The 113461-nt window shown below is 42.4% G+C and overlaps 1 protein-coding gene and 1 pseudogene across 2 annotated transcripts; one reads left to right on the forward strand and one right to left on the reverse strand.

Moving 5' to 3' along the window:
• Positions 1–20366: 20366 nt before the first annotated feature.
• Positions 20367–21843, forward strand: Pes1-ps5 (pescadillo ribosomal biogenesis factor 1, pseudogene 5; annotated as a pseudogene).
• Positions 21844–25783: 3940 nt separating this feature from the next.
• On the reverse strand, positions 25784–64386 carry Bin2a (beta-galactosidase-like protein). Of its 2 annotated transcripts, none has more exons than NM_001009524.2 (21): positions 64130–64386; positions 62646–62738; positions 61918–62115; positions 57383–57451; positions 56393–56488; positions 55471–55579; positions 52605–52697; positions 49516–49597; positions 48469–48533; positions 47681–47765; positions 46753–46890; positions 43957–44037; positions 43252–43358; positions 32244–32390; positions 29918–29986; positions 29374–29461; positions 28520–28607; positions 27912–28023; positions 27119–27235; positions 26944–27007; positions 25784–26230 (listed from the first exon to the last, which is right to left on the reverse strand). In NM_001009524.2, the coding sequence occupies exons 1-21, from the start codon at positions 64132–64134 to the stop codon at positions 26223–26225; spliced, it is 1914 nt and encodes a 637-aa protein (NP_001009524.2). In that variant the 5' UTR covers positions 64135–64386; the 3' UTR covers positions 25784–26222. The 2 variants fall into 2 exon arrangements, with proteins under 2 accessions (NP_001009524.2, XP_006242799.1); XM_006242737.4 differs by having other exon boundaries at positions 25918–26230; positions 64276–64366.
• Positions 64387–113461: the final 49075 nt, after the last annotated feature.

The raw sequence follows: 113461 nt of genomic DNA on the forward strand, positions 1-113461 counted from the left end.
GGCTAGCACGCCCATGGTCCCATGCTCAACTCCAAGCACCTCGGAGATAAAGATTAAAGGAAAAATGTTACTTTGGAGAGAAAAGGAAAAATCATCATTCTTTAAAACGGACGCAGTCTCAAATAGAAGAGCTTCTTGACTTCCTCAAAAAAAATATGTCAAGAAATTATGACAAGATACAGAATATCCCCTTCATAACTTCAGCAACATCATCACACTGCTCTCACCGTGGGTGATGCTCTGCACTGTGCCCTTTTGAGAATTAACTGAACATTTCCAGTGCATTCTCTTTTATCTCTACAGCAAAGGGAGACATTACTCTAGAACTTTTTATCCTCAAAGCATTTATGCTGACCTCAATGGCACTGTGAATTGTGAGCCTACGTCTATACCTCTTCCCTGCTCCTGCAAGTGCTCTCCTCACGAGCCACACTCCAAACACCATGTAAAATGGATTTCAGCTCTTTGTCTTGAGCGAAACTGAGCCCAGGAATTGGGATTTTATAATATCCCATTCCTATAAACCTGGGCTTTGATGAATGCAGAGATTATAAATGTTTAATTCATTTAAGGATCCCAATATCTCGTAACTGCCTGACATACAACATGCCCTCAATAAATGTCTACTGATTAAACAAATAATTTAGGCAGCTGCAGGGAAAAGGCTGAATGCTCCCAAAGTGATTACCCCATGACATGTGAAACAGAGGGCTTGGAGTGAGGACTCGAAGTTTTAGGAGAGGAGTTTGGCAACAAGAATACAAGCAAACACTGAGCCTGTGAGCTCTGTGAATCTAGTTCACCTGTATAGCACCTTTTAGGCTGAGGTAGAACATACCTGGTTCAGTACAAATATTCTTGGACTTCGGAGAGAAAATTACAACAAACCTGGTTTCCTAGATCCTCCATGTGTTTGTGTACATACAGCTGTGTTCATGCACGTGTGAGTGCAGACACAATTGGAGGCTGAGGATCAGTCTGCGGTCTTGAGCCTCAGGTGCTCTCCAGCTTGATTTATGGTGCAGGATCTCACGACAGCCCTGGAATTCAGTACAAAGGCTAAGCTGGCTGGCCTGGGAGCTCCAAGAGCTTCTCTCCATTTCAAGCAGATTTTCATGCTGACCTAACTGACTAAGCTAGCTCCCCGACCTAGTTTCATCGACTTTTAATTGGCTTTGTTATTGCTAATTCGAGTAACAGTGTAGACCCAAAATGGATCAGAATGTCTGGCCCCAACACATCAGCAAGATGTGTTTGTTGGGAGCCATTTGCCTGTTTCTCTGAAGGAGAGAGAGAGAGAGAGAGAGAGAGAGAGAGAGAGAGAGAGAGAGAGAGAGAGGTGTGCCTGCCAGGCAGAATCAGAAGCCATTCCACTGTGTGACTATGGGTGGCATTGGTGGTGCTTGAAGAGGGATCCTCTGAGAGTTTGGGGATCAAGTGGTGGACACCATGGAAAAGGTGGGCACTCACAAAAGGTAAGAAGTGTGGTATCTCCTGGGGGTAACAGACGTAGGAAAACATAGATAAGACAGTTCAGAAAAAATGTGGAAGCTTGGAAAAGCTGAAAGTCAAAAAGAAAGAGAAAAGGGAGAAAAAGAAAAGAGAAAAAATGGAAATAGTATCATGCTTTTTGTACGGATGCTTAAGAGAGTTTTTTTATCTCAGGAGGCTAAAAAAAAAGAGCAAGCAGGTTCGCCTTGCTGCCCGGCTTCATATTCAATGACTGCTCTGAATAACCAACGACTCACACCGTCCAATAAATTATTGGATAGAAAAATAGAAAATTTGAACTTTAAGGTGTAAGAAAAAACTTTTATGGAGAATGTTTGAGATTGATAAATGCAAGTGATGAAGGTTAGATGATGCAAAAGAACTTGGATGATGATAATTTAGAAATAAATGCTTCAAGGGAAAGATGTCTAAAGCTTGGAAATGCACATATTTTAAGTTGGTAAATGCAAGTTATATGTACTGGAGTGTCTAAGAAGATGTTTTATGGTAGGTAAATGCAAGTTATGGGGATGTAAGAAATGATTTAAGGTATAAAAATGGTAAATGTTTCATATGCCCCCCACGTGCTATTGTTATTTCAAAGTTCAGAATTTTAACATTACTGAATGGAGTTCTGATAAGTTAATGGATCATGGGCAGCTTACAATTCAGTCATAAGCTCAAGATTTTAATTTCCCTTTAGTTGGTTCCTAAATATAAACTTAAAGATGCTTCTCATCATGCCAAAACCATCTCTGTTCAATCTGGATCTCTAGCCCTCTGGATTGAGAAAATAATGTTCTGTGCCTTTTAACCCAAACCCAAAAGTATATAGCTTTTACTAGGTCTCAAAGGCATGAGTCTCTCCCTGTTGTCTAATAGACACCTATTAACTATATTTCTAAAATACAAATTTCAATACAATGGTAGATACTAATGCACATTCTCTTGTAAACTAAAGTTCGCATGACATCCAGGGAATCAAGAATACTAAAACTTGGATTTGCCTACCACAGATCAAATGGACTCCAGATAAGTACACCGGCCTGCTTTTGTTGTTGTTTTGTTTTGTTTTTAACACTCCAGATTTTATTCCCCACCCAGCCCACCCTCCAACTGTTCCACATATTCCCTGTCTCCATGAGGATGTCTCCACCCCACCCTCCCTCCAGACCTCTAATCTCCTTGGGGCCTCCAGTCTCTTTAGGGTTAGGTGCGTCTTCTCTGACAGAACCCAGACCTGGGAGTCCTTTGCTGTATATGTGTTGGGGGCCTCATATCAGCTGTTGTATGCTGCCTGGTTGGTGATCCAGTGACTGAGAGATTTCAAGGGTCCAGGTTAACTGAGACTGCTGGTCCTCTTATAGGGTCACCCTCCTCCTCAGCTTCCTCCAGCGTTTCCCTAATTCAACCACAGGGGTCAGCAGCTTCTGTTCATTGGTAGGGTGCAAATATCTGCATCTGACTCAGCTGCTTATTGGGTCTTTTGGAGGGCGGTCATGATAGGTCCCTTTTTGTGAGCACCCCATAGCCTACTGAGGCTATGGTGTCAGGCCTTGGGACCTCCCCTTGAGCTGAATCCCCTTTTGCTGCCTGTTCTTGAAAATGGGATTTTCCTTTGGTCTTGGGACTTCTTTTTGTTGTTGTTATTGTTGTTGTTGTTGTTTGTTTATTTATTCACGTTACATTCTGATTGCTGCCCCCCTCCACCTGTACCCTCTTCACAAATTCCCTCCCCCATCTCCCTTGCCTTCTCATTTGGAAAGCTGTAGGTCCCCTGGGTTTCCGCCTAACCTGGCACATTGTTTCTCTGCAGACCTAGGCATATCCCCTTCTACTGAGGCCAGACAAGAAAGTACACATAGGGGAATGAATTCTACAGACATGCTATAGCTTTAGGGACAGCCTCTGCTCCAGTGTTTGGGAGACCCACATGGATACTGGGCTACACATCTGCAGCATAAGTGGGGGTATCAGGTCCAGCACATATATGCTCTTTGGTTGGTAGTTCAGTCTCTGGGAACCCCCAAGTGTTCAGGTTAGTTGACTCTGTTGTTCTTCCTGTGACCCCTCAATCCTTCCCCAACTCATCCATAAGAGTCTCTAAGGTCTGACAATGTTTAGCTGTGGGTCTCTGCATCTTTTTTCAGTCAGCTGCTGGGTGGAGCTTCTCAGTTAAGAGTGATTCTAGGCTTTTGTCTACCACCATAGCAGAGTATCATTTATAATGTTAAGAATTGGCCTTTGTCCATTTGATAGATCTCAAGTTCTATGAGTTGTTGGCTGAGTGGAGTGATAGAGACACCAACCCTCTCAGAAAACTTTCAACTTAAAATTTTTTCCTGTCTACAAGAAATGCAGGTATTGGGACTTCAAACCTGCCTCAATTGCTAGATAATTTTAATTTCTGTTCTTAGTCTATACTTTTCTCAGCAGATTTTCACCTGGCTGACAGACTCATCCAAGGATCACTTGTGGAGCTGCTGAACTCTGAACTTGATGAAAGTTGATGTTAATCAGTCCAGTCAAGGTGATTGCCCCCTGTCTTTCATCTGGATCAGCTAATCAGATGCCTGTGATAAATGTCCCATTGCCCAGCCTTCCTGGACATCTTTGCAATGCCCTAATGTTAGCAGGAGGCAGACACAAAAGAAAGATATGACATCCATTGTCCCACTCTACAGGCTAAAATTCTGGGTCAAAAAAGAACCCTCCTGGGTACACTCTGAAAACAACCTATGTCTCTTATCAGGTTTTATAATGGCTTGTTTATCCTTGACTCAAGTGTTGATGGTTGGTCAAATGAACGTTTCGATGTCTGGAGAATTGTTTAATATAAACTGTGACAATTGTATTGTTGGTAATTGTATGAGTCCAGATTCAATGTAATATGCTATGGCTATAATTTGACTAATTGTGCATTTGACATTGTACAAGTAATTTCTGTAATGGTATTTTATCAACCTTTATCTGACATGCTTCCAGGTAATGTTTCAGAAGCTTAGTGTGCAGATAGAGGTTTGCAAGTGGTGGACGAAATTCAAAAGGCTCTGATTGGACCTAAAAGAATGATCAGATTGATCGCTGCTGTAATTCTTGCTATAGAATCTATTATAGCCACAGTAGCATTGTCTCAACTTGTTTAAATTGCTAAATTTGTTAATGTTTTGTCTAAAAGATGCCAAACCCTGCAATTCAATGCTGCAAATGCTACCTCTGAATGGTTAGAGCAGTTAGGAAAGAGCTTGCCTTCCTGGTCTGTTTACTCGTTTGGCCTTTTCAGTACTTGCCCTGGGTACTCTAATGGCCATAGGGCTATGCCTGTTACCACTTGTGGTTAAGTGTGCCCTCCATTCCTTTTAGAAAATCCCCAAAGATCTCCACCATCTATGGCTCAAAACCATAACCTAATGGGTTACATCCCCTAATGCAGAGGCTGGTAATCAAAGACTAGGTAAGATTCTCTCATAGGTGGATCAACCTAAGAAAGGGGGTGAATACTAGGATTCATGTACAGATGATGCGTAAGGTTCACACTTTTTGAGGGGGACACCTAAGATGGGCACAATTTTTCTGTGCCAATAGCTGAAACAGCTTTGGCTTGCTTAAAATAAAAAAATGGAGGGGGGGGGGTGTGTCAGGAGGCATTCACCTGTTTCTCTGAAGCAGAGAGAAGAAAATAAAGAAAAGTCTGCTTGCCAAGCAGAGTCAAGGTGACTCAGGTTCTGTTGGTAGATTCTTGCTTTGCAGAGGCATGGAACAATAAAGGAGATGCACTTGAGGCTCAAGGCAAGGGGCTGAAGAGTCTATTGACTTTGGTGGAAGGAACAGGGAGGCCTCTGGGTAAGAACAGAAGTCTTACGTGTATATTTCAGCAAGTGTTTCTGTTAGATTGTGGCTTTGCTTCTCACCAGACTGTGAAGTATAAAAAGGCTAAGAAAAATAAACTCAAGGCTGATGTAGTACTGACCTGTAATCCTCTCTATTCTAAATCTTGACTTTGCATTTCTTTCTGCCCTTCTTTCACTCTTCCCTCAGAAGACTGTCCAGCTCTTTCTGCTGGGCTCCAGTATCTGTTATGGTTAGAGAAAAAGAGGAAACAGGAGGAAAATCAAGTGAGGTACAGAGACATCTGATTGGTTTTAGTTCCAGTGTACTATTTTGAACTTGATATAAACAGTTGTCTCCTTGATTGGTCGAGACTCAGACACTTATTACAAGTGTAGATTATTCTGTCTTTCTATACCTTGGTACATCTTGTTACATACAGAAAAATATATAGGCCACACTTAAAATATGTACAGAAACTGAGATCAGTGTAACAAGATCAGTGTACAAGAAAACTGAAATGATACCCTGCCTCTACTTGGCCACAGTATGAGAAAGCTACATAACAACATCAAAATAAAGCACAGAAAGTAAATGAACTTGCAGAAACCAAGCAGCACACTAGTGAAGGTAGCTGGGTCAAAGAGAAAAAGAAAGGAAATTTAAATTTTCCTAGAAGTAAATGAAACTAAAACATGGCATGTCAAGGCCTATGTCTGTGATACAACGAAGGCAGCCCTAAAAGGAAGGTTTATAACACTAATTGTCTACATAAAAAGTTTTAGAGATCTCATATTAATAAGTTAATTACATACCAGGAAGCTTTGGGAAAGTAAGAATAAATAACACCCAAAAAGAAGTAGATGGGAAAGATAATAATCAAGACTGAAATAGACATTTTTTTAAATTTTTCTCTCATATAATACATCCAAACCACAGTTTTCCCTCCATCTACTCCCCTAGTTCCCCCTTCTCCTATCCCCCAGATCCACTCCTCTGTTTCTCTTCAGAAAAGAGAGGGCCTTCCAGAAATGTCAACCAAACACAACATAATACAATAAGATTAGGAACAAACCCTCATATCAAGGTTGGATGAGGCAACACAGTTAGAGGAATTACAGTTCCAAGAGAAAACAAAAGAGTCAGAGACACCCCAACTTGCACTATTAGGAGTCCCACAAAAACAGCAGGCTAAGGCTGGAGAGATGACTCAGTGGTTAAGAGCACTGGCTGCTCTTCTAGAGGTCCTGAGTCCAATTCCCAGCAACCACATGGTGGCTTGCAACCATCTGTAATGGGATCTGGTGCCCTCTTCTGGTGTGTCTGAAGACAGTAACAGTGTATTCACATACATAAAATAAATAAAATTGTTTTAAAAACAAACAAACAAAAAGCCCACCAAGCTAAAAATCATAGCATATATGCAGAGGACCTAGCCCAGACCAATGCAAGGTCCATGGTTACCATTTCAGCCCCTATGAGCCCTGTTTAGTTGATTCTTGGTGTCCTTGACCCCTCTGTCTCCTACACTCTTCCTCCCCTCTTCTGCAGGGTTTCCTGAGTTCTGAGGAGAGGAATATGACAGAGTTCTCCACTTTGGGTTTTCACTTTTAAAATGCAAATAATCAATGAAATGAAGATTCTATTCTTTGGAAATATTAATAGAGTTAGCAAATCATTAGCCACATTAACCAAAAGAGTGAAGATTCAAATCAACACACACACACACACACACACACACACACACACACACACACACACACACAGTAGTTTCCAGTGTCCCTACAACCAATGAATTTGCAATGGAGGAGTATGCTGTGGAGAGAGGGTGAACCATATTAATGTCTGAGGCCTGAGCTACTGCCAAAAGCCAAGTTGATGTGCATGGCCTGTAGTGCCACCTGAGACCATGTTGATGTCTGTGGCCTGTACTTTCATCAGGGACCGTGTCTGGCTCTTTGGTCCTGCTGCAGTGTCCATGGCTCATATGGCCATGCAGATGTTCCAGCATGTTTGGGTTCTATGGTTCTGCTGCAGATGAAGGCTGAATTCATGTCCATGACTCATGTTATCACCAAAAGCCATGCAGATGTCTGTGGTCTGTACTGTTGCCTGAAGTCATGTTGATGTCCATAAACCATGATGCCATCAGGGGCAACCTGAGGCCAAGTGTTTGTCTTTGGGCTATACTCTTACTAGACACCATGAACCATGCCACTGCTAACTCTAAAGGACAAGGAAACTTCTTCCTCAATCATATTAATTGAAGTCTCATGGTTAGGAAAGAGAAACAGAGAAGAAATCTGTCACAACCCCTACCTACACTCCCAACCCATCTAAACAGTAATACATCAAAGAGAACCCTTTAAAAATGTGATAAGGATGTTGACGTATAGCCCTCAATATAGATGGCACTGGATGGGGTGGGAATGGAAGAATTCAAATTTCTTTAAGGAACTGCACACTGGGTTTGACCAAGCTCGAGAGGACATCACAAACTGGACTTTGGGAAGGAGGCTACAGGATGGGACAGAAGATATGGGAAAAGTGGGAAGTAAGGGTGATTGGGATGCACTGTGTGAAATTCCCAAATAATCAATTGCAATATTATTTTTAAAAAGTATGTATTTCACAAAACTTGAAGATCTAAAAGAAGTGGATGAATTTCTTAGACATATTCAGACTACCAAAGCTAAATCAAGAAAATCCCTCAACCAGAAGCTGGAGAGGTTGCTCAATGGTTAAGATCATATGCTGCTCTTCCAGAGAACCTCTGTTCAGTTACAACACCCACATCAGGTTTATCACAACCACCTCTAACTTCAGCTCCAGAGGCACATGACACCTCTGGCAATCTTGGCACTGGTACTCACAAGCACATACCCACACAGAGACCCACAAATATATAGTTAAAAATAATAAAATAAACTGATTTTTTAAAACGTTCCAACTATCAACAGTCCACGGCCAGATATATTCAATACAGAATTCTAACAGGTCTTCAGAGAAGAACTAAGAGCAATACTCCTCAAACTATTCTATAAAACACAAAATGAAAGAACACCTCAAATTTCTTTTTACAAACGTAGTATTACCTAATACCAAAACCAGAGAAAGACAACAAAAAAAGAATATTGACTAATAGGTCTGATGAATATGAATACAAAAGTTCTCAATAAATGCTTACAAACTGAATTCTAGAACACAGCAAAAACATTAACCACCATGATCAAATCAGCTTCACCCAGAGATGCAGGGATGGTTCAACATGTGTAAATGAATAAACTGTTCTGCCCAGATTTCAAGGTCCCCACAGACTACCAGAAGCTACCGACTCCAATTCACACCCTCCAAACCCTGCAGCACAATGGATGGTATGGAAGGACCTGAGCTGGTACAAGTCTTGACTATTTATCATGGTGGTTGTAGCAGGGTAAGGGACTTTCCAACTTAACAGTTACATCATTGGTTGACATTTGTTTGGCACACTTCTATTAGCTAGTAATGATTTCAGCTTGGTAGGAATAATGGTTGCTAGCTTAATTAATCTACTTTAGGTATTAGATACTTTCCCCTTAAGAACTAATTGGTTGTTGCTAGGGGTAGAGTGGCTATTTGCTTAAGGGAATTGTGATTGTTACCAGGGTGACATGGTTCCTGGAATAAGTTGGAAATTTTTCCAGTAGCTGAGTTCATTCAGAAGGCAAGTTAATCATAAAATGGAGTCTGAAAGCAAAATTGAGTTTGTAATGTTAAGCTGGGCCCTTCAAAATATAATCCAGTACACAACTTACTCAAAGACAGAAGAGATATTAGAGGTAGGAAAGGCCTTTGACAAAATCCTAAATAGTTCATGATAAAAAGTTCTACTAGACCTAGAAATCTCAACATAAGGACAATATGCAGCAAGCCTATTGGCAATATTTGCTAAACTGAGAAAAATTCAAAGCATTTCACTAAAATCAGGAACAAAATAAAGTTATTCACCCACTCACACACTACAGACAGTTCAATAGTGTTGAACACTTAGTTAGAACAAGTGAAAGTAATAAAGGGAGCGTAAATTGGAAAGGAAGAAATTAAAGTATACTCATTTGTTTATTTTATACTTAAAAAAAACTGAAAATTTCACCAGGAAATTCCCACAACAGATGAACACATTCACCAAAGTGGAAGTTACACACATTGACAGACAAAAAGCCAGGAGCCTTTTTATACAGAAATGAAAAACACAAGAAAAAAGGGGATTGACAATATGATCCACTATAGCCTCAAAATGACTTCGAATGAGTCTAATCAAGAAAGTGAAAGATTTATACAATAAAAAATTTAAGACTGAAGAGGGCAATTAACAGGGCACAAGAAGATGGAAAGATCTCCCATGCTCATGAGTTAGTAGGAAATTGCAAAAAGGGCTGAAAGTACTCTACAGATTCAATGCAATCACCATCAAAATTTTAACATAACTCTTCATGGAAATTGAAAATATAATCTTTTAAAAAGCACACAAAAAACCCATGATAGTGCTGGACATGGTAACTCACACCTTTAATCCCAGCACTCAGGAGACAGAGGCAGGAAATCTCTGTGAATTCTTAAACAGACTAGCCTACAAAATGAGAGAGAGAGAGAGAGAGAGAGAGAGAGAGAGAGAGAGAGAGAGAGAGAGAACGCAAGTTAACTAAAACTGTCTTGAACAATAAAAATGTTGCTATCTCACTATCTATATTCCAGAACTATATTAATAAAATCATGATACTGACATAAAAGCAGATCCATAGATCAATAGACCTGAATGGAGGATGACTCATAAGCACAGCCCACAATAAGCTGGGACCTACATACTAATCATTCATCAAAAAAGTGTCCCCAACTTTACTGTGCTACCCAAGTAAGGTGAGGATCCTTCTCTTCTGAGTGCTACAGCCAGTGAGGGACACGAAATGCTCACCCACCTGCCACACATGAAGCGGGAGGAGGGGGAGGCCTTCTCTTCCTTAGCAAGTGTGTTTACTGACCTTAAGGGTGTAGAGATGGAACCTGGGAGAACAGAGCTTAAACTGAGATGGACTAAAGTCTCATGCAATAGCCAACTTGATTCACAGAATCAGACAAGTTCTGAAGAATCACATGAGTAAAATATACAATCATGAGGACAAGCCACACATAGCAGAAACTTGTTCTTCCATGGATACATATAAATAACAATAACATGGTGTGATGAATGCTCTATATTAAACTCGCTCCTATCACTACACCCAGAAGGAGTACAATAGCACATTCCAAGAAAAAGGTTGTGTTTGGGAAGAAACTGAAGTCACAGAACTCTGGACTGTTTTCCTGGGAGTTTCCTCACAAGCACTCAGAATTTATCTCCTGCAAATCCATTCTTTAGCCATATCCCTACATCTCATTTACCAGCCAATCACCTTCTTCCTTCCTTCCTTCCTTCCTTCCTTCCTTCCTTCCTTCCTTCCTTCATCCCCTTTGGACTTTCCCTGGAACACTTAGAACTGGTGGTCAACCTCCATTGTAAGATCAACCATCCATTCCAGCATCCTTCAAGGCTTACCATCCCACATACTCAAGAGGGTGGGGATGGGGCTTAGGATGTACTCAGATCCTTGTATGAGAAGGACTTCTTATACAGTTATGGTGGGAAACAGGCGATTGCAGTTGTATGTACGATTCTAAAGGCCTCAGTGATCTCCCTGACCAGCAGCACTCCTGGCACCAGGACTTTTGTTTAATAATCTATGGCTCCTAAGAAATGCTGTCTCTTTAACCTACACTGTGTGTTTAGACCTTGCAAAGTCCGGTCCATTTCCAATTCTGTCTTAGCCTTCTCCTCTTGTCTTTAAATCTGGTTTTACAGAAGGATAGAATCACCAACATCCTTCAGCTGTAGGAGACTTACCTGTGCACTACAGGGAACTCAAGACTCAAAGATTCAGACAGAGACCTCACTGACATTTCATCACAGTTGTGATTCAATTCACACACACACACACACACACACACACACACACACACACACACACACTAATCCAAATGACCACATTGGTTATGAGGATTCCATTTTGGTCCTCCTACTCTTTCTCTTTCTCTGGTTCCTGGAAATGTCCTTTACTCTTACTCTAGCTTGCTCGATCTTTTGCTTTTCCTTCACTTATCTGTTTCTGCTTAAATATTCAGTATCTGTTCTTGATTTCTTTCAATGATGAGACCAAGAACCATCAGGTCGAGGAACAGCCAGATGCAAGAAACCATGTTGCATACTGTGTCCCATTTATTGACATGGCTTCTCCCTTGTAGCGTCTGAAATTCCTTTTGATGGTTCACCTTTAGCAATCTTCCCTAGCACCACTGGAAACCAAATGTCTGGGTTTTTTTCCTTCAGTCATGGAAATAGGTCCCTATGTTTTCTTACTGCTTTTATTATTTCAGTGTTCTCTCTGTCCCTCTTGCAGCAGCTGGAGTCCTTTTAAAAATCGATCTCTTTAATGGCCTAATATACTTGAGGTCCTGGGTTAGATCCTGGCATCAGAAGAATCGGGAAACAGATGTGATCAGACAACACACCTTCCCTTTGAAGCCTGAATGGCGCTTGTCCTAATTTCTTTCACCGTGATAAACACCATGATCGAAAGCAATGAGGAGGAAAGGATTCATTTGGCTTACACTTCCCTGTTGTAATCCAACACTGAGGTACTACAAACTAAAGAAGAACTAAAGAAGAAAACCTGGAGGAAAGCATTGAATCAGACACCATGAAGGAACTCTCTTTACTGACTTGCCCTTGAGACTCACATTTGACTACTTTTCTTATACTTCCCAGAACCGCCTGCCCAAGCATGGTACCAACCACTGTAGAATGGACCTTTCCAAATCAATCATCATTCAAATTGTGCTTGTCTAGAAAAAAAGAGAATCATTCTGTTGGTAATCAGGCATCTCCATCATCTGCCCTAGGGACCCAGCTACAGCAGGATATGTCATCCTCAGCTGGTAAGATGTGACACCTTCCCACTGTCACCATGAGTTGCACATCCTCCCCCCTCCCCCCAATGCATGTGCTACAATCCCTTACAAAAGGCCAGTCTCTCCTCTCCAGCTCCTCTTCCTCCCTCCACCCTCACCTAGAAGCAGCCCCTATATAGCCCCTCCCTAATAAACTTTCCATGTGAGAACTGTCATATGGTGTGACCTTAGAGCACCATTGCATAGATCATACCACATTCCCCTTTAACACCGAAGGCACAGAGATAAGAGACAAGTTACTGTAGCTAAAGTCATTTTCCTGTACCTGGTATCACCTTGAGTCTAGAAACAAGAACCACTTAAAGAATAGGCCATCCCCCAGGTGAGGGCAATTATCTATGATATGTATGCTGTATCCTGGGAAATACCAGTTTGTTTTTCCAAGCAATAGGACTTCTTTGTCAGGATAGAATTGAGAGACAGCAGTTAAAGAGGCCTCACTTATATCAGGACTGCTTGACGTTGCAGCCTTTGCCCTTCTTCCTAATTCTTCCTTTATCTAACAGTAAAACTCATGTCAGTAGCCCTAAAACAGACTTGGGGGTCACTGGATTCCTTTATCTGTTCCTGTTCTTGATGTGAATCTCTTTTCCTGCCATTACTGTCTCTCTGCTAACACTGGAACAGGCAGCTAAGTCTAGCTTTCTGGAGCTTCTAGACCTCAGGCTTTTACCTTTAAACTCTTCTTACAACTTGGTCAAATCAAACAAGAAGAAAACACCTTTTGTGTGTTGGCCTCTTGCAGCTAGTTAACCCTGGACAAGAAAAAGAAAAGAAAAGAGAAAAGAAGGAAGAAAAGAAGGAAGGAAGGAAAGGAGGGAGGGAGGGAGGGAGGGAGGGAGGGAGAAAGGAAGGAAGGAAGGAAGGAAGGAAGGAAGGAAGGAAGGAAGGAAGGAAGGAAGGAAGGGAAGGAAGGAAGGAAGGGAAGGAAGGAAGGAAGAAACCATGTGTTAGGTCCAAAGAAAACTCCAATTCCCCAAACTCCAAAAGACAATCTAAATATCCAGAAATGAGTTCGGCCTGGACCGCAGAAGGACTGCTGGAGGTTAGATAAAAGCCAGCATTCCTCAGGAACTTATGACACCTGTTCCCCTCTACCAAAAAAGGTCTGTCCCTTACCTATGGCAGAAGGGACAAATGGCTACCTATGACTCCTATCGGGAACTCTCTCACTTTCTCTTGCTCTCTCTCACACTCCCTGTCTCTTGCTCTCTTTCCCTCTTCTCTCGCTCTCACTTTCTTGCTCTCTATTGCCCTCTAGCTCTCCTGCTCTTTCTCTCTCTCCTCTCTCACTCACTCTCTTGTTTTCTATTGCTCTCTCTAGCTCTCCTGCTCTTTTACTTTCTCCTCTCTCTTGTTCTCACTCTCTTGTTCCCTATTGCTTTCTCTAGATCTGCTCTCTCCTGCTCTCTCTCTCTCTCTCTCTCTCTCTCTCTCTCTCTCTCTCTCTCTCTCCTTCCTCTTGCAAACTCTCTTGTTCCCTATTGCTCTCTCTAGATCTGGTCTCTCCTGCTCTCTCTCTCTCTCTCTCTCTCTCTCTCTCTCTCTCTCTCTCTCTCTCTCCTTCCTCTTGCAAACTCTCTTGTTCCCTATTGCTCTCTCTAGATCTGGTCTCTCCTGCTCTCTCTCTCTCTCTCTCTCTCTCTCTCTCTCTCTCTCTCTCTCTCTCTCTCTCCTTCCTCTTTCAAACTCTCTTGTTCTCTATTGCTCTCTCAAGCTTTCACACACACTCTCTCTCACTCACCTGCTGCTCTGTTCTGCTCAACTTCTCTCACTATCTTTTCTCTATGTCCAGCTGTTCTTCCCTGTCTAGCAGATAGCCCTGGCTATATTATTCAGTCTACTTTTTTTCTTTGCTCTAGACAGTTCCAGATGCCTCTCACTGTCTCCACCTCCCCCCCTTTATAACTACAATTAAAAAAAACCTTCCCCTTAGTCATACTATGGACAGGACATGTCATCAGCCTGTACACCACACAACCTGGAATCAGCCTTGTTCCAGGATCTATTTTCTTCTCTTTCCACTTTGACCATCACTGGCTTCTTTCTGTCACTCTGGTGAGGCAAAGCAGTGCATACTTTGACATTATAAGCCCTGAAGCTCATGGTGAGGTCTTCCAGACAGTGAAGCTCTTCTTTTCCCTTCTCAATTTGGAAGGCCATTTTCACTTTTAGGTTTCGTTGTGTCTTAGTTAGGGTTTTACTGCTATGAACAGACACCATGACCAAGGCAAGTCAGAACAACATTTAATTGAGGCTGGCTTATAGGTTCAGAGGTTCAGTGCATCATCATCAAGGCAGGAGCATGGCAGCATCCCAGGCAAGCATGGTACAGGCAAAGCTGAGAGTTCTACATCTTCATCTGAAGGCCTCTAGGAGAAGACTGATTTCCAGGCAGCTAGGGTGAGGGTCCTAAGCCCACACCCACAGTAACACACCTACTCCAACAAGGCCACAACACCTCAGAGTGCCACTCCCTGGGCCAAGCATATACAAACTATCACATGTTGTTTGTTTATTTCTTTGTTTTTAATTTTATTTTTCTTGGATATTTTATGTATCAACATTTAAAATGTTATCCCCTCTTCCTTCCCCTCCCCTGTTTCTATGAGGATGCTCCTACTTCCCTGACATTCCCCTACACTGGGGAAATGAACCTTGACAGGACCAAGGGCCTTTCCTCCTGTTAATGCTAAACAATGCCATCCTCTACTACATATGGGGCTGGAGCCATGGGTCCCTCCATGTGTACTCATTGGTTGGTGGTTTAGTCCCTGGGGGTTCTGAGTATGGTCTGGTTGGTTGATATTGTTGTTCTTCCTATGGGGTTGCAAACCCCTTCATCTCTGTCAGTCCGTTCTCTAACTCCTCCATTGGGGTCCTCATGATTAGTCCAATGGTTAGCTGCAAACATCTTCATCTGTATCAGTAAGGCTCTGGTAGAACCTCTCAAGAGACATCCATATTGGGCTCCTGTCAGCAAGCACTTCTTGGCATCAGCAATACTGACTGGGTTTAGTGGCTATATATGGGATGGATCCCCAGGTGGGTCAGTCTCTGGTTGACACTTTCTTCAGTCGACTCTTCGTCCCTGTATTTCCTCCTGTATTTTGATCTCCCTTCTAAGAAGGAATGAAGCATCCACATTTTGGTCTTCTTTCTTCTTGAACTTCGTATGATCTGTGAATTTTTTCTTACGTATTCCAAGCTTTGGGGCTAATAATCCCTTATCAGTGAGTGCATACCATGAATATTCTTTTGTGACTAGTTTATCTCATTCAGGATATTTTCTAGTTCCATCTATTTGCCTAAGAATTTCATGAAGTCATTGTTTTTAATAGCTGAGTAGTACTCCATTGTGAAAATGTAACACATTTTCTGTATCCATCCCTCTGTTGAAGGGCATCTGGGTTCTTTCCAGCTTCTGGCTATTATAAATAATGCTGCTATGAACATAGTGGAGCATGTGTCCTTATTATATGTTGGAGCATCTTTTGGGTATATTCCCAGGAATTGTACAGCTAAGTCCTCAAGTAGTGCTTATGTCCAATTTCTGAACCGCCAGACTGATTTCTAGAGTGGTTTTACCAGCTTGCAAGCCCACCAACAATGGAGGAGTGTTCCTATTTCTCCACATCCTCACCAGCATCTACTGTCACCTAAGTTTTTGATCTTAGCCATTCTGACTGGTATGAGGTGTTATCTCAGAGTTGTTTTGATTTACATTTCCCAGATGACTAAGGGTGTTGAACATTTCTTTAGGTGCTTCTCAGTCATTCAGTATTTCTGTTGAGAAATGAATCCACACACCTACAGTCACTTGATCTTTGACAAAGGAGCTGAAACTATCCAATGGAAAAAAGACAGCATTTTCAACAAATAGTGCTGATTCAACTGGAGGTCAGCATGTAGAAGAATGCAAATTGATCCATTCTTATCTCCTTGTATACCTCAAGTTCAAGTGGATCAAAGACCTCCACATAAAACCAGATACACTCAAACTAATAGAAGAGAAAGTGGGGAAGAGACTCGAACACATAAGCACAAGAGAAATTTTCCTGAACAGAACATGATCAAGAATTGACAAATGGGGGGCTGGAGAGATGGCTCAGTGGTTAAGAGCTCCGACTGCTCTTCCAGAGGTCCTGAGTTCAATTCCCAACAACCACATGGTGGCTCACAACCATCTGTAAAGGAATCCGATGCCCTCTTCTGGTGTATCTGAAGACAGCTACAGTGTACTTATATATAATAAGTGAATAAACCTTTAAAAAAAAAGAATTGACAAGTGGGACCTCATAAAATTGCAAAGTTTCTGTAAGGCAAAGGACATTGTCAATAGGATAAAACAGCAACCAACAGATTGGGAAAAGATCTTTACCAATCATACATCTGATAGAGGGCTGATATCTAAGATATAGAAAGAAGTCAAGAAGTTAGACTCCAGAGAATCAAATAATCCTATTTAAAAATGGGGTACAGAGCTAAACAAAGAATTCTCCTTTGTACTTTTTGAATTAACATAAATCCCTGACATTTTTCTGACAGGAAATTGGGTTCCTTTTCTTTGTGGTTATTTTGAGCTATTTAGTTTTTTTTTTCTCTCCCCAAAAATGTGGGTGCCTGCTGGTTTGATGGGAAAACTTTAACCTTATAACTTCTCTGTTGGTAACTATGTGGGAAGTGATATAAGACAACAATAAAACAAGGGTAGCTGGGAGGTCACCACAGTAGTGTACATCAACCATTGTGAAGTACTAGGTCTGTACTATTTTTGGTATCCCCTTAAGAAAATTTTGTCTGACTCATTTTTTAATAAACATGAAATGATTTATCTAATAATTATCATGTCCAAAGGAAACTCCAGTTTCCCAATTCTGAAATTTAGAAGGAATATATCACTACCTGTGGTGCCCATTAGCATACCAAGGTGCATGCTGGCCTTCCAGACTCCTTCAGTACCTCAAGTACCTGTTACAGATTTCAAAGTCCTTGCCAGTAGCATCCTAGCTCTTCTCATCTCCTCTCCTACCCTAAACTTCAACTCACAGGCTCATTATCCTTATAGCCCTGCTATATTGCATATTCTCTCTCTCTCTCTCTCTCTCTCTCTCTCTCTCTCTCTCTCTCTCTCTCTCTCTCTCTCTCCCTCTCCCTCCCTCCCTCCCCCCCTCATCTACAATAAAAACCTTCCCCTTAACCATACCATAGAGCCGTCATATCAATCTATACAAGAATACATTCTGACTCAATGTTGCTTTCTGGGTCGTTTTACATATTTGTTGATTAATCTTTGTGTCTGTGTCTAGGCTGAAAAACCTGCTGCCTATAGCCAAAGTTCTATTAGACATTTATCTACCATGAGGTTCACTGGGACAGCAAAGAAAGGAGGCAAATGCTTCCTCTGGCTCATCTTGCATGAGTTTAGGTATCTACTGTAATTGGAGATGTTGGCAGATATCAGTTACTTTTCTCATTGCTAAGGTACCTGGTAAAAACAACTTAAGGGATAAAGTTGATTCTGTTCATGTTTGAGGGTACAGTACATCATTCCAGGGGATTGCAACCATGAGAATTGACTTTCACATCATCAGGAACGTGAGACAATTGCTTACATGTGCAGCATCAGGAAGCAGACAGAGGGGTGAACTCTGGCTCCATTTGCTTTTTTCTCTATTTGCTAATTGTTAAGTTAACAGAATCTAAAATCATCTGGGAGATAGGCCTCTGTACATGCCTGAGGGCAGTTATCTTGTTTATGTTAATTAATATATGAAGAGTTATCTTGAAAATTGGAGAAATCACTCCCTGGGCAAAGAATCCTAAACTTATAAAGCACAGAATGGAAACTGAGTACCATCATGATTACATTCATTTCTCTCTGTTTCTTTTTGCTGTCTTGCTCATTACTTGGGTCTGTTTCTTGGTTTTAGTTTGTTTGGTTGGTTGGGTTTTTTTTCTTTGTTTTGTATATTTTTATTTGTTGTTTAGTCTTTGAGACAGGCTATCTCTAAATTACCCTGACTGGCCTGGAACTCACTATGTAAACCAGGCTAACCTCAAACTCATGGAAATTCACCTTCCTCTGCTTCCTGGGTGTTGGGATTAAGTTTGTGCTATGCCAGCTATGCTCTCGGCATCTTACATACAGATGAGCTGTGGACAGCTGTTTCAAGCTCCTGGTACTTGGACTTCCCTAGCAGGATGGACTGAACCTGTGAGCTGTTCTCCCTAAAGTTGCTTTTGTCAGGCATTTTGTAACAGCATCAGGAAAAGAAACAGACACAGATGTTACTTTGCTGTGAGTGACTCTCCTCCAAGCTAAGTAATTGCCATCTTGGGGAATTGTCAGACCCTCCTGGGTTCCCTCAGTGTTTGCCCCCTGCTGAGCCTTGCTAATGCATGTGGAAACTATTGTTTTTAAGAAAAAAATCTGCTGTCTGGGATCTGGTGTTATGGATGGGCCATAACACCATTGGGTCAGTTCCTGTTTTTATCCCGAGAACAAGAACGTAAAATTGTTTTTGTCATTTCCATGTTTCTGCTTTTTATCTTGAGAATATAAACTTGTTTTTTTCATTGTGCTTCCAGGAGTTTTTCCCACACAGTGGACTTGGTGTATATATACTGTGAACCTCAGTAAAGCTTTGGCATTCTCATAACATGAATGACCCAAGTCTCTGTCTTCTGTTAGATTCTCCAGGCTTATGCCTGGTTCTTGGTACCATGGTGGCGTGGGCACCATCAGGGAGTTAGACTGTACCCTATTGTAAAAGAATGGTCCCATTTGGGCTTGTTGACTTTGATACCTTTCATGGAAGGGTATCAGCAGCTCTCTACCACCTGTTACATGCAATTCTGTAAAACTGCTCATGACCTTGGGGAAAAGCTAGAGTATATAGACTAAGGAAGACCAGGGGAGGGGTGTTCTATCTATGAGTTATAGAAGAGCCTTCATTCTACTTAGCAAAAGCTTTCCAGGAACATCCTACAGGGAGGATATCCATACCCCAAAATAACTCCTCACCAGTGCTCTAGAAGGAAGCCCAATAAACTCTTCCCTTTGGCAGAATCATGCCTCAGTTTGTCACTGGGAACTTAGGAGAAGGGGTAAACATGTCTTTGACTTCTGTCTCCCCCTGGGAAGGAATTTTAGCAGCACATTTACAGTTAGAATGAGTCTTCCTTCTTCCACTAAAGCTTTCTAGAAGTGCCCTCATTAGTGTGCCAAGTGATGTGTCGCCTAGGTCATCCTAAATTCTATCACGTTGATTAGGTTAACCACTATTTGGGTATATGACCATGGTGCATGGTAGTCTCATAGGGAGCAAAATTAAAATACACCAATTTCTGGCTTAAAAGAAACGCAGAGAGTCCATCTAGTTCATGCACATAAGAGTTATTCATCCAGCACACTAAAATACTCTGTGCCAATTGATGTTGGGGTTTTCTAACATATCCAAGAGAAACTAGTCAATCCAAGATGCTTTGGAAAAGGATTCCTACTAAGCAGTATTTGTTACTAACTCAAAACACTCTCATAGCATTGACTCTTGCTTCTGACACACATGAGCCTTTAACCAAAGCAGTCTTAAGACAACATAGAATATAACTTAATCTGCCCAAGAACTCCTGAAAAAAAGTACTGTGGTTACTTCAATTTTGAAAATTTCTAAAAACTTAGTGTAAGCTAAATATTACTATTCTTGGTATTCATAATATAAAGCATATATCTAGGAGAATGTGTGTAAATGTGAATTTGGAGGAGAAACTTCTTCAAGATTCTTTCCATAGCCAAGCCAAGCTAATACATAGGTTCAAGAGCTCACTCTAGAATTTGGGAGTTAGAGAAAGAAATGGGGAAATTGTAAAAACAAGCTGCCATCCACTTAAGAGGCTTCTGATATTCTACTATGTAGACATGTTAATTTAATCAGTTTCCGTCTGTCATAAATGGAACTTAGGACCTTTCCACACTGCCTTCAAGAGTTTCTCAATGTGGAGTTATGGGAGGTCTGGAGAGGAAGTATGAAAGAAGTTCTGCCACCAGTTATATGACCTGAAACAAAGCCCAGAAGAAGCTGCAGCTGAGCCTGCCTGATTTCAGTTGGATGTGTATCCTGAAAGGTATTTATCCTCATGAACCCAAGTGTACAAAGAAAGTTACCAAGGGTTCCACAGCAGCTTGAACATTTTACCTTATCAAAGATATTAAATTCCTCCTCCATGAACCCATCGTGAACAAGTTCTAAGAGTACGAGGTGTTTGTCCAGAAGCTCCACAAAGCCTATGGGAAGAGCAAATGGAATGCTATAGAGTGCCTGAAGGATAATAAACCCAGCTACAAACTTAACCACATTGTCAAGGAGCAGTACCTCACATTTATCAATGCATTGCAGGACCTAGATGATGCTCTGTCAATACGCTTCCTCTTCTCCACCTTCCCTTGGATGGGCAAGTGCCATGTGCAGACCATTCAGCTGTGCCACCACCTCACTGTTCTTGCACTATGTCATTGTTGCCTGAGAGCTATGCAAGGTCTTCATGTCCATTAAAGGTATTTGCTATTAGGCTGAGGTGCTGAATCAGCCCACTGTATGGATTGCCCCCTATGCTGTCCTCCCTTGATCATTCAACAGATGTGGACTACAGGGTCATGGCCACCTTCACTGAGTTTTATACCTTTCTCCTGGACTTCATCAACGTCTGCCTCTACCCGTTACTCAACCTTCACTACCCACCCAGGTTTGAAGGCCAAGGCCAAGCAAAGGTCAGCGAGGACACATATGCATTGGACTGAGAGCTCTTTGGAAAAACTGGCTGCCCTCAGTGCCAGCCCAGCCCAAGTAGTGGTGCCTGCTGTAGAGGAGGCTGGGGCTAATGAGTTTCTGACTGATGGGGAGGTGACAGCACAGGAGGGAGGTCGAAGGAAAGAGCTGGAGGCACAGGAAAAGCACAAGCAGAGTACTTCCCTGGGGTTGACCTTTTGCTTTTCATATCTGAGAAGGAAGGAGATTACGTTCCCCCTGAGAAATTAACGCTCCTGGCTATACAGCGGGGAGAAGATTCAGGAAACTTGGAAGAGGAAATTGATGACAACAAAGGTGATGGTGATGTTGCAGGGAAAAGGAGGAGGAAGATGTGGAAGCTGAATGGGAGGAGGAGGAGGAGGCGCATCTGTCAGCCTTGGAGCAGCAAAGGCTGGAAGAAAAGAAGCCCCAGGTTATGGCCCGCACTGTGAAGCTGGAAGACAAGGAGTGGCTGACCCAGGAGGAAGAAAGTGAGGCCAAGCATCTGGCCATGATGATGATGAAAAGGCAAGAGAAGTCCCTTTACCAAGAGATCATGTTTGGCAAGCAGCACAAAATCCAAGAAGCCAACAAGCTCGCCGAGAAGAAGAAAGCCCATGATAATAATGCTGTGAGGTCTTTATAAAAGGCCAAGAGGACAAGGCCTGTGTGGGCTCCAGTCGTACCTCACTGAGATTTGGACTTGGCAGAGGCAGCTAGTAAAACATACATACACACTAGCCAGCACTCTCATACGTGACTCTCATGACTCTCACACTGGTCATGTGTGGCCAGCCCCAGCCTCCTGTGTGGTTAATACCAGTATCTGGGCAAAGAGGCCTGTACCCAACCCAGTTCTTAATTCAGGAGTCCTTCTGACACCCTCGTTTTTCTTGGCTTTCCACAGCCTCTTACATAGCTGTGCCCATCCTGTGCTCAGGACATTGTCATGGCGTAAGGGTGGGAAACTTTTGTTATTAAATGGTTGGATCTTTGCCAAGAAAAAAAAAAGGAATATGGATCAGAACAAGCTTGTTTTCATTAATTAACAATGCGTATAGAAACAATTTAAGATTTCTTTGTCCTGGTTGTTAATTAGGAATAAATTTACTTAGCATTAAAATTCTAGCCAGCACTTGAAATCTATGTGCAGAAAATACAACGGGACTTAAGAGAAATTTATGAGAAAACAAAGGGCATAAGATTCTATTTTATCAACACTTTTGCAAAGTTAAAGGGCATTTTTGTAAAAGGTATTTTTAAATCTAAATTCATCTAGAGGATTTAACACAACAGTATAAAACTGGAACTGAATTGTCTGTATCAAGGCGACAACTACTGATTAAAACATTGCTCTATTCCTAGTGATATCAGTGAAAAGGATGGATTTAAATGATAAGATTTTATATTTTGTTGAGATAATTTCTTGTATTTCCTGGTAATGTTTTCAGGCTCTTGACTACCAGGGAGCAGAGTCTTAATAAAGCCAAGGTTCTCAAAAATCTCTTTCTGTGTAAATCATTTCAAATAGCCACTCTATAAATGACTAATATTTTAAGGTGATTTTAGTGCATTTCATTTCTAATGTGTCTGTGACTAAAAATGGAGAGAGATGAGTGTCTCAGCTTTACCGAAATATTCTGAAAAATTTGAAGAATACATATTTTTTTTTAATTTGCTATATGGGCAATCCTCCTATATAAAACCTTGTCTATATTTATTATAGCATAGCATTTTGTTGTTTTTAAATTTTGGTTTTGGTCACAAGAAGTGTTCCATAAATTTGCAAAAGGTTTGAAATTTTGATATAGTTTTGAGGTTTATACATATGAGTGTGTGTGTGTGTGTGTGATTTAGTGTGTGTGTGCGTGCGTGTGTATGTGTGTGTGTGTATCCATTCTTTCAGTATCATTAAGAGTCGAACTATATTAGAACAATATTTTAACTATATATAGTTATATCATTATATAGTGCTCTCTAGTCTTATATTAACTTGGCACACAGACTAGAGTTATCTAAAAGAAGGGAACCTCAATTGAGAAAATGCCAGGTTAGCCAACACCCTAACTTAAGAGGGGAGTGGAAGGGTATTGAACCAGACACATAGAAGTTGCTCACGATTAAAACAGTGGAATAAAAAGTCTAAAATTACTTCTGGGTTTTAAAAACCCTCCAATTCCCCAGCTCAAAAACCCACCAATTCCTGAGCTCAAAAATCACACCAATCCCTGAGTTTGCCCTAAGACCAAACCAAAAAATCCCACCAATCCCAGGCCACCCTGGAAATCTCACACCTCCCCCACTCCCCAGAAGCCCTATGTAAAGCCTGCTTCCTTCTTTGCTGCTCCTCTCCAGAGCAGAGGCGGGCACCCTGCTGTATCTTTCTCAATAAAGCTCTTGTGTGAGGTTTGTTGTGCACTGTGACTTTCTGGTGTTCCTTGGCTCCTAACTGCAAGGACACCTTTCCCTTCAGAGCTGTAACACTTACATTCCTCACTTGCTCACACAAGGTAACTATTTAAAAGAATAACAGAAACTTGACATCTCTTTTTCTTTTGAGTCTGTTTTCTTTGCTTTTAGCTAAAGGTACAGAGTCAGTCAGGATATTGCCCTGAAATTGAAGTCACCTTGGATTCCATGAAGACTTAAACATCAGAGGACAAACTACCACCCTAGGTAAGTACAGTTATCCACCACAGCAAGGATGGACAAATGTAATCATTTTGTCAGGAACCAGTTTGGTCTCCTAAAGTGATGGTGTAGATTAACAAATTTAACAGATTAATAATCTGGCCAATTTTTTTTAAGCCTACAGCACTTGGTATTCCCAGGTGGTCTCCCATCACCAGGCCCAACCCTGCTTAGCTTCCAAGATCAGGCACGTTCAGGGTGGTATGGCCATAAACTCTGGCCAATTTTTAAGACTGTAGTTGAGACCTTATTGAGCCAATGGTAGACGAGGCTATAACTTCCTTAGGGCTGTTCAATTGTGGCTTGTTGCCCAAGCACTTAGGAAGCTGAATCACGTGGGCTGCTACAAATTTGATGCAAACCTAAACTAAATAATGGATTGCAAGCCAGCCTGGGCTACAGAATAAGATCTAAAATAAACCAAAGAATAAGAGGGGGAGGAAGAGGAACAATAAAGATAAAGGAAGGAAGAGTGGGGGATTAAAGAAGGCTATAAGTATGTGAGTGATGTCACTTTAAAAAGCAATTTTTGCCATCCTGACAGTATAAGGGTAGAGTTGGTACATAAGCCAAGGCCAAATAGAAGAGCTGTATACAAACGGGGTGATCCAGAAAGAGTAATAAACGCTTTATAATGATATATTAATATTAATATATTAACTTAGAGGTTTGATCATAGATTATCTGGTCCATGAACACATCCAGGTGGACAACGCACCCAGGATGAGCCGCAGTGTTTGCTCCCTCTGCCACATTCCATGATCAACACTGACAGGATGCAGGGTTCCTAGTTCAGAGGAGCTTGAATGGAAACAGAAAGCTGGGGCAAATGGAAGAAACAAGCTTATGATATAAAATAAATAAGGGGGTGGAGAGAAACAGGAAAGATGTCTGGGTAGAGAATGGTGAGGCATCTTAGTAGATAAGAGCACTTGCCTCCTAGCCTGAAGACCTTAGTTTCATCCCTGGAAACCATATGTGCTGCGGCATGTACACGCATGTACAAGCACAAACAATGAAGGGAGGAAGAAAGGAAAGAAGGAAGGAAGGAAAGAAAGAAGGAAAGAAGGAAGGAAGGAAGGAAGGAAGGAAGGAAGGAAGGAAGGAAGGAAGGAAGGAAAAATGTAGATGAGAAATTATTCTAATTTTCAGGTAAAGTATGGGTTTTTTAAAATAAGGATATGACAGTGTAAATTATCATTTGAGAGATCCACCATTGTAGGATGTCATACAGGTGAAAGCAGGTACAAGATAGAATGAGGCCTGTCATTGGACGAGAAGGAAGGATGGGCAGGAGGGAAAAGTTTGAGGGAAGAGGAGACTGGAAGGGAAGGAGTCTAGAGATGAAGCGGCTGGGAGAACATGGAGGCAGACGTTAAGATTCCACTCTGAACCTTTACAGGTTGTTATGAATGTGCTTATGGGATGGATGTGTACAGGACTTTATGTGTCTCGGTGGAAATTATATCTTATTAATTGGATCAGATGTTGTTATGTTGTGTGTTCTTTCATGTGGTGATTTAAATTTAAGAGAGTTTGTGGTGGTGGAGACACTAGGCCACCACAGAATTGAGATGTATATTTCTGGCATAGCCTTGGAAACTAGATAGGTAAAGAGATTGTTGCCAAGTTCAGAGAGAAGCTATCGGTAGTGTTTATGGAATGGAGCAGAGCAGGTTGTAGTAGCTTTAAACACAATGGGTCTTCCCTCTACCAACCTGAGAGGGACCACCAAATTGATTTACCCCAGGGACTTGGGCAAGTCTCTGGGACCTCTGGTATAGCTCAGAAACATTGAATCTTATCCTAGGAAGATCAAGCATAGACAAGGCAATCAACAGGGACTATAAATCAGATGCCAAAGGTGGAAAAGGGAGGCACAGTTGATTGACACAGCCTCCAAGAAGCAAGAATGGAATGACCACTGAGAAGACAAAGGAAAACACCATTGATGTTTTTTACTCTAAATCAAGAAAACATATATGATAACCCCCGCCATTGCCTGCAGTTTCTATTTTATTTGACTTCTTAGAAAACATTTGTTTTCACTTCGGATTTGCACTTGCAATGCCAGTTATTCTGAGCATTTTTCCCAAAATTTTATTTGCTCGTCAAAGAGCTTTGAACAGAAGAAATGTGACAAAGAAAGTGAGTGGGTAAAGCCTATTTCGTTGTGAGCATCAGAAACAGGTAAGCTAATGAGTCAAAAGCTGGGTTTGCTGTCAAGTGAGAAGGTGGATGGTGGAACCCACGCCTGGCATGGGGTAGAGAATGAAGCCAGTGTAGATGGACCTATAGGTCAGGACTGACGGATTGCTCCCAGGACCACTGCAGATGTGGTTCAGCTGGCTGTCTTCTAGCTTACATCACATCTCTTGAGATTCAATGTCCTGAAAAGAGAAAATCTGATTAGCATACTGTGTGTTCCACGTCCATCCCAAAGAGGGTAAAACTTTGATCTATGGGGACTAGAAAGCTTGCTCACTAGGCCCAAAAAGACTCTAATGCAGTGAGGCAAGGGAGTCTCCATAGGGCTCTCTGGGGCTGGGTTGTGGCTCAGTGACAGAACACTTGCATGGCAAGTCTCAGGCTTGGTTGTCAGCCGTAGGGAAGGGAGTGTCAGAGGACAAACGGATATCTGACTCTTGCTACCAAAAAAGGTTCAAAGGAGGCTCAGTGCCTAGAAAGTAGCTGCCCTGGTAAGGACAAATATAAACGCTCTGCATTTTGGGTCCAATGTAACTGTTCCATGCACTCCTTCCTTTGAAAACTGGCTAAATAAAGGATGCTAGAAAGGAATCTGGAAGTTATCTAACCCTGCAACCTGAGAAAGAGCCATAGAGAGGAGGTTCATTTTAGAAAAGGTTAGAAGTAGAAGAGGCGGAGGTTGACCAAACTGGAACTTGGACCCCGAAAATATGGTGGAACCATCAGAAAGGAAGATTGAGGGAGCTGGCATGAGGATGTTAGAGGGGGAGGCTAATTATATCATCTTAAAATGGGAGGGACAAATGGAGCTGTGTAAACATAATAGAAAGTCCATCTACTATACAAGAGCTAAGCGTGCTCCCAGATGCTGAACGAACCCTTGGAAATGGCATACCTAGATGAGCCCTGCTTGTGAAGTGGATCTTTACGCCACCTTTCAACTCCTCAAACATTATGATCTGCACAAAAAAAGAAAGTAAATCAGCCAGAAGATTTGTGCTCTCCCTCTGAGGCCAGAGCAGAGTTCAAAGAAATTGCACTAGGAAGCAGAGGACACTGGGAGAATTCACCGTATTAACTCCAGGGTGAAGCCAGGAGCCAGGGACAAAGATGGTTTCCTGGGGGCCAATATTCCAATATCGTCCTAGGCTCCTTCCATTGATGGCTATGACACCTTTTCCCCAGTCCTGAAAAATATTGTGAGGTTTCAGGATCTAACTTCTAGATGTAAAGATAGAAAGCAGAAAGACCCCATCCCAGTGACCCACCCATCCTTACCATAGACCAAGACAGGATGGATTAACACTGAGAGCCATGGGTGGGACAGTGCTCTTCAGTCTGTGCCACTGCCCTCCCTTGGAGGCCTCTCAGCATCAAGCCTCAAGGAATAATCTAATTCAATCTCATCTCCCCAGGTCTGACCCAAGCCAGCAGAGGAGATGCCCATTTATCATCCAATATTCATCAAAACACACCAGCCTTTACAAGCATAGCCCAAATTGTAGAACATTAGGGATGGCAGCCAAGGTGATCTGGATAGCATGCCTTGGGTGCTGAACTCATAACAGTGGTACAGGTCTCTACAGCCAGGGTTGTGAGTGAGGACTAATGGCTTACATTCACTAAATCCCTGCTGCAGTGTACACACCAGCCAGTCTTACTGGCTCGTGCCTCCGTTGTATCTATTAACATTCCTTGACCTGTCCTAATAGTCCTCAAAGGGAGAAGCCTTCAGGGTGCCATTGTGACTTGGGGTAGCTTGGCTCCCTGCCACAGGACAAGACTCACATACTGTGTGGCTTTTCATATGGTTCTTTGGGGCTGGAGGCTGGGGCCTATGAGCAAAAGAAAAATGGCACTAACCTTTACTTGTATGAAGGTGTCCTGGGGAGGATCTCCAGCTTTCAAGTGACTGAGGAAAAAGGCAGGGCCCATAACAGGGCTTGTCGCTGTTTTCCAGTACTTGGGAAATTCCCTAAGAGAGAATCAAGAGCCAGTGAAAGGCGTACTTTTCTTCCAATGGACCATCTGTGACCTCTGAGGTTGGCCTCTTCTATGAACACTGTCACCCCATCCCTGCTGTGGTAGCAGCTACTCCCTCACCATTTGTGACTCAGCAGGATTAACCAGTGGACAAGGGACAGTCACTACCCTGCCGCTAGACAGCTGTTTGAAGCTTGGTATCATTTCTTTGAGTACTCAGGACATTGGCTTGTTTTTTTGTCTTGTTTTGGTTTTGGTTTGGTTTTTTCCTATCTGAAAACCAAAGGCTGAATTCACCTGGACACCTCTGAGGATGCTTCCTGCTCTGTATGTTCACCCCTTTTTGTTATATTTTATCTTATCTTGTTTTTATGCAAGAGTAGCAAACTGAACTAAGTGCCTCACACATGCTGGGTCAAATGCTCCACCACTGAATTGTAACTCCCCCCTTACCTAGCCTCTAATCACCCTGAAGGTAAGGCACCCACCTTTGTATGAATACGTTTCCCATTTCCAGGCTGTAGATTTTAAATGGTCTTAGTGGAGACTTGTCAAGATAGATGTCTCCAGTTAAACCTATAGGGCAGGAATGAGAGGGACTATGAAGGGGGCAAGAAAGACAGAAGGATACTTGGGCTGCAGTCAGGGATCTCCCTGAGGAAGGTGCTTTCTTGGTATTGTCTGGCAAGAAAGTTTCTATAAATTCCCTTGGAGCCTCTCCTCCCCTTGGTGGTGCTGAGGATTGAACCCCAAGGTTCAATAGGCTTCAGACATGCTAGGCAAGTACTCTACCAGTAAGCTACCTAATCCTATGTCCTACTTATCCTTATTATGAGGTATTATCCTCATAAGTGCACTCTCAGAAAGGGTGCCTTACAACCCACACTAACAGCACAGAATCATGGCAGCTGCTGCAGATCCGGAAAACAAGAGGCTCTGCCTAGCTCAAATGCTCAGGTTTGTCAAAGAACACAGGCAGAAAAATGGTGTGTGGCTCTGCTCAGGAGTACTGTGTCCAAGCAGAAAGACACACATTAGCCCTGGGATCCTGGAAATGAAGAAGTGATATCCCAAGAGAGGACCCCAACCAGGGATATCGCCATAGCTTTCAACTTCTGGCACCACTTTCAAACCCTTTATCAATGTGTGTGTGGCAATATGATGGGACTTGTCTGGCCACCATACAACACAAAAATATCACAGTTTCTATACAGAGATGTCTCATAGCCATGAAAGTGTGCACTTTGCCAAACACATGCCTGTTCCCAGGTGCCATTAGCCTGGGGAAGAGCAATAGCAGTCTGGTGCTACATTATCTCAGTTAATTTCCTCTGCAGCCCACCTTTTCTCTCCTTGTTCATATCCTGCCCAGAAGTGAGTCGGCCTTGGTTCTCCACCAGGATCCTCAGAGTCTGGGTTTTCTTGGTGAGCTATTCAATATAGACCAGAGTAAGCTTCATTTGGCACTTCTCTTAGACCTTCCAGACCTCCCTGGAGCTGGGACAGCACATGAGTAGGTAACTGACAGACTTCAGGCCTCAGACCCTTGTAGGTCTCTAGCTATGGGATAAGCAAGCCCTTGTACACCAGCTTTCCCATCCCTTTCCAGAAACAGGCACCTGAATATTTAAACAACAACGCTCTTGGGACTGGTGACCAAGCCAGAATGCTCTGAGCAGGGAATATTCAAGGGGGAGCATGGTACTCACTCAAAGAACATTCACCAGTACCTCCAAGGTATACATAACCCTCCCTGCAATTGCCAGGCTACTCTGAATGGAGCAAACCAAGGGCAAAAGAGTAGAAATAATCTATAATGAGGCCTCACTAACTCTCAGGCCCAAGCCTCACTGGAACTAGAATGTTATACTTTAAATGTTACATACATCTTTGTAAAGCAGCAGCTCTTTATTGGAGCGGTCCAAAAGTCCTACATAGTCCTTATCCAAAAACACCTGCCAGAGGAAGAAGAGGACATTGTTAGGTCCTCATAAAGAAAAGGAAAACAAATTGAAAATGCAAAAAAGCAAAGCAAGACCAGAAGTTGAATGAACTCCATGTCTCCCAGTACTGCATTGGCTCAGTTCACAAAGAACAACAGATTAAAGTAATACAATGACAAGATTCCTGGCATGGAGCCGTCAATGAAAACTGGACCGCAGATCAACCATAGAGCAAGGAGGAAACAGTGCTTAAAAGACCTGCAGGAAACTAGAGGGGAAGGAAGGTAAGAAGGAAGAAACATTGTCAAGGAAATGGTGGCAAAAGGGAGAAGAAACTGAGGGACAGCAACCGCTCTGTGTGTCTGTGTCTTACCCCAAAGATTTAACTCTTCAAGGGGATGAATTCTTCTAGGTGCTCCCAATTGTATCTGGAGAGCCTACTACCATGTTTGAACTGATTTTAGGGATGATCTGAATGTACCTCCCCTTACCCTTCTTCCTTACGATTACCTACTCTGTTGGACGTTTTTGTCAGCTTGACAAAGTAGGGTCACTTGGGAAGAAGGAATGTCAATTGAGAAAAGATCTCAGATAGATTGGCCCGGAAGGAAGCCTGTGGGGAATCCTATTAATTCATGATTGGTATGTGAGGGCTGAGGGTGTTTCCACACCTTGCCAGGAGGTCCTGAATTGTCTAAGAAAGAAGACTGAGTAAGGCACAGGCAGCAACAGAATTACTCATCTGAGAAGCTTCGAGCAACAATAATGATTAGCATGACAAATGCCCATGCTTGCAGTAATGACGTGAATATTATGGGGGTAAACAATTGCTTTCTGGTTGGATTTAAGTCCTGCACGAGAGGAGGAAATATCTCTGGTACTGTAAATCTGGTTGAGGAGCACACAGGTCCCAGAGGTGAACTATTATTCTGCCAAATGGACACAGGATCAAACTGTCCTCTAAATCTATATCTCACTACTCATAGATTAGGGTAGGTCTCAGTGCTCATCAGAGAAGTTTCTTCACACAGTGGACAGTAGTTAGTTAAGCAGAGCATAAGTGGAATAAACAGCCACAAATGGGGCACCTATCTCATTCTTCACCCAGAGCGCAGGAATTATCTTGGGAGAGTGGATGACAAAATTGTAAGGGACCAGACCAAAACATTGTTTTTCAGATGTGACCCAACTACTGCACTCATGAACTCACAGCAGCTGTCATTGCCTACATAAGACCTAAAGACGATCGAGCCAGTCAATTACTCTACATTGGAAGTGGGAGAAGCTCAGTAGCTCTTAATGGTAACTAAGGAGCTATTAACAGCGGATAGCTTCAAAGAATTGATAACATAGTCTATTTTTAAAAGAAAAAAACCTCTGAAATTGTTGTGTGTGTGTGTGTGTGTGTGTGTGTGTGTGTGTGCAAGCTGTTTCAGCTAGGTTGGCTGCCTAGTCATTGAGCCCCTAGGAGCTTCCTGTCATTACTCCCCTGAGCTGGTGGGACAGGCATGTGGGACCACAGTTGACTTTTTATATAGGTGCTGGTAATCTGAGTTAAGGTCCTCAGATTCCGGCAGCAAACACTTTACCCTCTGGATTATCTCCCCAGTCCCATGTGAAATTTTTTGAGCATTATCGTATTTTCACTGAGCATCTCAGACTTTGGACTAGGAATATGCAACCTGAAGTCTTGGGAAAAGGTGAGAGAAAAGATGAAGGAAAAAAATCTTTCAGAATACTTAGAAGAGCGCGTAAGTTGGGAGTGGGAAGGAACCTTCAAATTCTGCACTGTAACTTCCCAGCTGTACCTTTCCTGAGGGATTCCTATGTGGAACACATATCTCAGCCTGGTCTTTAAGACTTAAATAGGGGTTGGGGATTTGGCTCAGTGGTAGAGTGCTTGCCTAGGAAACGCAAGGCCCTGGGTTCGGTCCCCAGCTCCGAAAAAAAGAACCAAAAAAAAAAAGACTTAAATGACAAAACCAACTTCTCATATGCTAATAATAAATATTAGGGGTTGATACATGATAAATGTAAGTATTCCTGAAGTACCTTCTGGACTTAAGATCACTATCAGTTTCTATAGCATTCAGAAGTATATACCTAGGGATGTCTATGTATAAAATATTTCACTAAAAGGACAGATGAGGAGTAATAGTAATAATTTTCTGGTGGTCAAATGATTTGACAACCACTTAGACATTTACCTCAGTATCACAGGATGATACTAACATAAAAGTTCCACTAAAAACTATATATTGTTCCCTACCTGGGCCCGGTCTTGAATATGACCCCGTGATGTGAGGAGGCCTCCATTGAAGATGGTGGTCTCATAAAGTATGTACCCAAAGGACTGACCACTCCTTCCATTCACTGTCAGCTGCTCCATGGATAGTGGCCTGGAAGACTTGGTTGTCTGTGGCAGAGGTAGGAGTCACAGCCATGTTAAAGGGTCAGGCTAGAGAAAAGAATCTCAGAACCAAGAACCCATGGCTCACTTCTCCAGGGGATGATCCCAACCACCATGCAAACAGGAATACTGAAAAGGACTACACAAGGATACCCATGTTTAACCATAATGTGTAAATTAACTTTTTGGTTTTCCAACCAATCTCATATTACACTGCACATCCAGCCCATGAGTTATTCTCATAATTTAAATGAAAAGCTGAAATCAAGAAAAGCACAAGAATTGTGGTATATCCCTGTAATCAGTAGTTGGGAGGCAAAAACAGGGGATTTCTGAGGCATATAACTAGAGAGATTAGCCAGAATTGATGTCTTTGAAATTCAGTGAAGAGACTCTACCTCAATTTTTTTTTTAAAGTACAGAATGATCAAGACACATTTATGGGACTTTGAGCCTTCACATGTATTCATGCATATGTGCAAATACATTCACATGCACCCACACACATGTGCCCATACACATGCAAGCACACCCCTATACACACTACACATACAACAACCAAAGTCCTTGAGACCCCCTTGGAGAAACAGGTAATTCTAAATCTGAGGAGCCACACAGCCTAGATTCTCCAGGGGAACAAAACAATGAAGATGTTAATAGGTATGGGTGTCCTGTCAGGTAGACACAGAATCAACCAGAAGGGGTCCTGATCGAAAACAATGGATCCATGCAAGTGTCAAAGAGACTGTGATAGCATTCAACAAGCTAGATCTTACATGTTTGCTTACCGTACAAAGAACCGCAGCAGCAGGAAAAAACAAAAAACAAAAACAAACAAACAAAAAATCCCTGCGGCACCTTTGGAAGACACATAAACCCATTTTTTCTTCTTTTCTGTACAAACTGTACTTAAAGGTAAAAAAGTGATGAATCTAATTCTGTAGAACAATTCAAGATAATAAATACAGAGAGAATTACAGAATTAAAATATTTCCAAGGCATTTGTTTCATGAAGTGCTGGCTTATTTCATCAACACATGACTTGTCTTGTTTCATTTCCACTTCAGCCTTCCAACTTTTTACAGAATTATTTTATTTTATTACTTTACATTATGGGTGTTTTGCCTACATGGGTATCTGTGCACCATGAGCATACAGTCCTTACAGAGACCAGAAGAGGGTATTGGATATTCTGGTCCTGAAGTTATAGATGTGGTCTAGTGGATCCTACAGAAAGACAACTATCAGTCTTAACCACGGAGCCATCTCTTGACTTAGATGATTATTTTAAAGCAGATCTCAGATACAACTGAAATTCAACATCTATCTTAAAACTGGGGGTAGGTACTCTTTAAAAGAAGTCATCACGGGGTTGGGGATTTAGCTCAGTGGTAGAGTGTTTGCCTAGCAAGCGCAAGGCCCTGGGTTCGGTCCCCAGCTCCGAGAAAAAAAAAGAAAGAAAGAAAACAAAAGAAGTCATCACGAGTTCCCTGCACCTAAATCCCATGGGGAAGAAAGCTGAACACCCAGGTGTGCAGACATCCTGAGACCGCAAGATAGACTGTCACCTCTACACACCTCTGCCCACATCCTTGGTCCAAGGGGAAACTGCACACAGGAATATAGTGCCTCTGGACACAGGAATATAGGAACAGTCAGCCACTGGTAGCGGCAGTTCTGGCCTGCTCAGAGGACCAAACTGAACCCGCCAAACAGCTCCCTGCACCCAAATCCCATGGGGGAGAGAGCTGGACCCTCAGAAGTGTGGACACTCCTGAGAAGTCAGAGGACACTACCCTCTGCCCACAGTCCAGTCCAGACACAAGAGGGAATCGTCTAGTGCCAACTGTGCCCCCTGGGTGCAAGGACTTAGGAGAAATCAGGGGCAGAATCCTTTGATTCCTGTTCTCAGAAAAGACTGAATAAAAACAAACAGGGAAACAGTTCTGCAGGAGTGCTGACACACAGCCTACAGCAGGGTCAAGTCACTCTCAGAAACAGCAAGACAAGCAAAGACCAGAGACAACCCAATGGCTAGAGACAAGCGCAGGAATCTGAGCAACAGAAACCAAGACTACTTGGCATCATCAGAGCCCAGTTCTCCCACCAAAGAAAATACTGCATATCCAAAAAACCGGAAAAGCAAGATTTAGATTTAAAAATCACATTTTTTGATAATGATGGAGGACTTTAAGAAAGACATAAAAAAGAGAGACACCGTCCAGACCTGAAGGGACCCAGTCAACAGTTCTCTTCACCCAAATCTCATGGGAGGGAGAGCTAAACCTTCAGAGGGGCAGACAGGCCTGGGAGGCCAGAAGAGACTACACTCTGCCCACATTTCTGACTCCAGAGGAAAACACCTAATACCACCTGGAACCCCAGTGCACGGGGGCTCACGAAAAGGCGTCTCAGGCGCTCCTGGTTACCGCCCTCACGGAGAGCTCAAAAGCATCCCCCCACGAGCAACTTCAGCCATGGGACCACAGGTAAGAGCAACTTTTCTGCTCCAAGCAACCTGCCTGGTGGACTCAGGACACAGGCCCACAGGAAGAGCTGAAGACCAGTAGACAGGAAAGACTACACGCCCAAAAGCAGAACACTCTGTTCCCATAACTGGCTAAAAGAAAACAGGAAAACAGGTCTACAGCACTCCTGACACACAGGCCTATAGGACAGTCTGGCCACTGTCAGAAATAGCAGAACAAGGTAACACCAGATACAACCTGATGGCGAGAGGCAAGCTCAGGAACCCAAGCAACAGAAACCAAGACTGCATGGCATCATTGGAGCCCAATTCTCCCACCAGAGCAAACACTGAATATCTAAACACACCAGAAAAGCAAGATCTAAATTTAAAATCACATTTGATCATGATGCTGGGGGACTTCAAGAAAGACATGAAGAACTCCCTTAGAGAAACGCAGAAAAACATAAATAAACAAGTAGAAGCCTTTAGAAAGGAATCACAAAAATCCCTGAAAGAATACCAGGAAAACACAATCAAACAGGTAAAGGAATTATAAATGGAAATAGAAGCAATAAAGAAAGCACAAAGGGAAACAACCGTGGATATAGAAAACCAAAGAAAGAGACAAGGAGCTGTAGATACAAGCATCACCAACAGAATACAAGAGATAGAAGAGAGAATCTCAGGAGCAGAAGATTCCATAGAAATCATCGACACAACGGTCAAAGATAATGGAAAATGGAAAAAGCCACTGGGACAAAACATACAGGAAATCCAGGACTCAATGAGAAGATCAAACCTAAGGAGAATAGGTATAGAAGAGAGTGAAGACTCCCAGCTCAAAGGACCAGTAAATATCTTCAACAAAATCATAGAAGAAAACTTCCCTAACCTAAAGAAAGAGATGCCCATAAACATACAAGAAGCCTACAGAACTCCAAATAGATTGGACCAGAAAAGAAAATCCTCCTGTCACATAATAGTCAAAACACCAAATGCAAAAACAAAGAAAGAATATTAAAAGCAGTAAGGGAAAAAGGTCAAGTAACATATGAAGGCAGACCTACCAGAATCACACCAGACTTCTCACCAGAGACTATGAAAGCCAGAAGATCCTGGACAGATGTCATACATACCCTAAGAGAACACAAATGCCAGCCCAGGTTACTGTATCCAGCAAAACAATAAATTAACATAGATGGAGAAACCAAGATATTCCATGACAAAACCAAATTTACACAATATCTTTCTACAAATCCAGCACTACAAAGGATAATAAATGGTAAAACCCAACATAAGGAGGCAAGCTATACCCTAGAAGAAGCAAGAAACTAATCGTCTTGGCAACAAAACAAAGAGAAGAAAAGCACACAAACATAACCTCACATCCAAATATGAATATAACAGGAAGCAATAATCACTATTCCTTAATATCTCTCAACATCAATGGCCTCAACTCCCCAATAAAAAGACATAGATTAACAAACTGGATACACAATGGGGACCCTGCATTCTGCTGCCTGCAAGAAACACACCTCAGAGACAAAGACAGACACTACCTCAGAGTGAAAGGCTGGAAAACAACTTTCCAAGCAAATTGTCTGAAGAAGCAAGCTGGAGTAGCCATTCTAATATCGAATGAAATCTATAATCAACTAAAAGTCATCAAAAAAGATAAGGAAGGACACTTCATATTCATCAAAGGAAAAATCCACCAAGATGAACTCTCAATCCTAAATATCTATGCCCCAAATACAAGGGCACCTACATATGTAAAAGAAACCTTACTAAAGCTCAAAACACACATTGTACCTCACACAATAATAGTAGGAGATTTCAACACCCCACTCTCATCAATGGACAGATCATGGAAACAGAAATTAAACAGAGACATAGACAGACTAAAAGAAGTCACAAGCCAAATGGATTTAACAGATATTTATAGAACATTCTATCCTAAAGCAAAAGGATATACCTTCTTCTCAGCTCCTCATGGTACTTTCTCCAAAATTGACCATATAATTGGTCAAAAAACAGGCCTCAACAGGTACAGAAAGATAGAAATAATCCCATGCGTGCTATCGGACCACCACGGCCTAAAGCTGGCCTTCAATAACAATAAGGGAAGAATGCCCACATATACGTGGAAATTGAACAATGCTCTACTCAATGATAACCTGGTAAAGGAAGAAATAAAGAAAGAAATTAAAGACTTTTTAGAATTTAATGAAAATTAAGGTACAACATACCCAAACTTATGGGACACAATGAAAGCTGTGCTAAGAGGAAAACTCATAGCTTTGAGTGCCTGCAGAAAGAAACAGGAAAGAGCATATGTCACCTACTTGACAACACACCTAAAAGCTCTAGAACAAAAAGAAGCAAATGCACCCAGGAGGAGTAGAAGGCAGGAAATAATCGAACTCAGAGCTGAAATCAACCAAGTAGAAACAAAAAGGACCATAAAAAGAATCAACAGAACCAAAAGTTGGTTTTCTGAGAAAATCAACAAAATAGATAAATCCTTAGCCTGACTAATGAGAAGACACAGAGAGTGTGTTCAAACGAACAAAATCAGAAATGAAAAGGGAGACATAACTACAGAATCAGAGGAAATTCAAAAAATCATGAGATCCTACTACAAAAGCCTATATTCAACAAAACTTGAAAATCTGCAGGAAATGGACAATTTCCTAGACAGATACCAGGTACCGAAGTTAAATCAGGAACAGATAAACCAGTTAAACAACTTCATAACTCCTAAAGAAATAGAAGCAGTTATTAAAGGTCTCCCAACCAAAAAAGAGCCCAGGTCCAGACAGGTTCAGTGCAGAATTCTATCAGACCTTCATAGAAGACCTCATACCAATACTATCCAAAAACTATTCCACAAAATTGAAACAGACAGAGTGCTACCGAATTCCTTCTCTTAAGCCATAATTACTCTTATACTTAAACCACACAAAGACCCAACAAAGAAAGAGAACTTCAGACCAATTTCCCTTATGAATATCAACACAAAAGTACTCAATAAAATTCTGGCAAACCGAATCCAAGAGCACATCAAAACAATAATCCACCATGATCAAGTAGGCTTCATCCCAGGCATGCAGGGATGGTTTAATATATGAAAACCATCAACATAATCCATTATATAAACAAACTGAAAGAACAAATCCACATGATCATTTCATTAGATGCTGAGAAAGCATTTGACAAAATTCAACACCCCTTCATGATAAAAGTCCTGGAAAGAATAGGAATTCAAGGCTCATACCTAAACATAGTAAAAGCCAGTAGCTAACATCAAACTAAATGGAGAGAAATTTGAAGCAATCCCACTAAAATTAGGGACTAGACAAGGCTGCCCACTCTCTCCCTACTTATTCAGTATAGTTCTTGAAGTTCTAGCCAGAGCAATCAGACAACAAAAAAAGATCAAAGGGATACAGATGGGAAAAGAAGTCAAAATATCACTCTTTGCAGATGATATGATAGTATATTTAAGTGATCCCAAAAGTTCCACCAGAGAACTACTAAAGCTGATAAACAACTTCGGCAAAGTGGCTGGGTATAAAATTACCTCAAATAGAGGTTGGGGATTTGGCTCAGTGGTAGAGCGCTTGCCTAGGAAGCGCAAGGTCATGGGTTCGATCCCCAGCCCCGAAAAAAAAAATTAACTCAAATAAATCAGTAGCCTTCCTCTACACAAAAGAGAAACAAGCCGAGAAAGAAATTAGGGAAACGAAACCCTTCATAATAGTCCCAAATAATATAAAATACCTCGGTGTGACTTTAACCAAGCAAGTGAATGCTCTGTATGATAAGAACTTCAAGCCTCTGAAGAAAGAAATTGAAGAAGACCTCAGAAGATGGAAAGATCTCCCACGCTCATGGATTAGTATTTTAATATAGTAAAAATGGCCATTTTACCAAAAGCGATCTACAGATTCAATGCAATCCCCATCACAATACCAATCCAATTCTTCAGAGAGTTAGACAGAACAATTTGCAAATTCTTCTGGAATAACAAAAAACCCAGGATAGCTAAAACTATCCTCAACAATAAAAGGACTTCTGGGGGAATCACTATCCCTGAACTCATGCAATATTACAGAGCAATAGTGATAAAAACTGCATGGTATTGGTACAGAGACAGACAGATAGACCAGTGGAATAGAATTGAAGACCCAGAAATGAACCCACACACCTATGGTCACTTGATTTTTGACAAAGGAGCCAAAACCATCCAATGGAAAAAAGATATCATTTTCAGCAAATGGTGCTGGTTCAACTGGAGGTCAACATGTAGAAGAATGCAGATCGATCCACCCTGTACAAAGCTTAAGTCCAAGTGGATCAAGGACTGCCACATCAAACCAGATACACTCAGACTAATAGAAGAGAAAGTGGGGAAGCATCTCGAACACATGGGCACTGGAGAAAATTTCTTGAACAAAACACCAATGGCTTATGCTCTAAGATCAAGAATCAACAAATGGGATCTCATAAAACTGCAAAGCTTCTGTAAGGCAAAGGACACTGTGGTTAGGACAACACAACAACCAACAGATTGGGAAAAGATCTTTACCAATCCTACAACTGATAGAGGGCTTATATCCAAAATATACAAAGAACTCAAGAAGTTAGACTGTAGGGAGACAAATAACCCTATTAAAAAAATGGGGTTTAGAGCTAAACAAAGAATTCACAGCTGAGGAATGCCGAATGGCTGAGAAACACCTAAAGAAATGTTCAACATCTTTAGTCATAAGGGAAATGCAAATCAAAACAACCCTGAGATTTCACCTCACACCAGTGATAATGGCTAAGATCAAAAACTCAGGTGACAGCAAATGCTGGTGAGGATGTGGAGAAAGAGGAACACTCCTCCATTGTTGATGGGACTGCAAACTGCTACAACCACTCTGGAAATCAGTCTGGAGATTCCTCAGAAAATTAGACCTTCCACTACCTGAGGACACAGCTATACCTCTCCTAGGCATATATCCAAAAGATGCTCCAACATACAACAAAGACACATGCTCCACTATGTTCATAGCAGCCTTATTTATAATAGCCAGAAGCTGGAAAGAACCCACATGCCCTTCAACAGAGGAATGGATACAAAAAATGTGGTACATCTACACAATGGAATATTATTCAGCTATCAAAAACGACTTTATGAAATTCATAGGCAAATGGAATGAACTAGAAAATATCATCCTGAGTGAGGTAACCCAATCACAGAAAAACACACTTGGTATGTACTCATTGATAAGTGGATATTAGCCCAAAAGCTCCAATTACCCAAGATGCAATCCACAGACCTCGGGAAGTTCAAGAAGAAGAATAACTAAGTGTGGATAGTCCCACTCCTTCTTGAAAGGAGAAAATATATCCATAGGAGGAAATATGGAAGCAAAGTTTAGAGCAGCGACTGAAGGAATGGACATTCAGAGCCTGCCACCCATGTGGCCCATATATATACAGTCACCAAAACTAGATAAGATTGATGAAGCTAAAAAAAAAAAATGCATGCTGAAAGGGACTGTATATAGATCTCTCCTGAGAGATACAGCCAGATCATGTCCAATACAGAGGTCAACGCTAGCAGCAAACCACTGAACTGAGAACAGGCCCGCATCTGGGGGAATTAGAGGAAGGATTAAAAGCTTGCAACCCCATAAGAACAACAATGCCAACCAATCAGAGCTTCCAGGGACTAAATCCCTATGGAAAGACTATACATGGACTGACCCAGGGCTCCAGCTGCATATGTACCAGAGAATAGCCTTGTTGGGACATCAGCAGAAGGGGAAGCCCTTGATCCTGACAAGGTTGGACCTCCAGTCCAGGGGAATGTGAGAGGGGCAGTAAGGGGGATGTATAGGGGGAATACCTGTATGGGGGAGGGGGACAGGAGGGGGGCTTCTGGACAGGAAACCAGGAAAGGGAATAACATTTGAAATGTAAGTAAAGAAATATACTTAATAAAAAAATTAAAAAATAAAAGTCATCACTACAATAATAAAATCACAATAAAAACAGTGCTAATAATAATTCCCTAAAATATGAGATTTCCTACAAAATTCTTGGCAACTGACTTTCTATTTCTGTACTGTAAATATTCCCAGCATGGTTAGTTTCAATGCAATAAGGTCAACTGCTGCTGAAACCCACTGGGTAAGCGGCCAGTGGGAAACTTATATTCACTGAGAAGCAGGGAAAACGGAAGCAGTTTCTCCAGTGCTGGGGATATGATACACAAAAGCACCACAGTGAACTCACAAGCAGAGACGCACAAGAGAAAAACAGTGGCATTGTGGTGCATACATGTCATCCCAGCTCAAAGGAGGTCAAGGGAGCATTATGAAGTTGAGGCCGGCCTGACCTACAAAGCAAGAATTTGTCCCAAAAACATAAGTAAATAATAGCAGAACTAGAAAATATGAGGCTTAGCTGAGAGAGTGTACTGAGTCTGATTCCCACCACAACATAAACCCAAAATGCTCTTGCAAGTCTGTAAGCCGCTCCTTCTGTGTTGCCTGGCTTTTTGGTGACACTGTCCTAACTCCAGTTCACAAACACATACCCTTTCCTGGCTTTATAAACGGAACTGGGAGTGCCTCAGTTTCTCTACCTCTGTTGTCATGTCATTTGCTTCTGTTCAGCCTTTCGGTCTTAATACCACCTTGACCAAGGTCTCCCTGAACTACTATGACTGTACAGCACATAGACAGTATTTCTATGACAATGGTAAAAAAAAAATCTCACTTCCTCCACCTATGTATGGCCCATGGCCCATGGCCTTCCAATTATTATTCTTACTCATTAGACTTAAAGTTGTCTAGAATAACATTGTCATCAGTTCAAAACACTGATATGTGGTGGGTTCTAGAAGAATGAGTGTACAATGTTTCCTTAGACCAGTTTTCCATCTGTGTTCCTGGGAACCCTAGAGGTAAATTAAGAGTAGAAACATCCTAGAGAAGGGATGACTGACCCTTCCAGGAGAGAAAAGTTCAGTGCTGTAGAAGTAACACCCTGACTAACCTAGTTTATGTTTTATATATTGAACTTAATCATGGGTTTAAATAATGCATCTCTATATGGAAAAAAGATTAAAAATCATTGCCCTGGGTGAGGGAGAGATGCTCTCCCCATCCTTACCCCTTGCAGGAAGGAGAACTGTCCCTGCCCCTCACCGGCTGCATCACTCAAGAGCATGGGCCCTACACCTCGCCCAGGCAACAGGTAGAGCTGGCCCTGGTTGTAGGTGGTTGTTGGTGGGCTGGCACCAAGGGCGTGAGAGCAGGAAACAGGTGGACTGACTAAATAGCTCCCAGGCCCAAATCTAAGGCTTCAAATTGGCCTGCCTCAACATCTATCCAATCGATGAACTGCTGGAATGCATGAGGGGCCAATCCTTCAGATCTGAAGGACATTAGGACAACAATCAGATATCTGAGAGGAATCCCAGTGAGGTTCCAGCATTGATAGAGTAGCAGAAGCCAAGAGCCTTGTACCAGACCAACAAGTCATTGCAATGAACATTTGCAAGCAAAGAAGTATGAACAAAGGGGTATACTGTGGGACACACTGTAACACACTACAGATTCAACAACAAGATTTTTTCACTGTTGGTGGGGAGATTGGAAGGGTAGAGGACAAGTATGAAGAGACAGAAAGATGAGTGGGACTGGGGTGCATGATATGAAATTTGCAACCAATAAAAGGATTTTAAAAATCATTACTATAGGTCTAGTCAATGTACTTCTATTCTAACACCTAAGAAAGCAGGGAGAGTGCTGCAGAGATAGCTCAGTGGTAATATCAGTGCCTTATCCTTGCAAAGGACTCGAATTCAGTTCCTACCAGTTTCAGTTGATCTGACACCCTCCTCTGACTCCACAGACAGACACGTGGTTCATTTATAAACATGCAGTCAAGACACTCATACACATTAAAAGAATCTTTAAAAAAAAAAAAAGCAAAAGCAGAAAGCAAGAAAGGAGGGAGGGAGGGAGGGATGGAGGGAGGAAGGGAGGGAGGGAGGAAGAGAGGAAGGAAAGGAGGAAGGGAGGGAGGGAGGGAGGGAGGGAGGGAGGGAGGGAGGGAGGGAGGGAGGGAGGGAAATGAATCATTAAGCTGAATCATGAAAGGGACTGTTTTCCAGTATTACACAAGTTTAGACAATTTCTTCAAATTTAGTCTAATCTGAGTTCATACAATTGGTTTTCTATTCTTAGCTGTAAAACTTGGAAAGGAACTAAAACTTTCAAGGATTACTTTTGTTCCCTAATCTTCTACTCCTTGCTTGGTCTTTGAGCTCTTCATTTCCCATCCCTTTTTGCCTAGAGTGATAGCATGTGTCTATACCCAAGAAACACGCACCTTGACCAGATAGGGCAGGACTTCCCACAGGGTCATGTAATATAATAATGTTAGTGGTTGATAGGCAAACGTCAGTGTAGCTTTTGGTCGAGTGAGCGGGCTAAAATCTGCAATGGAAAGCACATAGCTGCCAATCCTGGGACCTGCCACAACCCCATTGGAAGACACCAAGTTCCCTGCTATCCCATAGCCTCCACAAATGAAAGACCCAGTCATGTAGTCTTTCCTAATTCCAGGAAGAATTAAGACAGGTGCTAACGGAATAAAGATCCTCTCATCCTTAAACGTCCTAGGAAGTACCCCTTATTGTCTGAGAAAGAGGAGCACATTGACCTTGGCTGTTAGATCTAGAGATCTCAGCCTAACTCTTCATTAGAATCTCCTAAAGCCCAGGTTTTCACAGTCTACCCTTACTTCTCCACCTCAACCAAGTCATGCTTACTGAATAGTGCAGACGGGGGATGGAGATTCTAGCTTTTAGAAGTTTTAGAGGATTGCAGGCACAACCAAGACCAAGCAACATGGTCCTGTGCTGAGCACACAAGTGCAGAACCTGTATCTCGTGCATTTCCAATACCCATGACAACATGGAGCAAATTGGGTTTCTCCCCAAAATGTCTCCTCCACTCCTTCCCTCCCTTCAGCCCAGAGCAGATCCCCCTGGAGGTCTCCATCACCACTCAGACTGGAATTGCTGCTGAGTACCTGTAACAGAATGGAAAAAACGTTGAAATTCCTGGTACTCGGGTGTGTAGTCTCCATTTTCTGTTATCAGTGCACAGTAGTCTAAAGAAAACAGAGAAATGTGTCATCTCCCCCAAGAACACCTACGGTTGACTCCTTTCTCCTGAAGAAGAAAAAAAACATTAGCAATCTGGGGGTGGTGCTTTTTGGGTATGTGATAATAGAATTTCATATGTCTGTTGGTCCAAACTAAGAGGCATTTGCTGAGTTTTAATAAGGGTGGGGATTGTTAACAGGAGGCAAACCTCACCAATCTGTGCAGCCACAGTAGGTCCCAGCAGCAATCCATGGCCCTCCAACGCAGTAGCCTATCCTTCCTATCCAATTTCTTTTACTTTTTTTAATTACAAAAAGATTTATAGTATTCAAAAATATTTTACTGACATTTACCTATGCTTTGCAGAATTTTTCACTTTTAGGGAAAATGGTATAGCAGTGACGGGAATAACATATTTTTATTTTATTATATTTATTTATTATTCTGTTTATTTACATTTCAAATGTTATCCCTCTTCCTGGTTTCCCCTTCAAACCCCCCAATTCCACACCCTTCCCCCTGCCTCCACAAGAATGGTTCTCAATTCACCCACCCCCTCCTGCCCCACCAACCTAGCATTCCCTTATGCTGGGGCATCAAGCTGTCACAGGACCAATGAACTCTATTCCCATTGATGCCAGACAAGGTTATCCTCTGCTACATATGTAACTGAAGCCATGGGTCCCTCCATATGTGTACTTTTTAGTTGATACTTTAGTCCCTGGGAGCTCTGGGATATCTAGTTGGTTGTTATTGTTTTTCTTCCTATGGGATTGCAAACCGGTACAGCTCCTTCAGCCCTTTCTCTAACCCCTCCATTATTGTCCCTGTACTCAGTCTGATGGTTGGCTGTAAGTATCCTCATCTGTATCATTAGGGCTCTGACAGAGCCTCTCAGGGCATCCATACCAGACTCCTGCCAGCAAGTACTTCTTGGCTTCAGCAAGTGTCTGGGTTTGGTGGCTGCATATGGGATGGATCCCAAGGTGGGGCAGTCTCTGGATGGCCTTTTCTTCAGCCAAGGACTCCTTCATAGATGACTTCTAGATATTGGATTACCAATTACAATGTCCCCTGAGATCTAGGCACAGGAGTTCTGTTGTGAATGCATCCATTGAGGGCTAAACATTCCCCCAATTTTGGTCAAGTGTGGATTTCTGTAACAGTCTTAGTCTGCTTTGATCCTGATCTTGAGGCTGGGAGATACAAGTTTCTGACCCTAGATCTTGGTATGGAGATCTTGAAGCAAAGTAGCTATGAATCCCAGGAGCATAAGGCAAGGAGATCTCCAAATTCAAGGTCACCGCTATGGCATTCCCCTACACTGGGGAATCAAGCCTTCATAGGCCCAAGAGCTTCTCCTCCTATTGATAGCAGACAAGGCCATCCTCTGTTACATACACAGCTGGAGCCATGGGTCCCTCCATGTGTACTCTTTGGTTGGTGGTTTAGAGAGCTCTGGGGTGTTTTGTTGGTTGATAATTTTGTTCTTCCTATAAGGTTGCAAAGCCCTTCGGCTCCTTCAGACCTTTTTATAACTCCTTCATTTTGCGTCCCTGTGCTCAGACCAATGATTGGCTATGAGCATCTGTCTCTGTATTTGTCAGCCTCTGGCCGAGTCTCTCAGGAGACAGCTAAATAGTCTCTGTCAGCAAGCACTTCTTGGCCTCAGCAATAGTGTTTAGGTTTGGTGTCTGCATATGGGATGGATCCCCAGGTGGGGCAGTCTCTGGATGACCTTTCCTTCAGTCTCTGCTCCACACTTTGTCCCTGTTTTCCTTTAGAGAGAAGCTATTCTGGGTTGAAAATTTGTAGATGAGTGGGTGGACCCATCTCCCAACTTAGGGCCTTCCCTAACCATTTCAGCTAATCTCATCCCTGTTGGCACCTGGGAGTCTCTTGCCTTCCTGGAATCCCCCATTGCTACATACCTCAATTTCTTTTGTTTTTTTAATAACTTAAAACTTTTATTAAAGTGTTAAATTTCTGATCTTCAAAACACACTATGGAGGCAATAAAAAGATAAGCTACATACTGCGAGAAAACATTTGCAAAGCATATACTTGACAAAGGCCTTCTATCCAGAGCTCATGTTTTTAAAATTTTCAAAATTACAAAAAACAAAAAGTTGCCATTTAAAAAAAATGGGACAAAGGTATGTAGTTACTTTACCAAAACAAAAACAAAACAAAACAAAAAAATGGTGAATCAGCAAATGGAAAGATCCTCAAAATCTTTACTCATTATTAGAAAGACACAAATTAAAACCATGACACCAAGACACACCTGTCTGAAAATTACACTAAAAAGAATCGAGGATGGTAATGATGTAAAGGAAAATGAGACCTCATCTTTCTAGATGAACGTTAGCTTTATTTCACCCTTAACTTCCCCCTTGGTCTCTGAGGAGATTTGGAGGCTACATTTTGTGGTTCTCTTAGAAAATCCAAAGCAACAGACTTTACACAGAGCTGTTTAAAGGAAGGTTCCGTGAAGCACATAAGCAAGACAAAGGTTACTAACCTGTCTGCTCACAAAGTCCCAGAAAGCCAAGACCCCAATATTTAGTGAGGTCATGACAAATACCAAATCCTCAGTTCCCAACACATGTTAAAGTTAAGACAGTTAAACAGTTCCAGAGATTTCCCTAATCTACTATGTTCTAGACTCCACAATGGGGGCAGACTAGGTTGGAGGTAATTCTGAGGACCAATACTCACCATAGCTGGTTACCACAGGTGTGTAACCCTCTGCAGACTGAGCACCACCGATTAAGCCAAAGTTGGTGCCACCTTGGAACATGTAGAAGTTGAGGGAGAACCCAAGGTTGAAGATCTCACGCACATCCTTCATCAACACTGCAGAGAGCAAGACAGGGAGAAAGCAGAGCCAGAACCAAGATTTAAGGGTTCCCAGCTCAGAGGTTATCAAACTATCTCAACCTGAAATCTTCAAGATCTGCTTAGAACGCATCCCCAGAAAAACATGTTAGATGGACCAGGACTGACTGAAGTAGCTGGTGGTGTTTGTTTTCAAAATCCAAAGTCACTTATTACTTCTTTCTCTAGGTTTCATATTTGGGTGAATTTTTCTTTCTAGCACATAAACTGTGTATCAAACACAGCTCATGACTTTTTCGGGGGCAGACCTATTTCCAGCTTACTATCTCTAAGGCACTCACCAGCTTCTCATAGCGACTTACCTGAAAAGGTGGCAACAGTCACATTTACCTTCAACTCCATTTAAGTGGCCATTATCAATTCCCCAGGGAGAGCAAAAGAATTAAAATCAGATAAGCTGGAGCTGTACAACTACCTACTTCTATACCCAGCATGCCTTCATTGTGTTACTCTGTCTCGTGGAATGGTTCAATCCCATTACTTTTCTAGCCTTGGAGAAGTGTATTTAAAATGAAAACCACAGAAACTTAAGTTCCTATTGCAATGGCCCCCAGAAGTGTTCCTACTCTATGACCTCTTCATCTGAGCAGATGTCTAGGAGCCATCTACTTATCCAGACTGATACTTATATGATACAACACCTGGTAACCTTGTCCCCTAAACCTCAAGGTCACTAATGAGCAAGAAGAGAACAGCCCAGTGCCACTGTTGTCGAGTTTCCCTGAAAAGGTCAGGAAGAAGGACTCACTCTGTGGATCCCCAAGCTGGCGGAGAGCTCCCCATGTGTCAAAAGAGTTGGTTGTATATACCGTCATCAGAATAGGGCTTCTACCCTGAGGGAAAACAAAACAAGTGGCAATTTAGGATGTTCTTCTGTAATTCTGAAACCCTGAACTGCCTACAAGGGAGCTCTGAAGCCCAGTGCTCGCGTGTGCACTTTAACTGAAAACACCCTAAACTTCTCAGAGCTCTGAGTCCCATGCTCCCACTCTCAGATGATCTTCCCAGCCCCATGGTCTCTTCATGTGGTCATCTTTTCCAAGCTTTTTGTTAGGTGGGGGGGGGGGGGGAACCTGCCATTTCAATATTTCTCTTTCAAGATATCCTAAAAGTAAAAGCTGGAAATTTATTTAAAAAAAAGAAAGAAAGAAGGAAAGAAAATAAAAGAATCTTTCATTCTCTTGATGACCAGAGAGCTAGTAAGAAATGCCTGACACAGAGGTAGAATTTAAAAATGTTTAATGCTACAGGGACTGCATCAATGGAAGGATTATGACAAATGCTAGCCTTGAGCAAAGTTGTACAAATCAGAGTGAACAAAAGTTAGGATTATAATACTCAACACTATGGCCTGTGAAGCAAGTGTTCTGGATTTATACAATTTGAACCTAAAAACCACCTAAAATAGACACTGAAGGACAGTGAAGATTCCAATTTTAACTAAACTAATTAGTCCTAAGAATCTTCTGAACAAGGAAGACAAAAAATCAAGCATGGGGCAAGAACTAGCATCTGTCATGTCTGAAAGGCCCTTACCTGAATGAATTTGAAATCTTCATATGTTTCTTTATTTATATTCTTCATGCGAACAGTGGCCAGTACTGTGGGACGGAAGAACATACATGAGAACCTGCCATGACCACACAGGGGCAGAGGCAGAATACTCCCCCACAGCCAGGTTGAGGAGTCCAGTCCACACCTCTTAGACTTATGCCTCCCAGATTCTCACTTCAATACTTCCATAGCCAGAGCTAGCAATAAAGATATGTGGCTATACTTATAGCCATGTAAGCACATACAAAGGAATTTCACACATGGTCCTTCACTTAGAACTTGTAATGATGATCTGGAAAGTTAAAACATGCCACGTGGCACAAACCCATGCATGAAGAGCAAATGAAGATATCGAGACTCCAAAACTTGACATTTTTGGTTGTGGGGTTCAAACCTCAGACCTCTCTCATGCTTGACTTCTAATTCAGAATGCTAACACTAATTTCCTACTACAACAGAAAGGACCACCAATAAGACCAGGAGAAAGGACATTGGAAGAGAATGGAGCTGACCAAATTGCTTAGAGGAAAGGATTTAGAAATTACGTTTCTCCTTCTTGGTCTATGCATTCATTGTTTTCTTCTTTTGCTCCTGAGGTTGAATCCATGGGCACATGCCAAGCAATTGCTCTACTACTAGTGAGAAGTTTGCCTTCTGACACACTAATCCCAGCCCTACTTTCATTCTCTGGATTCATTTGTTTGGAGAACTGCCAGGGCTGGACCCATCACAAGACTACTCTGAAATGAAACACCTCCATTCTTTGTCCAATCAGGGTCACTTGTCAGTGCTAGAGACAATATTCACTTTGGCCATAGTTGAACCGAGGGCCAGGCCACTAAAAGGCTGAAAGAATTGAGTAACTCCCTGGTCATCATTACAGCTTCTATGCAGCGAGATTGGGTCCTACTTCCTAACTCAGTTTTGCACACAAGTCCTCACTAGCAGGAAATAGAAAGACAAAGCATCAGACAGACCTGTGCCTTTTTAACTTGGTCAGTGTAGAAATATATGCAACCAAAACCATACCGTTTTGCAAGTGGCCCTTTCTGAGACTCACACCATCATCTGCCGTCATGAGCAGCTCATCGATCCCTCTTGACACTAAAGCCTAAGGAGAAATTCAGCAAGGGAAATAGATTGCTTCTAGTCCCACGAGATTTCTTCTTCCTGGCAGTAGAATAAAACAAGCTATGGCCCTGGAAAATACCACAGTGAAGTTGAAAGCTGGAGAAGAAGGCTGAATTCCCTAGACTGGCTGGTTTTGACACAAGCTAGAGTCAGCAGAGAGGAAGGAGCATCCGTTGAGGAAATGCTTTCATGAGATCCAACTGTAGGCATTTTCTCAATTAGCGATCAATGGGGGAGCGCCCAGCCCATTGTATGTGCTGCTGTCCCTGGGTTAGTAGTTCTGGATTCTATAAGAGAGCAGTCTGAGCAAGTCAGGGTAAGCAAACCAGTAAGCAGCACCCCTCCATGGCTTCTGCATCAGGTCCTGCCTCTGTTTGAGTTCCTGACTTCCTCCAATGATGGACTGTGATCTGGAAGTATAAGCCAGATAAAAAAAAACGCTTTCTTCTCCAACATTTTTTGGTCATGGTGTTTTGTGGCACCAATAGAAACCCTAACTATGACATTCCCCATGCAACTACTTTTAAGTTAAAAAGTTCAAAACAAAAATACAACTCCAGCCTCAGTCAAACTCAACAGCAGTTCAAATTCCAAACCTCAAGGAAGGGGTTGAAGGGCAGCTGAATCGCTCATTACAATGCTTTCCCCAAAGCACCTTCTGGGGTTTCTCTAAGCCAGAGAGCAGAAATGAATGTTTTGTTCACAATGTCTCTGAATTATCCCACATGAGACACATTTTTCAATCGTTTCTTAGGTCAGTGAAAAAGGCAGGGAAGCTGTGGCTTAATCCACCTATGGTGGCACTGTCACTTGCAGGAACCATAAATGTTCCTACTTGAGCCTTGACAGTGGCAGCGCATGCCTTTAATCCCAGCACTCGGGAGGCAGAGGCAGGAGGATGTCTGTGTTCAGGAAAAGCCTAATCTGCAGAGCCAGTTCCAGGACAGCCAGAGCTGCATGAAGAAACTCTGTCTCTAACACCCCCAGAACCAAAAATAAAATCCCCACTTCAACTACAAACACTCTAGGGATACCCTGAATCAAGATGGATAAAAGACGAAGAGACATTTAATTCAGAAACAAAATGCTGAGATTATGGCTGTAGGTTCTAAGACAAGTCAACTGTGTGGTCTGGTGTGTCTTCTGGACCAAGATTCTTAGAATTCACCCTCGAGTCTTCTGTTGGTATCAGGAAATGGTTTTTCTATAAGACTATTTCAAAAAAATAAAGGAGCCAAAAGTCGCTCAAGTAAGAATGTCCAGAATGTCCTTTGTCACTCTGTGCCACTATACTCTGGTTCCCATGGGTCTGATGAGGATTCGGTGTCTCATCCGAGTCCAGTGAACCATGTGGCTTGTCACTAGGTGACCATATAACACAGACAATCTGGAAGGCTTGAGAATGAGGAGTGATCAGACAAAAATAAATTCTACTTCCGTAGACAACTGGCTGCTTTTATTCCCACTGACAGTTCTAACGGAGACAAAATATTTCCTAAAGACTTATTTGGAGAACCTAGACAGAGACTGAGTTTAACAAGCTGAAGTCCAAGCAAGGAAGGGAGACTGGCATTCAGCATTGTTTTCTACTGAGACAACAGGTGATTCTGGGAAATGGGATGGTAAAAATATCCAGCAAACGGCATACTGTTGCCAAGAGATAGTTGGGTGAGTGACACTTGTTGACCAGCCTGGTCACTTCAATTCAATTCCTGAGACCTATACAGTGGAAGAAGAGAAGTGACTCCCCTGAAGTGTCCTCTGATCACCACATGTAAATGGTGGAACATGCATCCTGACATACAGACACACGAATATAAATAAAGGCTAATTTTTCAAATGTAAAACCTTTTATAATTCGTACTTTTATGAGTAAATGGCTCTGTTGGTTGAGTGCCTGTGTATTATGAGCGAAGACTTAGGTTGAAGCCTCAACAACACATAAAGTGATACCTTTTATCCTAATCCTATCACTTGGGAGGAGGAGGCAGGAGGATCAAGGTCACTCTGAGAGCAGGAGGCAAAGGGACCATGGAACAGGAAATGGGACAAATAAACAACAACAGTGTAACAGGTCCAGTGCAACTGTAACAGCAATGAGGGTGAACAACCCAAATTCTCACTTACAAGTCCTTGGCAGTGGTGGTTGCAATGGTGAAGGTTAACTATCAACCTGACAGGATTTAAAACCACCAGTAGGCCTATGGGAAATTATCTCCATTTCATCTGAATTGTGAACAAGACCATTCCCTGGGCTGGGGATCCTGGGCTACATAAAATGCAGAAGACAAGCTAAGCACTGACATGCAAACATTTATCTTCTGCTGCTTCCTAGGGATAGATGGGATGTGAGTCGCTGTTTCAAGTTCCTGCTGGTATGACTTCCTCAACGTGATGGACTGTGTCTTGAATTTCAAGCTAGTAAAATAAGCCCTTTCTCCCTTGAATTACTATCATCAGAATATTTTATCACAGTGACAGAAAAAGAAACTAAGAGAGTGGTATTTTGAGACAGGGTCTCATGTCATGCAAGCTGACCTCAAATTTACTATATAGCTGAGGGTGATCTTGAACTGTAGACCCCTCTAACTTCACCGCTCCCAACTCAACAACAGATCTGATTGTGTGCATCCTATGCCACTTGTAAGTATCCTATATGGATGGATATATCTGAAAGTAGAAGATAAATGTATTACCATGTGTTCTTCAAGTAATGAAAAATGTAAAAAAGTAAAAGAAGTAAAAGTTCTTCAACAAAAGAAAGCTGGGATGGTCTAGAAAATAGAGCTGTTCTAGGGTGTGTCTCTGCCTCATATTAGAGCAAACTGATATTTCCAGGCCACTGTCTAGACCATACCAAAAATCAATGATAAAAGTGGACCCTATGAATCTTCATACCTCACAGTTGCAGGCAAGTACACACAGGACACGTTTGTTCCACAGCGTAATGGAGTACAAGAAGCAGCTAGAACTGAAGGAGCACTTACCGTTTTCACATACTCCATGTATTTCTTATCCATATAGTAGGAGCCATATTCATTCTCAACCTGCACAGCAATGATGGGGCCTCCTTTGTTATACTGAGGGTCAAGGAGATGAGAACGTGAGAGTGAGATACTGGTGGAGAAGGAGAGTATTTTTCTAAATGCTGGGCACACAGGTAAAACTCAACACACTCAGGCTGAAGAGATGGTTCAGTGGTTAAGAGCACTGGCTGGTCTTCCAGAGGACCCAAGTTCAATTCCCAGCACCCACATGGCAGTAACTCCATTTCTGTAACTCCATTTCCAAAAGATCTGACACCCTACCACAGACAGGTAGGCAGAACACCAATGCACATAAAAGTAAATAAGTCTCTTTTTTAAAAAATATAACAAAATAAACAACAAAAGAGACACATTCAACCCAGAATGAACCGTGGTCCTGGCTATTTCTCTTGCTCAATGTCAGTGGCTCTATGGGAGATTTCAAATGCTTCGAAAATAGTTCTTTTAAAAACACCCCTAGTTAACTTTCATCTCATTTTTTTGTAGATTTAGTGTGTTGATCATGAGGTCTCAAACTCCTGGAGTCACCCTTCCCATAGCTCAGATCTTTCCACTCAGAAGCATCCCCGCCTTCAGCATCTCCCTCCTTCTCGTCATTTGAATGGCTTAAGGAGCTATGTTAACATTAACTTGCTGGACCACCAGCCCCTCTAGTTAAGACCATCTTGCCCTCTTCACCCGCATAGCCAAACTTATGAAACATGTCTTCAAACTTCCTTCAGGAACATGTGAACAACCCCAGGTGCCTGTCCTAGCATAAAGGGGAAATAGACTCTAATGAATCCAACTCCATGTCCATGAATGCAGGTTGCAAGGTGGGAGCATCCAGGACTGTGCAAACCTGTGTCACAAGTACTTGCATACCCAAACCTGACCATAGTGACTGAGGGAAAACTTTAGACAGAGTTGAAACAGGAAGATACTGAGCAAGCAACCAGCATTAGATCCCTAAGCTATGTGTCAGAGGAGTATAAAGGACACAGACTAAAGGTTTGTTTTAACTTTTTAAACTGAATGGCCATAGCTGATGAACACTGGAAGACGTTCAAATCCAGCTTCTTCTCTTCTTTTCTTATCTTTCCAATGAAGAATACAGCAGAAGCAAATGAAGATCCAGAAGCTAGCAGGACCAGAGATGATCTAAGGCAAAAGGGCTTGAATACCACACTGGGTTATGAGATACTGAGGATTGAATCCTGGGCTTATGTGGTAGACAAACATTCTGCCAACTGAGCTACCTTCCTAACCTGAGGTTCTATTCCTGTGCTGTCAACAGAATGCCCACATGTTTGCTGGTATGTGTTGTTTGGTCACTTATGAGTTTTAATAGCTTCCCCAAGTAATTACAGTCTGTTCCCAAAAAGTTCAACCATGTGAAACATTCATCTAGCATCTGCATAGACATATGCACATTTTGGCATTGTCTCTCTCTCTCTCTCTCTCTCTCTCTCTCTCTCTCTATATATATATATATATATATATATATATATATATATATACTGTGAAGATGAAAATTCTGATTTCCTAGTGCAATACCTAATAGATGTCATTAAATATTTGTTTCTCTGTACTCATTTTCTACATACTATAGATGTTTATTAATCTAACATGAAGTTCTATCCCAACTAAAGCCAACCTAAGTTGAAAATATTGTTCAGGGAGATAGAGGTAGCTCGGGGGTTAAGAGTACTGGCTGCTCTTCCTGAGGGCCTGGGTTCAGTTCTAGAAACCTGTGGTAGCTCGTAACTCTTTGTAACTCCCATTCTAGGGAACCTAACACCCTTTTTTGGTTGCTTGGTCACAAAGCATGTGTGTGTGTGTGTGTGTGTGTGTGTGTGTGTGTGTGTGTGTGTGTAAAACATGAATATACATAAGATAAAAATAAATACTAAAAATATCGAACTGGACCTGCCAAGATGACTCTTCAGGGAAAAGAATTTACCACAAAGCCCGATGACCTGAGTTCCATCTCACACAATATATATATATATATATATATATATGCATACATACGTGATAGATGATGATAGATTGATGATAGATACATACATACATACATGATAGATGATGATAGATTGATGATAGATAGATAGATAGATAGATAGATAGATAGATAGATAGATAGATACACGGATACATAGATACATGGATGATAAATAATGAGAGATTGATGATACATACATACATAGAGAGATAGGTAGATAGATGTAATTTTATAAATTCAAACTCTGTTTCTACTAAAATCATAAGCTTTCACACACTATTATGAGGTCAAAAGCCATCACCTGAACCACTGTAATTCTAACAAATTCATTTTAAGCTCCTGAATTGAGAGACCATGACCTCTCCATAGGGGCTCTCTTAAAGCAGTATTTGTGGTGCACTGGCATATAGCTGCCTGTGAGAGCTTGGAGAATGATCTTTAATTCCAATTTCTGGTAATCTTGAGCAGAAGCTAATAACCAGCAAATCAAAGGAAAGATACACAGAACACCCTTCCAAGTGTTTTGAGAGTGGGAGGGTGTAGCAGATTCTAGTGGAGCAGTTGTTGTAAAAGACAAAAAGAGAGTAACTGAATTCAAGATCTCAAAATGTAGCCCAGGCTGGATCCTCTCACTTCTACAGCATTCACCATCATGACAAGTAATGCCTAATGCCAGAAGCTTTCTTCAATAAGAAACTGGAATTCCTGGGTGCTAACACACGATAGCCAACATATGCTCCCTGCAGAAAGCCACAAGAACTATCCAGGAAACATATCTGTCAATCAATTCCCTTACCTGTGGAGAGAAAGACTAGGTTTTACCTGGAGTTGTGCTATCCTGGGAATCAGATTGTTGAAATACCGATTCATTGCTTTAGTAAATCCCTTGTAAGTTGTCCGCAGCTTCATTTTTGGATCCTTGAGCAACCAGCTATGATTTACAAAGATGATTCAGACACAGGGTGAGAAGCAGTGATAATAAATGTTCCAAAAGGGAATGTACAACACAGCCCACATTTACACACAGAACAGTGAGATGTGAGGGTGTGTAGTCCAGCTTCAAGAAGAAACAGTCCACGCCAATTAAAAACACCTCAGCACCCCAAGATGGGGGAGAGGGTTGGGAGAGTTTGGTAACCAAGATCCAGGACAGAGTTCAGCAAACTAAAAGCCAAGTCAGACTGTCTGTTTAACTAAATAGTTCGGTTGGCACGATTGTACCCAGTCACTCACATATTTTTCACTGTGGTTTTCAGACTAAATTACAGAGGCTCAGAAAGCCTAGAATATTTGTTATCTGGACTTTATATCAGTATCTTGCTATGTAGCATTGACTAATTTAGTACTCATCATGTAGCCTAAGAAAGCCCCAAACTTGTGACAATCCTCCTACCTCATCTGGGATTTCTAGCTGGCCTTTTACAGGAAAGGTGTATCAAGCCCTAGTCTGGAAGGAGATGGTTATAACGCTGTTTAGATCACTTTTGTTTGCATGCACAAGAGATGAAGAGACTGTCTCTACTGGAAAAATACTCAGCTAGGAAAAGGAAAACCATGCTGACCGATGGTCCTGCTACCACATTCATAAATTTTGAAAGTCTTAACTAAGAGAAAACAGCCAGACTCAAAAACCATCACCTGCTGCCAATGAACACAATAGTGTAGACCTTTTTAAATGGGTTCAGAAAGAAAGAAAGTCCCGTGAATGTGCTTCCCAGCCAGAGGCCCACAGACCACAACTTACCTGGGCAAACCTCCAAGGTCTATGTCACCACCAATGTAGGGGCCTGGACACAGAATGACCCAGAGTCCTGTCTCTGAAGCCATAGTGATAAAAGCTCTGGAATGAAAGCAGTCACAGTGACATCACTCCCAAAGCAGGACTCTGCTTGGCAGCTCTCATGCTCTGTCTCCTGTTCTATATTACTCTAGGAGCTCAGTACCCCAAAGGGACAATGACTAGCAAGATAGTATTGAAGGTTTAAGACAGACACTACAAATCACAGCTCAGAATCTGCTATTATAACCAAGAAAGCAGGGTTTTTTTTTGCTGGACTCACAGTACGGAATGCTAGCTAAAGCAAGGTCTAGACCGTATTACAAGAGCAGGCTATGCCAGCTATAGACCAATGGCTCAAGGAGGCTTCAAGCCAGGCAAAATCTTATTAAAGCTCTGTTTGGCTTACTAAAGCAGAATTAGAGGCTGGGGCTTAGTAGCGCACACCTTTAATTCCAGCACTCAGGAAGCAAAGGCAAGGAGACCCCTTGTGTCTTGACCTACAGCTTGACCTACATAGAGAATCTCAGACCAGCTAGAGTTATATGGTGAGACCCTGCCTCAAAACAAGAACAACATGTTCTAGTATACAACTCCAAATGACAGAGACAAAATCAGCCATGATCAGGCAGTATGGCAAGAATGAGAGTGAATTACAGTCTGCTGAAGCACATTGGTGGGTTGAGGTACCTACTGCCAGTCTTGATGACTTGAGTCCAACTTTCCATATGCACATATGCACACATAAAGATGCTTGCACACTCAAAAATGTGTAAAAGTGTAATGGAAAGTATTTAGTATGGATTAAAATGCTTAAGGCTAAAAACAACCAACGAACCAAACAAACAAAAAACAATGACCAAAAAGTAGAGCTATACACCCCATTCCTTCATCCAACCAACCAGGCACATCCCTATCTGAATCTCAGAATCAAGAAATTAAAGTACAAATACCTACACGAGGTCCATGTTTTCAATGAATTGAAACCGGCCCATAGTTGGCTCATGGAGGTTCCAAGGAATATGCCTATCATGGGGAAAAGGAGAAACGTAAGAACCTCTGCCCCATCATGCACTTCATCTATCCTGATTCTGCCATCTTTTTTTTCTTTTTTTTTTTTCTTTTTCTTTTTTTTTCCGGGGCTGGGGACCGAACCCAGGACCTTGCTCTTCCTAGACAAGCGCTCTACCACTGAGCCAAATCCCCAACCCCCCATCTTTTTTTCTTTATTTTTGTTTTGTTTTGTTTTATTGGATTTATTTTATTTACATTTCAAATGCTATCCCCTTTCCTGGTTTTCCATCCATAAACCCCTTATCCTATCCCTCCTTCCTCTTCTTCTATGAAGGTGTCCCCCCACCCATCCCCCAACCCTTCCCATCTCCCCACCCTGACATTCCCCTACCCTGGGGGATTGAGCCTGGGCAGGACCAAGGGTTTCTCCTCCCATTGGTGCCCAACAAGGCCATCCTCTGCTACTTATGCAGCTGGAGCCATGGGTTCCTCCATGTTTAACAGAAAAGCAAGCTTCTCTCCTGAGAGAAAATTTCATGCTTCAACAATGAAGCCTCTACTGTATGCATATGCATTTCCAACACTGAGGAGGCTGAAGCTGGAGGATCACAAGTTTTAGGCCAGTTGACCAGACAGCAAGATCTGTGTTGGAAAACAAAACAAAACAAACAAACAAAAAAAAACCCTAACAAACAAAAGTGGTTGGATGTGGTGGTACATGCCTGTAATACCATCACTTTTGAGGCTGAAGGAGAAGACTCACAAGTTTTAGGACAGCCTAACCTGAGGGGTGAGAGCCTGTTAATAATAATAATAATAAAAACTATTATTATTATTATTATAACAACAATAACAGTAATAATACAGGTTCTGGTGACACATGTCTTTAATTCTACCTAAGGGTAATGAGGCAGGAGGGTGGAAATTTCTGACTGATTCTGGTGGAGTGTGTGTGTGTGTGTGTGTGTGTGTGTGTGTGTGTGTATGTATGTATGTGTGCATGTATGTGAAATGAAAAATGTTCTGGATATAATTAGAAAAAGGAATGAAAAAGTTGGAACAAACAGAAGAGTAGACACCTAGAGTAAAAGACCAGTGGTAAGGAGCAGGAGGAGAAGGAAACAGAACAGGGAGGTTGGGAGAGATCTGAGCAGGACTATTTGATCTTGAAGTTGGTATGTGAGGGTAATTATGTCTTGTTTAAGTTGGTCCCCTGGACTGATTATTAGTACCTTAACTACAATGTTACTGATACTGACGAGCCAGGGGGGCTGGGAGGCATATCTGGCCTGTAGTTTGCTTGCCTAACATTCACAGATGGCGTGTGATTTCCATCGTGGCATCGTCAATGAGCAGAGAGATTCCTGGGCCAAGGGAGCAGATTATAAAGCTGTAGGATTTGATCACTGACAGAGCTCAGTCAGAGTGAGGGAAGGGGGTAGATACGAGCACCCTGGCTGGCCTGGTGAGAACAGACATCAGGTTTCTTGTATGAAAAACGAAGGCACTAGACCTAGCCTCCCCTGCTTGGTTTCCATGGTCACCTGGTAACCTGCTAAAAGCTGAGTGTCTGTGGCAGCTCCTTGAAGAAGTCTACATGGTCAAAGCTCTGTGTCTTACTACAAAACAATAAAATGGATAGTTCCTGGGGGTGGGGTGGGGGGGGGACAAAAAGACCAGTGACCTTTGAGGTATAATAAAAGAATTGGGTTGAACCTTGAAGGCATGGTGCTAAGTGAAAGAAGACAGACAGGAAAGGATAGAGGTTGCCTGGTAACACTGATCTGAGCATCCTGAATAACCCAGCCTCTGGAGGCAGAGACTAGATCACAGGTCACCAGAAGCTAGAAGAGAATGGAGAGTCAGGATGTAGCGGGAACACAGTATGTCAAGATGAACATACTCCAGGTGTGAGTGAGGGAAGAGCTTGCTCAACTGTACGAATTTACTTAATTCACTGAACTTTGGAAAATTTGCAGAACGGACCGACATTCGGGAGTGAAATGTGCCACTTTGTTGAGGCCATTCCTAGATACACTCTATAGAAATGGTGCATAGGTCACTCATGGCTGCACTATTGATAACAGCTATGAACTGCAAATACCTCACATCCAAACACTGTAGTGTGATTGTCCGTGGAATTCCATATGGACTTGTCAACCAAATAAACAGTGTGTGGCGTCTGGGTGGTTTGTGTCTCCAAAACAATGTTTTGGTTTTCTTCTTGAGTTTGGTTTTGTTTTGAGACAGGGTTTCAATATGTATCCCAGACTGGCCGCCCTCAAACTTGTAATCCTCCTGACTCAGCCTCCTAAGTGTGAGACTCACGGGTGTGCATCCCTGCTCTCAGCTTCCCTACCTGGGCTTTAACTGTACCTGCTTGGGAACTGAAACTTTTACCATCAGCCATCTTGTTTCTAAGCCTCGAGATGCCAATGCAGGTTCGCTCCCTGCCATTCAGAGTTTCCAGCTTTCAAACTACAGCACCGGGGACTTCTCAACCCCATAGCTCCATGAGCAGTTCATAATCACTCTTTCTGCCTGCTAAGGTGCTTTCCCAGAGAAACTTGACAGTGGATACAGAGAACCACAGCCTCTCAGGAGCCAGTTGCTTAAGAATGCTCGAGTTGCAGCTCATGAGCTGTGAGGTGTGGCCCAGATTATCTTGGTAGTTTGGAAACTCTGCAATAGGGAAAGGCTCGTGGGGCGGTGTCCCCACATTTTCATGGCATTTACAAACTCCAGAAGCCTAAGTTCTCTGAGAAGAGCTGAAGAACATTCCCTTCTGCTTCCTACTGGGCAGGGAGACACTGACATTTGATATGTACTCAGAGCATTCTGTTCTCAATCAAAGCTCAGGGAGACTGTTTCACTTAATTCTAGGCAGATTTTTTTAAAAAAAGTCCCACCTCCAGCCTACCCTCTAAAAGGCTCCCAGACCTCAGCACAACTGACTCCATGATGATAGCAACACATAAGCACCACCTGCCAGAAGTAAAGCTAAGGTGCCCAACTCATCAGAGTCCATATAGTTCTTGGAAAGTCTCAAAAGGTATTAAGCTTGCTTTGTGGCTTCTGTAGTTTTGCTTCTGGCTAACTGTTCTTGGTCACCAAAGGCTGTCAACCCAGAACATAGTTTTTATGCTTAAAAGCTTACATTGAGAAAAGCTTGGGAATACATTTGGATCCCAGTCTCCCAGAGTCAGCTAATACAGATGTCTGTTGGCTTCTACTCATGTCTGAGCAGTTTCCTCTTGTGAACTCCCCAACAACACTCTCTACTTTCACATGGAGGAGAGACTCCTTCAAATCTATTTCACACTCTCAAACACTCAAGACAAAATAAACATAATACACAACTTTTTGTTATTATTAGTTGTTATTTTGGTGGTGGTAGTTGGCAGTGTTTTTGTAGTTGTTGTTTGATTGGCTATTTGGAGGAATTGTTTGTTTGTTTGTGTTTTAAACAAAGCTTATAAAGATTCAGCTAGCTTCAACTTTTTTTACGTAAGCGGTGCTGGCCTTGAACAATCCTACTGTTTCTACCTCCTAAATACTGAGATGGCAGGCCTAGGCTACAAGCCTGATGTGATGACTAATCTTGGATGTCAATTTGATTACATCTGGAATTAACAAACACTCCTGGACATGCCTACTAAGGAACTTCTTTTTTCCTTTTTTTTTTAAGATTTATTTATTTAAGTACACTGTAGCTGTCTTCAGATACACCAGAAGAGGGCATCGGATACCATTACAGATGGTTGTGAGCCACCGTGTGGTTGCTGGGATTTGAACTCGGGACCTCTGGAAGAGCAGTCGGTGCTCTTAACCACTGAGCCATCTCTCCAGCCCCCAGGACTTCTTAAGTGGATCATCTGAGGTGGGAAGACCCACCTCAGACGTGGATGATCTGAAGACAGAGACTTGCCCTAAATCTGGATCATTTGGGAGCAAAAGATCCACTGGGAAATCTGGGTCACAGTTTCTGGTAGCATCCCACAAAAAAATGACATGGAACAGGGAAGCTTTTGATTTTTGCCTGCTTGCCTTCACTCTCACTGGCAAGTTTATCTTGGCTTGTGTTAGAACCTGTTTCTTCCAGGATTCCAATGTACGCTGAAGACAGGTAGCTCTCGCGTACTTCCCTGGAACTCCATCACCACATCCGGGCTGCTGAGACATCCAGTCTCATGAACTAACTGATTACCAGATCCTTGGGTTTTCTATCAGAATTCAGCCATTGTTGGACTACTCAGACTACAGTAAGTCACTCTAATAAGTCCTATAAATAAACATATGTGAATATATATATCTGTTCCCTTAGAGAACCCTGACTAATAAGTTGGCCAACAAATATCTTTAATAATAATAATTAATAATAATAATAATAATAATAATAATAATAATATAAAGACTGTTCAAATAAAGTCTCAGTAGGATTCGGTTGAAAAGAAGAACCAGAAGAAGCTAAGACTCACGTGGTAAGAGTGTTGAAGCCACAGGCCTGCATCTTCCTCAAACTTTGTCTCCAGTTCTGTCTAGGTACCCGGAAGTAGTCTATAGCGCCAGATATGATCCGGAATGGAAAACCTTCCAGTGTGAATTGTGAGTCCTTGACTTTCAGACCTACCCTTCGGGTCAGCAGCCACAAAGGGGTCAAGTGAGATTGATTAAGCCTGCAAGGACAAGAAGGCATATGATTTCTAGAGCACAAGATGGCAGCAAGGCTTAGGAAAACTGAAGAGTTCAAGGTCAGCCTGGGATACAAAGCCCACCCTGTTTCTAACGAAAAGAGAAGAAAGGGGGAGGGGAAGTGAGGGAAAGGAAGGGAACGGAAGAGAAAGGAGCTAGGGACATGGCTTGATGTGTAAAGTACTTGCAGATTCCCAGACTCCAGGTAAAGAACAAATACGTCAAATGCAATAATGCATGTATCTAATCCTGGCCACCTTAGAGCAAAACCGGAAGCAGAGAGGAGAATCCACGGAAGCTGCAGTGAACAAGAGAGACCCTGTCTCAAACAAGGTGGAAGTCAAGGGCTAACATCTGAAATTGTTCTCTGACCTCCACACATGCACCATGGCACATGCATACAAACATACACATACAAATCCTGTACATGTGTGCGCATGCACACACAGGAACTGTTTTGAGCCTTTCCTTTGGAGGGCCCCAGGTTTACTTCTTCACTGGTCTGAAAACAAACCTGGGTAACTGGTTATTGCTGAGAAAAGCCATCACGCCTAAGGTTGAAGACAGACACAGGATGCATTCAGGTCTCCCCAGGAAGGTCCACATGCTAAATGGAACAGAACAGAGAGAGATCAGAAAAAGGGGCAGGGGGGGAATAGCTAAGAGCTGAAACAGGCCTCCCCCTAGAGAAGGGTGGGAAGGGAGAGGGTGCCTATTGGGAAGGCAGAATTCGTTCCTAGGCTTTGAACCAGCTGCAATCATGGTGAAACCATTGCTGCTGAATGGAGATGGGATAGCGCCACAGAAATAGCTTGGTACATTGCTGGATTTTCAGGCACCATATACATTTTGGTGTGGCTCTGGATCCAGTCAAACAATGGCTTTAATCTCAGAGCATAACCTCTGAGAAGCTTCCACACTGGTTCCACTACTGAGAAACGGATCCTAGTGGTATCCTGCTTTAGCAGAGGGGAAATGTCTTCACAGAGGGGAACAATTCTTTGTCTCCAACTAAGTTTTTCATTAGTCCACTACTGTTAGTGATCAACCCATACATCGCCAGAATACGTCTTATCATCCTTATGGCCTGTTGATGTCTTTACGGCACTCATTCAAGAACTAGTGAGTCCAGGGTGGATTGAACTTTTCTTTAGTCTGAATGCTGCTCTTTCCAGCACCAGCAGCAGTGAGTGCCTGGGCTCCACAAAGTTTTCTAATTAAAATACTTGATGTTCCACTTTTAAAAAAGTTTAAACATAATTTAATTAGCATGAGTTTGTTATATACCTATTACTAAATCAAAGCAGAATAATGTTTCAAATCCAACCTTCTTATATTCACTCGCACACGTGCACGCACAAACACACACACACACACACACACACACACACACACACACAGAGTCTACTCCGCCTGTAGTAATCACTCTTCTAAATTCAGATCACCACCACCATCACCACCCCCACCACAAGTATTTTTGAGCAAATGCTAAGTCGTTACCATTAGTAAAGAAATCTACATCTAGGCAGAACTGAGAATGGGTAAATCACAGGAAGTTTTTAAAAAAAAAATTAAACAAACAAGAAAAAAGACTGGGAAGAGGTTTTGGCAGTACACAGGGCACGGTTTGGTATGGTAAGAAAGAATAGAGGACTCTCTGACAAGCTTTGCAGGGAGAAGAGGATACACACACACACACACACACACACACACACACACACACACACAACTTCAAGAGACTCTGAAGGAGAGCCCGGAGCAGAATCCTCAGTCTGAGCCAATTTCACCGGAAACCCCCAGCAGAGGCAGGCATGCAGCCAGTAGAGACCCAGGGACTGCAGAGGGGCCCACACACAGCTGAGCCTAGCGCAGCCCAGAGGACACTCATCTGATGTCAACTGGGCAGCTCATCATGCTGACCTAGGCAGGGAGCCTTGGCTCTTCCAGAGGCCACTGGCACCAAGTGGTGTTCCCAGAGCCTGGCCCCTAAAGCATCACCTCATCCTGGTCCAGCATGCACTGCCACGGTGGCTCTGCCGGTGGGAGAAATCACAAGCCAGCACCCAGCCTCCTGTCCTTCACACAAGATGTGCTTGGCACACAGGCCCTCCAAAGACCTCAAGGAGGAGATGCTGATGTCTTACTGGGCTGATCTCTTCTCGAAGCTAGTCACTGTCAGCCAGCAGCAGCCACAGCACTGCGGACTTTTCCCGACCGCTGCAGTCTGCAGCCGCCTAGTGTCCCCACCGGGGCAGGCTGAACTCAGGTGCCCAGACACCTGTGGTTGACGCCCTTCTTTCGGCCTGTGGGCACAGGACCTTGTGGGTGGAGGGGAAGCTCTGTTTCAAATTCTGCCAACATTATTTATACTTTGTCCAGTTGCCAAAGAAAGCGAAACGCCTCTGTATTACAGATTTACCTAGAAAACAGTAGTGTAGCCTGTGACCGTAGGCTAACTTCCCACAGAGACGGGCAGTGCCCTCATGATTGACCTCTCCAGGGTCAGATTGAAAGTTCCAGGCAACCTCCTTCTTAACTGTGGTTCTTACTAGACTTTTCTTTGATTTTTGCTACTAAACAGTTGAATGTTTGATGTTGGGTGAAGCACCATGATTAATGAGTGTCCCCCAAATCGCCCTCCATAACTGAAGACTTCTTGCATAGTTTTTTTAAAAAGCTCTCTTTTCTAGGCTTGCTTTTCAGACCACTCTCTCTGTTCTAGTGCTTCTCCTGAAGTGTACAGGATAAAACCTCCTTGGGAAACCCACTCAGCTAAAGCAGTTTTACCTAATCTGTCATTTTCTTAATTTACAACTCTGATTTCTTTACAGCGATCGCAAGCTAGACTTTCTTTGGCCCTGGCTGTCCTAGAACTAGCTCTGGCCTCAAAGTCAGAGAGATCCTCCTGTCCCTGCCTCCTGAGCCCTGGGATTAAAGGGATATAGGTCAGTACCACCAGGTTACAGCTGTGATTTTAACTTATTATTTTCCCCACCAATTCTTTCCTTCTCGCCTTCCCCCATAACCCTTATGTTCTGTACTTCCGATTTTACTGGTCATCTCACCTTTGTTCACACAGACAAGGGTACTGCCTCTGACTCTCACAGCAGATTGTTCACCTCTGTTACCTGATGCTACTCAAGGTGACAGCTCCACCCCTTTTAAATCGGGCACCTTCTTACACTTCATCGTGGACTTTCTGCCTCACTAGCATCAGACATCCCATAGCCAGGATCCTAAACCCTAAACAACACTTTCCTGATACAGTCAGGCTTCTCCTCCAAACCTGTTTTTTCAGCATCCTGTGAACGCCCAGTTTTCCCTCCTTTGCTTCCTTTACAACACTCATTTTATGATAGTCAATAACCCCACATCACTTTTTGTTGTTGTTCTATCGTATGCCGTTGCCTGAGCTCTGAAGTGTAGCCCTGGCTAGCCTCTGAGGGTGGCAGGCACATGCACAGCTTCACCTCACTCTTGCACTTGAATATTTGCAGACCTCGAGACACATGTGATAAGTCACATGACTGTTTACATTGGCAAACTGATTGACAGACACTGTTGGAATTACAAATCCCCTGAGTTAAAATTAGTGATGAGCCATGTTCTATATAAGCGAGTCTATAACCCAGCCCTTGGGAGGCTGACGCAGGAGGTACCTGTGAGTTAGAGACCATGCTGAGCTACTTAGTGAGTTCAAGGACAGCCTGTGGTAAGGAGTGAGATCGAGTCTCAAGAGTAGCAAAATAAAGAAATAATACAAGTATTGCTGACAAGGTAGGTCAATATCCACAGGAAGCCTCCCCTTCTCCAAGGAGAAAAGAAGGTGGGTTGAGGGGAGACGAGGTAAGAGGGAGGGACTTGGAGGAGAGGAAGGAGGGGAAGCTGTGATCAGGATATACGGTAAACAAATACATTTAGTAAAAAAGACCTATTACAAAAGAAACCATTTACAGAGCCAAAAATATTGCTGAAACTTTAATAACTATTCAAAGCTGAAGTGCGAGCTGTATCAAAGTGATTTACATAGTTATTAGTCACCATTTGTGTTTTCTGTTTAGTTTTTAAAAGGTATTTTCAGTATCCCCATTTCCCCCTTGACTTTCTCTCCTCCCTCCGGTTAGTCATTTCTGTACTGTTCCATTGACCTGTTGCTGCTTTCTGGCAATTTTTAATATTTACATAGTAATATTGGCTGTAGGTCCTGTTATAGTTTAGGAATTTATTATGTTGGAAATTCCATAGATGTCCCCTAAGGCTTGTTATCTTCTAATATTTTTAGAGCTTTTCATTTGAATCTTTGACTTGTAAAGAATGTATTTTGATACAAGTTAGCAATGTGCATGAGTCCTGTTTTTTTTATTTATTTATCTACAAATGACTAGCAGATTACTCTAAAGTCTCATTCCTCGTTTTGAAATGAGTACTTATCACCTACTAATATGCTAAATTGCCAACTTTCTTTGTTTTTGGATTATTTTATTCCACTGTTCTTTATATCTTCTATGTATCTGTATATCTTCTCCATACGTAGCTGGATCAACTACATAATGAGAGCCTAGTGCTTGCCAGACACAGTTTCAAGCTCACGTGTCCATTCATCTGTCTTCAAAATAGCATTGCTTCCCAGTGCTCTTAATAAAGTTTATGAAGAGCCTGCTCCGCTAAGCACTCTTCCAGTGTCATGCAGTGTCCCCACGGTGTTGACAAAAACGCTGGGCCTATGGAGTTTCCATTCCAGTGCAGAAAAAAAAAAAAAGTAACAGAGAGGACAACATTAGAATAGATACTGTGTTACCAGGTAATAGGCACTTTAGGGAGATACAAAACAGGAAGAGTGGGGAGAAGAGAGAGATGGGAAGGTGGGAAGGGAAGAGAAGAATGATGTCAAAATTCCAGAAAGGTCTCTCAAAAGAGAAACAAAGACCTGAGTCATTCTAATGCAGGACAGCCACCTCAGACAGGGCTACAGGAAGAGGAGCAAAGGCCCAAGGCAGGGACACCGTGATGACTTGGAGAAAGCCACAGAGGCATGAGGAGAACTTAGGAAACTGTGGGCAGGCAGATCAGAGAGGTTAATGAGGAGGCTAAATCATGTAAAACATGGAGGATCAAAAGAAGGGCTTTAAGTTTGCTCTGGGATGGGACAACCTTGCAGCATTTGGTCGCAAAGATGACAAGCTCTGATTTGCATATTAACATAGTCTAAAATGCCAGGGGCCAAGTTAGAAAGAAACAAGATTTTCAGGCAATGAGATGTGACTTCATGAGGAGTTGGACAAGTCAGTGTGGGAGTAGCATAAATGTCACAGGGGTAGAGCCACCACAGACTTACTAATTGGTTAGATGTGATTGTGAAGTTAAAGAATGACTCCAAGGTGCTTTTCTCCTTTGGGAGAAGTGAGAAAATTGAACTGTCAGTGGTTAAATAGGGATGGCTGCAGAAACTTAGTTTTGCTTGTTTGTTTGTTTGTTTTTTTATGTGAGGGTGAACAGGCCTATGAGACTTACAAAAAGAGCTGTGTGCAATGGGGGCGGGGCTGAGACTTGAACGTGTAAGTCAGGAGCGGAAGGGTATTATTGATAAATGTAAAACTGTATTCAAAGATTTCCTAAGGGTAAATGAAGATGGAGGGGTCCCAGTTTCCCAGGCCTGAGACCTGGGATACTAAATTAATAATAATGGTGATGATCATGATCATGATGATAAAGCGAGGACTGTGTGTGCTTGGTAATGTTCTTGTGAGGCTGAGACGGAAGAACCATTAAAGTATAAAATTAATCCCCCAAAGAAAAACTCAAGAGACAGACAGACAGACAGACAGACCAAAACAGCAATGAACCCTGAGAATCAAGACCCTAAAAGGGAAGATAATCAGGAAAGGATTAGGAAGGAAATGAAGGAAAACATTTAACATTTGCTCCGTGGTAGAGAGCATAGCTAGAGACTAGCGCGCACTGGGTTCTGGAGTCCATTCCTGCTTGCCAGAGTGGGTTGGTGGGGGTATGGAGGTAGCTAGATATTAAGTACTTTCTTATCCGTGAGTCAGCTAAGACTGGAGCATTGAATTTAGCTACCTGGACACTTTAAAGGCAGTTTAATCACAGTGAGGGAGAAGCCCCTGAATTAGGTTCCTGGGAGAACAGGAATGGGGGAGGGAGCAGGTCAATTAAGATAGTGTGTTCTTTAAAGGGATGGAAAATGGGCTGCACTTTCCACAGCGACTGGTGCTATCGTGCTAAATAACCTGCCGGGACCGAAGCGGGAGCGAGAGTGAGAAGGAAAAAAGACATAGCATTACACAACCAACAGTAGCACACAGGCACCCTTTGTATCCGTGCTGGCCGAGTGACCGAGAATGAAAGTAACCTAGTAAGGATGAAAGATAATATTTGCCCTGGTTGGGATTGCGATCCAGGAAAAGAGGTGCAAGCAACCATGCAAATAGTCAGTTTCTCAAAGCAGCAGTTACACCCGAGTCTCGAGTCTCGGGAGAAGGGCACCGCTCAGCACAGCTCTCTAGCCCAGAACGAGGGAAGTCCCTGGGAAACACTGCAAAAGCCCATCCCAAACAAAGGTAAACAAACAAAACAGAACATTTCCGCCAAATATAACTTAGTAGTCAGGACTGGTACTGGCAAAAATTAAACTGTTCCATTAAAGGGTGGAAAGGAATTAGGTGCTGCCTCCGTGTGGAGAACGGGATTCGACTATGGATCAAAATCTCAGTCTCCGATCTGGCTAATAGTCTCCCAACTGTTCACATAAATATTGGTATGTGGATACTGCCATTTAATCCTGAATACTTTTTTCTTCGGTTCACTTGTGTGTATCATTTACTATAAATATCTCCATGTTAAGGCTGGGGCTCAAGGGTAGAGCACTCGCTTACATTCACAATGCCCCAGCTGCGACGCTCAGCACACAAAAACTAGGCATTGAGTGGTACGTGGAACTCTATCCAAAAGACAAAGGAGCAGGGGGGAGGAAATCTGATTTTGTGTGTGTGTGTGTGAGAGAGATTTTCGAGAATTAGTAACCTCACCTACAAAGGAAATATACATACAGTCCTTTCTGAGAAGCATCACAAACAAGATAGTTCAAGATAGCAAAATGGCTATCTAGTCTCAATGCGAGCTAAACATCAGTGTAGTCATAAGGCCAAAGATGAAGGCAGGCACCCCAGTGCTTTAACAATCAGATTCTAAATGCTTGGAGCCTAACTCCAGTGCCTTGTGACATCTTATACGAACAGTCAGAGCCTAATGTCTAATGACCTATGACAGTCCTTAATTCTAAGAAGCTGGCCCCGAGAAAGGCATTCGGTACTCTAAAGGCTATTATTTAACAAGACACTGAGATACCTACTCATAGAATCACACATGGCACTTGCATAAAAGTTAAGAATAAGCAACCTCAGAAAAAAGTGGCACAGGCCCTCCTGGTTACCGCCCTCACAGAGAGCTCAAAAGCAGCCCCCCATGAGCAACTTGAGCCGAGGGATCACAGGTTAAGACCAACTTTTCTGCTCCAAGCAAACTGCCTCGTGGACTCAGGACACACAGAGGCAAAATTCCTCTGGGACCGGACACTTCCGGTTTTTAGCTGGAGGCTCAATCTCCCTGATTCCGGCCCACAGCTCACTGCTCCCGAACCCTGTGGGAGAGAGAGCTCACTGCCCAGACAGGTGGGTACTCCTGAGACTACAGGCAGGAGAGACCACCAACACTGCCCACCCCTGCCCACATCCCTGGCCCAAGAGGAAACTTTATAGGGTCTCTGGGAACCAGAAAATAGGGGCACTCCAGCGGCAGGTCCCCTTGATCCAGACACCACCCGGACCTGAAGGGACCAGGTCAACAGTTCTCTGCACCCAAATCGCGTGGGACTGAGAACTAAACCTTCAGAGGGGCAGACACGCATGGAAAGCCAGAAGAGACTACACTCTGCCCACATTTCTGACTCCAGATGAAAACACCTAACACCATCTGGGACCCCTGTGCACGGGGGTTCAGGGAAAAGGCAGCACAGGCCCTCCTGGTTGCCGCCCTCAGGGAGAGCTCAAAAGCAGCCCCCCACGAGCAACTTCAGCCTCAGGACTACAGGTAAGACCAACGTTTCTGCGCCAAGCAAACTGCCTGGTGGACTCAGGACGCAGACCCACAGGAACAGCTGAAGACCAGTAGACAGGAAAGACTACACGCCCAAAAGCAGAACACTCTGTTCCCATAACTGGCTGAAAGAAAACAGGAAAACAGGTCTGCAGCACTCCTGACACACATGCCTATAGGACCGTCTAGTCATTGTCAGAAATAGCAGAACAAGGTAACACCAGAGACAACCTGATGGCAAGAGGCAAGAGCAGGAACCAAGCAACAGAAACCAAGATTGCATGGCATCATTGGAGCCCAATTCTCCCACCAAAGCAAACACTGAATATCCAAACACACCAGAAAAGCAAGATCTAGATTTAAAATCACATTTGATCATGATTCTGGAGGACTTCAAGAAAGACATGAAGAACTCCCTTAGAGAAACACAGGAAAACATAAATAAACAAGTAGAAGCCTATAGAGAAGAATCACAAATATCCCTGAAAGAATTCCAGGAAAACACAATCAAACAGGTGAAGGAATTAAAAATGGAAATAGAAGCAATAAAGAAAGCACAAAGAGAAACAACCATGGATATAGAAAACCAAAGGAAGAGACAAAGAGCTGTAGATACAAGCATCAGAATACAAGAGATAGAAGAGAGAATCTCAGGAGCAGAAGATTCTATAGAAATCATTGACACAACAGTCAAAGATAATGTAAAATGGAAAAAGCTACTGGTACAAAACAAACAGGAAATCCAGGACTCAATGAGAAGATCAAACCTAAGGATAATAGGTATAGGAGAGAGTGAAGACTCCCAGCTCAAAAGGACCAGTAAATATCTTCAACAAAATCATAGAAGAAAACTTCCCTAACCTAAAGAAAGAGATGCCCATAAACATACAAAAAACCTGCAGAATTCCAAATAGATTGGACTAGAAAAGAAACTCCTCCCATCACATAATAGTCAAAACACCAAATGCACAAAACAAAGAAAGAATATTAAAAGCAGTAAGGGAAAAAGGTCAAGTAATATATAAAGGCACACCTATCAGAATCACACATGACTTCTCACCAGATTATGAAAGTCAGAAGATCCTGGACAGATGTCATACGGACCCTAAGAGACCACAAATGCCAGCCCAGTTTACTGTACCCAGCAAAACTCTCAATTAACATAGATGGAGAAACCAAGATATTCCATGACAAAACCAAATTTACACAATATCTTTCTACAAATCCAGCGCTAAAAAGGATAATAAATGCTAAAGCCCAACATAAGGAGACAAGCTACACCCTAGAAAAAGCAAGAAACTAATAATCTTGGCAACAAAACAAAGAGCAGAAAAACACACAAACCTAATCTCACATCCAAATATGAATATAACAGGAAGCAATAATAACTATTCCTTCATATCCCTCAACATCAATGGTCTCAACTCCCCAATAAAAAGACATAGATTAACAAACTGGATACACAATGAGGACCCTGCATTCTGCTGCCTACAGGAAACACACCTCAGAGACAAGGACAGACATTACCTCAGAATGAAAGGCTGGAAAACAACTTTCCAAGCGAATGGTCTGAAGAAGCAAGCTGGAGTAGCCATTCTAATATCAAATAAAATTAATTTCCAACTAAAAGTCATCAAAAAAGATAAGGAAGGACACTTCATATTCATCAAAGGAAAAATCAACCAAGATGAACTCTCAATCCTAAATATCTATGCCCCAAATACAAGGGCACCTACATACGTAAAAGAAACCTTACTAAAGCTCAAAACACACATTGCACCTCACACAATAATAGTGGGAGATTTCAACACCCACTCTCATCAATGGACAGATCATGGAAACAGAAATTAAACAGTGATGTAGACAGACTAAGAGAAGTCATGAGCCAAATGGACTTAACGGATATTTATAGAACATTCTATCCTAAAGCAAAAGGATATACCTTCTTCTCAGCTCCTCATGGTACTTTCTCCAAAATTGACCATATAATTGGTCAAAAAACGGGCCTCAACAGGTACAGAAAGATAGAAATAATCCCATGCGTGCTATCGGACCACCACGGCCTAAAACTGGTCTTCAATAACAATAAGGGAAGAATGCCCACATATACGTGGAAATTGAACAATGCTCTACTCAACGATAACCTGGTCAAGGAAGAAATAAAGAAAGAAATTAAAAACTTTTTAGAATTTAATGAAAATGAAGATACAACATACTCAAACTTATGGGACACAATGAAAGCTGTGCTAAGAGGAAAACTCATAGCGCTGAGTGCCTGCAGAAAGAAACAGGAAAGAGCATATGTCAGCAGCTTGACAGCACACCTAAAAGCTCTAGAACAAAAAGAAGCAAATACACCCAGGAGGAGTAGAAGGCAGGAAATAATCAAACTCAGAGCTGAAATCAACCAAGTAGAAACAAAAAGGACCATAGAAAGAATCAACAGAACCAAAAGTTGGTTCTTTGAGAAAATCAACAAGATAGATAAACCCTTAGCCAGACTAACGAGAGGACACAGAGAGTGCGTCCAAATTAACAAAATCAGAAATGAAAAGGGAGACATAACTACAGATTCAGAGGAAATTCAAAAAATCATCAGATCTTACTATAAAAACCTATATTCAACAAAATTTGAAAATCTTCAGGAAATGGACAATTTCCTAGACAGATACCAGGTATCGAAGTTAAATCAGGAACAGATAAACCAGTTAAACAACCCCATAACTCCTAAGGAAATAGAAGCAGTCATTAAAGGTCTCCCAACCAAAAAGAGCCCAGGTCCAGACGGGTTTAGTGCAGAATTCTATCAAACCTTCATAGAAGACCTCATACCAATATTATCCAAACTATTCCACAAAATTGAAACAGATGGAGCCCTACTGAATTCCTTCTACGAAGCCACAATTACTCTTATACCTAAACCACACAAAGACACAACAAAGAAAGAGAACTTCAGACCAATTTCCCTTATGAATATCGACGCAAAAATACTCAATAAAATTCTGGCAAACCGAATTCAAGAGCACATCAAAACAATCATCCACCATGATCAAGTAGGCTTCATCCCAGGCATGCAGGGATGGTTTAATATACGGAAAACCATCAACGTGATCCATTATATAAACAAACTGAAAGAACAGAACCACATGATCATTTCATTAGATGCTGAGAAAGCATTTGACAAAATTCAACACCCCTTCATGATAAAAGTCCTGGAAAGAATAGGAATTCAAGGCCCATACCTAAACATAGTAAAAGCCATATACAGCAAACCAGTTGCTAACATTAAACTAAATGGAGAGAAACTTGAAGCAATCCCACTAAAATCAGGGACTAGACAAGGCTGCCCACTCTCTCCCTACTTATTCAATATAGTTCTTGAAGTTCTAGCCAGAGCAATCAGACAACAAAAGGAGATCAAAGGGATACAGATTGGAAAAGAAGAGGTCAAAATATCACTATTTGCAGATGACATGATAGTATATTTAAGTGATCCCAAAAGCTCCACCAGAGAACTACTAAAGCTGATAAACAACTTCAGCAAAGTGGCTGGGTATAAAATTAACTCAAATAAATCAGTTGCCTTCCTCTATACAAAAGAGAAACAAGCCGAGAAAGAAATTAGGGAAACGACACCCTTCATAATAGACCCAAATAATATAAAGTACCTCGGTGTGACTCTAACCAAGCAAGTAAAAGATCTGTACAATAAGAACTTCAAGACACTGAGGAAAGAAATTGAAGAAGACCTCAGAAGATGGAAAGATCTCCCATGCTCATGGATTGGCAGGATTAATATGGTAAAAATGGCCATTTTACCAAAAGCAATCTACAGATTCAATGCAATCCCCATCAAAATACCAATCCAATTCTTCAAAGAGTTAGACAGAACAATTTGCAAATTCATCTGGAATAACAAAAAACCCAGGATAGCTAAAGCTATCCTCAACAATAAAAGGACTTCAGGGGGAGTCACTATCCCTGAACTCAAGCAGTATTACAGAGCAATAGTGATAAAAACTGCATGGTATTGGTACAGAGACAGACAGATAGACCAATGGAATAGAATTGAAGACCCAGAAATGAACCCACACACCTATGGTCACTTGATTTTTGACAAAGGAGCCAAAACTATCCAATGGAAAAAAGATAATATTTTCAGCAAATGGTGCTGGTTCAACTGGAGGGCAACATGTAGAAGAATGCAGATCGATCCATCCTTATCACCCTGTACAAAGCTTAAGTCCAAGTGGATCAAGGACCTCCACATCAAACCAGACACACTCAAACTAATAGAAGAAAAACTAGGGAAGCATCTGGAACACATGGGCACTGGAAAAAATTTCCTGAACAAAACACCAATGGCTTATGCTCTAAGATCAAGAATCGACAAATGGGATCTCATAAAACTGCAAAGCTTCTGTAAGGCAAAGGACACTGTGGTTAGGACAAAACGGCAACCAACAGATTGGGAAAAGATCTTTACCAATCCTACAACAGATAGAGGCCTTATTTCCAAAATATACAAAGAACTCAAGAAGTTAGACCGCAGGGAAACAAATAACCCTATTAAAAAATGGGGTTCAGAGCTAAACAAAGAATTCACAGCTGAGGAATGCCGAATGGCTGAGAAACACCTAAAGAAATGTTCAACATCTTTAGTCATAAGGGAAATGCAAATCAAAACAACCCTGAGATTTCACCTCACACCAGTGCGATTGGCTAAGATCAAAAACTCAGGTGACAGCAGATGCTGGCGAGGATGTGGAGAAAGAGGAACACTCCTCCATTGTTGGTGGGATTGCAGACTGGTAAAACCATTCTGGAAATCAGTCTGGAGGTTCCTCAGAAAATTGGACATTGAACTGCCTGAGGATCCAGCTATACCTCTCTTGGGCATATACCCAAAAGATGCCTCAACATATAAAAGAGACACGTGCTCCACTATGTTCATCGCAGCCTTATTTATAATAGCCAGAAGCTGGAAAGAACCCAGATGCCCTTCAACAGAGGAATGGATACAGAAAATGTGGTACATCTACACAATGGAATATTACTCAGCTATCAAAAACAACGAGTTTATGAAATTCGTAGGCAAATGGTTGGAACTGGAAAATATCATCCTGAGTGAGCTAACCCAATCACAGAAAGACATACATGGTATGCACTCATTGATAAGTGGCTATTAGCCCAAATGCTTGAATTACCCTAGATCCCTAGAACAAACGAAACTCAAGACTGATGATCAAAATGTGAATGCTTCACTCCTTCTTTAAATGAGGAAAAAGAATACCCTTGGCAGGGAAGGGAGAGGCAAAGATTAAAACAGAGACTGAAGGAACATCCATTCAGAGCCTGCCCCACATGTGGCCCATACATATACAGCCACCCAATTAGACAAGATGGATGAAGCAAAGAAGTGCAGACCGACAGGAGCCGGATCTAGATCGCTCCTGAGAGACACAGCCAGAATACAGCAAATATAGAGGCGAATGCCAGCAGCAAACCACTGAACTGAGAATAGGTCCCCTATTGAAGGAATCAGAGAAAGAACTGGAAGAGCTTGAAGGGGCTCGAGACCCCAAAAGTACAACAATGCCAAGCAACCAGAGCTTCCAGGGACTAAGCCACTACCTAAAGACTATACATGGACTGACCCTGGACTCTGACCCCATAGGTAGCAATGAATATCCTAGTAAGAGCACCAGTGGAAGGGGAAGCCCTGGGTCCTGCTAAGACTGAACCCACAGTGAACTAGTCTATGGGGGGAGGGCGGCAATGGGGGGAGGGTTGGGAGGGGAACACCCATAAGGAAGGGGAGGTGGGAGGGGGATGTTTGCCCGGAAACCGGGAAAGGGAATAACACTCGAAATGTATATAAGAAATACTCAAGTTAATAAAAAAAAAAAAAAAAAAAAGAAAGCATTTGACAAAATTCAACACCCCTTCATGATAAAAGTCCTGGAAAGAATAGGAATTCAAGGCTCATACCTAAACATAGTAAAAGCCAGTAGCTAACATCAAACTAAATGGAGAGAAATTTGAAGCAATCCCACTAAAATTAGGGACTAGACAAGGCTGCCCACTCTCTCCCTACTTATTCAGTATAGTTCTTGAAGTTCTAGCCAGAGCAATCAGACAACAAAAAAAGATCAAAGGGATACAGATGGGAAAAGAAGTCAAAATATCACTCTTTGCAGATGATATGATAGTATATTTAAGTGATCCCAAAAGTTCCACCAGAGAACTACTAAAGCTGATAAACAACTTCGGCAAAGTGGCTGGGTATAAAATTACCTCAAATAGAGGTTGGGGATTTGGCTCAGTGGTAGAGCGCTTGCCTAGGAAGCGCAAGGTCATGGGTTCGATCCCCAGCCCCGAAAAAAAAAATTAACTCAAATCAATCAGTAGGCTTCCTCTACACAAAAGAGAAACAAGCCGAGAAAGAAATTAGGGAAATGACACCCTTCATAATAGTCCCAAATAATATAAAATACATTGGTGTGACTTTAACCAAGCAAGTGAAAGGTCTGTAGGATAAGAACTTCAAGCCTCTGAAGAAAGGAACTGAAGAAGACCTCAGAAGATGGAAAGATCTCCCACGCTCATGGATTGGCATTTTAATATAGTAAAAATGGCCATTTTACCAAAAGTGATCTACAAATTCAATGCAATCCCCATCAAAATACCAATCCAATTCTTCAGAGAGTTAGACAGAACAATTTGCAAATTCATCTGGAATAAAAAAAACCCAGGATAGCTAAAACTATCCTCAACAATAAAAGGACTTCAGGGGGAATCACTATCCCTGAATTCAAGCAGTATAACAGAGCAATAGTGATAAAAACTGCATGGTATTGGTACAGAGACAGTCAGATAGACCAGTGGAATAGAATTGAAGACCCAGAAATGAACCCACACACCTATGGTCACTTGATTTTTGACAAAGGAGCATTCAATGGAAAAAAGATAGCATTTTCAGCAAATGGTGCTGGTTCAACTGGAGGTCAGCATGTAGAAGAATGCAGATCGATCCATGCTTATTGCCCTGTACAATTCTTAAGTCCAAGTGGATCAAGGACCTCCACATCAAACCAGATACACTCAGACTAATAGAAGAAAAAGTGGGGAAGCATCTCGAACACATGGGCACTGGAGAAAATTTCCTGAACAAAACACCAATGACTTATGTTCTAAGATCAAGAATCGACAAATGGGATCTCATAAAACTACAAAGCTTCTGTAAGGCAAAGGACACTGTTGTTAGGACAAAACGACAACCAACAGATTGGAAAAAGATCTTTATCAATCCTACAACTGATAGAGGGCTTATATCCAAAATATACAAAAAACTCAAGAAGTTAGGCTGCAGGGAGACAAATAACCCTATTAAAAAATGGGGTTCAGGTCCTGCTAAGACTGAACCCCCAGTGAACTAGACTGTTGGGGGGAGGGCGGCAATGGGGGGAGAGTTGGGAGGGGAATACCCATAAGGAAGGGGAGGGGGGAGGGGGGAGGGGGATTTTTGCCTGGAAACCGGGAAAGGGAATAACACTCGAAATGTATATAAGAAATACTCAAGTTAATTTAAAAAAATGGGGTTCAGAGCTAAACAAAGAATTCACAGCTGAAGAATGCCGAAAGGCTGAGAAACACCTAAAGAAATGTTCAATATCTTTAGTCATAAGGGAAATGCAAATCAAAACAACCCTGAGATTTCACCTCACACCAGTGAGAATGGCTAAGATCAAAAACTTAGGTGATAGCAAATGCTGGCGAGGATGTGGAGAAAGAGGAACACGTCTCCATTGTTGGTGGGATTGTTGACTGTTACAACTATTCTGGAAATCAGTCTGGAGGTTCCTCAGAAAATTGGACATTGAACTACCTGAGGACCCAGCTATATCTCTCTTGGGCATATACCTAAAAGATGCCCCAACATATAACAAAGACACATGCTCCACTATGTTCATAGCAGCCTTATTTATAATAGCCAGAAGCTGGAAAAAATCCAGATGCCCTTCAACAGAGGAATGGATACAAAAAATGTGGTACATCTACACAATGGAATATTACTCAGCTATCAAAAACAATGACTTTATGAAATTCATAGGCAAATGGATGGAACTGGAAAATATCATCCTGAGTGAGGTAACCCAATCACAGAAAAACACACATGGTATGCACTCATTGATAAGTGGCTATTAGCCCAAATGCTTGAATTACCCTAGATGCCCAGAACACATGAAACTCAAGACGGATGATCAAAATGTGAATGCTTCACTCCTTCTTTAAAAGGGGAACAAGAATACCCTTGGCAGGGAATAGGGAGGCAAAGTTTAGAACAGAGGCAGAAGGAACACCCATTCAGAGCCTGTCCCACATGTGGCCCATACACATACAGCCACCCAATTAGGTAAGATGGATGAAGCAAAGAAGTGCAGGCTGACAGGAACCAGATGTAGATCTCTCCTGAGAGACACAGGCAGAATACAGCAAATACATAGGCGAATTCCAGCAGCAAACCACTGAACTGAGAACGGGACCCCCGTCAAAGGAATCTCAGAAAGGACTGACAGAGCTTGAAGGGGCTTGAGACCCCATATGAACAACAATGCCAAGCAACCAGAGCTTCCAGGGACTAAGCCACTACCCAAAGACTATACATGGACTGACCGTAGGCTCCAACCTCATAGGTAGCAATGAATAGCCTAGTAAGAGCACCAGTGGAAGGGGAAGCCCTTGGTTCTGCCAAGACTGAACCCCAGTGAACGTGATTGTTGGGGGGAGGGTGGTAATAGGGGGAGGATGAGGAGGAGAACACCCATACAGAAGGGGAGCGAGAGGGGTTAGGGGGATGTTGGCCCTGAAACCAGGAAGGGAAATAACAATTGAAATGTAAATAAGAAATACTCAAGTTAATAAAGATGGAAAAAATTAAAAATAAAAAAAATTTTAAAAAGCAAACCTAAGAAAATTAAAAAAAAAATGATGTCCAGGGGCTGGAGAAGGTGGTTCTGAATGTTAAGACCACTTGCTACTCTTGCAGAAGACCTGGATTCAGTTCCCAGAACACACATAGAGGCTTGTAATTCCCATATGAATGAAGTATAAATCAATTTCAAACTTTAATTTTGGTTGTTAGTCTAGTCACTAAACGTTGAACCATCTCTTTACTACCAATTTGAAATTTGAAGAGAAGGAATGTTGATTTTATCTTAAATTATTAAGTTTATAGGTTTAGAGTTGCTTGTAATAAATCTGCCTTTAAATATCTGAAATGATTTTCCTAGTAAATTTTGTTTTTTCTCTTTGTTTAAAAAAAGAAAAAGAATAAGCAACGTCCTTTCCTGGAGTCTGGGTGAGCGGTTGAGAGAACCTGACCATGCCACCCATCTCTGCTAGCAGCATATTTTCCTTAAAACTTTCTTTACTCAATATTTTCCAGTGACTAGAGAGATGGGTAGCAACTAAGAGTTCTGGCTGCTCTTCTAGAGGACTGCGGTTCAACACTCAGCATCCACATGGCAGCTCATAACCATCTAGAACTCCAGTTCCAGGGGAGTGACACCATATCCTGGCCTCTGTGAGCACCAGGCACAAAAGTAGTGCACAGAAGTGCAGTCCAGCAAAACACTCATATGCATACAGGAAAAGAAAAACAAAACACAACCACGACAAAAATGCCAGACTTGCAGGCACATAGGATTAAACCCAGTACTTAGGAGACAAAGGCAGGAGTATCTCTGTGAGTTCAAAGCCAACCAAGTCTACATAGTGAGTTCCAGGACAGCCAGGGCTACATAGAGGACCTTGTCTCAAAACTATATTTGTTCTGTTCTGGTGAATAGATTTCTCACCCTACCTTGGTTTGGCACTATAATCTTGAGCAGGTCAGTAAGAATCTTTTTTTTTTAATGTCTTATCCCCACTAGCATTAGCAAGCCTGTAAAAAAAGAAAATTCTATCTTAAAAGACAGAATTCTGTGGCTAAGCAAAGAATATACTGTCCCTAATATCTAAATTCAGATTCAGATTAAATAGCTTCTCATCCCTCGAGTGCTGAAGCATGTAGATGCGTTGCTCCTAATGCCTACACCTGCCTCACGGTGCATCTTGTCTTTCTGTTTAATTAATAAACTCACTAAGTTTGCTTTTCTTTTCCTTATCCTGAAATTCTTTTCTACAGGGAGCATCAAGTTAAGGTGCTAACAACACTGAGTCGTAGTTCCTGCTGTCAACATCTCCAGCATAAAACTTTAATTTACACACACACACACACACACACACACACACACACACACACACATATTCACTACTTATTTATTTAGTGTGCATGTGTGTGAGAGAGAGCATGCATGGACGTCTAAGCATAGCTTCAAGAGTCAATGATCTTTTTCCACCCTATGGATCCCGGAGTTTAAACTCAGCTTGTCACTTTTGATGACAAGCATTCTTACCCACTGAGTCAGGGGAGAACGGGGATGGGGTTGGGGAGTGTAGAGACACAAAGACAGGCAGAGACAGAGACACTGGGTCTCAACGTGTGGCCCAGACTGATCCAGCGCTCACTTTGTACACAGAGTTCTTCCTCTGCCTCCAGTGTGCTGGGATTAAAGGCATGGGTCATCACTCCTATGATGCTGTCCAGTGTGCTGTCCAGTGTGTACTGTCTAGTGTGTGCTGTCCAGTGTGTGCTGTCCTGTGTGTGCTCCCCTGTGTGTGCTGTCCAGTGTGTGCTGTCCAGTGTGTGCTGTCCAGTGTGTGCTGTCCAGTGTGTGCTGGACACGTATGTACACACACACACACACACACACACACACACACACACACACAGGAGTCATGTGGAATAGTTTAGACAGATCGATACTCCATGAGTGTTCAAAGTACCTGTTCGGGATCAACCAAGGATTTAACCCAAAGCAAAGGTCAACAAATAGCACAGAGGTCTTAGGCTTTATCTTGATTTTAATCACCTGAGAACCCAAGGAGAGAATTAATTTTTAAAAAGAACATTACCCAAAGCCATTTCTAAATGCCTGTTATGAGATACAAATCACAGAACTTCTCATACCTATTACCTAGTGTTTCCCCAAGTGATAATTAACATCTTGCAAAACCAGAGGGGAATATTGCAGCCAGAAAACTTGACATTAACAAAACGAAGGTACAGAGCACACACTGTGACAAGCACTCCTCAGGGTGCAGTTTTATAATTAGACGGTGTCTCACCCCCTTCCCAAGATTGGGCAACCACTGATTTGTTTCCAGTCATATAATGCACTTTTGTCACTTGTAGAGCATTCTATGTGTATACCAAGGTAAGAAGAAAAAGAAGTTGTAACCCTGGTTTGAGATCATTGAAAATGCAGAGTACGGTGGTATACTCTTCTGATACCAGTACTTGAGAGGTAGAGGCAAAAGGATCGAAGTTCAAAGCCAGCCTTGGTGACTAGGATACCATCTCAAAACAAAAACAGAAACAAAACCAGAAGCAAACGAATAAATGAAAAGACCCAAGGTGAAATGAGGTGAAATGGACGTATCAACACTCTGAACGGATATGCCTGAACACTTTCTGGACGGGGCAAACTGCAATTTTGCTAGCTTCCTTGAACCATTTGTGAGGCCTCCCTGCTTTGCTTCAATCACTGACACCTTGTGATAACACTTACCCCTTTCTTAAGAAAAATAATTTAACTCAAATCGCTCATAAGTTCTGACCCACGAATTACACAACTGTCTTACCCTTTGTGATTGCAAGCTTTAAATATGTCCATCATCATAAAAGAAAAAAGAAAGCATGCTTGCAAGGTGGTTTTAAACTGTGTTTTTCCTAGATCCTAATCCTGGTTAATACAAATAGCCGTAATTCTTATTTGGACCTGGCTTGACTTTTATTCTCAGTGAGCACATAGAGCAATGCGCTATGACAAATTCCATTTGCTCTACTTTTTTATTATTTATTTTTCTGGTTTTAAAAACTTTTTACTGATTCTTTGTGAGTTTTACACAATGCACCCCAGTTCCACCCACCTCCCCACCCCCTCACATCTGCCCTCTACCCTTACAACCTCCCCCAAATAAAAGCAAACAAATAAGCAAACAAAACAAGACAAATCATAGAAAGCATCCTGTCGTGGAAGCTGTCGCATGTTACAGTGTGGGTCCCACAATATACCTCCCTGTCCACACAGCTTCACTTGCAAATGTTCATTGCAATGAGCCATTGGTCTGGTTTGAGGTCTCTGGCCTCTGTGACACCACCAATATTAGATCCTCACCAGGACTTCTCCTGGTTATCCTGCTGTTGCCCTGTGATGTGGAAATCCTACAGCTTTGGATGAGCAGGACCAGCCCTTTCACCTACACTTACAGTTCATAGATGATGTAGATGTTGGAGTGAGTCAACTCAGAGCCCTGGATCTGGGTCTAGGCGGTAGCTGAGCTGGTCAGCCCACCCCTCTCTTTTATCTGCACCAACAGGGCAAGCTCTCTACACTGTTCAGTCTAGGCCACCCAATGCCATCACAGGTAGAAAGCAGGGTCAGCTTCTGCTCTCATGCCCTTAGGGCTGGCTCATGGGCACCGACACCTCCAGAGCCCAGTTGAGGTGTAGGGCCCACTCTTCCAAGTGCTGCAGTCTATAAGGGGCTGGGCCAGCTCTCCCAACCTCACACCCTCAGAGCTGACTCACTTGTGCCTTTAGCTTTGGGCCATCTCTACTGTGTGGCCCAGGTCGGGTGCAGGACCTGTTTTCCTGACAGTGAGGGGCAGGACCAGCTCTCCTGACTACAGGTAGAAAGGGGCAAGTCGGGGTTATGGGGAGGGAGCGCATCATCCCCATGCCCACTCCACCTCACAGCAGACAAGTGGCAGGGCCAGCTCTCCTGCACTCACCCCCAGTGGACAAGCTCACCCCTGCCCCCTCCACCAGGGCCAGCTCTACCTACTATGCTGCCCAAACAAGATGGAGGGCCATCTCTTCCAGTAATACAGCCAGTGAGGGGCAAGGCCAGCTCTTCTGTTCTCACGCTTTTCATGACCCTGAGGCCAGCTCTCCCAACTTTCTCAGGTAGCAAGGTGGAAGCTCATCACCTCATGACAGAGGAGTGGTGGGGCCAGCTCCCTTGCTCTCACCCTTGGGTCTGGCTCACCTGTGCCCCTTTCACCAGGCCCAGCTCCACTATGCTGCCTGGGCAAGGTATAAATGCATAGCCAGTGAGGAACGGGGCTAGCCCCACACAGCCCCTGGACATCCACATGGTCTCTAGTGGTAATATGAAACACAGACAACAGCCCTCTCAGCAGCAACATGAGCAAGACTTGCCTATGGCCTCACAACAGTCTACTCCTCTCCTTTTTTATGTCTCCAGGTCCACCGCTCTTTACAAGACTCAAACTATTCTGCTTCTTTTCTCTTCCCTCTGTCTACTACCCGCTTGCACAAGGCTCTTGATACAGTCAGACCACTCGGCTGGTGGACCTCTGGGTGACCTCCTCTGTCCTCACCATGTGGCATAGAGGCCAGTGGGCCTCTGTGTGTCTACAGCCCACCATGCAATTGGTTAACTAGATCTCTGGTTGTCTCCTGGCATTACTTTTAACCTCCACGGCCATCAACACAGCCATGGGAGCCTGTGATGACCTCCTTGTTACTGACCTCGGTACGGCAGCCAGAAGTCCCACCCCAAGGCAAGTCAGATATTATTCTGTCTTAGGTGTTTGGGGGAAGTGCTAAGAGAGCCTTAGTAAACCCAATGGGTCACACCTGCTAGGTATGTGTTCTACCTTTGATTAAAATTCCAAGCCTTGTAAATTGTTTTACATTTAAATGTATGATCCATATTGTGTCCCGGCTCCTCTGCCTAAAGCCTACCCCAAACTATTATAGTCTTCTTCCTGTTTTCTTGTTAGGTAGCCCAGTGAGATGTTAGCAGGCTTACCGGTCACTAAGAATGGTTTCACCCATTCTGATAGTTAACTGTTTTCCAAAGGCAATAAGTAAAACTGGAGAAGCTGAATACTGGTACAAAATGTGGGATCTAAGCATATCTATGACCCTGGGTAGGGTCATGACTTTTTAAACTGTCCAAAATCATATATATCAAAATCAGTGGTGGGAATGACAAATAAGGTTTTCCCATGAAGCAAGGCATGTTGAGCCATGGCAGAGTGTGCCTCCTGCTAAGTAAGTGGCATCCTTGTTATAGACCAGGGAGAACTGGGGAGGGGAAGCACAAATCTGTTCATGGAAGCATTGTGGATGCCAATCTGAGTGTTCTAAACTTGGTTATTATAAAAAAGAGAACAGGAAAAAGGAAAGGATAATCCTGGCCTGGCAGATACTACTGTACCTTGTTGGTTGGGACCTAAAAGAGCTAGTAGAATCTGAAGGCTTCTTAATCTCTCTAAAGAAGATGATGTCTGCCAGTATGTTGCGAGAAAGCCCTTAAACAAAGAAGTAAGAAGCCCGGGACCAAAGCACCCAGCATTTACTGTCTTGTTACTCTGCGTGTCCTACACACAAATGCAGATGTGTTGCTCTGAAGAAACAATGCACTAAGAAGAACAAGGAGGCTGCAGATTATACTAAACTGTTGGTCAAGAGAATGAAGGAATCCAAAGAAAAGCTCCAGGAACAGATTGCCAAGAGATGAAAGCTGTCCTCGCTGACAGCTTCTACATCTAAGTCTGAGTCTATCTAGTCAAAAATAAGTCTCTAAGAGTAACAAATTATCATGTTTTGAAAATAAATAATTAAATAAATAAATAAACAAACAGGCTTTTGAACAATGTTTGGACATCTGTGGATAGTTACTAGAACTCATAATTGGGAATGAGGCCTACAGCCTTATTAAGAACTGAATGAAATGTGTGAAAGGTGGTAATGTGAGCTGAGTCCCACACATAGTGAGACCGTCTCAAAAGCAACACAAAACAAAACAACAGTAGAAATCAACAATGACCTTCCGAAAGTATTTATATACAGAATCTGAAATAAAACTTAATTTAATAATAGGTTTTGGGTTTTTATTGTTATGGGGTTCTTTTTGTTTGTTTTTTGTTTTTCTTTTTGTTTTTGTTTTTGTTTTTTTTTGAGACAAGTTTTCCCTGTGTAACCCTGGGAGTTCTGGAACTTGCTCAATAGAGCAGGCAGGCCTTGAACTCAAGTGCTGAGGTTAAAGGCATGTAGGCCAGCTAATTTTTTTTTTAAATAAAATGAAACAAGTTGTCAAAAGCATTTCTGTGATAGGTCAAACTGTACTTCCTCATTGGAACAAGAGTGAGAGAACAATTTGTACCCAGGTTTTCTCTCAGAAGTGAATTTGAGAATTGAAGGTGGGCATCAGGTCAAGAGAGACTAGAGTTCCCATGCTCTCCCACGCTCTGTAGTGCCCTAGGGGCACATGGCACAGAGAAAGCCACAACCTTTCTCTAGCATGTCTGAAAATCAGGCTTGCTGGTTTAACCTACAAATTTAATGTCTGGCCTGACATCTATAACCCTCACTCAGTGGAGCTAAGTCAGGTGTATATGTAGTTCAGAGATGCACCAAAAAAATGGTGGCACTGAGCTGGGTGTAGGGTCATGAGTTCCAGGATAAGTTTGGTTATATAATGAGGTATGTGACCAGCCTAGCATATCTAGCATATATGACAATGTCTTTTTAAAAAAGAGCTGGAAAGATGACTCATAGATTAAGAGCAATGGTTGTTCTTCCAGAGGCCCCAGGATCAATACCCAGGACCCATACGGCAGCTCACAACCATCTGTAACTTCAGTTCCAACACCACACTCCCCACCATGATGAGAATGACTAAACTTCTGAAACTGTACGTGAGCCCTAATTAAATGTTTTCCTTTGTAACAGTTGTTATAGTCACAGTATTTCTTCATAACAATAAGACCCTGACTAAAACAGCTGCCATGCTCCTCTGACTGGCTCCTTCCTTCAGGTTGGATCTGATCTTTGTCTTGAAGCAGAGCGGCTGGGCTGACTTGCATCAGATCTTCAAGAACAGAGGCTTATGAATATTCCCTCTTCTAAGATAGAAGGTCTTAAGACTCCTGCGATCTCATGAGGTCCCTCCCTCCTGGAAATTCTCACACCACCAAGTAGGAGGTTAAACAATTATGTGGCTTTGGTACCAGGATAATAGTGGCTTAATAAAAAGAATTTGAAGATATATCCACTCTTGAAATGAAGGCCTACTCCATGAATTGGAACCCCATACCTGATACTGCTAAAGTGACTAAGAAACAGAGACTAGCTAGGTCATGGACCTAAGGGAATATCCACTACGATCATTCTACTAAGTGAACATAAAAAGTGACTTCTGGTAGACCCAAAAGTCGGTGTTTCACTCAGTCCTCATCAAAGGAGCTTTTCCACAGCTGTACAGTGTGCAGAGAGTGAGAGACTTTGGAGTGATTATCCTTGAGAAGGAAACCCTCATCAAACCCCTCCCTTCATGGCTCAGGAATCTATGCAGAAGAGGAGGCACAAATATTTGAAGAGTCAGAGATGGTGGATAGCACTAAGAAAAAGCCTTTTCCTGATACAGCAGGGTTAAGACACGTCGTGTCAACTCAGAGGGTATATAAATCAAGCAAGATAAAAATTCAAGCACGGAGGAGGAAGAAGAGGAAAAGGAAGAAGAGGAAGAAGAGGAGGAGGAAAAGGAATAAGAGGAGAAAGTTGCACAAACTCCTACCCCTAATCAAGAAACCTTCAAGCTGCTAGGAGAGGGAAAAATAAGTTTTCTTCAATGGAGTTACACACTCCAGAGCAGGCGTCATTCTGGAGAGTAGGTGACCAACACAAAGCAGACTCCATGTTTTTGCTTGTTTGCCTAATCTTTAGTGATAAAAACTGGAAGGGATTTGTTCTTCAATGAAAGGAACCACATTTTAAGTTTCTTTGTGTTCTCAACCAGCTCCCTTCCCACATCAGAAGAGTGGAACACATTTCTTTCATATGCACAGTTCAACAAATGGTTATATATATATAACATAAAACATTGCTATACAACCCCACATTTCCACAGTCTAAGAGAAAAACAAGTGGTCTCCATGAAGGAATTCTTAAATCTAGTGACTAGCCCCTTCCCATCCTGAATCCAGCCCAGGGTCTCTTATCTAAAAATTCTCTTTTCAACCTCATCCTCACCACACCCATTTCTTTTCAGCCTCATCCTCACCACACCCATTTTTTCTTTCCCATCTCCGTGGCTTGTTATTTATTTTTGTTTTGTTCTGAGATAGAGCTTCTCGTAGCTAAGGATAACCTTACCTTGTGCTCCTGATCCTCCAGTCTCTAACTCCCAAGTCTTGAGATGATAGGTGTTTGAACCGCTCCAAGGTCTGCGCTTGCTGCTTTCATCAAAAAGGTTACCAAGATTCCAGAGAGTCTTACCTATTTGCTTTTAACAGCTTCTCTGACAAAGAGATGATATTTAGAGCAGTGTCCAGCAACTGGTACACCACAGGCTCTCTCATTTCATAGAGATGGAGCCCTCTTGAAGGAGGAGGAAAAAATAGCAAGCAGAACACACTTGGGACATGGAAAAGTACAGCTTTCAGGTCCCTGCACATAGCCACCAATGGCTCACTTTGGCAACAAAGGTGTCATTTAGAAAACTAAACTTTGAACCAATTCATCTTCCCTTAACCTGAAGCTATGCCTTACGTCTTAATAATACTGTTTAATAAGAAATATTAAAATTTAATATTTAATATAAAATTAAGAAGGTGGCCGAGACCCCCACCTTCGTCAAGAAACAGGAGGCCAAGTAGGTGGTGAATCCTTTGTTTGAGAAAAGACCCAAAAGAGATCTCATACGCTTCACCAAATGGCCCCGCTACATCAGGCTGCAGCGGCAAAGCGCCATCCTCTATAAGCATCTCAGTGTACCCCCTGCCATTAACCAGTTCCCACAGACCCTGGCCAGGCAAATAGCTCCTCAGCTGCTTAAGCTTGCCCACAAGTACAGGCCAGAGACAAAGCAAGAGAATAGGCAAAGGCTGCTGGCCCATGCTGAGAAGAAAGCTGCAGGCCAAGGGGACGTCCCAACTAAGGGACTGCCTGTCCTCCGAGCAGGGGTCAATGCAGTCACCACCTTGGTGATTGGTGGTGACTGCCGATGACGTAGACCCCATTGAGCTGATGGGTTTCCTACCTGCCCTATGTCGAAAGATGGGGGTGCCCTACTGCATCATCAAGGGAAAGGCCAGGTTGGGGTGCCTGGTCCACAGGAAGACATGCACCACTGATGCCTTCACACAGGTTAACTCAGAAGACAAGGGTGCTCTGGCTAAGTTGTTGGAAGCTATTAGGACCAATTATAATGACAGACGTGACGAGATCCACCGCAGCATACCATTGACACATACTCAGGGTTTCAATGGGCAACTGCTTTAAGTTCTGAAAAGTTTGATTATGTAATGACACACTTATTGGAAATAAGGGCAATTATGGGGATGCCTGCACCAATTAAAACTGACAAGGTTCTCCCTTATGTTATCTAACAAGATGAAGAAATTCTTTGTATATTGTAATATGAAGCACACGGTCTCACAGGACAGGCAGATATAGTAAGAGTCTTAAAAAAAAAAAAAGATGCTTACCCGCGGATCCCGGCCCGCAGCGACCCGCGGATCCCGGCCCACAGCAGCTCTCTGCTCCCAGACCCGGTGAGAGAGAGACCCAACCGCCTGGTCAGGTGGGCACTCCTGAGGCTGCAGAGCGGAAGAGACCACCAACACTGCTCACCCCTGCCCACATCCCTGGCCCAAGAGGAAACTGTATAAGGCCTCTGGGCTCCCGTGGGGGAGGGCCCAGGAGCGGCAGGACCCCTGCGCCTGAGACACCGCCGGAACCTGAAAGAAACAGACCGGATAAACAGTTCTCTGCACCCAAATCCCGTGGGAGGGAGAGCTAAACCTTCAGAGAGGCAGACAAGCCTGGGAAACCAGAAGAGACTGCTCCCTGCACACACATCTCGGACGCCAGAGGAAAAAGCCAAAGACCATCTGGAACCCTGGTGCACTGAAGCTCCCGGAAGGGGCGGCACAGGTCTTCCTGGTTGCTGCCGCTGCAGAGAGCCCCTGGGCAGCACCCCACGAGCGAACCTGAGCCTCGGGACCACAGGTAAGACCAAATTTTCTGCTGCAAGAAAGCTGCCTGGTGAACTCAAGACACAGGCCCACAGGAACAGCTGAAGACCTGTAGAGAGGAAAAACTACACGCCCGAAAGCAGAACACACTGTCCCCATAACTGACTGAAAGAGAGGAAAACAGGTCTACAGCACTCCTGACACACAGGCTTATAGGACAGTCTAGCCACTGTCAGAAATAGCAGAACAAAGTAACACTAGAGATAATCTGATGGAGAGAGGCAAGCGCAGGAACCCAAGCAACAGAAACCAAGACTACATGCCATCATCGGAGCCCAATTCTCCCACCAAAACAAACATGGAATATCCAAACACACCAGAAAAGCAAGATCTAGTTTCAAAATCATATTTGATCATGATGCTGGAGGACTTCAAGAAAGACATGAACACACTTAGGGAAACACAGGAAAACATTAATAAACAAGTAGAAGCCTACAGAGAGGAATCGCAAAAATCCCTGAAAGAATTCCAGGAAAACACAATCAAACAGTTGAAGGAATTAAAAATGGATATAGAAGCAATCAAGAAAGAACACATGGAAACGACCCTGGATATAGAAAACCAAAAGAAGAGACAAGCTTCACCAACAGAATACAAGAGATGGAAGAGAGAATCTCAGGAGCAGAAGTTTCCATAGAAATCATTGACTCAACTGTCAAAGATAATGTAAAGCGGAAAAAGTACTGGTCCAAAACATACAGGAAATCCAGGACTCAATGAGAAGATCAAACCTAAGGATAATAGGTATAGAAGAGAGTGAAGACTCCCAGCTCAAAGGACCAGTAAATATCTTCAACAAAATCATAGAAGAAAACTTCCCTAACCTAAAAAAAGAGATACCCATAGACATACAAGAAGCCTACAGAACTCCAAATAGATTGGACCAGAAAAGAAACACCTCCCGTCACATAATTGTCAAAACACCAAACGCACAAAATAAAGAAAGAATATTAAAAGCAGTAAGGGAAAAAGGTCAAGTAACATATAAAGGGAGACCTATCAGAATCACACCAGACTTCTCGCCAGAAACTATGAAGGCCAGAAGATCCTGGACTGATGTCATACAGACCCTAAGAGAACACAAATGCCAGCCCAGGTTACTGTATCCAGCAAAACTCTCAATTAACATTGATGGAGAAACCAAGATATTCCATGACAAAACCAAATTTACACAATATCTTTCTACAAATCCAGCACTACAAAGGATAATAAATGGTAAAGCCCAACATAAGGAGGCAAGCTATACCCTAGAAGAAGCAAGAAACTAATCGTCTTGGCAACAAAACAAAGAGAATGAAAGCACACAAACATAACCTCACTTCCAAATATGAATATAAAGGGAAACAATAATCACTATTCCTTAATATCTCTCAATATCAATGGCCTCAACTCCCCAATAAAAAGACATAGATTAACAAACTGGATACGCAACGAGGACCCTGCATTCTGCTGCCTACAGGAAACACACCTCAGAGACAAAGACAGACACTACCTCAGAGTGAAAGGCTGGAAAACAACTTTCCAAGCAAATGGTCAGAAGAAGCAAGCTGGAGTAGCCATTCTAATATCAAATAAAATCAATTTCCAACTAAAAGTCATCAAAAAAGATAAGGAAGGGGGCTGGAGAGATGGCTCAGCGGTTAAGAGCACCCGACTGCTCTTCCAGAGGTCATGAGTTCAATTCCCAGCAACCACATGGTGGCTCACAACCATCTGTAAAGAGATCTGATGCCCTCTTCTGGTGTATCTGAAGACAGCTACAGTGTACTTATATATAATAAATAAATAAATCTTAAAAAAAAAAGATAAGGAAGGACACTTCATATTCATCAAAGGAAAAATCCACCAAGATGAACTCTCAATCCTAAATATCTATGCCCCAAATACAAGGGCACCTACATACGTAAAAGAAACCTTACTAAAGCTCAAAACACACATTGCACCTCACACAATAATAGTGGGAGATTTCAACACCCCACTCTCATCAATGGACAGATCATGGAAACAGAAATTAAAGTGATGTCGACAGACTAAGAGAAGTCATGAGCCAAATGGACTTAACGGATATTTATAGAACATTCTATCCTAAAGCAAAAGGATATACCTTCTTCTCAGCTCCTCATGGTACTTTCTCCAAAATTGACCATATAATTGGTCAAAAACGGGCCTCAACAGGTACAGAAAGATAGAAATAATCCCATGCGTGCTATTGGACCACCACGGCCTAAAACTGGTCTTCAATAACAATAAGGGAAGAATGCCCACATATACGTGGAAATTGAACAATGCTCTACTCAACGATAACCTGGTCAAGGAAGAAATAAAGAAAGAAATTAAAAACTTTTTAGAATTTAATGAAAATGAAGATACAACATACTCAAACTTATGGGACACAATGAAAGCTGTGCTAAGAGGAAAACTCATAGCGCTGAGTGCCTGCAGAAAGAAACAGGAAAGAGCATATGTCAGCAGCTTGACAGCACACCTAAAAGCTCTAGAACAAAAAGAAGCAAATACACCCAGGAGGAGTAGAAGGCAGGAAATAATCAAACTCAGAGCTGAAATCAACCAAGTAGAAACAAAAAGGACCATAGAAAGAATCAACAGAACCAAAAGTTGGTTCTTTGAGAAAATCAACAAGATAGATAAACCCTTAGCCAGACTAACGAGAGGACACAGAGAGTGCGTCCAAATTAACAAAATCAGAAATGAAAAGGGAGACATAACTACAGATTCAGAGGAAATTCAAAAAATCATCAGATCTTACTATAAAAACCTATATTCAACAAAATTTGAAAATCTTCAGGAAATGGACAATTTCCTAGACAGATACCAGGTATTGAAGTTAAATCAGGAACAGATAAACCAGTTAAACAACCCCATAACTCCTAAGGAAATAGAAGCAGTCATTAAAGGTCTCCCAACCAAAAAGAGCCCAGGTCCAGACGGGTTTAGTGCAGAATTCTATCAAACCTTCATAGAAGACCTCATACCAATATTATCCAAACTATTCCACAAAATTGAAACAGATGGAGCCCTACTGAATTCCTTCTACGAAGCCACAATTACTCTTATACCTAAACCACACAAAGACACAACAAAGAAAGAGAACTTCAGACCAATTTCCCTTATGAATATCGACGCAAAAATACTCAATAAAATTCTGGCAAACCGAATTCAAGAGCACATCAAAACAATCATCCACCATGATCAAGTAGGCTTCATCCCAGGCATGCAGGGATGGTTTAATATACGGAAAACCATCAACGTGATCCATTATATAAACAAACTGAAAGAACAGAACCACATGATCATTTCATTAGATGCTGAGAAAGCATTTGACAAAATTCAACACCCCTTCATGATAAAAGTCCTGGAAAGAATAGGAATTCAAGGCTCATACCTAAACATAGTAAAAGCCAGTAGCTAACATCAAACTAAATGGAGAGAAATTTGAAGCAATCCCACTAAAATTAGGGACTAGACAAGGCTGCCCACTCTCTCCCTACTTATTCAGTATAGTTCTTGAAGTTCTAGCCAGAGCAATCAGACAACAAAAAAAGATCAAAGGGATACAGATGGGAAAAGAAGTCAAAATATCACTCTTTGCAGATGATATGATAGTATATTTAAGTGATCCCAAAAGTTCCACCAGAGAACTACTAAAGCTGATAAACAACTTCGGCAAAGTGGCTGGGTATAAAATTACCTCAAATAGAGGTTGGGGATTTGGCTCAGTGGTAGAGCGCTTGCCTAGGAAGCGCAAGGTCATGGGTTCGATCCCCAGCCCCGAAAAAAAAAATTAACTCAAATCAATCAGTAGGCTTCCTCTACACAAAAGAGAAACAAGCCGAGAAAGAAATTAGGGAAATGACACCCTTCATAATAGTCCCAAATAATATAAAATACATTGGTGTGACTTTAACCAAGCAAGTGAAAGGTCTGTAGGATAAGAACTTCAAGCCTCTGAAGAAAGGAACTGAAGAAGACCTCAGAAGATGGAAAGATCTCCCACGCTCATGGATTGGCATTTTAATATAGTAAAAATGGCCATTTTACCAAAAGTGATCTACAAATTCAATGCAATCCCCATCAAAATACCAATCCAATTCTTCAGAGAGTTAGACAGAACAATTTGCAAATTCATCTGGAATAAAAAAAACCCAGGATAGCTAAAACTATCCTCAACAATAAAAGGACTTCAGGGGGAATCACTATCCCTGAATTCAAGCAGTATAACAGAGCAATAGTGATAAAAACTGCATGGTATTGGTACAGAGACAGTCAGATAGACCAGTGGAATAGAATTGAAGACCCAGAAATGAACCCACACACCTATGGTCACTTGATTTTTGACAAAGGAGCATTCAATGGAAAAAAGATAGCATTTTCAGCAAATGGTGCTGGTTCAACTGGAGGTCAGCATGTAGAAGAATGCAGATCGATCCATGCTTATTGCCCTGTACAATTCTTAAGTCCAAGTGGATCAAGGACCTCCACATCAAACCAGATACACTCAGACTAATAGAAGAAAAAGTGGGGAAGCATCTCGAACACATGGGCACTGGAGAAAATTTCCTGAACAAAACACCAATGACTTATGTTCTAAGATCAAGAATCGACAAATGGGATCTCATAAAACTACAAAGCTTCTGTAAGGCAAAGGACACTGTTGTTAGGACAAAACGACAACCAACAGATTGGAAAAAGATCTTTATCAATCCTACAACTGATAGAGGGCTTATATCCAAAATATACAAAAAACTCAAGAAGTTAGGCTGCAGGGAGACAAATAACCCTATTAAAAAATGGGGTTCAGGTCCTGCTAAGACTGAACCCCCAGTGAACTAGACTGTTGGGGGGAGGGCGGCAATGGGGGGAGAGTTGGGAGGGGAATACCCATAAGGAAGGGGAGGGGGGAGGGGGGAGGGGGATTTTTGCCTGGAAACCGGGAAAGGGAATAACACTCGAAATGTATATAAGAAATACTCAAGTTAATTTAAAAAAATGGGGTTCAGAGCTAAACAAAGAATTCACAGCTGAAGAATGCCGAAAGGCTGAGAAACACCTAAAGAAATGTTCAATATCTTTAGTCATAAGGGAAATGCAAATCAAAACAACCCTGAGATTTCACCTCACACCAGTGAGAATGGCTAAGATCAAAAACTTAGGTGATAGCAAATGCTGGCGAGGATGTGGAGAAAGAGGAACACGTCTCCATTGTTGGTGGGATTGTTGACTGTTACAACTATTCTGGAAATCAGTCTGGAGGTTCCTCAGAAAATTGGACATTGAACTACCTGAGGACCCAGCTATATCTCTCTTGGGCATATACCTAAAAGATGCCCCAACATATAACAAAGACACATGCTCCACTATGTTCATAGCAGCCTTATTTATAATAGCCAGAAGCTGGAAAAAATCCAGATGCCCTTCAACAGAGGAATGGATACAAAAAATGTGGTACATCTACACTATGGAATATTACTCAGCTATCAAAAACAATGACTTTATGAAATTCATAGGCAAATGGATGGAACTGGAAAATATCATCCTGAGTGAGGTAACCCAATCACAGAAAAACACACATGGTATGCACTCATTGATAAGTGGCTATTAGCCCAAATGCTTGAATTACCCTAGATGCCCAGAACACATGAAACTCAAGACGGATGATCAAAATGTGAATGCTTCACTCCTTCTTTAAAAGGGGAACAAGAATACCCTTGGCAGGGAATAGGGAGGCAAAGTTTAGAACAGAGGCAGAAGGAACACCCATTCAGAGCCTGTCCCACATGTGGCCCATACACATACAGCCACCCAATTAGGTAAGATGGATGAAGCAAAGAAGTGCAGGCTGACAGGAACCAGATGTAGATCTCTCCTGAGAGACACAGGCAGAATACAGCAAATACATAGGCGAATTCCAGCAGCAAACCACTGAACTGAGAACGGGACCCCCGTCAAAGGAATCTCAGAAAGGACTGACAGAGCTTGAAGGGGCTTGAGACCCCATATGAACAACAATGCCAAGCAACCAGAGCTTCCAGGGACTAAGCCACTACCCAAAGACTATACATGGACTGACCGTAGGCTCCAACCTCATAGGTAGCAATGAATAGCCTAGTAAGAGCACCAGTGGAAGGGGAAGCCCTTGGTTCTGCCAAGACTGAACCCCAGTGAACGTGATTGTTGGGGGGAGGGTGGTAATAGGGGGAGGATGAGGAGGAGAACACCCATACAGAAGGGGAGCGAGAGGGGTTAGGGGGATGTTGGCCCTGAAACCAGGAAGGGAAATAACAATTGAAATGTAAATAAGAAATACTCAAGTTAATAAAGATGGAAAAAATTAAAAATAAAAAAAATTTTAAAAAGCAAACCTAAGAAAATTAAAAAAAAAATGATGTCCAGGGGCTGGAGAAGGTGGTTCTGAATGTTAAGACCACTTGCTACTCTTGCAGAAGACCTGGATTCAGTTCCCAGAACACACATAGAGGCTTGTAATTCCCATATGAATGAAGTATAAATCAATTTCAAACTTTAATTTTGGTTGTTAGTCTAGTCACTAAACGTTGAACCATCTCTTTACTACCAATTTGAAATTTGAAGAGAAGGAATGTTGATTTTATCTTAAATTATTAAGTTTATAGGTTTAGAGTTGCTTGTAATAAATCTGCCTTTAAATATCTGAAATGATTTTCCTAGTAAATTTTGTTTTTTCTCTTTGTTTAAAAAAAGAAAAAGAATAAGCAACGTCCTTTCCTGGAGTCTGGGTGAGCGGTTGAGAGAACCTGACCATGCCACCCATCTCTGCTAGCAGCATATTTTCCTTAAAACTTTCTTTACTCAATATTTTCCAGTGACTAGAGAGATGGGTAGCAACTAAGAGTTCTGGCTGCTCTTCTAGAGGACTGCGGTTCAACACTCAGCATCCACATGGCAGCTCATAACCATCTAGAACTCCAGTTCCAGGGGAGTGACACCATATCCTGGCCTCTGTGAGCACCAGGCACAAAAGTAGTGCACAGAAGTGCAGTCCAGCAAAACACTCATATGCATACAGGAAAAGAAAAACAAAACACAACCACGACAAAAATGCCAGACTTGCAGGCACATAGGATTAAACCCAGTACTTAGGAGACAAAGGCAGGAGTATCTCTGTGAGTTCAAAGCCAACCAAGTCTACATAGTGAGTTCCAGGACAGCCAGGGCTACATAGAGGACCTTGTCTCAAAACTATATTTGTTCTGTTCTGGTGAATAGATTTCTCACCCTACCTTGGTTTGGCACTATAATCTTGAGCAGGTCAGTAAGAATCTTTTTTTTTTAATGTCTTATCCCCACTAGCATTAGCAAGCCTGTAAAAAAAGAAAATTCTATCTTAAAAGACAGAATTCTGTGGCTAAGCAAAGAATATACTGTCCCTAATATCTAAATTCAGATTCAGATTAAATAGCTTCTCATCCCTCGAGTGCTGAAGCATGTAGATGCGTTGCTCCTAATGCCTACACCTGCCTCACGGTGCATCTTGTCTTTCTGTTTAATTAATAAACTCACTAAGTTTGCTTTTCTTTTCCTTATCCTGAAATTCTTTTCTACAGGGAGCATCAAGTTAAGGTGCTAACAACACTGAGTCGTAGTTCCTGCTGTCAACATCTCCAGCATAAAACTTTAATTTACACACACACACACACACACACACACACACACACACACACACACATATTCACTACTTATTTATTTAGTGTGCATGTGTGTGAGAGAGAGCATGCATGGACGTCTAAGCATAGCTTCAAGAGTCAATGATCTTTTTCCACCCTATGGATCCCGGAGTTTAAACTCAGCTTGTCACTTTTGATGACAAGCATTCTTACCCACTGAGTCAGGGGAGAACGGGGATGGGGTTGGGGAGTGTAGAGACACAAAGACAGGCAGAGACAGAGACACTGGGTCTCAACGTGTGGCCCAGACTGATCCAGCGCTCACTTTGTACACAGAGTTCTTCCTCTGCCTCCAGTGTGCTGGGATTAAAGGCATGGGTCATCACTCCTATGATGCTGTCCAGTGTGCTGTCCAGTGTGTACTGTCTAGTGTGTGCTGTCCAGTGTGTGCTGTCCTGTGTGTGCTCCCCTGTGTGTGCTGTCCAGTGTGTGCTGTCCAGTGTGTGCTGTCCAGTGTGTGCTGTCCAGTGTGTGCTGGACACGTATGTACACACACACACACACACACACACACACACACACACAGGAGTCATGTGGAATAGTTTAGACAGATCGATACTCCATGAGTGTTCAAAGTACCTGTTCGGGATCAACCAAGGATTTAACCCAAAGCAAAGGTCAACAAATAGCACAGAGGTCTTAGGCTTTATCTTGATTTTAATCACCTGAGAACCCAAGGAGAGAATTAATTTTTAAAAAGAACATTACCCAAAGCCATTTCTAAATGCCTGTTATGAGATACAAATCACAGAACTTCTCATACCTATTACCTAGTGTTTCCCCAAGTGATAATTAACATCTTGCAAAACCAGAGGGGAATATTGCAGCCAGAAAACTTGACATTAACAAAACGAAGGTACAGAGCACACACTGTGACAAGCACTCCTCAGGGTGCAGTTTTATAATTAGACGGTGTCTCACCCCCTTCCCAAGATTGGGCAACCACTGATTTGTTTCCAGTCATATAATGCACTTTTGTCACTTGTAGAGCATTCTATGTGTATACCAAGGTAAGAAGAAAAAGAAGTTGTAACCCTGGTTTGAGATCATTGAAAATGCAGAGTACGGTGGTATACTCTTCTGATACCAGTACTTGAGAGGTAGAGGCAAAAGGATCGAAGTTCAAAGCCAGCCTTGGTGACTAGGATACCATCTCAAAACAAAAACAGAAACAAAACCAGAAGCAAACGAATAAATGAAAAGACCCAAGGTGAAATGAGGTGAAATGGACGTATCAACACTCTGAACGGATATGCCTGAACACTTTCTGGACGGGGCAAACTGCAATTTTGCTAGCTTCCTTGAACCATTTGTGAGGCCTCCCTGCTTTGCTTCAATCACTGACACCTTGTGATAACACTTACCCCTTTCTTAAGAAAAATAATTTAACTCAAATCGCTCATAAGTTCTGACCCACGAATTACACAACTGTCTTACCCTTTGTGATTGCAAGCTTTAAATATGTCCATCATCATAAAAGAAAAAAGAAAGCATGCTTGCAAGGTGGTTTTAAACTGTGTTTTTCCTAGATCCTAATCCTGGTTAATACAAATAGCCGTAATTCTTATTTGGACCTGGCTTGACTTTTATTCTCAGTGAGCACATAGAGCAATGCGCTATGACAAATTCCATTTGCTCTACTTTTTTATTATTTATTTTTCTGGTTTTAAAAACTTTTTACTGATTCTTTGTGAGTTTTACACAATGCACCCCAGTTCCACCCACCTCCCCACCCCCTCACATCTGCCCTCTACCCTTACAACCTCCCCCAAATAAAAGCAAACAAATAAGCAAACAAAACAAGACAAATCATAGAAAGCATCCTGTCGTGGAAGCTGTCGCATGTTACAGTGTGGGTCCCACAATATACCTCCCTGTCCACACAGCTTCACTTGCAAATGTTCATTGCAATGAGCCATTGGTCTGGTTTGAGGTCTCTGGCCTCTGTGACACCACCAATATTAGATCCTCACCAGGACTTCTCCTGGTTATCCTGCTGTTGCCCTGTGATGTGGAAATCCTACAGCTTTGGATGAGCAGGACCAGCCCTTTCACCTACACTTACAGTTCATAGATGATGTAGATGTTGGAGTGAGTCAACTCAGAGCCCTGGATCTGGGTCTAGGCGGTAGCTGAGCTGGTCAGCCCACCCCTCTCTTTTATCTGCACCAACAGGGCAAGCTCTCTACACTGTTCAGTCTAGGCCACCCAATGCCATCACAGGTAGAAAGCAGGGTCAGCTTCTGCTCTCATGCCCTTAGGGCTGGCTCATGGGCACCGACACCTCCAGAGCCCAGTTGAGGTGTAGGGCCCACTCTTCCAAGTGCTGCAGTCTATAAGGGGCTGGGCCAGCTCTCCCAACCTCACACCCTCAGAGCTGACTCACTTGTGCCTTTAGCTTTGGGCCATCTCTACTGTGTGGCCCAGGTCGGGTGCAGGACCTGTTTTCCTGACAGTGAGGGGCAGGACCAGCTCTCCTGACTACAGGTAGAAAGGGGCAAGTCGGGGTTATGGGGAGGGAGCGCATCATCCCCATGCCCACTCCACCTCACAGCAGACAAGTGGCAGGGCCAGCTCTCCTGCACTCACCCCCAGTGGACAAGCTCACCCCTGCCCCCTCCACCAGGGCCAGCTCTACCTACTATGCTGCCCAAACAAGATGCAGGGCCATCTCTTCCAGTAATACAGCCAGTGAGGGGCAAGGCCAGCTCTTCTGTTCTCACGCTTTTCATGACCCTGAGGCCAGCTCTCCCAACTTTCTCAGGTAGCAAGGTGGAAGCTCATCACCTCATGACAGAGGAGTGGTGGGGCCAGCTCCCTTGCTCTCACCCTTGGGTCTGGCTCACCTGTGCCCCTTTCACCAGGCCCAGCTCCACTATGCTGCCTGGGCAAGGTATAAATGCATAGCCAGTGAGGAACGGGGCTAGCCCCACACAGCCCCTGGACATCCACATGGTCTCTAGTGGTAATATGAAACACAGACAACAGCCCTCTCAGCAGCAACATGAGCAAGACTTGCCTATGGCCTCACAACAGTCTACTCCTCTCCTTTTTTATGTCTCCAGGTCCACCGCTCTTTACAAGACTCAAACTATTCTGCTTCTTTTCTCTTCCCTCTGTCTACTACCCGCTTGCACAAGGCTCTTGATACAGTCAGACCACTCGGCTGGTGGACCTCTGGGTGACCTCCTCTGTCCTCACCATGTGGCATAGAGGCCAGTGGGCCTCTGTGTGTCTACAGCCCACCATGCAATTGGTTAACTAGATCTCTGGTTGTCTCCTGGCATTACTTTTAACCTCCACGGCCATCAACACAGCCATGGGAGCCTGTGATGACCTCCTTGTTACTGACCTCGGTACGGCAGCCAGAAGTCCCACCCCAAGGCAAGTCAGATATTATTCTGTCTTAGGTGTTTGGGGGAAGTGCTAAGAGAGCCTTAGTAAACCCAATGGGTCACACCTGCTAGGTATGTGTTCTACCTTTGATTAAAATTCCAAGCCTTGTAAATTGTTTTACATTTAAATGTATGATCCATATTGTGTCCCGGCTCCTCTGCCTAAAGCCTACCCCAAACTATTATAGTCTTCTTCCTGTTTTCTTGTTAGGTAGCCCAGTGAGATGTTAGCAGGCTTACCGGTCACTAAGAATGGTTTCACCCATTCTGATAGTTAACTGTTTTCCAAAGGCAATAAGTAAAACTGGAGAAGCTGAATACTGGTACAAAATGTGGGATCTAAGCATATCTATGACCCTGGGTAGGGTCATGACTTTTTAAACTGTCCAAAATCATATATATCAAAATCAGTGGTGGGAATGACAAATAAGGTTTTCCCATGAAGCAAGGCATGTTGAGCCATGGCAGAGTGTGCCTCCTGCTAAGTAAGTGGCATCCTTGTTATAGACCAGGGAGAACTGGGGAGGGGAAGCACAAATCTGTTCATGGAAGCATTGTGGATGCCAATCTGAGTGTTCTAAACTTGGTTATTATAAAAAAGAGAACAGGAAAAAGGAAAGGATAATCCTGGCCTGGCAGATACTACTGTACCTTGTTGGTTGGGACCTAAAAGAGCTAGTAGAATCTGAAGGCTTCTTAATCTCTCTAAAGAAGATGATGTCTGCCAGTATGTTGCGAGAAAGCCCTTAAACAAAGAAGTAAGAAGCCCGGGACCAAAGCACCCAGCATTTACTGTCTTGTTACTCTGCGTGTCCTACACACAAATGCAGATGTGTTGCTCTGAAGAAACAATGCACTAAGAAGAACAAGGAGGCTGCAGATTATACTAAACTGTTGGTCAAGAGAATGAAGGAATCCAAAGAAAAGCTCCAGGAACAGATTGCCAAGAGATGAAAGCTGTCCTCGCTGACAGCTTCTACATCTAAGTCTGAGTCTATCTAGTCAAAAATAAGTCTCTAAGAGTAACAAATTATCATGTTTTGAAAATAAATAATTAAATAAATAAATAAACAAACAGGCTTTTGAACAATGTTTGGACATCTGTGGATAGTTACTAGAACTCATAATTGGGAATGAGGCCTACAGCCTTATTAAGAACTGAATGAAATGTGTGAAAGGTGGTAATGTGAGCTGAGTCCCACACATAGTGAGACCGTCTCAAAAGCAACACAAAACAAAACAACAGTAGAAATCAACAATGACCTTCCGAAAGTATTTATATACAGAATCTGAAATAAAACTTAATTTAATAATAGGTTTTGGGTTTTTATTGTTATGGGGTTCTTTTTGTTTGTTTTTTGTTTTTCTTTTTGTTTTTGTTTTTGTTTTTTTTTGAGACAAGTTTTCCCTGTGTAACCCTGGGAGTTCTGGAACTTGCTCAATAGAGCAGGCAGGCCTTGAACTCAAGTGCTGAGGTTAAAGGCATGTAGGCCAGCTAATTTTTTTTTTAAATAAAATGAAACAAGTTGTCAAAAGCATTTCTGTGATAGGTCAAACTGTACTTCCTCATTGGAACAAGAGTGAGAGAACAATTTGTACCCAGGTTTTCTCTCAGAAGTGAATTTGAGAATTGAAGGTGGGCATCAGGTCAAGAGAGACTAGAGTTCCCATGCTCTCCCACGCTCTGTAGTGCCCTAGGGGCACATGGCACAGAGAAAGCCACAACCTTTCTCTAGCATGTCTGAAAATCAGGCTTGCTGGTTTAACCTACAAATTTAATGTCTGGCCTGACATCTATAACCCTCACTCAGTGGAGCTAAGTCAGGTGTATATGTAGTTCAGAGATGCACCAAAAAAATGGTGGCACTAAGCTGGGTGTAGGGTCATGAGTTCCAGGATAAGTTTGGTTATATAATGAGGTATGTGACCAGCCTAGCATATCTAGCATATATGACAATGTCTTTTTAAAAAAGAGCTGGAAAGATGACTCATAGATTAAGAGCAATGGTTGTTCTTCCAGAGGCCCCAGGATCAATACCCAGGACCCATACGGCAGCTCACAACCATCTGTAACTTCAGTTCCAACACCACACTCCCCACCATGATGAGAATGACTAAACTTCTGAAACTGTACGTGAGCCCTAATTAAATGTTTTCCTTTGTAACAGTTGTTATAGTCACAGTATTTCTTCATAACAATAAGACCCTGACTAAAACAGCTGCCATGCTCCTCTGACTGGCTCCTTCCTTCAGGTTGGATCTGATCTTTGTCTTGAAGCAGAGCGGCTGGGCTGACTTGCATCAGATCTTCAAGAACAGAGGCTTATGAATATTCCCTCTTCTAAGATAGAAGGTCTTAAGACTCCTGCGATCTCATGAGGTCCCTCCCTCCTGGAAATTCTCACACCACCAAGTAGGAGGTTAAACAATTATGTGGCTTTGGTACCAGGATAATAGTGGCTTAATAAAAAGAATTTGAAGATATATCCACTCTTGAAATGAAGGCCTACTCCATGAATTGGAACCCCATACCTGATACTGCTAAAGTGACTAAGAAACAGAGACTAGCTAGGTCATGGACCTAAGGGAATATCCACTACGATCATTCTACTAAGTGAACATAAAAAGTGACTTCTGGTAGACCCAAAAGTCGGTGTTTCACTCAGTCCTCATCAAAGGAGCTTTTCCACAGCTGTACAGTGTGCAGAGAGTGAGAGACTTTGGAGTGATTATCCTTGAGAAGGAAACCCTCATCAAACCCCTCCCTTCATGGCTCAGGAATCTATGCAGAAGAGGAGGCACAAATATTTGAAGAGTCAGAGATGGTGGATAGCACTAAGAAAAAGCCTTTTCCTGATACAGCAGGGTTAAGACACGTCGTGTCAACTCAGAGGGTATATAAATCAAGCAAGATAAAAATTCAAGCACGGAGGAGGAAGAAGAGGAAAAGGAAGAAGAGGAAGAAGAGGAGGAGGAAAAGGAATAAGAGGAGAAAGTTGCACAAACTCCTACCCCTAATCAAGAAACCTTCAAGCTGCTAGGAGAGGGAAAAATAAGTTTTCTTCAATGGAGTTACACACTCCAGAGCAGGCGTCATTCTGGAGAGTAGGTGACCAACACAAAGCAGACTCCATGTTTTTGCTTGTTTGCCTAATCTTTAGTGATAAAAACTGGAAGGGATTTGTTCTTCAATGAAAGGAACCACATTTTAAGTTTCTTTGTGTTCTCAACCAGCTCCCTTCCCACATCAGAAGAGTGGAACACATTTCTTTCATATGCACAGTTCAACAAATGGTTATATATATATAACATAAAACATTGCTATACAACCCCACATTTCCACAGTCTAAGAGAAAAACAAGTGGTCTCCATGAAGGAATTCTTAAATCTAGTGACTAGCCCCTTCCCATCCTGAATCCAGCCCAGGGTCTCTTATCTAAAAATTCTCTTTTCAACCTCATCCTCACCACACCCATTTCTTTTCAGCCTCATCCTCACCACACCCATTTTTTCTTTCCCATCTCCGTGGCTTGTTATTTATTTTTGTTTTGTTCTGAGATAGAGCTTCTCGTAGCTAAGGATAACCTTACCTTGTGCTCCTGATCCTCCAGTCTCTAACTCCCAAGTCTTGAGATGATAGGTGTTTGAACCGCTCCAAGGTCTGCGCTTGCTGCTTTCATCAAAAAGGTTACCAAGATTCCAGAGAGTCTTACCTATTTGCTTTTAACAGCTTCTCTGACAAAGAGATGATATTTAGAGCAGTGTCCAGCAACTGGTACACCACAGGCTCTCTCATTTCATAGAGATGGAGCCCTCTTGAAGGAGGAGGAAAAAATAGCAAGCAGAACACACTTGGGACATGGAAAAGTACAGCTTTCAGGTCCCTGCACATAGCCACCAATGGCTCACTTTGGCAACAAAGGTGTCATTTAGAAAACTAAACTTTGAACCAATTCATCTTCCCTTAACCTGAAGCTATGCCTTACGTCTTAATAATACTGTTTAATAAGAAATATTAAAATTTAATATTTAATATAAAATTAAGAAGGTGGCCGAGACCCCCACCTTCGTCAAGAAACAGGAGGCCAAGTAGGTGGTGAATCCTTTGTTTGAGAAAAGACCCAAAAGAGATCTCATACGCTTCACCAAATGGCCCCGCTACATCAGGCTGCAGCGGCAAAGCGCCATCCTCTATAAGCATCTCAGTGTACCCCCTGCCATTAACCAGTTCCCACAGACCCTGGCCAGGCAAATAGCTCCTCAGCTGCTTAAGCTTGCCCACAAGTACAGGCCAGAGACAAAGCAAGAGAATAGGCAAAGGCTGCTGGCCCATGCTGAGAAGAAAGCTGCAGGCCAAGGGGACGTCCCAACTAAGGGACTGCCTGTCCTCCGAGCAGGGGTCAATGCAGTCACCACCTTGGTGATTGGTGGTGACTGCCGATGACGTAGACCCCATTGAGCTGATGGGTTTCCTACCTGCCCTATGTCGAAAGATGGGGGTGCCCTACTGCATCATCAAGGGAAAGGCCAGGTTGGGGTGCCTGGTCCACAGGAAGACATGCACCACTGATGCCTTCACACAGGTTAACTCAGAAGACAAGGGTGCTCTGGCTAAGTTGTTGGAAGCTATTAGGACCAATTATAATGACAGACGTGACGAGATCCACCGCAGCATACCATTGACACATACTCAGGGTTTCAATGGGCAACTGCTTTAAGTTCTGAAAAGTTTGATTATGTAATGACACACTTATTGGAAATAAGGGCAATTATGGGGATGCCTGCACCAATTAAAACTGACAAGGTTCTCCCTTATGTTATCTAACAAGATGAAGAAATTCTTTGTATATTGTAATATGAAGCACACGGTCTCACAGGACAGGCAGATATAGTAAGAGTCTTAAAAAAAAAAAAAGATGCTTACCCGCGGATCCCGGCCCGCAGCGACCCGCGGATCCCGGCCCACAGCAGCTCTCTGCTCCCAGACCCGGTGAGAGAGAGACCCAACCGCCTGGTCAGGTGGGCACTCCTGAGGCTGCAGAGCGGAAGAGACCACCAACACTGCTCACCCCTGCCCACATCCCTGGCCCAAGAGGAAACTGTATAAGGCCTCTGGGCTCCCGTGGGGGAGGGCCCAGGAGCGGCAGGACCCCTGCGCCTGAGACACCGCCGGAACCTGAAAGAAACAGACCGGATAAACAGTTCTCTGCACCCAAATCCCGTGGGAGGGAGAGCTAAACCTTCAGAGAGGCAGACAAGCCTGGGAAACCAGAAGAGACTGCTCCCTGCACACACATCTCGGACGCCAGAGGAAAAAGCCAAAGACCATCTGGAACCCTGGTGCACTGAAGCTCCCGGAAGGGGCGGCACAGGTCTTCCTGGTTGCTGCCGCTGCAGAGAGCCCCTGGGCAGCACCCCACGAGCGAACCTGAGCCTCGGGACCACAGGTAAGACCAAATTTTCTGCTGCAAGAAAGCTGCCTGGTGAACTCAAGACACAGGCCCACAGGAACAGCTGAAGACCTGTAGAGAGGAAAAACTACACGCCCGAAAGCAGAACACACTGTCCCCATAACTGACTGAAAGAGAGGAAAACAGGTCTACAGCACTCCTGACACACAGGCTTATAGGACAGTCTAGCCACTGTCAGAAATAGCAGAACAAAGTAACACTAGAGATAATCTGATGGAGAGAGGCAAGCGCAGGAACCCAAGCAACAGAAACCAAGACTACATGCCATCATCGGAGCCCAATTCTCCCACCAAAACAAACATGGAATATCCAAACACACCAGAAAAGCAAGATCTAGTTTCAAAATCATATTTGATCATGATGCTGGAGGACTTCAAGAAAGACATGAACACACTTAGGGAAACACAGGAAAACATTAATAAACAAGTAGAAGCCTACAGAGAGGAATCGCAAAAATCCCTGAAAGAATTCCAGGAAAACACAATCAAACAGTTGAAGGAATTAAAAATGGATATAGAAGCAATCAAGAAAGAACACATGGAAACGACCCTGGATATAGAAAACCAAAAGAAGAGACAAGCTTCACCAACAGAATACAAGAGATGGAAGAGAGAATCTCAGGAGCAGAAGTTTCCATAGAAATCATTGACTCAACTGTCAAAGATAATGTAAAGCGGAAAAAGTACTGGTCCAAAACATACAGGAAATCCAGGACTCAATGAGAAGATCAAACCTAAGGATAATAGGTATAGAAGAGAGTGAAGACTCCCAGCTCAAAGGACCAGTAAATATCTTCAACAAAATCATAGAAGAAAACTTCCCTAACCTAAAAAAAGAGATACCCATAGACATACAAGAAGCCTACAGAACTCCAAATAGATTGGACCAGAAAAGAAACACCTCCCGTCACATAATTGTCAAAACACCAAACGCACAAAATAAAGAAAGAATATTAAAAGCAGTAAGGGAAAAAGGTCAAGTAACATATAAAGGGAGACCTATCAGAATCACACCAGACTTCTCGCCAGAAACTATGAAGGCCAGAAGATCCTGGACTGATGTCATACAGACCCTAAGAGAACACAAATGCCAGCCCAGGTTACTGTATCCAGCAAAACTCTCAATTAACATTGATGGAGAAACCAAGATATTCCATGACAAAACCAAATTTACACAATATCTTTCTACAAATCCAGCACTACAAAGGATAATAAATGGTAAAGCCCAACATAAGGAGGCAAGCTATACCCTAGAAGAAGCAAGAAACTAATCGTCTTGGCAACAAAACAAAGAGAATGAAAGCACACAAACATAACCTCACTTCCAAATATGAATATAAAGGGAAACAATAATCACTATTCCTTAATATCTCTCAATATCAATGGCCTCAACTCCCCAATAAAAAGACATAGATTAACAAACTGGATACGCAACGAGGACCCTGCATTCTGCTGCCTACAGGAAACACACCTCAGAGACAAAGACAGACACTACCTCAGAGTGAAAGGCTGGAAAACAACTTTCCAAGCAAATGGTCAGAAGAAGCAAGCTGGAGTAGCCATTCTAATATCAAATAAAATCAATTTCCAACTAAAAGTCATCAAAAAAGATAAGGAAGGGGGCTGGAGAGATGGCTCAGCGGTTAAGAGCACCCGACTGCTCTTCCAGAGGTCATGAGTTCAATTCCCAGCAACCACATGGTGGCTCACAACCATCTGTAAAGAGATCTGATGCCCTCTTCTGGTGTATCTGAAGACAGCTACAGTGTACTTATATATAATAAATAAATAAATCTTAAAAAAAAAAGATAAGGAAGGACACTTCATATTCATCAAAGGAAAAATCCACCAAGATGAACTCTCAATCCTAAATATCTATGCCCCAAATACAAGGGCACCTACATACGTAAAAGAAACCTTACTAAAGCTCAAAACACACATTGCACCTCACACAATAATAGTGGGAGATTTCAACACCCCACTCTCATCAATGGACAGATCATGGAAACAGAAATTAAAGTGATGTCGACAGACTAAGAGAAGTCATGAGCCAAATGGACTTAACGGATATTTATAGAACATTCTATCCTAAAGCAAAAGGATATACCTTCTTCTCAGCTCCTCATGGTACTTTCTCCAAAATTGACCATATAATTGGTCAAAAACGGGCCTCAACAGGTACAGAAAGATAGAAATAATCCCATGCGTGCTATTGGACCACCACGGCCTAAAACTGGTCTTCAATAACAATAAGGGAAGAATGCCCACATATACGTGGAAATTGAACAATGCTCTACTCAACGATAACCTGGTCAAGGAAGAAATAAAGAAAGAAATTAAAAACTTTTTAGAATTTAATGAAAATGAAGATACAACATACTCAAACTTATGGGACACAATGAAAGCTGTGCTAAGAGGAAAACTCATAGCGCTGAGTGCCTGCAGAAAGAAACAGGAAAGAGCATATGTCAGCAGCTTGACAGCACACCTAAAAGCTCTAGAACAAAAAGAAGCAAATACACCCAGGAGGAGTAGAAGGCAGGAAATAATCAAACTCAGAGCTGAAATCAACCAAGTAGAAACAAAAAGGACCATAGAAAGAATCAACAGAACCAAAAGTTGGTTCTTTGAGAAAATCAACAAGATAGATAAACCCTTAGCCAGACTAACGAGAGGACACAGAGAGTGCGTCCAAATTAACAAAATCAGAAATGAAAAGGGAGACATAACTACAGATTCAGAGGAAATTCAAAAAATCATCAGATCTTACTATAAAAACCTATATTCAACAAAATTTGAAAATCTTCAGGAAATGGACAATTTCCTAGACAGATACCAGGTATTGAAGTTAAATCAGGAACAGATAAACCAGTTAAACAACCCCATAACTCCTAAGGAAATAGAAGCAGTCATTAAAGGTCTCCCAACCAAAAAGAGCCCAGGTCCAGACGGGTTTAGTGCAGAATTCTATCAAACCTTCATAGAAGACCTCATACCAATATTATCCAAACTATTCCACAAAATTGAAACAGATGGAGCCCTACTGAATTCCTTCTACGAAGCCACAATTACTCTTATACCTAAACCACACAAAGACACAACAAAGAAAGAGAACTTCAGACCAATTTCCCTTATGAATATCGACGCAAAAATACTCAATAAAATTCTGGCAAACCGAATTCAAGAGCACATCAAAACAATCATCCACCATGATCAAGTAGGCTTCATCCCAGGCATGCAGGGATGGTTTAATATACGGAAAACCATCAACGTGATCCATTATATAAACAAACTGAAAGAACAGAACCACATGATCATTTCATTAGATGCTGAGAAAGCATTTGACAAAATTCAACACCCCTTCATGATAAAAGTCCTGGAAAGAATAGGAATTCAAGGCTCATACCTAAACATAGTAAAAGCCAGTAGCTAACATCAAACTAAATGGAGAGAAATTTGAAGCAATCCCACTAAAATTAGGGACTAGACAAGGCTGCCCACTCTCTCCCTACTTATTCAGTATAGTTCTTGAAGTTCTAGCCAGAGCAATCAGACAACAAAAAAAGATCAAAGGGATACAGATGGGAAAAGAAGTCAAAATATCACTCTTTGCAGATGATATGATAGTATATTTAAGTGATCCCAAAAGTTCCACCAGAGAACTACTAAAGCTGATAAACAACTTCGGCAAAGTGGCTGGGTATAAAATTACCTCAAATAGAGGTTGGGGATTTGGCTCAGTGGTAGAGCGCTTGCCTAGGAAGCGCAAGGTCATGGGTTCGATCCCCAGCCCCGAAAAAAAAAATTAACTCAAATCAATCAGTAGGCTTCCTCTACACAAAAGAGAAACAAGCCGAGAAAGAAATTAGGGAAATGACACCCTTCATAATAGTCCCAAATAATATAAAATACATTGGTGTGACTTTAACCAAGCAAGTGAAAGGTCTGTAGGATAAGAACTTCAAGCCTCTGAAGAAAGGAACTGAAGAAGACCTCAGAAGATGGAAAGATCTCCCACGCTCATGGATTGGCATTTTAATATAGTAAAAATGGCCATTTTACCAAAAGTGATCTACAAATTCAATGCAATCCCCATCAAAATACCAATCCAATTCTTCAGAGAGTTAGACAGAACAATTTGCAAATTCATCTGGAATAAAAAAAACCCAGGATAGCTAAAACTATCCTCAACAATAAAAGGACTTCAGGGGGAATCACTATCCCTGAATTCAAGCAGTATAACAGAGCAATAGTGATAAAAACTGCATGGTATTGGTACAGAGACAGTCAGATAGACCAGTGGAATAGAATTGAAGACCCAGAAATGAACCCACACACCTATGGTCACTTGATTTTTGACAAAGGAGCATTCAATGGAAAAAAGATAGCATTTTCAGCAAATGGTGCTGGTTCAACTGGAGGTCAGCATGTAGAAGAATGCAGATCGATCCATGCTTATTGCCCTGTACAATTCTTAAGTCCAAGTGGATCAAGGACCTCCACATCAAACCAGATACACTCAGACTAATAGAAGAAAAAGTGGGGAAGCATCTCGAACACATGGGCACTGGAGAAAATTTCCTGAACAAAACACCAATGACTTATGTTCTAAGATCAAGAATCGACAAATGGGATCTCATAAAACTACAAAGCTTCTGTAAGGCAAAGGACACTGTTGTTAGGACAAAACGACAACCAACAGATTGGAAAAAGATCTTTATCAATCCTACAACTGATAGAGGGCTTATATCCAAAATATACAAAAAACTCAAGAAGTTAGGCTGCAGGGAGACAAATAACCCTATTAAAAAATGGGGTTCAGGTCCTGCTAAGACTGAACCCCCAGTGAACTAGACTGTTGGGGGGAGGGCGGCAATGGGGGGAGAGTTGGGAGGGGAATACCCATAAGGAAGGGGAGGGGGGAGGGGGGAGGGGGATTTTTGCCTGGAAACCGGGAAAGGGAATAACACTCGAAATGTATATAAGAAATACTCAAGTTAATTTAAAAAAATGGGGTTCAGAGCTAAACAAAGAATTCACAGCTGAAGAATGCCGAAAGGCTGAGAAACACCTAAAGAAATGTTCAATATCTTTAGTCATAAGGGAAATGCAAATCAAAACAACCCTGAGATTTCACCTCACACCAGTGAGAATGGCTAAGATCAAAAACTTAGGTGATAGCAAATGCTGGCGAGGATGTGGAGAAAGAGGAACACGTCTCCATTGTTGGTGGGATTGTTGACTGTTACAACTATTCTGGAAATCAGTCTGGAGGTTCCTCAGAAAATTGGACATTGAACTACCTGAGGACCCAGCTATATCTCTCTTGGGCATATACCTAAAAGATGCCCCAACATATAACAAAGACACATGCTCCACTATGTTCATCGCAGCCTTATTTATAAAAGCCAGAAGCTGGAAATAACCCAGATGCCCTTCAACAGAGGAATGGATACAGAAAATGTGGTACATCTACACAATGGAATATTACTCAGCTATCAAAAACAACGACTTTATGAAATTCATAGGCAAATGGATGGAACTGGAAAATATCATCCTGAGTGAGGTAACCCAATCACAGAAAAACACACATGGTATGCACTCATTGATAAGTGGCTATTAGCCCAAATGCTTGAATTACCCTAGATGCCCAGAACACATGAAACTCAAGACGGATGATCAAAATGTGAATGCTTCACTCCTTCTTTAAAAGGGGAACAAGAATACCCTTGGCAGGGAATAGGGAGGCAAAGTTTAGAACAGAGGCAGAAGGAACACCCATTCAGAGCCTGTCCCACATGTGGCCCATACACATACAGCCACCCAATTAGGTAAGATGGATGAAGCAAAGAAGTGCAGGCTGACAGGAACCAGATGTAGATCTCTCCTGAGAGACACAGGCAGAATACAGCAAATACATAGGCGAATTCCAGCAGCAAACCACTGAACTGAGAACGGGACCCCCGTCAAAGGAATCTCAGAAAGGACTGACAGAGCTTGAAGGGGCTTGAGACCCCATATGAACAACAATGCCAAGCAACCAGAGCTTCCAGGGACTAAGCCACTACCCAAAGACTATACATGGACTGACCGTAGGCTCCAACCTCATAGGTAGCAATGAATAGCCTAGTAAGAGCACCAGTGGAAGGGGAAGCCCTTGGTTCTGCCAAGACTGAACCCCAGTGAACGTGATTGTTGGGGGGAGGGTGGTAATAGGGGGAGGATGAGGAGGAGAACACCCATACAGAAGGGGAGCGAGAGGGGTTAGGGGGATGTTGGCCCTGAAACCAGGAAGGGAAATAACAATTGAAATGTAAATAAGAAATACTCAAGTTAATAAAGATGGAAAAAATTAAAAATAAAAAAAATTTTAAAAAGCAAACCTAAGAAAATTAAAAAAAAAATGATGTCCAGGGGCTGGAGAAGGTGGTTCTGAATGTTAAGACCACTTGCTACTCTTGCAGAAGACCTGGATTCAGTTCCCAGAACACACATAGAGGCTTGTAATTCCCATATGAATGAAGTATAAATCAATTTCAAACTTTAATTTTGGTTGTTAGTCTAGTCACTAAACGTTGAACCATCTCTTTACTACCAATTTGAAATTTGAAGAGAAGGAATGTTGATTTTATCTTAAATTATTAAGTTTATAGGTTTAGAGTTGCTTGTAATAAATCTGCCTTTAAATATCTGAAATGATTTTCCTAGTAAATTTTGTTTTTTCTCTTTGTTTAAAAAAAGAAAAAGAATAAGCAACGTCCTTTCCTGGAGTCTGGGTGAGCGGTTGAGAGAACCTGACCATGCCACCCATCTCTGCTAGCAGCATATTTTCCTTAAAACTTTCTTTACTCAATATTTTCCAGTGACTAGAGAGATGGGTAGCAACTAAGAGTTCTGGCTGCTCTTCTAGAGGACTGCGGTTCAACACTCAGCATCCACATGGCAGCTCATAACCATCTAGAACTCCAGTTCCAGGGGAGTGACACCATATCCTGGCCTCTGTGAGCACCAGGCACAAAAGTAGTGCACAGAAGTGCAGTCCAGCAAAACACTCATATGCATACAGGAAAAGAAAAACAAAACACAACCACGACAAAAATGCCAGACTTGCAGGCACATAGGATTAAACCCAGTACTTAGGAGACAAAGGCAGGAGTATCTCTGTGAGTTCAAAGCCAACCAAGTCTACATAGTGAGTTCCAGGACAGCCAGGGCTACATAGAGGACCTTGTCTCAAAACTATATTTGTTCTGTTCTGGTGAATAGATTTCTCACCCTACCTTGGTTTGGCACTATAATCTTGAGCAGGTCAGTAAGAATCTTTTTTTTTTAATGTCTTATCCCCACTAGCATTAGCAAGCCTGTAAAAAAAGAAAATTCTATCTTAAAAGACAGAATTCTGTGGCTAAGCAAAGAATATACTGTCCCTAATATCTAAATTCAGATTCAGATT

The sequence above is a fragment of the Rattus norvegicus genome, chromosome 8 (assembly GCF_036323735.1).
Source record: "Rattus norvegicus strain BN/NHsdMcwi chromosome 8, GRCr8, whole genome shotgun sequence".
Lineage (NCBI taxonomy): Eukaryota > Metazoa > Chordata > Mammalia > Rodentia > Muridae > Rattus > Rattus norvegicus.

Coding starts and splice junctions, on each gene's coding strand:
- Bin2a (NM_001009524.2), bottom strand. Junction 52,698..55,470: donor CCAGGATAGCACAACTCCAG/GTAAAACCTAGT, acceptor CTTGACCCTCAG/TATAACAAAGGAGGCCCCAT. Junction 48,534..49,515: donor AAAGGGCCACTTGCAAAACG/GTATGGTTTTGG, acceptor TCCGTCCCACAG/TACTGGCCACTGTTCGCATG.